Here is a 133,057-nt window from a genome sequence, read left to right as displayed (position 1 = left end):
GGTTCCGCCTTACATCAGACTCCAACAATTTTCACTTAAAAAAAATTGAGGGGAATATCTGAGAATTCTCTTCGAGCAGAATTTAAATTAAATCTCCTTATTAATGATGTATGGATTTCTTTCATTGTTTAGGAGGCCTGAGAGCAGTTGAAAGAAACAAGAAGGCTTTTAGTAATGGGCACTAACAGCACCATTGTCCTTGCATGGAAGCTCTTGGCCATTCAGTGTCACAGGGTCAAAAACAATCCAAGCTCTCACACCAAAGCAGTGTGTAGAAGGCCACACAGACCTCACAACACTGATTCCTTAGAGCTTGGGTGGGTTTTTGTGAGTGATGTGTTAAGTTCAGCATTGGAAGGCAAAGAAATTAATTTTTACTAAATTTTACCATCATTCAGACTTCCCAAGTCCATTTTTGATTTTCTGAGTTAGGTTGGAACCAGCTAAAGCATGAATTAGAATTATTATAAGACAGCCTTCTCTTCTAACAATTTTACTTCTGGCCCATTCTCTGGCAAGCACTGGGCAGAGTGTTACTGTCTTGCAAATAATAGTGACAGAAATCATGAAGGTATACAAAGCAGGGGAGGGGAAGAGAAAACAGGACTAGGAAAGGAATTTTCTTGACTTCATGAACCTTATGAACTACTGTACTTAACGGCTAAGAAAATATTTGATTCTCTTTTTGTCTGGTTCTCCTCTCCTTTTCCCAGCTTTTGCAATGTGTGATGACCTGGATGATGCTTTAAGTTGCAGATGGCAGCCCAAGAAGTCTCATGTACTTCAGAGGGACGCTAACAGCATATTCCTGTATAACTGCTAAATAAACCAAGTTCTGCATTTTGCTGCATTTTATCAGCCATAATTAATAGTTAGTACAACTCCACAATATGTACAAATGCTAGAGCATGGAATTGTTCTGCTGTCACAAAGCACAGAATTTATGGTGTTTTGTTGTGTCAGTGAAAAGAATGTGAAAACCTGAGAGTCCAAGTGTTGCCACTATACCAACATATTATAAAAACTTATTTTCAAAAAAGCATCCTGTCTCATTCTTACTGTCAGAGAAATGCAATAGGATGGGAGAAATAAAAAGCTCCTCATGCACAAAATACACATCAATATTCTTACTCCGATGCTATTTTTCTGAAGTTTACCCTCTCATTCATGATATTTTACTTCTTGCCTGGCTTCACAACTCCAGCAAGACTTTCTTTGCAGTCTTTACTATTATCCTATCACAATCTTTACCACATGAGCTTGAGAAAGGAGTTTTGTTTCCTGGGGGTTCTGAGATAATACTCTAAACCCAATTTTTTTTTTCAGTCTTACACCAGAACCACACAGGAGGCATTTGGAAGCAGTAGGAGCAAAGCTGGTAACTGAGGACTTCTATTTCTGACTGTTGTTTTAATGCAAAGAATGTTTACCTCGTGTTTTGAGTGAAACTAATGGTAAACCACAGCAGTTCTGTCAGTGTTTTGTACAGTGATGCTTCTGGATGAAGAGGAATTTTTTGTGAGGGGGCTAACAATACTGCAGGGGGCCATCTTGCTTCACTGAACTGGAACATCCAGTCTTTTGAGAACACTCACACATTAGGTTGTAAGATTACTCTCACTATAGCAACCCCCTTCCTTTTTTTCTCCTCTGTTTTTGCTTTTTTCCTTTTAAAAAGATGGCGTTTTACAAATTAACTCTGCCACTACCTATTATCTTCCTCAACACCTTCTGTCTTTTCTCTTCCTAAACCTCCTTCCTTTTGCACCCAGTTTCAGCTGTTTTTTTCAGTGTTTGGCTGCTGCACTTCAGTTTTTATAGAGTTGATTTTTTTACAGAACACGGTGGTGTTCTTTGTCCTGCATTATCAGTAATTTGTCAAATTAAAAAATTCAGGGCACCTCTTGGTCACTTTGATTCTCACTTTCTCTGAGAACTAGGCTTTGTCTCTATGACCCTCTAGCTGAGCAGTTGTGAATGAAAAGTAGACACTGTATGAATGGTTTCAGTCTTACATATCTGACAAAAGTGCTGCACTATTGAAGGTGTCAGGGTAAAATTAATCAGCTGGTTGGTACAAGAAAAGAGAAAACCTACATATCAATGAACAGCTTGTCCCTCCAAGTAAAAACATCTGAAACAGTAGCATGACTGAAGTCTAGGGAGGAAAAAAAAAAGGTAGATCTTCAAGCAGTCTTTGAAAGTCCAGAGGAAGCTGTTTGAGCCTGACCAGATGCATGGAAACTTCAAGGCTCCTGGATCCAGTACTCATATCCAAATTCAGCAGCCTGATCAGTGGGTGGAAAAGAGCTTCATCTTGCATGAAGACTTACTTGCAGTTAGTCACATCCATAGGGATAATGATGGGTACCTGTCCTGAATACGACTGTTCCTGAATATTAGTGATCCTTCAGTCCACAGAGATTCTTCAAAGGCAGGAAATGGGACAGAGAACACAATTTTTACCCCTGGTTCTATTTTTGGCATAGACACACAAAAAGCCTATAAGGGCATATTTATGGCAAAACATAGACTGGTTATTACAAAAAGGTGAGCCACACTGTAGGTATTTCACACAGTGCAGTTTATCCCAATAAAGATTTATCTTTTCTCTGACCTTTCGAGCTGACAAGTGAAATCCTGCTAAGAAACTGTGTCTAAAGAGCAAACCAGACATGTTGGGAGTATTCTTTTTTTGAAATATACAGTGCATGTCTGACCCAACCACAGAAAGCAAAAGTCTGAGTTATGCAATGCACCTGAGAAGAGGTTTTCTAGACCTCATTCACTGCAGGAAGGGAGGGCCTTTATCTTAGTGGCAAAGTCTGTTTTTGTCCCTGGATAAATAGAAAAATGAGCTAGCCAACTACATGCGAGCTGGATTTAGGTTGCTGACCCTTGACTTGGTGTTGACAGAAGCTGGGAAAAGGAGGAGGAGACTTTCTTGGCTTGAATTGTGTGTCCTGACAAAGCTATTTTGAAACTAAGTTGGAAATTTCCTTACAACACCATATGTGATAACAAAAGTGACCTTATAGGCAAAATATTTGACTTGCTGTTTCAGGAACCCATACAGCTGTTCTTATAGTTCAGTACAAAGAGCAAAAGAAAGAAGGCAGTGTGTCATTCTCTGCAGGAGTGCAGAACTCTAAAATGCTATGAAGTCTTAAAAATATTTAGTCATACATCACCAATATGCAGTACCAAGGCACCTTGGATAAAATATCTAGTGTATTCTTCATTTCTTTCTTCTTTTTTTCTGGTATTTTTATATGATCCTTCCTCAAATTACTGAAGCAAAGAGAAAAGGCCCTTTTAGCAAGAGCAATACAGTCTAATTTGGGGCCAGTAATATTAAACTGAAAAGTGTCCCTTGCAGCAATAATTTTTAAGTTTCTCTGTAAATGCAGGGAGTATTTTATTCACTACAGCTCCTTCGTGCTTCACATATTATGCCTGATGAGAATATCACTGCTCCTTCTCCATAAGAACAGAGCACTGAAATGAGATGTGTGGTACAGCTGGCTCAGGAGCTGTGCTGCCCTCAGCCAGCACAGCCCAGTGGAGCAGGAGTGGGGGAAGCAGAAACACCTGGCACCTGACAGAGGAGCTGCCACTGCCTGAACCCAACCCATCCCTGCTGCCATCCACAGCACAGCTCCATCAGCCCCTGGTACAGGCCACAGATTTTAAATTACAGCAGAGCTGCTTTTGCTTCCATGTGAAGAACAGTTTGGTGGCCTCAAACCATTTCCTAAAATAGAATCCACACAGCACAGAGTAACACATAATTGGGCAGTCAAAGGGCAGATGCTGTCTGTTTATCACTGTACAGAGAGATTTATCTATTAACCCTAAGGACAGTTCATGGCAGATGACTCTTCAACAGCTGGAAGGGCAGTGTGAGAAAGCTTGTTGCTCTGCACTAGGGCCTGTTTGGTACTGATTCTGTGGCAGGACAGGGGTGCCAGTGTCAATGTTACACAGAGAGAAAGAAATGTAAAAGTTCAGTCAATAAAGGCTGCTGAAGCCAGAGTCAGGCAGCTTTGGTCAAGCACTAAACTTGGAAGTCTTTTCCCCCAAGGGCTTCCTTTTTTGTCTCTAAAACAAAGGAAAGTGAAATGAAAACAAGAAATGCTGACTATATAGCAGTGCAATCTGTGACTAAGTCAGCTGTTGCTCTGATACTGTCATTTTTGTAGCCCAGCCTGTTTGGACTGAAGGCAAAGCCTAATTCATCCTACCAAACCTGTTGCTTTTGATAGCCATACAGGGCAATGTATACTAGCATGATATTCTTTAGCCCTGCAAACCTACACACACATGATAGGAAGTCTGAGCTGCCAAAAATATATAATGACTGAAAAAAAAAATTACTATTTATTTACCCCTACTAGCAAAAAAAGGCTAGTGGGTGTAGTTTGATGAACTCTGTGTTATTCAGCTACTCTTTCATTAGATGCTTAGTTACTTTTAACACTTCCAAAAGTGCAGAAAGTTATTTACCAAAGATTCAAGCTTTAGCAAAGATGCCCTCCAGCCCTGAACTTACAGCTATTCATGCACTAGTGTTTTAATGAAAGCCAGGCCAAGTATCTAACAGGGCTGGGGTGAGGCAGTTGTGGGGGGAGGTTTATATTAAAATGCAATACAGCACCAAAGACAGGGATAGAGACTAAACAAGAGGAAAGTCTTCTCTCCCTGCACTCATTTAGCAAGCACATGGAAATAATTGTTGGCCCAGAGACACATATCCATAATTGCCATTGTGCTTGGAGAGCCAGCACACCAGCCCTGCACACCCTTAGAGAGCACAGAGAGCATTGGAATGCAAATCCGCACACCAAGCATCGGGATTTGCGTAGGGGGCTCTCACAATGAGCAACATTCCCAATTAGAACAAGGCTCCCAGAACAGGTCAGCAGCCATGCAGCTCACAGGAGTTCATCAGCATGGGAAAGACTTGTAAGCCAAGCAGCTCTCCTGTCTTTAAAATAATTGAATTACTATTCATGTCTGATGAAGCCTGAGTTTAATCCAGTGTGCTAAAATAAGGAGATGCTTCTTGAAAAAAGGCTACTCATAAAATTCAATAATGTGCTGCTGCTATTTTGATAGATGTTAGTTTTTAAAAGTTCACGGATAGTTCAAATAAAATTGTGTGTTTCTTTTATGTCACAAAATTACCAAAGCCAAGAAGTTTCTTTTAAGAGCTGTGTCAAGGAACTGAAGGCTCAAAGCTGTGTGTCATGTTAAGTTTTTTCTCTGCCCATGAGCCGGACTACTTGAGGTGACAAAAGCGACTGGGTAGGTGACAAGGCTGGGGAGGAGAGCAGTGATGCTCAGCCCCTGCCAGGAAACATGCTGTCCAAGCTTTCCTCTTTTTCCAGCACACATGGGTGACAGCCAGCAGTAGGTCTGCATCTCCATTCCCCATGGCATTGCCTCCCTACTCCCTTCTGACCCCACATGCTGTATGTCATGGCTGCACTGGTAACTCCCAGACCAGCCTGCCACATTTCCTGATGCTGTGAGAGAGGAGAAACACAAAGTTATTAGAAAAGTGCTTCTATGGACACAGCTACATGAATCAAAACATAAAATTCCACAGGTCTTGATCCTAGACTCTGTTGCTCAAGGCAAGCAAGACAGATTGTTTTATCATTAAGACTCAAAATCAAACATTTAACAGGCTGAGGTTAAATTTTGGGTTGGGGGCATGGAAGATTACTGCTTGGATTTGAATCAAGGTTGTCAAAAATACTCAAATTTACATAATCAGCACCAAAACACATTGTTACAGACAACACTCAATTAAGGGGTCTGTGAAAGTCAGCACTTTCACATTCTACAGGATCCCTCAAACTGGGACCCTTTACTCACACTGGAAAGACAGGTGGCACTTGGGAGGGCACAATAACAACAACTAATGGAAACAGAAGATTCATACTCTGGCCCAGACTCTTATGTGCTTATTTGAGGAAGAGATTAATTTAGGCCTTTAGCTCTGCAGTTTTTCTAGCTCTGGGATAAAACCAGAAAGGTCATCCACAAAATGGCTTTGCTAAATTCAGATTAATGACTCAAGGCAGTCCATAAACTAGATGGAGTCACAGTAGGTGCATTTGAAAGGCATCAGTGGAAGACTGAAAAACTGAAAGATTGAGAAACAAAGAAAGAATTTCTAGACTGACAGGGAAATAATAGATTTTCAACTAGCATTCTACTTTCAATGTTCCTTTTCATATCACATAATTTCAAAAAAAAATTAAAAACTGGAAAAAGTTAATTAACACCATATATATTTTATGTATAACACAATAGAGTTTTGAAATTGCTGTGCTGAACTAGATGCATGTGGAAGTATAAAAATAACAATACTGATGCTTTGTATCAGAGAACAATACAGGAAATTAGTAATGTAGTGTTTTATCATCCTTCCTGACAATTGAAGGATCAGATGTCCCAATGAACTCTTCTGGTAACTTTTTAACATGGAGACCATTTTCAACAACTAAAAAGATGCAAAAGCAGGGTCCAGCTGTTTGATTTCTCCCACATATTTCTCCTGCTTTGCTGTTACTGCTGTGGCCTCACTCTCTAGATCATAAATTGGAGTTGTTTATAGCTTAGAGCTCATCAGAGCTGTAAGTTTTCTTGACATAGGGTTCCAAGGGATGGTTTTCCCATATGCTTCACAGCCCTCCCTTATTGGGGTGGCACTATGACTTGAAAACAATAAAATAAAAAATTACCATAGGAGAAATATTGTTGCATTTCAACAGAATCTACAAATTGAGTCACCACTAGGATTTAGCTGTCAAATGATCCCAGAACCAAAAAGAAGGGCTCTGACCCTAAAGTTGTGGTCTTAGGACAGTAGGATTGCATGCACTTCAGGGCATACTGCTCAGCAGCACTGAGACTCCAGCCTCTGGTAACATGCTAGTGCCCTTACAAAAGATCTATTGTGCTTTCTGCTGTTTACAAACAGCGCATGCAACCAGCCAGGTTTCAGCCTGTGTGAAGAAACAGACTAGTAAACAATATTGTTGATTATGCTCCAGTATTTGTGGAAGAAGTTGAAAAAAGAATTAGCAGTTTAAGTTCTACTAATGATAATGCAGTTTGGTTACCTGCAATTAAAAAAAAAAAAAAAAAAAAAAAAAAAAAAAGTCACAGTTTAGTCTGTAATTTCTTCTTCATTTCCAAGATAAAATATTCTGCACTAAACCCTTGAGGGGTGTTTGAAGGTCTACTCTCACAGCCTACATGTATGACCGAGGGAAGGTCAGTCCGTTTGTCTTGGCTTTGTCCCCTCTGCCACATGCAGGCAGCACAGCTCATCTGCAGCGGAGGCCAAGCTCCAGCTGAGCTCAGTAATGCTACACCTGGCACAGGGATGTGAAACACCTCCCCTAGAAAGCACTGAGGTGTGAGGAATTGCTGCATTCCTTCCTCACCACAATTTCCTTCCACTTTTTTTTTTTTTTTTTTTTTTGGTGCCAAAGGTGTGAATGCTAGCCAGCAATTTCAGCTGTATGTTTTTGTAGCTTTCTGGGCCTCCTTCACCACAAGTTCATTCAGGGATGAGTGTCACTGCTGTCACTGCACTTCCAAGGCGTTATTGTCTTCTCTAGGCTCAGCCTTAATGCCTGTGTAGACTGCAAGTCATACCAAAGGTATTTTGAGTCACTGTTTGTTTCACCAGCTATCAAAACATTTTAAGGAGCAAGATGGGTTAAAAAAATAATGTAAGGAGCCATTAGCAAGTCTTTTCCTCTCCCCTACCCCTAATCTGCAGAATAGAGACCACTGAACCACGCTGCAAATTAACTGTAATGGAAAAGGAGGGGAAGGGGGAGACAGAGAAGCAAAACATTAAAAAATCCACTCTGAACTTCAGAAAGGTCATTTCTCAAAGGACTATTGACATCGGTGAAGAAAGAAAACACATCAACGTTTTTAAGGGGTTAAATAAATATTTTCTAGATGAATATTAGGTGTCCATTAATATATCTGTGTGTGCAGTCCACCGTAGCAGCTATCCTTTAGTTATCCTGCTACAAAAATGAGGTGGGGAGAGAGAGAAAAAGGGAGAGAGACTTTCCTTTCAATTCGCTTTGCACTCTGATGGTTGAAGACAAGAAAAAAAAAAACTTTTCTGGCTCTTTTGAATGAACGGTCAAAGGTACCTTTGCGGCTCCTTCACAGGGTGAACTAATCTGTGACAAGTGTAGCTAATCTGATAAGGCGGCCGCATGTGCGCTAATGTGCTAATATGGGGGATTCAGAGCAGCCAGCGGCCGGGAAAAACCTCCGCTTCCTAAATGGGCCCTGGCCTGCAATAGCCCTGGCAACATATGCGCATTTTAACACCCGCTTAACAGGGACACAATACGGTGGCCTTTGTTGTGCGACACAGAGGCGCGATTCCCATGGTGGGAATTTCTGCCTCACAGGCGACATTCTTTCAGATGGGCCTGGTGGCCTGGGCCGGCCCGGGCCCGGCGGGCGGACAGGCCAGCGGATGGGGGGAAAAGAAAAAAAGGGAAAGGGAAAGGGAAAGGGAAAGGGAAAGGGAAAGGGAAAGGGAAAGGGAAAGGGAAAGGCCCCTCCGCTGGTTCCTGCGCTGAAAACCTGGGTACTGCCATCATGCGACTTGGCTAGGGAGAGGAGGAGGCAGAGAAAGCTGGGAAAGAGGGAGGAATTGGTTTAAGCATGTTGGATCGGGTCCCCGGTTCCTAGATGATGGTGCTTTATCTAAAAGAGAGGTTGACACCAGTTTGTAATGTTGTGATATGGTATTTTACAGATTTTCTTTAGAGGGGAATTTTCTAGGAATTCCAGTTTCCCACTGGAAAGATTAAATGACATTTTCTTGTCTCCCTGATTGTTTTACTGGACCGTAGGGAAATCTGTGTGAGAGAGGATTGGCAATTTACTTTTAGTCTAGACTGTGCAGTAGGGAAGAGGACTTCAGGGACACTGACAGCTCAAGAGACAGGCTGTCAAGAGACTGCAACACTGCTCATGGTGGTGGTGCCTCTCTGGACAAACAGATACTGCTCTGGATCCTCTTGGTTCCCAACACTCCTTTGTTATCTGGTACCCCACAGGTATCCCTAATGCAAAATGGATACAAGAGTGTGGCCCCACTTATGTCTGGAGAAAAAGTCTACTCACCTAAGAGGGAAAGATTGCTAACAACATCCTGTGGGTGGGGAACACACCAGGGCTTACCAGCCACACTTGTGAGTGTGCCTCTGTCTGCTTTCTGCTGTGGCTGGTGCCAATACAGCACCAGCCACAGCATAAGCTTGACAAAGGCACCTGGACAATCAAAAAGCACAAACCAAAATGCAGAAAATTCCATTTAAACTAAAGAGCAAAACTTTTTTTTTTTTTACCATGAAGGTGACCAAGGTCACTGGAGCATGTTGCTCACAGAGGTTGTAGAGTCTCCCTGCTTGAAGACAAAACCTAAGTGGACAATGTCTTGGGCAAGTTGCTTTAGTTGATCCTGCCTAAACCAGGTTGGATGAGGTGATCTGCAGAAAGCTCTTCCAACATCTGCTATACTGCCATTCCAAGAGCTCTGCCTATTTCCCATCCATAAGTTCCTTAAAGAGTTATTTTTTTTGACTGATGACACAATGACAAAGGCAAAACAACACCAATATTAGCTCCTTTTATCTCAAACAATATTAATGCTTTATCACAATACAAAAAGTAAAACTGTAGGGACACCTCAGCTGCAAATATGTCCTCAGAAAAGTGCTCATCTAGACCAACTAAGATTCAGAGCAGTTCGGTCCAAGACAAAGAACCAATTTGGTTGAGTATTCCCATGAGAGTACAACTCTGGTTTTAAAGTTGCAGTCTTTTTAGCCTTCTTCCATTTAAATCATGCTATCTGCAGCCACAGACAGATAGCAGGGCTGAAAAAAGCGAGATTCGTCAAATACTGAGTAGTGTGTTTGGGATACATTGAAACAATATTATCCCAGCCACTCCACTTGTAGGATTTTTCTCAGCTCTCTGAAAGCATTAGTGAACAAGAATAGCTGTGGCACGTTTCTAAATACGTAAATGGACAAATCTTAGTTATTCCTTTCCACTTTGTTGAATTCGGTGATACTATTTTATGTCTGAGTTTTGAATGCATAACAATTGACCCCTACTGAACAGTGACGACATTTCCTCTCAGAGGAAGTCCTGAGGGAAGGAAGGTCCCCACATAAACAAACTTCCACTGAGTACAATAGAGTAGCCCACGAATGTGACCATTTTTTCAGGCCATGGGTGAGGCTGACACTCTCTTCCTGCTCCTGCAGTCCAGGGCTTATCGCAGTCCTGTTTCCCTGTAATTTAAATGCTTGCATACTTCTATTTCATTTGTATTTTTCCCCACATGGTGCAGATGTATCCCATTTTCCTGTTGCTGTGGAACACAGCCACAATTTCCAACCATGTTACATAAATGACCATCTGTGGTAGAAAAAAAAATGCTGATGCACAAGATTGCAGTGTGAGAATTTTAGCTAGCTAGCAAAATTTAGGCTATTAATACTTCTGACACTTCCTGACAATAAAGGCAACATGCACTGTTCCCTCTGTTTTAGCACGCTGCTGTTGTATGACAGACAGCCACGGTCACTGCATATAGGGAAGAATCTCCAGGGAAAAGTTAAATAAAACCTAGTTGGCTATGCTTAGCTTTCCTTAAGCTTTTCAGTGTACTAAAGGCAGACTAAACTAATCAAAAGTTATTATGCTGATAAAGAGAGTGGTGTCTAATTACAGGTAATTAAAGAAGAATACTAAGATTTCATTTACATGTTTTTGGCATCCATGCATTTGCTGGAACCCAGAATCAGCAGTGCTGGAAATACTGAAACCCATGGCACAGAACTCTGCAAGGAGCACAGCACTTGTAATAGTAGGTGGTGACAGTAGTAAATTGCCAGTGCTTGTGTGGATGGGCATAAGAGGAAATAAATATCCTCAGTAGCTTTCACAGACACCTGGTGAAGTTCCAAGTGTTAGAGGAGCACAGGGCTGACATTTTTGTGATCACCCCAAAACTCACACCATGTCTCATCCTCTTCAAAATACTGCTGTAGCAATCTTTCCTTTTCTCTGCCTCTGACTCCTCACCCGATGGTCACTCATCTCTCACAGTGAGTCTCTCTTTTCTAAAGTGCCAACCTGCCCACATTGCCCCAGCTATCCTCTGGCTCCATATCAGATTTCACTTTCCCCTACCTTCCTGCTTTCTGTACAATTCTCCTAGTTTGATTTAAAGTTCCCTTCAATCCACTTTTCTATTTTGAAACTTAAAAGCCAAAGTGACCCAAATTAAACTTTTTAATTGATATAATTAAATAATATATTTAATTATAAATACAAGAATAATTTATTTAGAGTGTTTTCTCAGAGTTTTGTCTATCTTCAGCAAACACTGCACTATTTTGTTTGAAATTGTGGCAAAAATGAAAGGGCTGGCAAGCATACCAGAGGAATAGTTTGTGAAAGCTATACACCAGAATGAGATGTGCTTGGGTAACCTTAATGACTTGTTCTGATAGGCACACACAGTGATATACACACCCAGTCTTCTGATAGTCATGCCTGAAGTACCTGCACAAATCAGCCTGTTCATGCACCAACAAGCAGACCTGTGTACAAAACAGAACTCTGGGTGCTGCATGTATCTGCATGCACTCAGGTGCTGGCTTTCTCCAGTGTGCACTTTGCACACACACTTATTTTTCTGCTTTACAAAACACATGGAAATTATCTGTGCTCACTCACATGTAGCTTCTGAGTCCTTTTGGCTGCAGCCCTTGAGGACCCATCAAATAGCTTTCAACCCTCTGTTAGAAAATCTTTCTACTCTTACTTTCTACAGTTGATTTCTATGAGCTGCTGAATGGGATTTTGTTCATTCATAAACAGCAGCAATAGGCAGACATCCATTAATAATAGATTAATAATAATAAAAACCAGTACAGGAAGCAGAACAAATCCAGCAATCTAGGGAAATTAATAAAAACCATGAGATTTTCTTTACCAGTAAAATTCATATTTCATTTAATTTAATTTTTTTTCCTTTTTTCATATATTTTTCCTGTATGGAGGAAACCTTTGCTTTGTGGTCCAAAGAAAAAAATGTGAATGAAAAGTACATGCTTCACATAAACAAATATGATCACACACAAGAGACAAGTAGTATGAGTTTCTCAAAATTTTAGGCACATCTCCTCTTTGCAAATTAGGCCAGATTTCCTTTGAATTTTACAGAAGTGGTTACACAAGTTTCTCCAATTTTCTCAGTAGCCACTGTAAACTGCTTGTCCTAACCTTAAAAGATTCTGGGAAATCAAAGAATCTACAAAACCACTGCTTTGGTATTATTTTGAGTAAAATCAAACATTCTCATGCAGGTCTGGAAAAACAATGAATGTAAATGTCACATTCAGCCACTCACTTTTAGTTCAGAATGCATGTTTTTGTGCCAAAGGACTGTACAGGGTATATAATCCTTAGCTCCTTCAGGATTTTAATCTGCCATGAAGCATATGGTAAAAAGGTAAGTGTTCTTTAGAATCATTAACTTGCCTAAAGCAATGTGGATGTTCTTTATTTCTTTCTTGAAAGACAAAGAGCATCTGAAAGTAGTTAACAGCCCAAGCCCTGTAGTTTGCTGAGGCAGCAAGAAATGAACCTGGAAATGTCCCTGCAGGGCTGAGCTTTATGTTAATTAGCCAATTCCCAGGGCAGTGCTTGTATCGACAAGAGTATGTTATTGTTCTGTTTCCTCAGTACCAAGAATGTAAGAGCACAACATATAAATACATTTATTTATCATCACCAGAAGCATCAGGGGGACTGTGTTATAGCAAAGCTACAGCAGACAGAAAATTTGAAAAACTCCAATTCTGCTCTCACTCCAGTAAGAGAACAAAATTGTCCTTTTCATGCAATGCTGCTCATTGCAAAAGGGATTCCTTTCACAATATCAAGTCTTAGGTCAAACTCTAACTTTTAAAAAGCCCATTCAGTGGCATTCATGAAGAGTGGAGGTTTTAAAAGTACTGGACTCACTGTGCTCCTGGTGCTTAGTGAGGGTAAGTAAAACCATCAGAAAGCAGTGCAGAAGGAAAGTAGCAGAGGATTTGCTTTCTTTTAGGGAGCTGTGGAGCAGCTCAGCCTGGAGGACATGGCACTGCTGCTCACCTCCTGTCCCAGCCAGGATGCTGCACTGCCCAGCAGTGTCCTGCCAAGATCTGGAAAAGCAAATGCCGGTATGGCACCAGCCCCTTTGTGTTTCCTCATCCTGGATTAGTGTGGCCGGCTCCTGGAAACATAGTCCTGTTGTGGGTTTTAGACACAGAGCAGAGGACCTGCAGAAGAGAGCATGGACTCTATATAATTCTGTCCATTGCAGTACGGTTTAGCTCTGCCCATTTGCTGCTGGGATCAACTCACATGCTGAACAAGGGTAGGGGAAATTGAAAGGGGAGATGAGAAATTACAATAGAGCTCCAGAGTAAACCCAACTGGAAACAGAGACTTAATTGGAAAAAAGTGATTTTTGGACAAGAGTTGACTGAGGCCTCCCTTCTGCTAAACCGTTGGCCTGCTAATGTGCCCAGAACCATTCTCCAGCTCTGAGGATGAATGGCATTAGAATGGTCTGGACTCACATAACCAGCCCTCCTCTTTGTACTTAAATCCAGTTGCCAGCATCAGTGCTATCTCTTGGGAAGAGCCTTAGTTCCACAACAGTCACCCAAAAAATGTTTGGTCACTGAGAGAAGCTGGATAACACAAGCCAAAACTGAGGCAAAAAAGTGCAAAGAAACAGATTTTTTGACAGTGCTGAAAATGGCCATTTTACAATGGGAAACAGAGCCTTTGGAGAAGAATAACAAGATACTTTTCAGTCCATTCCATATACTATGTCCAGAGACTGTTCTAGAAAAAGCCTAATTCAAAGCACATCAAAATTGTTTTCAGTTTTCCCAGAGGTTTTAATGGGCTTTGCAACCTAGTCTTCCACATTTGATAATAATCAGCATTTTTCCTAGAACATACCAGAAATCTAAATAAAAAAAGTGTTCCCATAATTTTGAAATCCTGATCTGGATCTGTTTCTGATTTAAAAAAAAAATTAAATTCATTTTTATTTTCCTCCAATGAGTACATACATCTCTGGTTATAATAACAGAAAGCAGAAAAAGATTTTTGAGGTGATATTTCCAGTGATGAGTTCCAAATTTTTTGTAGGGGGTAGCATGAAAGAATGGAGTGTGAGGACTTTTTAAACTAAAATGACAGTTTGAATGTTAATTGTGCTAACTGATTTCTTTTCAGTCTGATTCTTTCTAATATATGTTCTTTCAGCTTGTATACAATATTTAAAGATGTGTTACAAAACAAGTTACACAGCACAAACCCCAGCTGTGTAGCCTAGCTTGTTAGTCTTTCTTTTTCTTATGCTAAACAATGAAAAGCCACTTCCATAGAACTGTGATGTGCAATATTTCTGTAATCTTAACATAATTTAATTTCAACCACAGACTTTGTGTGTCCTCGTGCTTTTCTGGGATAAAATTTTCAGAGAAACAAAATCCTTAAAAAAGTAATTAATCATCTGGTTCTGGTTACACAAATGGCCCAATTCTGTGACCTTCAAACCTTCCTCCCCCTCAAAGCAAGCAGTAAGAATGTAAAGCAGAGAGACAGATTTTGAGAGGTATTGAGGCTCTGGCTCCCGCTGACTGCTGAAACATTCTCAGCACAGCACAGAGCATGCTATGCCATGCAACAGGGGGCTCTCAGTTTGCTCATGCACTTTGATTTCCTCTTATGGATGGGTGAAAGTCCTTCATAATTGTACTTTTGCATTCTTTACTTGTAATCCAAGCAAACTTTCAAGTACAGCTTGAAAGTTTGTGATTATCAGATTAAAGTTTGCAAATCAATGTTTGCCAAGGACTCCTTAAGAGTTGCAGGCTTTGATGGAAACTTAAATTCAGTAGTAACCTACTGCATTGTGCTTCATACATAACTGAGTCTCCTCCTTGTGAAAAGCTTATGGTCATGTGTGCACAATCTTCACTGCCACACAAATTCTCAATTCAGTAGGTTCCTGATGGTCATCTCTGATGCCCTACTGCCTTTCCAGTACATGACCCACAGCAAAGCACCCAAGACAATGTTGTTCTCTGGGAAGGAGTGGAGGACAAGTTCCATGTGTGCTTTACTCACCAGTAATGACAATGGATCTACCAGGCCCATACTTGGTCCCAAGGAGGTGAAGCTTCCAGCTCAGCTCCATAGGGAGGATTCAGACATTGCCAAGGCAGCCCACAGCCATCACCAGCCATGGCCTGGGCATGGGAACCAGATTTCAATGATGCTGAGACAAAATGCTTGCTTCTCAAGAGTGGCAGTAAGAAAATGTGTCTTTCCACCCTCAAAAAATGCTGCTCACATTCAAACACTAAACATTTTGCATAAGAAGAGAGATTTTCAAGCAGTCCTGCTCGCTGGCTACTTTATTTCCAGACAGCCCTACTACAACTATTGCAGGAGACATGGGACTCAGTTCAATAGGTTCTTCAGGAACTTGAGAATTTTGTGACTTTGTATTTTCCTAGGGGAAAACAAGGAATCATCATCATTGTGATGCACTGGGTTATAATTATTCCAGTTGAAATTAGGCATCAAAATATTATGAAATAAATTGAGTTGTTGTTCCTGTTTGCATTTTAAGGGAATCAAATACTACATGGTTTCTATAAATTCCAATCAAAATTAAGGCCTCACAGCCAATGAATGTTTCCTGACTGAAGAAGTTTTAAAAGATTAAACATTTCTACACTGTAAGAACCAGTCTATGCCTTTTAGACTAGTCTAAACAAGCCTCAAATAAAATCTTCTGTTTACCATTTCTTCAACAGGGAATTGAAATATAGGCAGTATAAGTTACTTATGCAAGGATCACATGGGAATTGACTGACAGGAGCAACAGTCAAACTTTGATCTTCTGCATCTCAAATTAGACCCACAGCTACAAGACCATGTTTCAAATTCCAACCAAGGGCTACAAATGAATTGATCTTTCAGAGTAGATCTATATATCCTCTCTATAACCATTCAGACAGCAGCAGCAGATTAAAAAAATTATTAATGGTTGTGCTATGAAGCAGGTCCATTAAGTCCCATTATCAGTAATTCCATACTGCTCTCACTTGTACTTGGTCCTGAACCAAGGGGATTCATTGCATGAGAGACACAGGATGCAGGAAAGCAGGATGAGACCAATAGCTTTATAATTGCACATCATAACATATTCCTTTTTATTCCTTTCTCTTTTTTAGTTTTTTTCTCATATATTCCCTGAGTGAACTCATGCAGAGCTAAATTACCCCTTTGGGAAAGTACATACGTTAAAAAAAAAAAAGAAAATCTTCTCTCCAGATGTCCAAATCATTTCCAGTCAATCTGTAGACTCCTCTATGGCATTTCTAGGCCTGTGCTTTCTCAGAAGTTGTAACATGCTTGAGTGTTGGTGACTGCCTTATTGTTTATGTGATTAGTCACTCTTGGACTATTTTAAGGAGGTGATGTATATTTTTTATAAATTTTAGATAAACTTCATTTATATTCTGATGATTGATGCTGAAAAGTTATCTGGCTAATTGCATTTTCTAGTATATTTTCTCCAGAATTTGAAAAGGATTTAGAATGGACAAAAGCTTTTTCTTTTCTTTTTTTTTTTTTTTTTTTTTTTTGTTTCTTGCTGGTCTGCTCACCTTTTTTTTTTTTTTTCCTTTGAGGAGGAGGAGGGGACCTGCTGCAATAAAGCTAACAAAACTCTAGCTGAACTACAGCTTTATAATAAAGCTTGTGACAAGTTCTGGGATCTAAGCCAAAAATCAAACCAAATGTACAGTTTACGAGGGTGAAAGGTTTTACTGGCCAGTCTGGTTCTCTTCCAAAATGCCTTCATTTCACATGTAAATGTTAATAGAAACAAACAGTGGTAGTACCATTAACTTCTATTTTTGCATCACCACCTCTGTGTCATGCAATAAGCTAAAGAAAGAAATTGCAAGAAGGAAATCAGGGTATGGGGGGGAAAAAAATCAGGAGAAAAAAAAAGAATGAAACAAAACTCTATTAGATCCCTCTCTTTGAATTCCATCTGGCCCACTGAGACTTCATCAAAATTATTGGCAAAATGTGTTATTATTTTGGGAGGAGAAGCGGAAGGTAAAGGAAGGAAAGGGGAGGGCTCACACTAACTCAAAAAGATCTATAATTACAAAAAGCTGTGCTTTTGTTTCTTCCAAGCTTGCTTGACTTTTTTTCTTTTTTTTTTCCAACACTTAGCCAGCATGGTGGGAAGCACATTGATCCATTTGTACATACCTGAGCGTCATTTTGTGATGAGCCCCAATTTCCCCTCCATGGTTCTGTTTAAAACAAAACCCTTTCAGAAGTCTGGGAGTTGTGCCTAAATAAGCCACAACACGAAGCAGGAGACTCCCAGGGCCCCCTTGCTCACTGAGATATTATGCACACAGCATGTCCATGGAAAAGCATGCTTGCACTATGTTTCCCACATCCTTCTCTGTTTCAGCTCCTATCCATTTGTTTCTTTCCTTCTCTGATTGCATCTTGTCATAAGCCCAAGACTGGTAGCTCATTAAGGCAGTGGCTTTCCATTTACTTCTTGTTTACAGTATACTTCTGCCAAAAGTACATCCTTGTGTCAAGGTTATATATCAGTGCCTTAACATGAAATATTTTTAACTTGTAATTTCAGAGCTTTTCTAAGTAATTGTAATGCTGATTTCCAGCAATTAGATTTTCTCACATTTAAACAGTTTGCATTCCCACTGACTTTCCTGTGGGCAAAACTGGTGCTGAGGCTGCAACACTTCTCACTCTATGGGTCATGCCAATGCTACTCCTGCTCAGCACAGTCATTTTCCCCAAGGAGCAGACAACATGGAGAACTGTGTGATCTCCTTTTGAGGAGCCATTAAAACACTTCTAAGCATTACACACAATCACATTACCAAGATAGGGCATTTCCATTTGTCCATGTGCTGTAAGCACAGAGTGTAGGAACTCTTGAACTAGCATTTGCACTGGTTTTTTTTTAGTGAAAGAATTCATTGCTTCAGATCATCTATCTGGAGTCCTGCATTTGCAGAAAACTGAGTGTAGAGATATAAAAGATGTCAGCTCTTGTCAGATCCTGACCTCTTAACTCTAGGGTTTACCAGAATGTAGTATTCATATTTGATCAATGACACGCAATGAATGCAATGATAACCTTAGTTCAGAGGAGAGTTGTGCTGCTTCATCCTTGCTTTAACTGGTTTTATTTCTTAACCCTCTCTGGGTTGACAGTGGTCTTTTCCTGGAAACTGAGTGCAATCTGACAAAATTATGCTTTCATCAAACTACTAAAATACATTTTGTGACAGGAATCAACTTCAAATCATAACAAAATGAGATCTTCTTTACTGACATTTCCTTATCTTGCCTTCCTTAATATTAAGCTATTAAGTACATGGCATTTTGTTTGCAGAATATCATATCAAAAAAAACTTCACTAAACCACTCAGCAGCCTGTAAGAGAAGCTGCAGAAATATTGGTGGTGCCTTCTTGTTGAGGACACTTCCCAACAGGTCTGCGGGCAGAGACGTGCGCCAAGGCACGGCTGCACCCGGCGACCCCTCGTGCGCGCTGCGCTGAGTCCTCGCGCGGTTTCACAACACACACAGGATGGATGGCTCAGGACTGACTCACACTCTGTCCACACAGCAGTTAGCCTACTCTGAAAATGTGTGGTATCTCTTCCTGATGAGTTTGTGCCCCTGAGTTTTAGGAAACTTGAACCTGTAGGAGAGGGGTTTGTCTCTTCTATGTCGGGACTTGCAGAACCTAGCTAGGAACTTTTCAAATGTGTAGCTACAACATGTACAAGACAGAGAGCAAGCAAGGGCAAATAAGAACAATGGAACCTTCTAAAATCACTGTTGCATGCAACACTTACTTTTGTTGTTGTTTCCAGAAGTTTTCCTCTAAAGAAATGTATATATAACACTGTGCCTGATTTTATTGAACACAATAAACTTAGATTTGATTCATGCAACTGGCAGACTCCATATAAAGGATTAAATTAAAGGAAGTGAGTTTAAATTAATGACCTACACCTGATGCAGACTTACTCAAGATCACTTTTCATACAGCTAACAGATGTACTATGTTATAAGGATTAACTTCATTTTCACAATGTCCTCTGCTGCAATTATGACATTAAAAAAGCTGCTGGGAACCAGCAGCAGTCATACCTTCAGTGCCAGTCTCATTTGCCACTCTGCTAGAGTGGATTAACTGAATAGCAGTAAGTGACCCATGGCAGGATGAAAGCAACATGTGGGAAATAAAAACAAAAAGAAAAGAAAGTACTGTGGAAGGCCCAGCTGAAGCAGAAATTAATTTGATGATTAACACTCAGATTGCACAGCAGCAACCTGGAAAGGAATGCTGTAGTGAAATCTTACAGGCCAGTACAAAAGTGAGCAAGAGAAACTATGCATTGCTGCAAAAATTGTTTCTCAACAAATGTAATTTAACACTGTCATAGATGTACAACTAACTTGTCATATCAACCCCCAATTAAACAGCAGCAAGACAAAGAGAGTTCAAGTTCATGATGGTTTGTTTTGGGTTTGATTTTTTTTTTCCCTTCTTTGTTTAGTCATTGTTTGAAATTGGCCAAGAAGCTGAAATAATTTCAAAGCTGGAGAGGGTAAGTGGCAAAGCCAGCTTCATGTCTGTTTCCCAAAGGTGCAACTTCACATAGCCATTTACATTTGGCTTACACTGAAAGTTAACTGGACTGACCATAATGGATCAGAACCAAAACCTATGGTTTAGAATCAGGTTTCTGTGGGCTACCAACACCAGTAAACTCAGGGAAGTTTAAGAGCTCAAGAGTAGGCAAAAGTGTGCCTAACTCCCTTCCCTCCTGGCTCAGCACAGCACTGATTTCAGCACGATTGCTCAGACCTTGAGATCAATGCTGCTGCAGTGCCATGATTGTTACTGGAGTTAGATCAGCTGACAGCAAGGGGACATGCTTGGTGTAAAGGGGCTTTTGAAAGGCAGTGTAGACTCCCTCCATAAAAACTGAGTGGTCCCAGTGACTTCTTGATCTAGACAATTATAACCGGGGATATGCTTGTTACTTATTTAAACACAGCTGTGTTTAAATCTGGACTTCCAGTGCTCCAAAGGTGTATGCATGTTCCCAGCAGTTCTGAGGAGTCATTTACCACTCTTCTTATATTATCTTGGGAGTTAATGAATCTTGCATTCCCTTTCTATGCAATAAATTCAGTTTAAACAGAATGATTCACTTCTAACTCCCCTGTCTTTGGAGGTCAGAAATATCTTTTAAAACTCTAAATCTATGTCAGTATCTGCCATACAAAAGACAGGTGGGAACAGATCACTGCACTGCAGTTCTGGAGAGAAATCCCTGCCATTGCAGAGACACTCAGCAAAGAGAGAAGTTTTCAGAAACAGTCCTCTCTTCTGCATATTTTCTGATTGGCCTGTGGTACCCAAGAGTCTCTTACTGAGGAAGGTGACTCACTACTAAATAGTGCTCACAAGTGTTTTATTTAGTGTGTAAATAGGACCCTGTGAGCCAAATGCTTAAATTCCTTAAAGGATATGGACCCTACAGCTCTTGGGAGCTGCTCAAGTCTGGCTGCTCAAAAGGAATTTAATTTGCTTTAAATTAAAAAAGTCTATGTCTCTGTGGGACCTGCCTCTAGCTACTAAACTAGACTGTCTGTATAGACCTAGTTATACATATCTATTTCTTGGTCATGCGGCATAAAACCATGTCTCTTTTTCTTTAATAAAAACAAAGGGAAGTTCACTTTCAATGTTGCAGTGATGAGAGAACATTAGAAAACAACTCAGGTCCCACTCTTAAAGGGACAGAGAATCCATGGCTCTACTTGAATACAGTGGGAACAATATCAAAACAATGTGTTCTTTAAACTGACATAAAGACATACAGAAAAAACCCCTCTGAAATATGAGCAACTTGATAAGGTGTCAAAATACTAATGTCCTGTTTATTCAGTTTTTCCCGTTTCCTTTTCATCTTGGACAGCACAACTCTTCCAGCCAGCACTGGAATGCTTTACCCACAGTGTTGAATTCCTAAAGGTTTTGCTGTTTCTCTATTCTGATTGCCTCGGGAGTGTCTGATGCCAACAGTCCCCCAAGGGAGAAATAAAAGGTGTTGAACAGCAAGGCATCCCACAATCTTGTCTCATCAAGGAACCTGGGCAGATATTAAAAGCAAACTGATGTCAGAACCCATTTTTACATGTTAAGAGGGTAAAGGTAAACCAGAAAGGATGAAAAGGGAGATAGAAATGAACAAAGAAATAAAAGTTCAAGTCACCAATATTCAACCTAAAGTATTCAGCTCAGTGTTTTCTTTCAAAGTCTTTAAAAAAAAAAACCAAAACCCTAAGGGATAAATTTATGGGGTGGGAGAGTGGAAATCCTATTAATCAGCATTTATCTTTCTTTTTTCTACCTCAAGGAGACACTCTTCATCTCCCTGAAACATCAGTCCACTTGGCTGGTTATTTCAGTTCTGTGATATTCTGCTGATAGCTAAAATGTAGATTCCCATGCCAGATACTTGAGGTAATTAGCTCGTGGGCTGCTAGTGTCAGACTTGTTTAGTGCAGGAAAAACAGCTGACAACAAATCATCACTGTGTGAGATCTTGATTATTGTTTGGATGCAAACAGAACCATGCTGGCATCGCCTTACGCGTGTTTTCAATCACAGAAGGATGTTATAGTGCTAACACAGTGAAGCTGGCTTTTCTTACCAGAAAGGAGTGGGATCATTGAAGGTCTAGCACACTTACTTACTATTTACTCAGGCTTTATTTAGGTAATCCTGTCTTCTCCTCAGTGGTCATAGGGTTGAGGGCCCAGATCCATAGTTTCTAAAGGAGTTTCCAACAACTTGTTGTCATCCCCAGAAAACAGGTGCTTGACATGGTCTATGGTGAGTCCATACTCACAGAAACACTGATAGGATCATGGAGTATCCTGAGCTGGAAGGGCCCCAAAAGGATCATCAAAGTCCAGCTCTCATCCCTGCACAGGCCAATCCCAAGAATCACATCATGCTACATACATGCATTTCATTACCTAGGGAGGTTAACTCAAACACAAAGCTGAATAAAATACTCCTGCCTCCTTTATGTGTGACTTTCCAAATTATTACCTCTTTCCATGCTGCTTAGTTTCTTCCAAAAGTGCCGCTATTCTTTCAAAGAAAATATACACTACTCCCTGTAATTATCCTTGCTTTAAATCTCCCCTCTCTATCACAATATCCCCATGAGGTGCAACACAGATGAGATGCTCAAAGCCTGCAAAACACAGGATTGGAATGATAGTGCAATGCAAGAGCTTTCTACAATTCTTCTCTGCAATCTTTCCAACTTTGGGTTAATTTTGGAAAGGTGTGGTGGTTTTAGATAATATCAAGACATTTAGATTTAGTGGTGTTAAGATCAAGGAGATATACAAAAAGGTGTAGTTTTGCTTTTTCACTTTGATCTGGACATTCCTGCAGTTGTTTTTTGTATCACTCCAAGTGTTGTGATTCTCAGATTCCAGACAGCTCCCTGCCTAAATCCTACCTAGAAAATGAAAGGGACAACTATTACCTGAAATGCTGGGTAAATTACTTTTACAGCTTCATCAAGATATCCTCTTGAAAATACTTCTTTTCCCCCCTAATATCACTACATTACTTTTGTAATAGTGTCATGAACGAGTGTTTAAAAGTTGCTATCCAACTTCTAGTGAAGTGTCCCAGCACTGAGAATCCCTCTGACTGCAATAAAATTCAATGGAAAACATGCTTCTCTGACATATACTTCCCAACAGTATTTTGCAACTTCCATGGTCTAATCACGAAAACAAAGGAAGGCCATGAGTCTGAACCAAGAATCAGAAACTTGGCTGAGTCAGGATGTAAGAAAGCTGCAACTTAAATCTCCAAGGATACTTCAGTGACCTGTACTGACCTTTGCAAAAGTTGTTTCTGAATCGCCAACCTCAGCAGGCTGATAGCTGGAGAATCATGGTACAGATAAAGGAGGTTCTGTGCTCTGCAAACTCGCACAAGCAGCAACAGGCAACTCTGGCCATGTAATTTGCCTCTTTATATGTAACTAGTACAATATGTAATTTGGAAGTCTTGGAGTTAATTATACAATGTTCATACCTGAATTTACTCTGTGGGTAGCAATTTGTGCACTGTGTTGTATGCCTTGAATCCATAAACAGAAAGGTTTTGTTGATAAAGCATGTCTAGGGGTATGGAAGCAGAGTGAAAAGGAGAAAAGGGAATTCTTCTGCATATCTTTCAGAGGAAGTAGCTAATGGCAGATTTTGAGATATGGAAATGCAGTGCAAAATGAAATGCCACTATCAACCTATTTTTATTACATTCAGTAGAAAAGCTATAGCAGAAGAGCAGTGAACATGATAAAAATTTTACCTGGGACTTGTTTGAAAAGATCCTCTTACTGACTAACTCAAAACTTTCCCTGTTAATTTTTAAGCCTCCTACATAACTCAAAATACAAGTCCAAATTTAATGTCTTCATCCCAAGGGAAATAAGGATGCGCACTGAAAAAATTAATTATGTACTTTCAACAATTACATTCCTCTAAAAACATAACCTTTTCAGCTCAGGATTGGTGTATCTGGATTGCTAAACAATACCATGGGGTAAACCTGTTTCTTTAAATCACAGTGGGGAAAGGAAAGAGCTGGGGAATCCAGAGGGGTTTGAATTATTCATTGCAAACATTTACTCTATCAGTTTCATCAGATTACAAGGATATAGCCAAACAGATGTGACCAGGCAGTTGGACAGGGGAAAAGGAGAGATATTTTTTAAATACCAGCTTGTCAAATGCATCTTCTGGACTGATTTTCCATCACACAGCATGGCTGTTTGTGCCAGCTTATCACTGGGAACACTCAAAAGCATCTGAAAAGGATGGTTACAGAAAAGTTTCTAAGACCAATGTTACAGAAATGGTCCAGTAAACAGTGAGAGAAAAAAATAGCCAGGTGTTCTAAGCCTCAAAAGTGATCCTTGCTAGTTAGGACAGTGCCAGGTGCTACACTGATGGTGTTAAATCTAGTATAGAAATTGTTTAGAAAGTATTTGCTCAGATAGTACAAAACCAAGCCAGCTAAGAAAGCATCACATATCAGGTGCTCAGAGCAAAAAAGGAAGGTAGGGACCAGTGCCAGCTACTGTTCAGAGAATATAAAACAGTGTGAATGACCATGAAAATTCCTATGAGACTGTGAAAATTCAATAAAGTCAAAGTTTTAAAATGGAAATAAATATAACAGCACAGAATATAACCTCTGTCTAACAGTTTTTTTAAAAAACAGAAAACTCCTACACTGATATGTGAACCCAATATAGTTCAACATCTACTGAAAACAGCCCTTAGACAGAAAATCCTATGTGACACTTGCAGCTTCATCCACCAGAGAGTTGCAATTTAGGCAAATAATTTTCTTTAATTAAACAAATACACCTATCAAATTCCCATGTTGTCTTTTAAGATGCCAGGTCTGCTGCTTTAGGACAACCCTCTGTTTTTTCAGAACATTAATGTTTCCTTCAAACAAGTGATTTGCAGTCCAGCCTGTATTTTTAAAAGTAAACTGCTCTTTCAGCTCAGGCAACAAAAAAGGCAAGCAATTTTTATCATTTGGAGCTGTGATGCTTCAGACTGTGTAGAAGAGCAGAGCTTACTCTAGAGAACTCTGTTTCACTTCTTCCTCGCAGCGTTTTCAGAGGAATGATAAACAGAAAATTTATCTATGAGGTTACCCAGTAAAGTAAGGGAAAGCTGTAACTGTTTGAACTTTATTGCTGAGGGTAAGATAACCATGTTTGGTCTGGATCTAAATTAATATCAACCTTTGATTTAAGCACAGGGGTCAAGAGTGAACTAATGACATTTTGGGTCCCCCCTTGCACAGAAAACTGAGACTTAGCTACAGTGCTGTTAATTATGGATCCCACTCAAAATTGGCTTTCCACTACTAAATACAGAGACCTATAGTCTGCTCTGAAGGGAGAATTTGGAAATAAGTGATAACCCATAACGTTTCTGAGTCAGGGTTTGGACTGTGAGAAAGAAACCTTTTAGGCCAGGTGGTAAAGTCAAAAGGAAACTTTCAGGCCCACAAATTTAATGTGTGGCAGGGATTTGTAGGTTTTTCTCACCTATATGAAAAAACCTCTTACTTCCTCTACTAATGGTAGCTGATGCATCTGAATCCCAAGAGAATTGTCAAATGCTTTAGATACTCAACTGTAATCCCTCTCTGATAAGTGGGCAGTGTGTGTATCTACTTTTCTGCACATTACAGAACTGGAGGCCTGAGCAGTCAGCAATTTAAGCATTATCTTTTGTTCTGATAAACATCTAAACATCAGAACTTTATATGAGTTGCTACCATAGCTACTTCCCCAAGCTAGGCATTTCCTCCTCACCACAGAAATTCACAAGTCAGGTAGATAATCACATAGCACATGGAGTGAATCATGCACATGAGCAGGAGGGTTTGAAATAAAATGCTGGTATAACACAGCTGTAATTAGGGATAACCTCCCACTCACCTCATGAAACTGTCTCTTCTCCCTGTGATTGCTGACAGAGGCTTTCCAAATACATGTTGGGGGAAGGGGGGTACACAGCATAACAGAGTGCTAAATGCAGAATTCCTGTAACTCAGGATGGTGTTAAATAAGACCTCTGACTAAGTAACTGAGTGGGCAGCCATCACACCTTTCATTCTGAAACAAGCACCCTCCTCAGGTTTCTTTTCCTTTGCAGTCTAAGTTGCAATGGCCATGACTGGAAATGAGCGACTGCAGCTGAACTTTTTGATGCGACAAAGTTACAATGACTCAAAGACCTTTAGGAAAGGGTTTTCCAAAAGACGTTGTTGAGCCTGCATATGCAAACCTCAGGAATCCAATCTGCAAGCTTTGCCTAAATCAAACATTCAGCAACCTTTAACAGCACTCATGATAACTATTTTCCTTCCCAGCAAAATGCTCCTAAGAGGACAGCTAAGAGGGAGGTGTGGGGGGAACAAAACCCACCTATTTTCTGTGACTTACTGCTTTTGTGTTAAGCTTTAACTGTTGCTGTGTCTGGCCTGTTTTTATGACTGGTGTCTGCAAATGTTCACAGGGTTGAGTTTTACAGGCAAACATGCCAGCAGGATAGGAGGAGAGTGGCAGATGTGGCTTTCCAGAACCAAAGGCTTCATTTGCATCCTCTGGCCTGCATGCCAGAGCAACATGTGAGCACACGTAGGCAGAGAGCACCTAGACAGCACAGCTCATATTTCCAGGGCTTGGAAGTTGCTCATCAGTGTAAAAAAGTCCCCCTTCCAAATAAATTTTCTTGAAAAGATCTTGAACCTAAGCAAAATGTATCATAATTATTCACTGAGCTCAAATTCTGTGGGTTTGCTCCCATCAACATTTTGAAAGACAGCTCAAAATAATGGAGCCTCTACCTATGCACACAGTATGAGCCTATGATTCATGAAACACAGTTTTGAATTGAGAAACAAGTGTGGTTTTAAAAACTGCTTTCTAGCCTTACTCTGAAGCAGATTAGCAAAAAACACCCCTATCTATCTAACCAACAAGGAGTTTTTTGACACTAGATTTGACAGAGTAAAAATCAGCTTTACAGCTGGCTATTGCCCAAGGCAGCATCAGGACTCTACAACCAGTACAGTTCCTCTCTAGATCAAAATTTCAGCTTCAAGTGTGCACACATAATGGATCTCTTAGGTATGAAGTTCTTGCTGGTTTCAGCCCAGAAAAGATCCAGAGAAGATACAGTTACAGAGCTCTGACAGTAAAAGTATGGTTTCCAAGGAATTTCACAGAATCACAGCATAAGCTGAGTTGAAAGGGGCCCTCAAAAATCACAGAGTTTGACTCCTGGCCATGCGCTGTACCATGCCCAAGTCACCATGGGCATTGCTCAAACACTTGAGCTCTGCCAGGCTGGGTGCTGTGACCATTTCCCTGAGGAAGTGCCCAGCCACCTTCTGGGTGAAGAATCTTTTCCTGATATCCAACCCAAACCTCCCCTGACACAGCTTCAGGCCATACCCTCAGGCCCTGTCACTGGTGACCACAGAGGAGAGATCAATGGCTGCCCCTCCTCTTCCCCTCATGAGAAAGAGGTAACTTCAGTGAAGTCCCTTGTCAGTCTCCTCCTCTCCTGGCCGAACAGACTTCAGCCACTTCTCATTTGGCTTCCCCTCAAGGCCCTTTATCATCTTCATAGTCCTCCTTTGGGCACTTTCTAGTAGTTTAATACCCGTTTTACATTGTGGATCCCAGAACTGCCCCCAGTACTCGAGGTGAGGCCTTTGTGTTCACCTTGTCATCAACCAGGACCCCCAGGTCCCTCTCCATGGCGCTTCTTTCCAGCCTCACATTCCCCAGTCTGCACATCTGGGGTTGTCCCATCCCAGGTACAGAATCCAACACTTTCCCTTGTTGAACTTCACATTGTTGGTGATTGCCCACTCCTCCAATTTGTTGATGTCTCTCTGCAGGGCCTCCCTGCTTTTGTGAGAGTCAGCAGCTCCTCATCCTTTGATTTCTATTACCAGGTGTCGCACTAAGGACCCCGCACTCTCAGAGCACCCACTGACTCAAAGAATGAATTTAGCCATGACAAATGCCATGGACTATTTTGTGTATGGAAAATGTCTCATCAGCCAGTTTATAATTTGTCATTCTTCACAGCATGCATTTTGCTTCTGGGCTGATTTAAAAGAGCCAAAAGCAGTACTCAGTAAGGCAACAATGTCTCAAGGCTAGAAACAGTAGAAACGTTGTAGGAAAGCTCCACCTGAAAGGATTCCTTCTCAATTTTCAGAGCAAAAGAACACGCCAACGAGCTTGCCAAACCAGAACCAGTGCATACATTTCTTTGTGTAAATACCTTTATCACCACTCTGGTAGATCTTGTTGACCTGGGTCAAATATGAACAGACAAAATCCAGATGGCAGATGGTATAGCCCCTACAACAATTCACATTGAATCAGAGGAAGTCTGATACATCATTAAAAATCCCAAAGCCAGTATTCATCTCCAAAGCACAACATATATAAGTCCACTACAAAAAGAACACATTCTCTCCCCCTACCTTCTAAGTTATTTGATTCACAAGGAGCTCACTGGACAGCATATAACAGATAGCACAAAAAGGGCATTTATCATGGAAACATTTGATGAGAGGAAATAAGATGATATCTCTATGCAACTTAAGGATCTTAGACATATAGTATTACAAGCAAGAAGCTTGGATGGCAGGCAGAACATTCCACATCCTTCTCAAGAATATTAAAATCCAGCTTCTTCCCTGAGAGCCATGAATGATCAAAAGACATAAACAATCAGGCTTTCTATGCTAATGATGGCACTGAAATGCTTTCTTAAGTAGTTGAACCAATTAGAAGGAGCACCAGCCATTAAAAGGAATCTTAATGATGGATTAGTTATTCAGAATCCTTTAAAAGAAAACGACATAGTTTTTTTATCTCATGTGTCCCTCATTTTTTTCTTTACTTTGGCTGTTTTCCATTTTTTTAAAATAATAAACCCACTCCCCAAACCTTCACAAACTCTTATAAAGTATGAAGCTACGAGCCTCCCTGCCTTTATTTTCATCAGCTTAATTTGTGAACCATTGAAAGTTAATATATTTGTGGTTCGCACATGAAATAGACTTGAAATTTTACATAATACAAGTCTCCTATGTGGGCTCTAAAGCAAAGCATTTCTAATTGCTATGAACTGCCTAAGACAGAGAAAAACCTCTTAAAATGAAATCCCTTTTCTTTAATTGGATTTCATGTAGAAGGAATATCAGGGTTCAAGTCTGTTTGAAGTGACACAAAAATCTTTCAATAAAAAGTTACTGTGTGTTATTCAGATGGGAGTGGAGAAACAGCAGTAGTTTATTGCTCAGGAACATGTTGCCTGTAAGATATTTCATATAAAAAGTATTCTTAGCTAAACATGTCCTCCAGTACTGATTAGATTAATAGCTGGCAAAATTTGGTCATTATACATTACGTTAACAGAAAGTCACACTGCTGTTAACTCTGTTTAAGGCTGTATGTTGAGCCATCAGCTACAGGAAAACATTGAGTAACACCATGGTCAAGTCAGAATTAGCAGGAGCATCACATATGTTATTGTCAGCTCAAGCAATGCAGACTGTTTAGAGGGTGTGCAATTCCTCTGTCAGCTTGTTTAGCTCTAGGGTTAAGCAAAACCACTTTAACTTCACCTTTGTTTCTCATTTATATGTTGTGATTTTCTTTTTTATGAAACCCCCCCCCCCAAAAAAAAAAAAAACACCACCAAAAAAAAAAAAAAAAAAAAAACCAAAAAAACCAACCAAAACACCACAACCAAAAAAAAAACCCCAAAGCAGAGACGCACAAGAGTTTTGGCCAGGGTTTTTTTCTTGAGGGTTTCCGGGCAGCTTTCTGCTGTGTCCAAATTCACATGCCATCATGGACTGGCCCCATCTGAGTCCCCACAGGTAGTTCTGCCTCACAGCTGCACCAGCTTAGGTTGGGAAGAAAACGAGGTATTTTGAATCTGACACTTCTGGGGGGTTAGATGCCACTCTTATAATGCTAACACCCATGTAGCAACACAAGCGTGAGCACTCCTGCCTTAAAAGGGGCTTGGTTTTGTCTCTGAGCAGAGCAGAAGTGTTCAGGAAAAGATAAAGGCTGTGCAGGTTAGAAAAGTTTTTCCCACACAGCTCTAGTTATGGGAGGCCTCTAATGGTATTTAATATTTCAAACAATTTTGGTTTCAATTAAAATAATAGATGGGAAAATAAAAAAGAAAGGGATGGAAGGCGGGTAATTTTTTCCTATCCTGCAGGAAAATTCCAATTACTTAAATTATTCTTTTGCAGAGAAATGAAACAATTGCTGCAAAGGGGAACATGAAAATGTTATCCAATCTGTTTCTGAAATGCAGTTTATGCAATGAAGTGACATTTGTGTGGATTCCACTAATTTACTCCATTTTAGAACGTCAGCCAGACAGCAGTTTCAGTGTCACTTGAAAACTATTATGATTGCTGACAGTCAGGGTACACCTTCACCCCCTTTCCCAGAAGCACCTAAATGTTTTAGGGACACAAACCAGTCAAGTTTTAGGAATGAATCTTCACGAGGCAACATAAGCATTTCATTACCCAGGTTCCCTTGATGCCCCAAGAGAATGTAGGAGCAGCTCTGGAAGTCTAAGCCCCAGTGTTGAAGACTTACAGTTCTAAAACACAAGATTACCTGCAGTACTTTTTGCTAAAGATACAGTGCAGCTTTTTAAAGATGGGCATTCACCCATACAATCACAGTATGGGTTGGAAGGGACTTTAAAGACCATCCAGATCCAATCCCCCTGCCATGGGCAGGGACACCTTTCTCTAGATCAGGTTTCTCAAAACCTCATCCTACCTGGCCTTGAACACTTGCAGGGATGAGGCATCCACAGCTTCTCTGGGCAACCTGTTCCAGTGCCTCACCACGCCCACAATAAAGAACTTTATCCATCCATTCAGCCATTGGTTATCACAGTACAGCAGGATTAAACACCAAAGCACTGAATCACTGTTCTCCAAAGTTCTTAGGTCCTTCCAAACCACACAGTCAATTGGGGGCATCAGTTATATCTGAAAAATGTGGTGTAAATATGATCTCTAACTTCCTACAGTCTCTGGCAGGTATTACTTTGGGATTCTCTGCATGGTTTCAGAAATGTTACTCAAGATCTAGTCCATTGTCTTCTGTCAAAGCACAGAATAAAAGTATTTTCAGAGAGATGATTCACTTTGCCCTTGTTTTTAGCAAGACTTCCTCTTGTAGCTGACAGGAAAAGTGCTAGGGACTCATATGCAACAGTCAGGATTTTTATTCCAGAATATGTCAGTACTATTTCAAAAAGACAGCAAATTAAACCGAAGCAAATAAAATAAGTACTGTAGCCCACACTTCACAAAATATTGCCACATTCATCTGGTCATTGGATACTTGTTCTACCATAGATACTACTTTCTGGAAATTATAACTAATAAGAAAAACTCCAAGGAGAGTAATCTTGAAATAGCCTCAAAGAGCACTGAAGAGCACTGTAAGCTTGCTCATTTAAGAAAAATAATCTAGTTTTCACTAAACCAGTATCTATATGTACATAAATATGTCTCACAGACTTCAGCTATAAGCACAGGCATTAATTTCATTAGTTTCACTAGGCTTTGGCCTTTCTTCATCTGAAGCAGCACCTTTGCAATGATGATCTTGTGCTACTGAGTGAATTTCACATTTACACTGAGTGCCCAAGTGCTTTTCAAATCTTGACTCTGCTTTATCTGCTTCTGTCACAAATCTGCCTGGCAAAAACCCCACATGCAGCTGAGATGGGGCATGTTCACTTTCAGAAGTCAGTGAAAGAAAGGGGGTGTGGAAGAGAAACTCTTTAACATTGCTCAAGAAAATAGTTTTCAGTCAGTCTCCAGTAGTGCCTAATTCCTGTCTGCATCAGCCCAGTTAAAGCTGCCTGTGCTCAGGGGCGATTGGCAGTCTGCTCTGGGTTCCTTCACTGCACTGCTAATCTCCACTAATACTCTCCCATGCTTCATTTAATTTCACTCTCAGGGCTCTTTTTCAAATTCTTCCTCAAATCTTAAACCAATGCCCTCATTGTTTAGGATTCCTTTACCCTGACAAGTCTGACCTCAGATATCCTTTCCTCTTTCCTGCTCTGTAACTCAGGCAGTCCACTTACTCATTCATATGGTAACCTCACATAATGGTCTCCACATTAATTAAGTAATTTTGGTTCTTTAAGGTACTACAGAGGGGTTTTCAGTGCCTTTCAGGCCAATTGAACTATTTTTTTGTTGTTGAACAGACTGGAGAGTACATGGTAGAAGAGCCAAGGAGAACATGCTCGCTCTCCCTCTGGGCCATTCCTTTCATGCTGCTTCAGGGTTAGGCCAAAACAACATCAGCAAGTCTAATTTGCCCCAGCAGCGGATGGGAAATGACTAAAAACCCTGCAGATTAATTTGTGTCAGATGTATGCTTTAAAGCAAGTGAGAGCAAGAGAGAATGTGAGAGCATTTACAGAAAAACATGCTCTTTCTCTGGGATTTAGAAGGGCCCTCTTGTTTCAGATCTTTTGGGAGCTGAGTGGCCCCAAGCAAATGAAAAGTCCTACCTTTGCTTTATGTTCTCCTTTTGTATTTTATGCTTTTCAATAATCAGAAAATTCAGAAAAAAAAATGACAGGGATAAAAAGAAGCAAAACTGTACAATGCATAATTGGTTTTGCAGTATCTGCTGATTCTTCTAGCAAAGATAGTTTTGCACCATACAGGTAAGATGGTCAGAAAAAAAAGGGGCCTGGGGATTTTTTTGGAGGGGTGAGGGTTGTGTCTCACATCACTCCAGGAAAAGTGAAACGTGGTGGAAACCTCACGTCACTCTGGAAAATAGTAATGATTAGTGTTACATAATCAATAACCTAATAGGACTGGAACTGCAGATCAATCCATGATCCTGACTAGGAAGCACAGGTCCAAACCAGTGTTTCTGTTGAAACAGCGCACCCCATGTTGCTCTCTGATGGCCAGATGTGATCACCCCACTCTGATATTCTAACAGGACAAGTCCTGGAGTGGCCATGGAAATCCAGCAACTGTAATAGTTACTTTGGTGCTCCTTGGTGTGGCTTAGGTGCTGCTTGGTGTGGCTTAATTGGGAGTAAATTTTTCTGTGCATGACTAACACATGAGCTGAAAAACAGCACAACTGGCACTGGTTAGGCTTTTTACTGGCCAGGCTTCTTACTGGTATTTCCAGCAAGGCCAAGAGCAGTCATCTCTGTGTCCAATCTCTCTGGTTCATTAACCAGTGTTGCGACACTGGAGATGAGTCATGCGTGTGCTATCACTGTGCAGTAACATTTCTGTTGCTAAATTAAATAGATTTAATTTTGTACATTCTTGGAACTCATATCCAATCTGATCAGCTCACCACATCTAAAAGGATGTGTTTACTTTTTAGGCAGCCTTACTGTTTAGATCTCAGATGACTGCCTCAAAAATTCTAGGGAAACTCAAAATAAAAGTCTCAAACTGCAACATTAGCATGGACTTATTTCTGGTGAGCAATAGGTCTGGTTCAAAACCTTCAAATCTTACTCTTCATTCACTCTGTTCCTAATCCCTGTCTTATTATGAGACAGAAATAATAATACGCAAAATCCTACCCAAAGTTTGAATCCCAATCTGATTTGGCAGCGTAAATATAACCACAGAAAAATCTTCCAAGAGAGCCAAAGAGACAAAAAGCCTCAATCTAAAAAGAAAGCAAAGTTTTGTGGAATTAGACTTTAAATCTCAGTTTCAGAACAGACTAGCACTTAGGAGGCTGTCACAACTTTCAACAAGATGTCAGACATAGTTAATACAACATTTAATATTGGTGCAGTTATACTGGTACTCTTAGCAGTATCACCTATTTCAATCTAGAAAGGAAATGGCAGTACAGGGAAGAAACAATATAGGATGTCTTTATATCTATAAATGTTGTTGTAGTGGGATGTTTTTCAATAAAAACACATACCAGTAACCTAAATGGTTGTACTAGTGCCAGATCTTCTATATGAGACCAAGAGTCTCAGAAGATTTAGATGTCTGTATCACACCAGTTTCACTAGTGTTTTGGCAGGTAATAGCATTTCCAGACCCACATACAAGCACCAGGTCCCATCTGAGAAAGAGAGAAAGTCTTTAGTTACCTGACCATTTTGAAAATATTCTTTTTAGGGTTGCTGAAATGTGTAAGAATTGGCAAGTTAAAAAAACAAAGCAATCAAACACAGCCATTCAGTAGAAACAGTAACAAAAGGAAAGAGAAATCTGTATTAGTGGTTATATTGGCAAGTCTTCTCTGTCTGTAACACGTACTTGTGGAAAATGGTAACTACAGCTGCAGCAATTCACACAAATGCTGTCTGAATATTTTTATCTGAAACAAAACTACGCTGTTATCTTCATGCATGCAAAAAACAAGTTCTGGAGAAGATTAATTCAATAATATCTAAGATTCCTAATTCCTTGATTTAGGTCCCAGGAGAAGCTTAGAAACTTTCAGTGGAGGGAGAAAGAGGAATTTCCTTATTTTATCTGACCCATAGGAAAACCTCTAGTGCATTGAGGTAGTCTATCAGTTTTAGAGTGCCTAGTGCTGGAAAGAAAAAAAGGCAGCCCAAACACACAGATAACCTGTTTGACTGACCTCACCCTGCAGCTCAGAGTTTATTCACCACACATTCACATCAGCGCTAGTTCCAGCTCAGGAGAGCAGCCCAGGCACATGGCCAGGGGTTTGCAGGGCAAGCCTGCTCAGCCCTTGCTTGGAGCAGCTTTAGGAGCCAGGAGCCACACCCTTGCTTCCTGTCAGAGCAGAACAAGCCTAGAAGTCACAAAATCTATCTATTGGTTACACTGCCAGAAGTGTGCATATGTGCACCCAATCCAGTGCTAATTAGTCTTTCTGGCACCAAAGCCTCAATCAACTATCCCAGGCCAAACCATACTATGGGACTGAGTCCTCCTGAGATACACACAAGGTCCAAGGAAATGGCATCAACCTTTCCCTCATCTCACCCAAGATGCTCTCCTGTTCAGACAAGGACCATGACTATTGCTCATCTTGGGCTGGGGAAGCGGCCTCAGTGAGGACTTGCGATATTCGATCCTCCAAGACTAGCAGGATTGATGAGATCAGAACCTCATGCCACACAAAAGCTCAATCAGTCTTTCCTAAACTGTGCCCAATCTAAACTCAAACTTGCAATTCCTGGACAGTACCAAAAGTAGAATTTCAACATTTCTGAGAGCAGAGCTCATAGTGCTGAGCTGAAGAAACATGAAGACTGCAGGGTCTTTGTGTATGGTAAGAAAACTGTAGATGGGGAAGGCAATCTGAGTGACAGTTGCAGCTCTCTCAAGCTTCCTCGTGCCACGAAGTCCTTCAGCCCCAACAAAAGTCTGTATCTTTGCCAAAGATTAACCATCATTATCAAAAAGACTTCCAGTATTTTCCTGACTTAAATATCTGAAAGGTAGTAGAATCTCAGCTAATTACTATCACTATGATAGCTGCGTTATATCTTTAATAATACAAGAACATTGAAATAATTATGAAAGCTACAGATAACTTGAAATCTGATAACCCTGAGCAGCTGCTTGTAAATATTTCCTCATATTATTCCACATTTATTTGTCCTTTGAAATAATTAAGCACTTAAACACTATTGTTTGCTTACGTACCAATGCACATTTCTGACATGAATAAACACGAAGTGAAAACTAACAAATTGCTTATCAGGAAGGTACATTTGTTCTGCATTTTGAAGAACATCTGTAGAAGTCTGAAGGGCAGAAATCAGATCCCTGAAAGACAGTTTACCATGGCTAATTCTTAGAAAAAAACCCCAAACACTCACATGTGTTTAAGAGGGCTAGGAAACTTTATTTTTGCTGTAAGTCTCAAAGATTTCATTTTCAGAGAATTCAGCTAAGGATTCTGCATTCTTAACAATTCTGAATAATCAGGTCCAATTGTCTGAAATCAATGATTATGAAAAAATAGACCCTAAATTTTACCCAAGTGCTTTATGTGAATGTCTGATATTTCTCCCTCCTAATTTTTAATTTTAGATTCAGTCCACTGTTCACATTTCTAGGCATTAGCAGACATTTGATTGTTATTTTTCCCTTATGTTCAAACTTTTAAGTCCTAGGCCAAGCCATGGCCTCAGCCGTGCAAATGCAAACCAAGCAACTGTATTCACTTGAGTGAGTTTCCATTAGCAAAGGCACAAGCAAGACTTGGCGTTTACACCTGATGTGCCTTACCACTCCAATAATCTCATGTTGGGATCTCAGGAACAGAAATACTTAAGTGTTCATAACACTGTGCTAAATATGTGTCTAAGTCTATTGCAGCTCAGGCTTTTACTGAAGCACCATTTAAGAATTGTTTGGCAAAAAAAGAGGCTAGATTTGAGGACCCAAGGCTCTACATTTACCATTTTACTATATATTTTTCTTTTAATACGCTCTAACTCAGTCACGTACTCATTGTGATTTGTGTACACAGGTTTCATACGCTCAGCCCTGTTTGTCTTCTGTGTAAAACAGAAGAGGTCACTGTATCTGACACAAAACTGAACTTACAGCTAGACTAATAAGTAACTTGAATGCAAACAAATCAGGCAATCTTGCCCTAAAGTCAGCATGAAGCAGTTGATTTTCCTCACTAAATTTCTGCACATGAGCTATGTGGAAGAAGGAAAGCATCTACTTTGGGGAAGACAAAGAGGAGCTTTTAGTCTGATAAATTCAATCTCACACAAGAGCCACTCTGCCTGACCAGGTGACCCCACTTCTTCTCCCTCCCCAAGGTCCACATGGTTCAGCAAACTCTGAGTCCCTTCTCCCAGCTCTTGGAGGGAGGGGAGAAGTTTACTGTTGGGAGAAAGACTTTATATCTCACCAGCTGTGTGAACAAACTCAGACATACTTGGCTTCTGTGAACTTGGCTAAATCAATGAAACATCAGAGCTCAAACTTGATGCTTTATTTCCTTTAGTCTGAGGTTCGGCTCGCTATAAACGTGATCTGGAACAGCACGTGTGAGACTGTAAAGCAAAAAAGAAATGAAAACAAAATGTGATTGTACATGAGATCAATTCCATGCTGACGTGATAATACGTTCAAAATTCTCATTTCTGTAGAAAGCTGACCACAGGCACTTCATCAATCAGTATTTCGATTTGTAATGTGTTCCGTATGGTTCTCTGTCATTACTTAATGGGGAACATCTCCTCTGAAAACATCTGACTCTGAGCTCTGCATCGAGAGAGCTGCTCGTGTTTCAACCACGTTTCCCAGAAACTGAACACTCAGCAACATATTCATTTTAGTGACAGCCACCACTAATGAGAAACAGCCATGGGTTCGTTGAATCTTTTACAAGCCCAAGAAATTTATATTAGCAACGAAAAAAAAAATCTCACTACAACTAAATCTCTAGAATCTCCAAAATATCAATTTTATCACCCTAAAGCTCATAATGGGTTGGTGCTTATACTTCTCTATTTTTTATTTTATAGTATCTCTCTGTAGTTTTTTGTGGGGTTTTTTGGTTGGTTTTCTTTTTTGGTAGGCTTTTTGTTGTTTTGTTTTTTTCTTTTAATTTCCAGTTAGGCCCGTTGTTCTGACATGTGTTCTGCATATTAGGAGCAGGAAGCTGGGGCATGGATTGGAGGGTTTATCACAAGCTGAGGGGTGGTGGGAAAAAAAATAAGTCCATCAGAAGTAAAAAGCTCATACAACACTCAGTGATGGCATTGGAATAGAAGGACCTAAAGAAACCAATTAGAAAATCTGTGGCATTTTGTTGGAGAGCTATATTATTTTCCTGCATCAGTTTTCTTTGCTCAGAACATCAGGGAATTACTATTCTCAAAACGTCTTGGGTTTCATTGTTTTGTTTAAGGAATGGGATTTTTTGGGAGTTGGCTTTTTTGGGGGTGGGGAAGCATTTGTTTGGTTTTTTTAATGAAGGGGAGCAGCTGTGCAAAATTTTGACTTGCCAATATATGAAACTTCTTAAAAATTACTGGATCCACAAAATATGAAAGTTGTGAGGAAATTAAAATTTCAGACTGCATGAAAACAACAGTTTCATAAGACTGGAGGGAACAAGTGATGTACCTTTATTTAGAAGTGTCTACTGGTTTTTCAAGGCATTACTTTGAAATAGACATTAAAAGCAAAATAATAAAATGACTGGATGTTCAGGATGCCACAGAGTCAAATTAGCAGAGTTTCTACAGAGAAAACTGTGTCTCACTAATTTTCTAAGACTTATTTAAATCTACCAGCAAGACATTGACAAAGGATAATTTATTTCCATAGTAAGCCCAACAGACACAAAGCAGGGTACCAGACAAGACACATCTATGGCAAAAGTAACTCTCTGATATCATGGGCCAGATTATCCCTTACTCCCAGGGACTTCAGTGGGATTTATTCCAAGAACAAATGCTTAGAAATAGAAGGAAGGGTTTTATAAGTGCCTGAATTTATGTTATGATCTTCTCCAAGGCAGCAAATAAAGAATTTCTAAAAAAAAATATTAAAATACTATTATAATAATAGTATTTTGACAGCTAATCAAGTCAAAGTCAGAGATGAAAAGTCAACTCGTACTAAGTTCAAAGTATAATTAATTAAAACACTTCAGTTTTTGAAACATACTTCAAAGGAATGCATTATGTTTCATCGTGCTAAGAAAGTTTACATTTGCCTCCTAAATTCACTGCTTTTTAAACAATTGTCCCTCCTGAACCTCTGTTTATCTTCAATGGCAATATTTCCATCTTCGCTATAGAAACCAACAAAGTTCTTGGTTGTTTGTAAATAAAGAAAGAAATTAAACCCCAACCTCACAAATTACACCAAGGCCACCTAGCTCTTTTTAGATTACTTACCAGCTTCAAATGGAAGAGTCAAGAATTCCATCTGTCAGGGTAGTAACCACCAAAATAAAAAAACTCTTAGAAAAAACATGGTGTGAGCAGCTGAGTCTCTGAAAAAGCATATCTATGCAAGAACTTTTATAAAGCATCAGAATGTTCCGAGCACTTTGAAATATAAAGAGAACACAGAATGTAGAAATCAAAAATCTTGGAAGCTAAAAGAAAGCATTTGAGACAAAAGATGAGGAAAACACTAAAGTTAGAAATTAAAACAACTCAGAGAAAGACATTAAACATCTTGATGAGCATTTGCAGGTTTACATAAAGGACATTTACTGACCTTCAAGACATGAGTGGCATCATTTTACAAAAGACAAAATGGTAGACAATGAAAAAGCAACAAAAAATTTACAGGTTTGTTGATAGATTTCTGGAAGCAAAGCCAAGGAAAAGGAAATACAATGTTGTAATGTATAAGTAAAGCCTGCAGGAGCCCAAGCACAGGCAGCAACACAGCTTCAGAAAAAAGAGAGCAAATTCTCAGGGCACATGTTAAGTATCAGGCTAATCCAGATAACCAGTCTGCAGGTGCAAAAAATTAGGTTGAAATTACGTTCTCTCAAAACAAGCAGCTGATTGGAAGCACACCTGAAGTTGACTTTTGGTGTGTGCCTCACCACCTTGCTGATCACTCAGATTATTCTCTTGACCTTTCAGTTACCTTGATTTAGAAAGTTCATGTGTGTTGAACTGGGTCTCTTTTCTTTCATTTCATCTCTTAGCTGTTACAGAATGGCTTTTCCACCTGGTAAAGAGCTTGTAGGCTTTATGCATCTCTTGTTCCTGTGGGGTGTTTCAGTGTGCTTCCCAGAGATTTGGTCAGCAGTAAACTTCAACAACTGCTGAGCATTCAGGAGTATTTTCTTCTAAGAACTCACATGTTCTCTCTGAAAACAGATTATGCCAGATTTGATACTGGCTAAATTTTGAAATGAAACTTCTAGAGACGTTCCATTTTTTTTTTTTTTCAATAGGTTAAAGGTGTCAAGGATGCACCCAGCACATTTCAGCCATTTTGAACCCAAAAACTGCAGCAGTGGTAGTAAAAGGTCTGCTGCTACCAATGTCCTACCTGATCTAGTGAAAACAGAAGGATTATCCCCATCCTTCTGCAGTGACAGGGAGCAAGATAGATGTGTTGGTCCTTGCATATACATAGTACTTGTCTGACAGAGAGAAATTATTCCATGTTTAATATACAAAAAGGTAAAACTGAGATGAACCACAAATTATTTTAGTCACAATACTAAATGTTTAGCTAGGTTTCTCAGATATAATATTGTTCCCATTTCTTTTGAGAAAACTAGAAAGGCTACGTATATGTATGTCAGTATTTCTAAATAGCAGCAGTAAATGGCAATCCCTTGGTACCAGAAAATGTGCAAAACATGTTATTTTGTTTTTCTTTGGATTATTACATTCATATTAAATGTCATAGTACTGCCATCATCATAGGAAGTGAACAAATTGAGAGAGCCAAACTCTGGCTAGTTGCTTGTGGGGACAATTTCAGAAAACTGAACTATGGATACTCTACCTGTCCAAAACTGTCTTCCTGATTTTGGATAGAAGATACAGTTCAGGATTTCATTTTCTGCAGGGAAAGATAAAAACATGATGTTGGAGTACATAGGCAAACTGATCCAACCAGTATGAATGGGAACAGCATCGGGCTTGAATTTGGAAAAATGGATTTTAGTTGTTGCTTCCTTAAAGGAGTTCAAGGCTTCTTACCACAGGCAGAGAAGAAGAGTTTGCAAAGACCCATTTTCAATTTAATACTGAACTGAGTGGAAGCTCACCTTCCTCCTTCTGCACATAATCATGTTCCATAAAAACACCTGGGACCTTACTGAAAAACAAGGGATAAATGAGCAGAAAGAAGTCTTTACAATGCCTTCAGCAAGTGGTTCTCCCGCTCTGTTTCAGTAGTTGATACCTCTCACTCGAGGCTGGCAAGGGCAGGAGACATAGTGTGTGCCCATCATGTTTCATTTGCCAGGTACCTGCTGGGCACCAGCCTTGGGCTCCTGCTGCCTCCACAGACTTCCCATTGCTGGTGATTAATTATTTATAACTAACAAGTGCTGTCCCTATGTTCCCATTACTTATTAGGATTATTGCTGTGACTACGCTGTTGCAGAAGGCTAAATTCCAGGTTCCGAGATGGTTTTTATTCACACAGAGTTATTCTTTACCTGACTTTGGCATGATTATTTGGTCAGCATTACTCTTCCATTTCCAGAGCTATGTGGCTACACCATTCCATCCACCACAAGTAATAAACTTATCTAGTTATTTAAGCAAGGACAGATGGGCTGCCACTCTCTTCCCTCAATCTGAGGGTAGAGAAAGTAATTTCTAATCATATTATTGTTTTGGTTTGGGTTGTTTTCATTCAAGAGTGAGGGAGAAGGTGACTCACATTCTGTTTGCAGTTCAGCAGCTGCCTCCTACTGTCCCCCTGAATCATCAGTTTGGTTGCAGCATTTCTGCCTTGGTCTTTATCATTTGCAGAAAGGGCCTGATTAACCAGCCTTTGGTTTCATAGCCTTATAAAACATTCTTGCACAATTGGGCCAGCCAGCTTTTCTTAAGACGGGATGGATGCAGTGAAATCTGAGAATTGGATTGTGAGGGAAATTTGCAGTGTGAAAAGGAATTTAATCACCATTATTCCTTTCACTCCTTTTGGCACTGATTTTAGTACTTACTTTAATATCAGGTTAGTATAGGAAAGAAGAAAGGTAATTTTTAAAGGGATCTTTCTGCAACCATAGGTGAATATTTTGAATAACTGCCAGGGATGATATGTCAGCCTCTTCAGTATCCTGAACTTTCATTTAGTGTAGAATATCCTCTCAGTAATATCAGTATATATCTGTTCTGCTCAAGGTTAATAAAAAGGTGGCATAAGAAAGTAGATGCATAAACAGTGAAAATTTGAAAACTTTGAAATAAAGTTTTGAAAAGGGAATTGAAAACTCAAAAAATTGGTACAGAATTTCATGCATGGCCTCCTGTCACAGTCTTATTTTCCATGGAATCACCAACAAGGAATCCCTGTAAACATTTGCTGATGACACAGATGAATCAGAACATTGGAAGTGCAGGTTCAGGTCCCACAGGTGAGATTACAGAATGTTATTTTGATCCTCTTTTCATTAAGTGTATTGACAAGAACCTCCTACACACTTCTGGGTCCTATCACAGGCTAAACTTTGTGAACGTAGCTGTGAGCGCATAAAGCAGTTTAGGGACTCAGTAAAGACATCCTGATTTTCATTACATTAGATGTTCACTGTGGGGATCTGAGATTTATGCCCCATTATTAAGCCTGACCTTTAGCATGCCCTGATGTTCAGCATCCTTCAGTAACTTTCAGAGGGAATTTATGCCATGCTGCTTGCCATGTGTGACTAACATAGCAATGGGTTGATTTTCAGTTCTTGTTATGTGTCCTCTCCTTAAAAAGTGCCCTACAACAACAGCTATTAGTGACAAAAATAATAATCACCACCCTAATTTATGTTATTAGTTACACAGAATAACAACACATAATTTAACATTGGCTCTGCCCATAAAAATTGTAATTGTTCCCCAAAATACAAATTAATTTTATGTCTAAGGAAGACTGCTAAGCAACAATAAAAAATGCCATATTTATTAAGATTAGCCCACTTAAATGGAATACATGAAGCTTCATAAATCTTATACTGCTTATGCAATATGCAAACAGTAATTTTATATCAAATATGTGACTTGACATTAACAACCTTTTCAGTGTGTCAAAGTAGGTGTCACTATTAAAAAGCAATTATTGAATATATTCCTCAAAAGATGAGAAACAGAAAACCTTTACTTGGTAAAATGCATATAAATGTCTTTTTGGCTACCACTGTTTTACTGATTTGACACTAATTCCAAAATACATAAAAACTTATGCCATGGTATATAAATATAATATATCAGAATTATACAAGTATAGTAATAGCTATTTCTTATTTAATATTGTCCCTCCATAGGTAGTAAAAGCAGAAAAGTGTGCAGATCTCAATTCCTGTTTAAGTTCAGCATAAGATAATCAAATTTTTATGAAAAGCACTCTTGTGCTTGATCAACATGGCATATTTTATTATATAGGCAGCATGGTACTTCTGACATCTTTTAATCGTACTATTCTCTGTTATCAAAATATTTAGATATTTTTAAAATGTGGTGTCAGGTACTTTAGTTAGACTGATGTCACCTAATAAGCTGTATTGGAATTCAAAGCATTGTTTTTTCATATACTTTTAATCATTCCCTGAGTACAACATACATTTGAATCTTTGTTTCGATAAATAAAGGAAATAATTTCCCAACACAGCGCATATTTATTCAGGATTCACAATCTCTTCCATTAATAACTGCAAGTATATTTCTCTGAATTTGTGTTGGGGAAGTTAATGCCCCAAAATCAGCATTTTCCACAGCAGCCCCAAGGATGGTGCTCAGCCAAAGGCACAGCTGTTTGAGCAGCTCTTTGTGCGGGTTACCAGGGAATGACCACAGAAAGCCTGTTTGTGCGCTTCTCTGGGGGAAGGGATTCTGCACATGCACTCAGATGTATTTTCTACTCATGTTGTACAATCTCCTTCCAAGTTTTGAATCTCCTGGCACATTTTTATGCATCTTGATGACCTCATCATCATCATATAAAACATGACTTGAAGAAAGAGAAAACAGGTGGGGGCTCAATTTTAATGCTTCCCATTCTGCTCTCACTGTTCCTTCCCACCAGACTGCCTTCCTTTTCCTCCTCCCTCCTCAATTCAGTTACCCAACAAAAACCACCAAGAGAAAAACTAACCAAGAAAATGTTTCATAAGAAAAAAATCCCATGGCACCCTCTCCCTGACACACACAAAAGGCAGCTTTAGTAATAACCACAACCGTCCAGTAAATCCAAAAAAGTCAACATAATGAACATACAAAAGTGTGAACTGCTAAACAGTGATATTCACTTAGTTCTTGGCAGAACTGTTTTAAAATAAGTAGGGTTGACACTTGATTAGAAATAGTCACTTTCTCTTTCTCTTTCTTTTTTTCTTTTTCTTTCTCTTTCTCCCCCTTCCCACCCCCCCCTTCTTTCTTTTTTTTTTTTTTTTTACTAGAAATGAATTATATTTGAAGCTCACTGGAGCATAGATAAATGCAAGCTAACATATTTTTAACTTGATTACATTCTGCAGTGATATATAGAGGCACATAGCTACAGTAAGTGATTCCACGGAGAGAGAGGGGGAGGGAAAGAGGCAGGGAGGGAGGGAGGGAGGGAGGGAGGGGAAAGCCCTCTGCGAATATGATAAGGAAAGCTGGGATGAATTGTGGTCTCTGTTCTCTGTTATCCAAGGGTGGCTAGTTGCTGCTGCACTAAAGGCCTTTATTCCCTGCCTGTGGGAAAGTGGTGGGCGAAGGCTGCATTCTCAGTTACACTGCACATGCAGATTTTAATTAGCTGGATTAAAAACAAGACCGTATCATGTCCTTTAGCAGTATTCCATCTAGAAACAAAAGATTTTCTTTCCTGGCTTCTGCGAGCAGCACAGTACAGCATTAATAAAAAAAAGGTCATGGCAGTTCAAGATGAAAGGTCACACATGACAGAAACTCTATGTGAGGGGGACATCATGTTTATCTCTGTGATAAAGGAGCTCTGTCCAGGCAGGTCAGCATGCCATGCCTCAGCAATAGGAAAATATAAACATATGGAGTGGATAGATGGTGGAATGGGCAGTTTGGAAAAGTGAGTTCAGTTGTGGAAGTAGAGAAGGGGCGGGGGGGAGGAGAGGGAATTGTTTGAGAGAGAATATAAGCTGAAAGGATCCAGCTTAAACAGCCAAAGAGGGTCAGAAAGAGCCTGAGATGAAGCCTGGGGTGATGGTGCAGAGCACAGCTCAGAGGCTGCGCAGGGTGAATGAGCACTGAGCCAGCAGGCTGGGACTACCAGCCCAGGCCACTGGGCTACATCCTTGCACACCAAAGCCCATTTGAGCACGGCCAGAGCCTGTCCCCTTCTCCCACAGAGAGACCATGGACTCATCCCTGGGTGGAGCTTCGAGCCCCTGATTCCAAAGCCTCCCTAGACTGAGTGCTTGGGCTGAGACTGGGGTTTTTATGTTTTGTTTGGACCACCACAACTATTGTGTTGGGGGTTTGTATCTTAGATTTTCATTGTTTTCTTTTCTTTTTCTTTAGTGGGGAGCCAGGCTTTCCCCCAGTGAAGGCCAAAGGAATCTGCATGTACTTCCAAAGGAGAGTTAGCAGCTCTCTAACCCACAGCCTCCAAGGCTTTGCCCTGGAATGCACTGAGCTCTTTCAACACCACTGTTATCAGTAGGAGGGAGATGCAAGACCTCCTCAGTTTCTCACAAGATCAGACTGCAAAAATAAACACGTTATGGTCTTACAAACCTTAACTGATGCACTGGTCTCAGTAGGTCTGAGTAGAGCCACTGCCATATGCAAGCATCCATGTGAGAGTGCTTGAGGGGCAAGACAGAAAAGGGAAGGAAAAGGCAGGCAAAATTAGATAAGGTTAAATGTTCCTCCTCTGCTTTACCATGCTTCCTGCTGTTCAAAATCCAGCTCAGAGAAAAACATACCAATTTCTGAGTATTGAGTATTCTGAATATTCTGGACAACAACTTGATTCTTTGCTTCATAACATTTTCATTAAATAAGATTTGTACAGCCTTGGCAAGGTATGACAATACAACAACCTCCTTTATGAGACTGATCCATGAATAGGTAAATTATGAAACAGACTTTTTAACCAAAAAGAAACACTGGGTAAAAGCACACAGTCAAGTTCTAATAGTTCAGCAAGGTACTATACATCAAATGACCACATTAATTAAGAGCACACTCGCCCTGTAGCAAACCTGAGGCAAAACATGCATTGCTCTAAATGTTGTTGAAATCAGTACCTGTCAGCTTCAGAAATTCAAATATATGCCTGAGGTCTAAGCAAAGTAAGGGCTAGTGCTGGAAGTTAAATAAGGGCTAGTTTCTGGATAAAACAATACCATTTTTTCATTTTGAGCCGCAATTCAGGATAGTAGTTATCTACCAAACTGATAATGCAGTGATTAAATTGTCCCAGTTCTGCTGCTGCTGCTGAGATCATTGGAAAATCATGGTTTAATTCAATACATGTAGGTAATTTTCTGTAATCTCAGTAATACAGCATGGTCTAATACAATAATTTTGTACGATGAGCTCTTTAAAACTACTCGGCCTTCACTGCCATTTATCTTCAGAATAGGGAAAAAGATTCAGGCATGAATTGCCTGATTCTGATTTATATTGCTGCAGGCAGAAGTATAACACAGAAGTATACACAGTACAGTGTTCCATGGGATAATTGGGGTACCATTGCACAGAGTTAGCTCTCAAAACAGAGCACGAGCTCTCCACCACCTCCCACTGTATGAAGGACATTTCAGGCTTATCCAAACCCAGCCCCAGAGCTCTGACTTTGAAAATATCCTGATATAACAACATACTCAATGTCCTTTTTGCAGGGTTTAAAATAAATTGCCTTCCCAGACACGTGAAATAAGCTGCCACAGAAATCAAAGGGAGTTTTATGTTCGCATCAGTTGAGCATGCTTATGTGACCCCAAGCAAATGGTGTGTTTGTATCTCAGCACCTCATTGCTTTTTATCCCTATATCCAAACAGGGCACTGGTCACACAAGCTCTTAGCAACTTGCTCAAAGCCAGAGGAGACCCTTCATCAGGGAGGAGAGCTGAAGCTGGCTTTTCCAGAAGCTCAGCTTGTGTGAAAATTCTCTTGGTAGTTCAAAACCAACAAGTTTTGTGCAGGCAGCAACCCAATTTTATTACTCGATGAGATTTCAAATATTTTCAGGGATCATTTGGTAAAAAATAAAATGAGAAAAAGAATCCAAATGTGAAGGAGGTGAACAACTAATGATTATGCTTCACAGCAGCTCCTGGTTGCTGAGGCCAGAAGGGGGTTTTCTGTTGACTCCAACTGGCAGAGTTACTGAGGTTTCCCTCTGACATTAAATAAACTAAACAAGACTAGCAAGGCATGGGCCTGAAACCATCCATACCACCAAACTTGTCCCTGGCATGGCTTTGGTGCAAGCCTGCTAATGCTCTTCCAGACAATGCCAAAGCACAGCTTGGGTATTGACCCAGGTCAGGCACCATCTCCAATAGATACTTTGGATGTGGCCACTGTGATTTGAGGGCAAGAGAGTTTAGCTGTGTGGATTCAAGCTATTTCATGCCACTTGGCCTCCAGGAAAATTATCTGACTAATTTTGTTTAATAGTTAAGATGTAGTCAATGTGTCCAGGTCTTCCTTTCCTTCCAGTCTTGCAGAAGCCAGCAGTGACTGCTTCCAAGCATTGGCAGTGTGATGTGGCATTCAGCAGGGTGACAGAAGTGACATAAGTTGACCATGCAGCTCTGTGAAATGCAACAGAGTTCATTATATTTTAAAGAAGAGCACTATAATTGAGGGAGTGGACTGAAACAGATCCACTAGAAGCAATAAAGAAACCAAAACAGAAGATGATATGAACAATTGAAAAATGAATAGGCCAATTTGTTTCAATTAATTTGGGGCTAGTTCTCCAGTACTATAAATCTGTCTGCACAATAAACAAACAAACAAATAAATAAACTGTATTTTTTATAAATACGAACTGTGATATTATGTAAATTGCAGGTACACTGTTAACAGTAATAAAAATAGAAAGCATTACTCCAAGTATAACTCAATCTGGTAGATCCTAGAGGGAAGAAAACATTTTTAAACAAAGACCTCCTAGTTTAAAGCAATAATCATCAACATGAGGCTTATATATAGTATGTGGCAGCTGTAACAACATTCATATCTCAGTGTGCCTGGTCTTAGGCAGAGCAAGGGAAGTGCTGAAAACAGTAGCATTCCTCATGGATCTGCTCCAGATCCCACAGAAGTCTGAGAGAATCTACACTCCATGCTTGCTTTCACACTTGGGCAGCACAGCTAATGTTGAGCAAACAGACCACAGCTATGTGGCTCTCCCAGCAAGCCAGGCACATAAGAAAAAAATATCTGCTCCCTCCCTAAAGTCAGGATTTGGGTGAGGGGGAGGAAGAGAAACACAGGACTGGCACTACAGGTACCTGGTTCTTTTGGCAGGGTCTGTCTTGCACTGACCCTGACAACTGTAAAAGCTGAGAAGCCCCACAAGACCCATTGGGTAAACAACCACGATCATTTACCCAATAATTGTTGGGATTGTTTTTGGAGATTGTTTCTGGGGCAGAAAAGGGAGTATGGTTTTATTTATTATTATAATTAATATGATGTTGCAAAACATTGTCCCTGCTAGAGATGTTCATAACAAAATATCAAATCATCAAAACGAACATGAGTCTTGGGCTCAGCTGGCTTACATGTTCTGGAAAGGTCATTAGTTTAAAGTTTCTGCTGCTGGGAACTGAGAAACAATGCCATCTCTCAGGAAACAAATCCTCCTTTTTAATGCTGCCCTGCCCTCCTGATGTTCCTACCACACTTCAGATTGTGTTAAGGGGAAAGAGAAGAGAGCTGATCTCTTCTCCAAAGAACATGGCCATTGCACTGGGTAAGAGGACAAGGGCTGGCTCATAGGGAAGATCATTCTACAGCTTCCCAGTGACAGACTAAGGACTCTGAAGAGTGAGCTCTGGCAATTTAATCAGTACACCAGAGAGACATCAAAAGCACATGTGCTCTTCTATATCCTCAGCCTACATGAGCTTAAGATCCTAAAGGAGAACTCCAGCAGGCAAGGCTGTATCTACCTTGCAGAGGAGCAGGCTGAAAGTTTATTGTGCTCAGTATTTTGTCTCAACATGAGTCAAGCTAAGAGCACAGATTCTCATTGCTTGATCAGATGCATTCACTCAGATGTTTTTTCCTGCCTGCTCTACACTAGGAAGCCAATATGAGGTAAGAAAAGCAGCACAGGAGACCTCCTATGGTGGTGCACATTAAATTGAAGAAATGGTAGTCCATTGTGTGCAAACTTACAATCACACATAGGAGAGATGACAGGAGGTAAACTAATTTCCAAGTCATGCCTAAAATTACTTATTCTATCTTTTTAGTTCCTGGGCTTCTGTTTTTAAATTTAACAGGGTTTTTTAGATTTCACTTTGATGGTAGGTATTCCAACCAAAATTATGCACAAATATGGACTTAGTAAGCTTCTGATCTATATTTCTGATCTGAAATCCCAGGATTGCCTCGTTAAGTGACAAATCGCTGGAGGAGAAAAAAAACCAACAAACCTCATTAAATGATAAAATAATGCCACAAATGAGAAACCAAAATAATTTTTGCCAAATACGTTCTCTGTGGATGTAGATTTAATAAATATTTTCTTTATGGCCTCGAAACTGATACCACTGTGGCAAGCACAATGCAAAGACACTTTGCTCCCAAAGACCTGACACCAGCACTGCTAGTGTGCAGCACAGCTTTAAACCTGCACTGAAGCAATGCTGTAAATCAGGACTCAGTCCACCAAAGTCAATGGAGCTAAATGACCGTAAAACTGGCGTGAGAGAGCAATCAGGTTGTTAACCTCTAAGGAGAGCTTGCACTTGTCTCACAACCTGTGTTTGGCCAGGCTGTATTTTATTCATTCAAAGCATAAAATGAGAGCCTCAAACTAGGAAATAAATATTTGATTGTAGCTGAGCTCTGGTCGATATAATTTCGTGATACTAAACTTTTAGTAACTTCTAACTCTCAGTAACTTCTCTGCCCATACCCAATAATATTGCCTGAATTTGAATGGAGGTGTCTGATTCTAACCTCAAAGAGCAACTTGCAGCATCTTCTGACCACAGTCTAATGATATGAAAACCCAAAAGTGACTACAAGCTTCCTTCTTTGACCTGGAAGAGAAACCTGACAAGGTTTCTCCAGAAACAATAGAAATTACTTACCTCTCAAATAGTGATAGTAGATTGATTCTCGTTCTTTTTCTTGGAAAAAACTTTGCATTTTATATTACACTACTACTGAAAACAGGAAACTGAGGCCAGGAACCAGAATCTCAGAACATCCCCTCTACTTTTTGAATATCGGTTTTACTTTCTATTTTATTGCTCAGAAGACAATTTTTGGTTAAATTTTCACACATAAGAGGCATACAGACTGTTAGCTGCTGGAAGGGATTTCTCCTTCAGGAGCACTGAGGCACATTCATTGCAGTGTAAGTTCAAAACACAGGTATGAAATTTAGGTTGTCTAAACTGCCCTGCAGAGAACATAAAGTCCTCTGAATTCAGGGAACATGGCCCTATGAATCTGAGGGCCATGAGGATAAGTCCTCCTTAAAATGGACGTTTAAACTCCAAGAGAATGTCATCCCAATGCTCACCAGCAGTCAGACAGCACACAGCACTTCAAGAGTCCTTTTGAGGGGAAGAATAACAATGCTGAGGATGTTCAGAGTCACTACTGAGCACACCTCTGATCCCTCACCTCCAAAAAGGCATAGCAGAAGGAGGAGAGCTAAAGCAGGGTGCAACAAGGACTATCTGACATGTGGAAAAGCTTCTCTACATGGAGAGTTTAGGTGGAGAGGATTCCTCAGCTTGGAAAATAAAGATGACTGATGAGTAGTTGACATAAAATTATTAAAAATCAAGAAAGTATACAGGAAAAAATTATTCAACACTTCTTAGACCATAAAGGCTAGGAAGACTTATTAGTCTTGCTAGACTAGGAAGACAAGGGACACACTATTTTGTTTTATACAGACACTCAGTGCTGTACAGGCCAAAACTGTAAAAAACCCAAACAAAAGACAGTGAGATATGCTCTAAAAACAAAGACCCATAGAGGGATACTGACCATGGTGTTATGGATTCCTTCACTCTTCCTTTCTTTGAATGTATTTTGATGATGGGATCATTTCACTCTGCAAAGATTCCAAAGTTCATATCATTGGATTATTTTTGTTTTAATTACTTAATATTCCCCACTGTCCAAGTTATATATAAAGATAGCAGATTTGTGTACATATTCAATAGAAAAATTATTAACTACATATAAAGAAACTGGAACATCCAGATCTGGATTTCAAGTTCTTAAATGTTCAGAGGTGTCTGGAACATGTTTAATGATTTGTGTTATTAGCTATATGTTGTGTAGTAATTTAATACATTTCAGGGAGTATGTGCAAAAATTGTTCAGCATGGAGCTCCTGATTTCCAACTACATTGTAATTTTAAGGCATTTATTCATGCACATTCAGTTTTGGACCTTCTACGCATAGTGGAAAATCATGATAAAAGAGCCATCAACAATTTGAAGAAAAAATCAAGGAAAATACACTTGGGGTTCTTTCTTTCTTTTTTTCTTTTCTTTTTATTCTTTTCTTCAATCAGAAATCCTAAAGAGCAAAGGTAAGCCCAGAGTTTTTGCAACTCCAGCCCATAAGCCTCTGTCACTGTACAGAGGGGGAAAAGCTGTTGGAGAGGAAGGGGAATAAGGGAATAAGCCCTGGCCTGGGTCAAGCAGGGGCATTTCAAGGGTTTCACTGAGCTTGCACCATGGCTGCCAGGCTACCCTTGCACTAAATGCCCTTCCCACCCTGTTTCAGGTTCTGTTTTCTCCAGATGTTAAGAAGCTTTCTGTTTTCTCACAGGGTAAATCTGGGTTTGGCAGATACAAAAAAACAAAAAAACAAAAAACCAAAAAAACGAAAACAAAAAAAAAAACAAACAAACAAAAAAAAAAAAAAACCAAAAAAACCCCAAAAAAAACCCGTGCATTTCATTTTCTCTGGGAAATGTAAACAGCATCCACCCAGTCAGCACTACCAGTTAGTGCAACAGCAGAGAAAGTTCTGGTTGAAATCTGGATTTCACCTCCTGAGTGGCACATACAGATGAAAAAAGTAAAATATTTACTTTGAAAAGGCTCATCCATTTATCTTGCTGGCACAAAGACCTTCTTTACTTTATTTTATGGCATCTTAAGCATCTCGATTTCCCTTTTTGATTAGGTAAAAAAAAAAAAAAAAAAGATGCTACTATGTAAAAAAAAGCAGCAAACTCTAAAAGCATTCAGAGAGGGAGCAGTAGCTTTAGCCTTCTGTTTGTGCAATTCCAATAGGTGTATTTAAATGTAAATGCTACCCTTTCACCCTTGAGCCACCTATTCTTACAGCCAGCAGAAAGAGAGCATTCATGGTATAATGTCTTTATGAGGACAAATTTTACACTTAATTTCTCATGTGAATCCAACTCTTTTATAACACATTTTTGTGAGATTAAAAGAACAATATTAGTCTAGTGGCTCAGCAGCCAGATCACTGCTCTGTCACATGGGAGACGTGGGTTCAAAGGGATGGCAGGCAACTGTGCTGGGAAGTGCTTGATGGAAACTGCAGCCACGGAAAGATTCTGTCCTCCACTCTCACAGAATTGTTTAACTCCACATTATCTCCTCCCTCGGGCCAGACAGAGCCTCTCTCCCTCCAGCTCCTTACTGGAAACCATCCAGCTGCTGCTCCCTTACACAGAACTATTGGAAGGGTTTGAGACCCCAGCTCTTTAAACCATTTTCATTAGCCTGCATTTGCACAGTGGGAGGATTTTCGAGAAGGAGAAGGAACTTTCTGAGCATGCATTTCCAGACTAAGTCCCTTTGCCTGCCCAGTTTCACCCAGTGCCCATGGGGTTATCCGTGCTCCTGGAATGGCTGCACTGCACAGCCCATGGGTGTGCTGATAAGAGGGACAGCACAGCTCAAATCCTGATATGTCAGGGCAGAGTCTCACAGAACCCAGGGAGCCCCAAGTGCTCTGTATTAGGAGATTTATTTCTCGAGTGGAGAAAAGTCTCAGTCCATTTTGGCTAAGCAAGTTGAAAAATAAATTACTTAAGCACAGGCCAAGAAAACTGTATCTTACTTTATCCCTACTGGATCAAAATAAGGCTTTTTTTTTTTTTAATCATTTTTTTGCCTCAGTCTGGAACATGGTTACATGTGACGGACATCAGACTTTGGCTTCACGACACCTCCATGAAAGAATAAATACATTTTGGAGCATGGCCCTAAGGCAGCTGCATGACAGCTGTGCTGTATGACCGGTGTATGTCCAGCCCTCCTGCTTAGTAGAATTATTATACTTTTTGTGATGCTTCTCAGAGGACACAGTGATAAGGGGCCTCTGTGCAGAGTGACATTCAAATGCTCAACAATATGATATTTTTCTCCTTGGACCTTACAGCCCAAGCACAAGCCATGTTATTTTCCCCTTCTTTAGCAACTCTGTGACGCAAGACAGAGAGGTCTGTGTGTGCCGCAAGCACCAGCACCAATGTCCTGCATCCCACTTACTTCCCTCACTTCCCCTTCCCTTGATACGGAGCATATGTTTCATTGTGGCACCAAGCACAGGAAAACTGAGGGGAAATAGCCTATTATTTTAGGAGGTGCAGGACTAAGCACCTGGAACAGTGAAGTACTTGGAAAGCACTTCTGTAAATATTTTAGGCTGTAATATATTAAACAATTAAGAGGTGTTGGTATTTCTCTGCTCAAGGGCATTTAAACAGGGAAGTTCCCTTTAAAGGCACCAGAGCAGAATGTGTATGGTCATGCCCTTTAAAACAAAAACTACCTGGTTTTTTCCCCCCTCTTTTCAGCAAAATGTCTAAATTTCAGCTGACTTGCTCTTTCAGCAGAGGAAATTAAGCCAGATTATTTTAATGCTGCTTTAGATTGTTAACTCCTCAAAAAAAAAAAAAAAAAAAAAAAAAAAGGAGATTGGGAGGGGGGGAAGGAAAAAAAGTCCAAAGAATAGAATCAGTTACCTTGAAAGCTCCATTCAGGTAATTTAGAAAATTGTTTTGCTAATAACCTTAATGCATTGCTTGTGTACTCAGGACTGTCAGCACTACAGGTTACTACAGGTTAGTCAGTAAATTGCTGATACCAGCTACAACCAAGCCTTAAGAAATCGTGTATCTCTTACGTCTTTGCTTCTATTTTCCTGACAACAATACATGAGTCGCTATGCAACACCAAATTAGCATGAAAGAATAAGAAATTAATACTGACATTTCTTAGCCAAGAACACAGTCAAAATTAAGTGCAGTTAATGAATGCTTAGTTAATTCTTAGAAAGCTCTTCTTCATGCCCTTTACAGCACAGTGAAATGCAAGTTTTTTAGACAGGTACACAGAGCGAGACAAGCTTATACACACATACATGCCCCACACATAGGTAACCTATATACACATAAACACATTTAGATAAATTCCAAATAGGCAAGCTCTAGGAAGCTTTGTAAGAGAAACAAGAAAAAAAATTACCTACTGGTCTCTATAACACCAAGTCTCTGGAAAAACTTCAGAATTGCCTGTTCAAATATTTTCTAAGATTATGTTAGCAATCATTTTCACCAAAATGTTTTTCTGACCCAAAAAAAAGATGACTTGACAGAACCTAAAAATTGTTAACAGTGGAAAATGCCTGCTTCAAGTTTCTTGTAAGAAAACAAATACTGAAATTAGCAACTTCTGTGCAGTTTTAGCTCCGAAGAAATTATGACAGGCTTTTGCTTTTCCCACTTTTCTCACTTATCTCAGGGCAGCCCATCAGATTAAGAAGAAGAAATAAAAAAGTACTAAAACTTAGTGAGTTACTGGAATCTTCTGGAACTGAAAACTATACAGATGGTCTGCAACATATTTGTATAGAAGATGCTCAATTGTTGACGGGTTCCCAACTATTATAGTGGCATGGTAAGGAGGCAGATACTGGGCACTGAGCACTGAGCAACTGTTGTCACTGAGCCTTCCCCTCTTGGCTGCATCCCCACTGGCCCAACGAGCAGTTTTGGTCTCCCAGAGCAGAGACAAAGGTTGCTTTGGAGAAGCTGGGAAGCCTAAGAACACCATGTAGATTTAGGACTGGATAGGAGGTATTGTGCGGAGGCCATGCCCATTACTCATCCGCTGGCAACGGGCTCTCTTCCTTTTGTCTGGAGAGACGGTAAACTTTCAATGCCATCTGAAAACAGAAGGCCTTTCACAGAGTGCAAGAACTCTGCCATCTCAATCATGTGAAAATATTGTAAACACTTTCCCAGCCCCCATTCAGCTGTCCAAAAAGCAGAGTTAGAAAACACCAAACAAAACAGGAAGGAAAGAAAAGGGTGTGCATTGCGCACTTTGGGTTAATTTATATTTTTTACTCTGAATAGGAATTTTTCTTGGAATTTTCCTTTCTTTTCCTTAATGTTAGTGAGCAGGTTAAGTAGCTATTATGGAGAAAAGGCAGCTAAAAGCCTATTCTGTGTTTTATTTAGAGGAGAAAAAAGGGTCCAGTGCCCAGCAGTTTCTCTCCAGCATAGCAGCTCTCATATTTCCTTACAGCCCTGCAAGAATAGATTTCAAATGTGCTACAGGACTTGAATTTCTCTTTCAGTACTTAGGTTGACCCACTGCTGTGAACTTTTTCCAGGAGGGTCTTCTCCCCAAACATTTAAACATCACAAGTGTTGTATTTCTGATATACCACAACATGTACAGAGTGGGAAGGGGTTCACATTCACAAAGAAGAATACGTTCAGAATGTGTGTACATGTATTTGTTTACATGTATATCAAACATACAACATAAGCAAAAATATACCTGTCATTTGCACAAAAAAACTTCTGGTTTGCCTTTGCCTGATGACACCTTTTATGTACATTGTGCTCTTGCACTGTACCCTTAACTCTGGACAGTTTTTTTCACAGATGCTTTTTAGTTATGTGAAAGTGATGTAGTTCCTTGCTCAAAAAAGGTTGTGTTAATTCTGCTAAAGCCAGGGACTACTTGAAATTTCACAGTAACTTTGAACCATGGTAACACATTAGCACCACAATTCTTCACTATTTGAAGTATGAGGCTTTCATTTAGATTGGTCAACTTAACACCAGAGGGGCAAAGAAAAACAGCTCTGCTGGTGGGAAATACACTTTGTTCATTTTTGTTCAGTTTGGTCCTGAGTCAAATCTGAACAGAGCACAAGTAGGTGAGCCTGGATGTATTCCTGCTCCCTCAAAGGCAAACACTCTGCTCCTAACCTAGGAAAGGGTCAGCTGTCATCCAGGACTTCCAGAGGGATATATCACTCCTATCTTATTTCTTATGAGTATTTAGCAAATAGTGCACACTGATGGAAATGAGTCCCCAACAGGACAGTGAGAACTGACAGCTGTAGGAGCACATCATGTACTGGGCAGGCTCTTTTACCTGATTTCCCTTCACTCTCTGCAAATGCAGACAGTTTGCATAACTAAGAAAGAAGGCTTTCTTGCTTAAATAGACTGATATGAAATGTCTTACACCCACACCATGAGAACACAGGCTCATAGGCTGGGGAGTTAGGAAAAGCAGTTGCCAATAACTGAAGCAGGGGTTGATAAACTGCTACACATTATAAATTCTCAAATGCATTCCTTGGGACTGCCTTGCACATGCTATCTCAATACTCCCCTCCTCCCCTCTGCATTTTATAAAAAGAAGCTGCAATAAATTAGAATTTTATGAGACTCCAAATAAAAAGCTTCACTAAAATTGAAAACAAGACATGGATGTAGAAGCATATGGAAGGTTTATGAAAGCAGAGGAGAAAAAAAATTATCCCAAGGCAATAAAAAACCTGTCTGACTCTTGGTGTTCACAAACCAAGAATTACTAGAGACAGATGAAGAAGTTTTGAACAATACAGTACTGGTACATCTTCCAGAAAGAGACATTCTAGTTTTTATTTATTCTTCTGATGCAAGGCAGCCTGGTAAGAACTACTCTAAGGCACATTTTCTGAAATTCTTTATAAAACACTTCAAAGTTATACATGGAAATGAGATACCTTTCTGCTTTGATCCTTGGTATAAGGCTAACCAAGCAGAAGTGGCTTCCTGGCCTTTCATACCGTTTTTTTTTGGGAACTAAACACTGCACACTCTGGATTCTTGCACTAGGATTCTAAGTATTTTATGGATTAAAGGCAGTTTTGTTTAATTTATATTTTCATCTTTGTTCCAAACCTCAGAGTGATTCATTCTGGCCACTGTATATACAGTTTTACTCCTAATGCTTTTGTCTTTCCACTACTTCTCCCATCCTCACTACTCCCTGCTCCCAGAATGGTGTGGGTATGGGATGTTGTTTTAACTAAATGATAGAGTGGCTATTAAGGATTGCTTTGCTTTATTTTTAAATACAATATTCCACATTCCAGACATTTCTACCAAACACAGTGGTTTGAATATGAATAATTGTGCAAGCAATGAAATTTGGATCTGGTTCTAAATTGACAAAAAATACTCTAAAATTTCTTCTCTAAAATGACTGAAAGCTAGGGGCTAAGTTATAGGGATATGGTTCAGCATCTTATGTTGAAAGTGAAAATCCTGTAGTACATTTTGTTCTTTGAAAATAAATGCAGGTTGGACTCAGTGCCCAAATAAAACCTCTGAATTTCTAATTTTAATTTATACAGGATGCAAATGATACTGACCCATAACAAATGATATTATATTGTCTTAGAAGTATACTGATTTTACACTCCTGCTAAACTGATCAGTTGTGAAGTGGTTAAAAGTTATAGCCATTAAATTATCTTTGTTTCTCATACCCAGTTAAAAATTAATTCAAAGTGTGCTCAAGTGTGTGCAATGGATGGCAAGGATTGCTCATCATGTCACATCCATCAGCTGCCAAAGGCAAATAAGTTCTGGAAAGTAGGTGAGAAAACAAAGTCAAGGACATCCCATATCAGAGTGGGAGAAGTGTTTTTACAGCACAGACAAGCCCATGGTCTGGGGAGGTGGTGTTTCTACAGAGAAACTGTAGAAGCTGCCCAGGGCTCTGTGCTCAGAAGATTCACTCTCTCTTGGAAACAAGAATGTACCTAAGCATCATAGAAACAAATATCTGAGGCCATCTGGGGTTTTGCACCTTCCTTTCGATACAATCTTACTGAAACTCAGGAATCCTTTCCTCAGTGCTATGACTTAAGCAAACACCATTGAAATATCATTATCTCAAAAGAAAACCAAACAATACTGTGACAAACAATTATTAAGAGCCTTTGTTTGTATGATACCTCACAGAAGTTGAGAATTAAGAATCTTTGGTCTTCTACATTAGTCAGGAGAGGCGATGGGAGGAGAGATGAGATATTCAGAACTTGAATAGGATTGTCCTGATTTCTATTTTATTCATTTTGAATACCCTTCTTTTTTTTTTATTTCAACCCAGTCCCTGGTTTCCTGTGTGCAATCCCACTAACTCATTCAAGACATTCTCCTCTGGTATCTGTAGAAATGGCAGAATACCACAATTTTCATATATTGAACAAGATATCCATAATTATTCAAAGATGGGCCTATAAACTCAGCTACTGAATAAAAACAAACTATACACTTGTCTTTATGCTGTAGAGGATGAACTTACACAATTCTACAAGAACTGATGTTAGTGATTCGAGCCTAATGACGAAGTTTGTTTCCTTTTAATTTATTACAATAGATGTAACAACTTCTGACTTTTTCTTTTTTTAGAGACCGTTCCTAATAATGACTCTTTCCCTCTTATTATTTTGCCACACAAAATACTCATACCTAAACACTGCAAAAATTAAGAGCACTACAAGGAAAATCAAGCAGTCCTGTGAGTCTTGTGGATGCCAATCCCAAGCAAAGGCAGGGACCGCTCTGAAGCATGGTGCCTAGCTGGAGCTCACACCTTTCAGCAATGGTGACAAGTGGCCATGAGTCCCTCCTGAGGCACACAGCTCTGGGAGGGACAGCACAAGGGACCAGCACCCCCTTCACCTCTAAGGAGTCTCCCAAAAGGAGGGTGGCCTGAAGTTCATCACTGTGGATCAATTCCACAGTTTCCCAAGGCAAATCTTGACTCTGTTCCCTCCACAAAGTTCACGTTGCCTGCTGCCCCAAACATCTCTATTTCCCCATCTCTGTAAGAGAAGTCTAAACACAGCTGTCAAGTTCTAAAATCAGCATCAAAGCTCGGTAAAAGTGGGAGGGGAAAACAATATGCTTTGTTAAACAATCCTGCCTCAGATCTCAAAGGGTTATACAATGAAAGTAATACCCACTTGGAGTTCTGTCTGTGGCAAGCATTACCTAACATCCTCAGTCAGAACCCCACTGTTTATGAGGTGATGAGAAAAGAATACAGCTCCCTCTTGTCAGTAGGACATCTCCAATGCCCTGCAGGACATTTTCTTGCTATATTTCAGATGTATTGGATCTTCTAGAGATTAGCAAAGTAAAACATGCACTGTGCACTCTGGAGCCATCACCTCTCTTGGTCAGTTCATAGGTTTGGCAAGGTCACAGCAAACACTCTTTTACATCATATGTCTTACCTTTAGGCTGTTTTACTCCTCCCCAGGAACTCAAAAGGATTAAAACAGGTTTAACAAACCAGAAATAGAAATATTTATGTTTGGTAACATTGGAATTTCTAAACATTTCTCATTTCTTCCCTTTCCCACTGATACCGATTCCCAGTCTTTGAGCCATGTGAAGTGGCTTAAAAGTTACTTCTCAGAGAAAAAAAAAAAGGTTTGTTTGCTAAATCACCCCACATACATAATTAAGGCTTTCTGTTGCACTAAAGGTATTACAATTACACTGTGTATGTCTATATATAAGATATATTTATGTATGTGTGTGTTACATATTCATTTTGTCCTTACAAGTCAGTTTTCCTCTTTTGTAGTTTTATAGACATCCATTTTTATGCTTAGTATGAATCCTTATGGTGGTCTAACATGAACATGTGCTTAATGTAAACACCCTGATCTCAGTATATTCCTTTAAACTCCAGTAAAGATGCAGTAACTCACCCGAACAGCTTTATTGGCAATCCATTTTTCCTCTCAGCTGAGCAGGGAGAGAAGCTTAGAGCTGACATCAGAGACATTCAGTGCCTGCTTTTCAGGAATCTGAGGTGATCATGGTCCTCTCCACAGCCTCCCCAGTGTTTTTCTGGAAGGGTCCTGAGCCACTGTGTTGGCTCAGAGGAAACAGGTTCAAGAAGAAAAAAATAAGTATATTGAATGGCACAAGAGTTTTCTAACACCCAAATGAACAGGTGAGTTGCACAATCTTTGGCCTAAAGGGTCTCTCAGTGGGCAAATCAACCTCAACACTTGCCTGGGCAGCAGGATGGAGGTAGCCACGGGAGGAGTGAGAGACATTTTAGGGTCCAGACAGGAGAATGTTAGGATTTTAGCTGGTCTGCAACAAAACAAAAGTGGAGGAATGAGGGGAAAGGGATCACTTTTCTCTTGGTACAAAATAGCTACTGCAAGGTGTCACATTTCAAAGTCTACCCTAAATGAGCATCCCAGGCCATCACCCAAATAAATATGTGATTTGTGTATTCCTGAAATACATACACTTTCACCAAAATAATTCTTTCCATTCCTTCCATTTCCAGTTTCTTCACCAGAGAAGGGTTGTGAAACAACGAGCTCCCTGGGGCTATTTACCCATCTGTGACATCATATACAAAGCACCTTATCTCTGCAAAATGCCTGGGGGTCTGCAGGAGAAAAAAGCAAACACACACACCACCCTCATCTCCTCCTCCCAGGGCTCAGGCAGGCCTCTAGCTCTCAGCCTGGTCTTTGCTGTTATGCCCAGTTTGAGCCCAAGGAAATTCCAATGCACTCCTCTTCCTGAGGCTCTCGTTTATTTAAACAGGTGGGGACCAGGATCTCTGTGCTTCCCAAAGTGCTGCTGCAGCTGAACCAGCAGCCACAGGCATCAATTAAGAATGTGCACTGGGACAGGAGAAACACAGCAGCCCTTTCTAGAGCTTAAGTGCTGGCAAAGTCAAAAACATTGCTCAGATACTCTGTAGCTTTCTTAACTCAGAAAACCATTAGCTGGCATTGTTGCATAAACTCAATACAATCATTTCTTTAAGGCTGTCCCACCACTCTATTATCTGTCATTAATTTTCCATATGTTCCCCTCACCACTGCTCTTAGGCTGGGTTTGGTTTACAGGGTTGGATCAGATTTCTTTACAAGCCAGGACATTTGCTGGCTTGCTTACTAGCTTGAGGCCAGTTATGTTTGAGTGAGGCCCAAGCAAAACAAGTGAGATTTGGTGATGTTCCAGTGAGTAGGCACCAAATCCACATGATCCAAAGTTGTTGTTTTTTAAAAGTTTTAAATTTTTAAATTAGAAGCTTTACCATTATTTCAGGAGTTTTTAAATTATTTTTTGTTTTTAGGGGTTTTTTTGTCAGCTCCTAGCTGATACTTGCTCAAATGTTGCAGTATCCCTCTTCTTATAATAAAGCAGAACTTTATGTTCTGTTTTCCTTGCACTAACCATAAGGCAAAAGTTTATCAGTTATCTGTACTTTCAATCACAGATGGGCAAATGCATCAATATATTTGGAAAAGAGTAGCTGATGAGAAGAAGATGAATAAACCATTTTGTTTCTAGTCTTTCTGCAGGATAATGAAGTCTAGTGTTTGCAACTCTTTCTTTCAAAAACAGTCAGAGTTCATGTGAAACCCTCTAATTCAAATCTGATTTCTAGAAACATTCCTTATGCTCTCACAATGTAAGTCAATAAAAAATAATTAAAAGTGAACTGTCCTTCCATCCAAGCCTTAAAAATAAATTAAACTGTACCCATATAATCACTGATATGCTAACTATATCCTGGATTATTTCATTCCTTTTTTCTCCCTTCTTCCAGATTTATTATTCTCAGCACATCTGAAATGTATTTTAAATGCTTTGGGACAAGGACTATTATAAACTGCCAAGAATACTTGAGGCCCTATGGAAGTGCTGAAGTAGAATTCCAAAAGTAATTTGACACTGAAGAACCTTCAGACCTTTGAAAATCCCCAATTTCATGTTCCCCACTGCATAGGCACAGAAATTTACGGTAGCAGAACCAGAGTACACTCCAAACGTGAGACAAAATGAAAATGCCAGTATTATATACTGTGTTTCAGGCTGAGTCAAACACAAGGTATCACACTACGCAGCAGCAGTTCAAAAGTATCCTGAATGCAAAGGGGTTCAAAAGTATATGTCTTGTCTGCTCCTAGCTGGTGCAAAGACATTCCCCATGGTTTTGCTCCATAAATTCCAGCATGGTGTTATGGATGTTGCAACAGATGTTATATGAATGCTGCACATAAATGTCACAATGCCCATATTGTTATTTTTAGCAGCACTTATCAAGGTAAGCAAGCACAGCCCATGTAAAGCCAAGCATTTACATAAATACAGACAAATATTTTGTTCTGGACACAAGCAATGTTTAGGCCCTGCATGGCTGAAAACCACAGCTCCTGACTTCCAGGAGTGTGCTTGCATGCTGGGATCCAGAGGTTTGGGAAGCAGAGAATTCAGACATCTCAAACAAAAGACTGAGCAGGAGCTGCTCAAGTGAGCCATTAGGAAATGCAGAAGGCATTAGAATTAGCTTAAACCTCTCTGGAATTTGGTCACCTATCTCAAGGCAGGGATTGCCATCCTTCTCCACTGCTAGCCAGACCTCCTCCACCAAAAGAGGAGGTTTTGCCAGATTTGCTTTCAGCAATTGAGTTACAACCAGAGCACTCCCTCAGACTGCAGGAGAGCTGGGCTCCCTTCCCTCCAGCCATCTGAATCTGTATTTTCCCCACCTGTGCTGAAAACTGTCATGCTATAGGCTATCCTGCTCTAGAGAGTTCCACCTTTTCCTTCTCTTTTGGTATGCTTAGGAAATGAACCCATGCAAAACTGAACATCAATCAAACCTTTTTTTTTTTTTTCTCCTTCACATTTAATATTCTTAGAAGGACACTTTATTAACTATCTGAGGTTATTTACAAAATAACAGCAAGTACTTCTTTAAATACCAATATCCCACAAAGCAAATTACCATTTGATGAAGGAAAGGTTAAATAAATAATCCAGCATAGAAATGAGAGAGTAACTACCACAGTCAGCCTTCTCAGGGACTGGAAATGTTCTGCCCAGCCCAGTAGCTTGTCCCACCACACCAGAGAGACATCCCCTTTTTTTATGTTTGCTTTATGACTTTTACATATAAAAATGTATACACACATGTGTTACATGGGGAAGAAGGGAAGGAGACTGGAAGAAAAGAGCCTCAGTGATGAAATGAAACAGATCATCTAGGAAAAGGCAAGTATGCAAGTCACTGGCAAAAGTGCAGTTTTTTGGTTATTATAGAGAGAATAAAGGGAGGAGAGATGAGTCCACACACTGATGTCACTGAAATCCTTGCAGAGATCAGGACTACTGTGGAACCACCAAAAAACACCATCCACAATTAAACATGGAGTTGAACAAGAAAAGAGAAAATTAGAGGAGATAGCTGGGAAAGAACAGTCACAGAAGCCAAGAAAGGGCAAAAATTCAAGGAGCTGGTAGGGTGAACAGAGAGAGCAAGTGATAGGTAAAGAAAGATGAGGTTGCAGAATAGACCTGTGACTGGATCAGGAAAATCCCAGTGGGGGATTAACTACACACTAGGGGTTTCTGTGCTTAGGTACAAAAAGCTTTACAAGCCAGATTTTTGGCAAAACCTCATGAGTTCCACACTGGAATAATTAAAATAAAAGCTGTTCACTGAAGTTATTTTTGGTGGGCATGTTTGGATCAGAGAGTGGAGTTGTTGAGCACAGTATAATACATGCCAAAAGCCCTATTATGTGCCTGCCACTGAACCCTGCCATACTTGGAAATGTGTTCAAAAACTGTGGTAGAGAGTCCTTATTGGCTTCACACTTGAAGGACAAACCAGTGCTGCACATTTAGTTGGAGGTCGGGGCACGGGTCCCGGGACATTTCTGCTGGAGGTGGGGCCCTCTCGGGGTTGAGTCTGAGCAGGGAGACATTTGCTGTGCAGCAGACCTCAGACAGGGCAAGAGAGTAATCTAAATTGGCTATTCCTACTTAAAATTCATATGCATATATATATTCTAGAATGACAGGGGCATAGATATATAAAAAGGATATATATACCATGTGTTTTTATACCATGTGGTGACCCTCCGAGGTGATGAAATGGGGTGCTCATGCCAAACATCCCTTCACAGCTGAAAAAGGCAGGCAAACCAGATGGTAAAGCATTAAGAACCATTAGAAAAATATCACTCCATTCAGGTATAACATTTTTGTTTTCTTGCAGTGGAGTTCCTCAAAGGATCCCCACAGAGAAGCTTGGTGCTCTTCTGAGTGTTCCTTCACCATAGGCTTTTTTCCTTGAAAAACCACATAATACTGAAGTTCCTGTAACTGGAGACCAACAGGACACAAAATAATTCCCGAGAAAACAGCCATGAACCAGAAGTTTCAGAGGAGTTCACAGAAGGCACCTTTGGATTAGGGATGTACCTGGCCCAGAACCTAACCATTGTCTGTAGGGAAAAGTTGTAGACTTTTAAGCAAATTCAAACTTCTTTAAACGCACACACCAGGTATAGGGCTTGAAGTGGCTAGAGCAACCTGAAACATTGCAACAAACTGTCACTATTAATCCACTAGGGAGCACAGGCTCCTGAGAACACACAAACAAGGCACATACCCAATTTCCTAGTGGAACCATACCCACAGTACAGTACTGCTTCTCCTCATGCCAGAAACTTTTTCCTCAAGAATGTCTCCTTCCTTCAGCACCCAGCTCCTGATGACTCACAAGAGCAAACTGCCTTTCTTTTCTGTGAAGGATTTTTTTCCCTCTACACTGGACAATGCAAGTTGACACTACTTGCTTTATGCAAACACAGCCTCCAGACAATAACTTTCCAAATCAGGCTATTACTGATAAAGAAATAATCTGAGAAGTTTCTTTAAAAAACAAAAGAGAAGAGTAACATATATTTATCTGTTCAGTTGGGGGGTGGTGTATGATAGTTGTTGCAATTTACCAAATTCTTATTTAAGCGACTCAGAGTCTCCCAGCATTTAATGCAGCCATGAATGTGTTAACTAGCGTGTGTGAGGCCTGAGTTCTTGTGAACTGTTGTATTTCTGTCATCTGAAAGCTAAACACTGCATTAAGAAAGTCCAAATGGTGGCTTCATCCTCAAAATGACAGCAGAAAGAAAAATGTTTGCACTTTTCCCCTGCTAAGGAGAGGACTGGAAGGGAGAAGTTCTCTCTAGACACTCCTTTATTCTTGTGATAGCAAGAGCTGTGCTGCTGAGACTGCCTCCAGTCACATGTTACTAATACACCAGCTTCTCCTGTCTGGAGCCCACGCTGCAAATATTGTTTTTCCCAGAAATCACAATGTTCATTGGCTTTATTTTGTGAACATCAGACTCCCTCTGCTCCATACCCCAGAAAAATCTCAGGTTACTCTGTTCAAAGCTCAGAAGCTGTACAGCAAAGTTGTCAAAGCTGGGATTTGTCAAGAGTCTGCAAACTAAAGCCAAAGTCTTCCTCCAGCTGCACCATATAGCTCTGATACACCCTCCGTCGTCATGGAGGTTATTTTGTGGATCAGAAAAAACAATCATCTCAAGCACTGATCTTTTTTTCTGTCCAACAAGTGAATCTGAGGCTTCTGGGGGCAATTACGCCTTCCGAAAAATGCAGTCTGGATTCAGACAAACTGTTTCCTCTGACACTGTTTCTCACTAGCTTTAAAAAGTAGAAAAACATCAATACAAATAAACTCATTGCTCTCTTTCAAACGTCGCCTTGAAATACTCATTTTCTGTAACAACCGCTTGAAATGTTAACTGCTGGCTTAGGCTGTGCTGATCCACAGTGCTCTGTTGGTACTCCTGCCTCTTGTCTGTGTTCATCTCCTGACTCCTTTTGCACTGTGAATTCTTTAGCACAGAGATTGCTTTTACCTTTTTTCTCACTTTGGACAGGAACTGCCACCATCAAACTGAACTCTAAGCTGATATAAAGGATGAAGAGGGCAGACAGTTTTGCTTTGTTTATGAATGGCTGCTCTCTTCATCACATATTGAAGTTCATTGTGCACAGAAGAATATTATTTGTACAATAGCCATTAAACATCAATCTCAGTTTTAATCTCCAATGTTCAAAATTAGAAATTAGTGTGAATTATTTGACCTCTTGCTAAAATTCGGGACACCTAAAGAAAAATCTTCTTTAAATGCTTTGGCATAGGGCAAGTCATAAATACCACTTCCAAATAGATCTTTTCAATTTCTCTCTTTTCAGTTTCTCCTGTCTGGAAAGAAGTATTGATTTTGAAAGACTCAGAGGCCTCAGACTCTGGCCAGATTCTGTTCTCTTTGGCAGGCCTGTAAACCCATAGCAAGTCCACTGACCAAAGCTGAGCCCCAGGAGGAGAAAACAGCATTTAAAGCTTCTGCTGGTCTCATGCTTTGCCATATTGTCACCTCTCCCCACAAGCTCTTGAAAACACAGCCCCAGAGTACCTGGCAGTGTCTGCTGTCCTGAGCACTGTGAACAGCAGGTGCTTCCATCAGCTCCCTGGCACTTCCAAGGGGCTGTCAGCAGGAATGGCACAGCAGCTCCGACACTGGGCCTCTCTGATTTGGCAAAGTCACCACAGACAGACTCCCTGCTGCCTTACTTATTTTCATGGTGCAGGAATATGGTTACTGTGGTAAAACTTTCCACTGAGTGGGAGACTCCCAAGCTGGGTCTTAATAGGTTTTCATTTCTTGCTATCCAGGCCTGGGTGCAGTTTACACAGACTGGCTGATGGGCTCCAACATTGAAACCAGCCAGCCAGTTTGCACAAGTCTCTCCTCCTAAAATATGTGTAATTTATTTGAGCTGATAGAGAGGATAAGAATCAACTGTCTGTTTCCCAGTTAATAAAAAACATACAATGAGACCAGAACTCTGCCAGCATATCTTGTTTACCCAAAAATGTTTGGCATTAAATGTGAAATCGGAAATGAACTCATTATCTGATTATTTTCATTTTGAAGAATTAACTGCTTTGGGGGAAAGGCTTGTCTTAAACAGTCCCCTTGTATGGATGACTAATTGCAAATACATTATCTCTGAAGAACACAGCAAATGCTCATGACTCCCAGGGCAGGACACAGCACTATCAATTTGGCCAAGAACATTAGGAGTATCCTCTCACGTGGCTTATTTCAAAACAGAAGGAAATACATTTAAGCTAGCAGCATCATGCCCAAGCAGGTGAGAAGAGTTTCAAAAGAGGCCGTGCTCTGGAATTCTCATCCAGGAAATACAGATAAGAAGTGCTTAACAATTACTTGCAGTGGATTTGCCCTTTCTCTGCCAAAAATAAAATTACGCAGCAGTATGGATAGTTATAACTTCTGAGAGGTAAAGTTGTGTTGAAAACAAGTTCTCTCAGTAATACAAATGAACATACCTCAGTAAAAATTGAGAAAATGGAATCAAATACCCATTCAGGGCTAATAATGTTTTGGGAAAACTTCCCATTCTAGGATAAAATCCAGGTCACTATGGATTAAGAGAGAAGTGAGTTCAAGGCAGTGCATTGGGCTACATCCCCTTGTTTGTCTCCTGCTGTTTCTTTGATTCATTCTCATTTGTTTGATCTCAGCATTGAGTGTTTTTTGGTTTGCCCTCTCTGTAGCTGGTTCAACAGCTGCTGCTCCTTCTAGAGTTGCTGAGTGCCTCCTCTGTACTCAAAATCTGTACTTTTCTTACTGAGGACTGGAGTGAATTTTAGAAAGGGTACTGTGGAGCCCTCCACTGTGTGTCAGCACAGTGCAAGTTAAACAAGCATGTGTTCCCCATTGAACATTTGTCTCTTCTTTTCTTATTCCAACTGAAATATTCCCATCCTCACATGCCCTGTGAACCTATCCGCAATAACACCATGTGAACATCTTAAACTTCCCATTCTTCTTAGCTACATCTGTTTGATTTTTGGGTTTTTTGTTTGATTTTTTCTTTTTTTTTTTTGGTTTTTTTTTTTTTTTTTTTTTTTTTTTTGCCAGCCCAGCTATCCAGAGGCAAAACTAGAGGAAAGCAACAGAAGTCCCAAGATGATTCTGGGCTGCCCAGCAAGCCAACACATCCCTTCACAGGCTTCATGCAGCCCATGCACTATGTGTAGTGCTGGCAGGGACAGCTCTGGTGCCTTCCCTTCAGCTCAGCCAGTACAAAAAGCAGGGATCCAACAATTAGTCAGTGAAATCACTACACACTTGGTTCCTATCACTCAGGTCAGATCTCTTTACTGATCAGGTTCAGTTAGGAACGAGAAGTTACCCTATCTGGGTGACTAAAATGCTACAAATCCCATTTGTGATTCTTTCTTAGTCTGAGTTCTTCACTAGTTGAAGTGGAAAGGGAGAAACCATCTCTCCAGAGCACATCTTTAAACTTCTTAAGGAATTTTGAAGGACAGATCCCACCAACCACAATACTCACTCTCTGTGATCACATGACACAGGAAAATGCACAAAAATAGGTAGACTTCTAAAGGAGAAATAATGTATCATTGCAGATATAGACTATAAAACAACATTATGGAAAAAAAAATTAACTCTGGAAACATTGCATTCCAGCAAAGACACACATCCACAGCCTAACGCTGATCTGACAATTTTCATGTACTCTTGCTCCTTTTTCACGTGGCAGTCCACACTCCAGCGCCTGCCTCCTCCTCTCCAGCTGGTCTAAGGCAGCAAAGGGTCACCAGCACTGTTACCTTTCAGTTCCTGGAGGCTCCCTGCTGTGGCAAAATGCCACACTTCCTGAGCAACTCTGTCTTTCCCCAGAAGCTGAAGAAATATTCCCTAGTTGAACTGTTAAACTTTCATTTCCTATTTGATGTTGTATCAGCATGAGCAGCACTTTAAAGTCTATTTTGGTGTTTGCTCTTTTTTTTTCTTTAAATCTCTGAAAGATCCTACTTTGGATTGAAAGCTAGAAGTGATCATGAATTTGATGAGTTCTTTGGTATAGCAAATAGAAGCTTTTTAAAACAAAGAATTTGAGATTTTCTTTCCATTAAACTGTAGGAGATAATGAGCAGGGAAGTGCAAACAGTTAGCAAATGTGAACAGAACAGAAAAGGATGCTTGACTCTCTTTTATTCCAAATGAAATGGAACAGAGGAGGAGTAATAACTATCTTAAAAGAATTTGTCACATGTTGTTTGCACTTATCTTTCCATCTTGTTCTTTCACAGCCTATTAGATGCTGGAAGAAAAGCTGCCTTCTTCAACTTCCTGAAGTAGTTCAGACCCAATCATGTCACCCAGAGCTGTAGTTTTATCTCCTTGAATACTGAAGTTTTCACTGGTTTGGCTGTTTTGGAGTTTTTTAACTGTTTTTAGTATGAGTTCTAAAACAATTTCTAAAAAGTTGAAAGTCATATCTGCTCCCCACATTACCAGAAAATAGACAATGGGACTGGTTTCCTTCACTCTTGATGTTACTGACACTTTTCATCACCTCTAATTGTCTAAGGACTTGTCTCATTGAAGAAATGCAATCAGAATATAATGGCAATCACCACTGCTGGTTAAAAAAAGCAGCCTATTGATCAATATTCATGCACAGAGAAGAGCAAATGTACCCTACATTTTCCTGGACACAGTGCCACCGGTAGTGTTTTCCTAGAGTTTTTGAAATTTCAATTGTTTCTCTCAAACTAATTTGCTTTAATCCAATTTTGTATTGAGACTGCTACACTGAGGTGGCCCTGTCACCTGCTCCTTCCACCCTTGGGGAACCTGCAGCTGAAGACCCAGCATGGCTTTGGTTGGCGTTGCTCAGAGGCCCTTGGTAACTTCAGTGCTCGGCAAAGCCACTGATTTATTCCTGACACACGTACTGGGTCACGTAGGCACACGCAGTGCGAGACCATTTCCTTCCCCTGCCTAACCCTGGAGCTGAATGGGTGGGGATGTAAACAGCAGGTGGGAGGAGGCTGTGGTCTCCCTGAGGAGTAACTGCTTGGTTGGTCCTGCAGCAGCTGCCATAAAAGACAGACACACAGCCAGCCACGGGGAACTGGGGACTCACTCACTGATGGTTTCAGCTATAATGAAAAAACTGAGTTTGACAAGTTGAATGACTCAAAACCAAACTGGTCTGTCTACAGGAGGTGTATATTTTCATCTGTAAGTTTTGTACGTCTCTGCAAGGGCTTTGGCTTTTCCTAAGTGGTAATGCCAACTATATATTCTATTTCACAGAAGCTGGAGTCATTGAGAAAACTTACCTTCCTGTGCTGCTTCATTGTTAAAAGTTGTGAATCACAATGCTCCTATGTGAACACAGTTTCCCCCTTACCAAAAGTTGGGTCTTCAGAAATACAGACACCTATATAACAAAACATAACAAAAAATCCATTGAAGGCAGTAGGAATTCAACTTTTAGCATGAAAGAGCTTTGACTTTGGTGCTTTGGGCTGCATCCCAAGCTCATTTTCAGTGTTCTCCCTTCTTTTACAGGTCACAAGTGGCATGGTGGACATACATCTCCAGGTGGATCCTGGTCAGTAATAACTGGAATTGTTGGCATCACAGCCTGAATAAAAGAGCAGATCTAGCAAGTTGCACATCTACTGCTGCTCCTGTCTTTCTTCAAGGAGTCATGAAGAGGAGGGTTAGAAGTTGTCAATCCTCTTTGTTAAAGGGCTGATCTATTCTTTTGCCCCACAGTGTTGTTTTTCATGAAGCTTTGTTCTCAAATATTTGATTTTGCTCTCCTGATAAAAATATGGTCAATGGCATTGTCTGTTAGCACCTGGCATAGTCAGTGGTTTTGTTTGTCAAATTTTTGGGCTAGGGAGAATTGTATGAATCAGCTTTTCCATCAATATAATTTGCCACATCTTCTGGAACCACTTAGTGAGTGTGGGTACATGGGCTGATTTCCACATTGCTGCTATTGTTTTTCAGGTTTTCTCTGATTCTTTACTTGTAACTGAATGCCACATGCCTAGAGAACAGGGAGGAGACATTGATCCAAAGATCAGGCACACAAACCATCTCTCAATCTCTCATAAGATTTTTCAGGTTTTTTCTTCTGATTTTTCCCTCTCTAGTCCAAAGTATACCATCAATTTTTTTTTTTTTTTTTTTTTTTTTTTTTTTTTTTTTTTTTTTTTTTTTTTTTTGCACATAGAGTATTCTCTGGTCTTAGTTAACCAGATCCTTAGGGAGCCAGTTTTATACAAAATACAAAGCAGACACTACTATGACAGCCAAATATATTGTCTCAGAGAAGTAGCAAATAAATAGATCCCATTTGTCTTAAGGTTAATTTGGAAGATGAGGATATGTAGCAGAAGACACATCAAGTCCTATTGCAGGCTCTTGGGAAAGTTATGTTATATTAACCCAACTCCATCTGCAGCTCTGGAGCTTGAGAGCAGCAGCAGAAATGGCCAAGCAGCTTCCAGCTGAGTAAGCACACATTTTATATAGCAGCTTGTTTTAATAAAGCATTGTTCTCTCTTATGCTGAGGGTCCTAGGGCTGTAAGCAGCACAAAATCAAAAAGCCTGTGGAAAGTTTAAGACTCAAGCTTTTACCAACAATGTTTGCAAAGACACTTAAAATGGAAATCTGCCTGTCTCATGCTGAAGCATCACAAATTAAGCAAAATACCAAGCAACTTTTCAGTCTGACTAGGACATCTGCTCATTCTACCTCCCAGTCCATCTCTGAGGATAGCATTAAATAGTGAATGAGTTGAACTTTAGTCTGCTGCTGAGGTGCATGGTTAAGGACATATGAAAAAGATTTAAGTATTATTAAGAGAAAAGACCATACACATATTTTTTTTGTATTTCCACAAGAAACATAAATGAAAAGTTTAAAAACAACTTCTGGAAATATCCACATGCAAGGAATATTGAAACCATATGAGATGTGGGCATTGCCATAAGTCAAGGACACCTCTGAACACATGTAATGGCTATTCTCATTAGCCTTGATGAGATTAATTGCATCAGAGAAATTAATGAAAGCAAGTCCTATCAGTGGCATTTTTGTTGCACAGGTAACATCTGTCATAAACAGTTCAGGTCTGTGAAAGTCTCCTTTTATGAACCTTTAGTATTAGGCAAAATTACAAGAGGTTCCAGCCTAGGTGGCTGTGGTGACTCAGGCACATTTACAACATTGGCCTGGTCTGTACTTCATGTGTTCATTTTTCCATTCTCCATATCCTTGTGCTATAGGACATAAGAGGTTGAAACTCTCAGCTCCTTCCAGTCCCATCCAGTCTGAATTTAGAGCTGCAGTAGAGCAATCTGGTTGGCTTCTTGTTCCCAAGATACACCATCTTCTTTTTCTATCTGTACTTTTTTAAATAGAAAAGATTCTCCCCGCGCTTTGGGCGGATTTTTGTACATTGGTAATTCTTAACATTTTTAAGCCTATCTGCCAGCTTTTTTTCCCCCAAGTGAACTCCTGAAATGACAGCACGACTATTCTGCAGAGAAGCCACAGGGAGCTGCACCATGCTGCTTGCAGGAGCCCTCCCACCCAAGGCCTGTCTCTGGCAGAGCAGCGCAGCCTGCGCTGTCTCGCAATGACTGTTCTCTCACCGCTGCCTGCCATGGAAATCAATAACCAGCATTGCTCCTGCAGGGCAGATGCAGCGCTAGAACTGCCTGAGGAGCACCTCGCAGCCACCCCAGCCCAATGTGGGGCCTCCCACCAGATTTTATGAACAGAAGAGGGTTGGGTCTGGCTGATAATTTGGGAAAAAGATGAGAGGGGAAACCCCCAGCACAGCAGGAACTGATGTTAGTGAAACAATAGCTGGAACTCTGACTCATTGCTGAAGCAATGTCCAAACATGAGCATCAGAGGACACACTGTTCTGTAGAAAAAGCCAGCTTCTGTATAAGCTGCACACCAGGAGACCTAAAAAAGTCTTAATTTTGAAAAAGTTAAAAATCCCTCTTCACATTTTTAAAGAGTGAGATCATTATTCCCCCAGTGGTTTTAGATTTGGTAAATACATTTTGCCAGACTCCAGAAATTTTAACTGGATTTTAGCCTGTTCCTTGCTTTTCTGTTTTCTACAGTGGTAGAATACTGCTCCATAAGCAATATTAACAAGTCTCTGTATTCACTTACCATACAGTAAATTAGTGATTTAAAAGTATTTCCTGACTTAAGCTATTTGATCATGCAGAAAGTTTGAAAAGTCTGCTGAGTTCAAGAGCTCTTAGATTTGTTGAAATGCCATAAAGGAATGCTCTGTTTGGGGCAGGCAGACAGTCTGATCATGTGTGCAGTATGATCACAAAGCCAGGGGGAAAACAGAAAAAACTGAGCTCACCTGCCTGCCTAAGGCCAATATTTTTGTTTCTTAATCCAGCTCTTGCTCTCACTACCTGAATGAAATCATACTTGGAGAAAGCTTGTCCTTTAGGTCAGAGGTGCAATCACAAGACTGCCTTTTCTCCACGGGTTTTGCATTTCAGGAGTTGATGAAATAATTTCTGCCTAAGGTAAACAGGACTCAGTTCAGCTGAATAGAGGAGATTTATCCAAGATTTCAAGTGAGCACTAAGAAATGCAAAGCAGTTTAGGCAACAAGCTCAGTTTCAGAGGAAGATATTCACTGAAGAGTCTTAAGAATGAAAACACTGAGTCAAACGATTTCAAAGCCGGAATATTTTATATATGATCAGCTTAATAAATGGAAAAATGTGTAAATCTGCTCCTTCTGGAGCATTATAAAATGGCATTACATAGGAGATTGATTTCCAGAGCTCCCAGGAGTATGCACTCCTTTCCCGATTCACATGTCTAAGCACCATTAACACAGTTACCAGGGGGACAATATACATGTCAGTATAAAGTACATGATCAGAACCTTCTGAATTACAACTCCCTAATTAGTGTCCCTGTGTCAATTATCCCATTCAGGATGTCAAATATTTCATGAGGATTAAATTTCAAAATACACAGTCTCTCTGATATGTAAAATCCCAAAAGGCTGCTCAAACATATATCAATGTTATTATATCACATACAGCAGGTGAAAGATTAAACAGCCTGCCACATAGATCTACAATTTTAAAGCTACCATGCTTTTGATACTGTCTAATTTGGCTCTGCAGTTGCATCCACAGACTTTTACTTGTGGAGATACACACTGTGCCAAACAGGGGGGAAAAAAAAAGATTCAGGTTTTCAGTCAACATTTTCTTTTCCAAAATAGTGCCAGCATTGTAATTCAATACCTAAACTGAACCTCTCTGACCCCTCAATGCAAAAAAGAAAGGACAGAGGAGAGAAGGAGAGGAAGAAGAAAGGGGCTCCACAATGCCAATGTCTGAGAAATCTTTGCTTCATCGCATTCTCTTCACTGCCAGGAATGTGTGCAGCTGGGATGTGGGCATATCCAATTAGAAGCATTTAGGCTTTCAGATTAAATCAAACTTCCTCGAAGAAATATGGTAACACATTAACATTCAAGTTTTAAAACAAATTTGGCTTCCATCTATTAGAGGAAGTAGATCTCCAGGTGAGCAGAATAACACTGGGCTGATTCTGCAGGGCAGAGGAACACATCTAAATTAAAATCTCTCTGTAGTTCCCAAACTGAAGCGTTTCCAGAATGAAGATGAACTGCTGAATTAAGACCTAAAATATTTCACACCAAGGACCTCAAAATCTGACATTTTTTAAAGTTTAGTGCTTGGTTTAACTTAACCTTTCCCTGTCACTTTGCCACAGATGTCTCAATCAAAAAGTGGTTACATAAAAACGCTCTAATGAGCAAATTTACTGACTGAAACCAGAACAAAGAATCCTAATTGACTATTCAAGCAAATGCACAGAAAGCAACTTTTGAGGTTATAATTGTAAATATTGTGTCAGAAACTCAGCCCTTACAATGACACTCATCTATTTGAGAGAGAAGCAAGTATCAGCAAGCCTAATCTGCTCATTGTCATTAGAGCACACAATATGGACAAGCAACAACCCAAATATTAGTTCCAGAAATAACTAAGGAAATCATCTAAAATATCAAAGGAAAGACAATCGTGTTTGGCTACAAAGAAGCAAAATATAGCAAATAAGTTGTCTATTACAAATAAATACCCAGTCAAGGGTTTCTTGCACTCCATTTGTGCTGTAGTACCATATTGAGACATGTTAAAATAAGAGATTAGAAAGAGCCAAATGTGAAAATTCAATGTTCTAAACTGTAGCATCTTTTAAGATCACTGGTCAGACTTTAGAAGAGGAGAAATTTAAAAAAAAAAAAAAAAAAGTAAATGAAACCAGAATGCCTCAAAATGCCTAGAAGATCTTTATGCATCCATGAGCTACATTTTACCAAGCAATTTCAAGGATATTTCAAAGCCCTGAAGTAAAGCTCCTGCCCTCAATGCCCTCTGTAATCAGGAAGTTCCTTTATCCCACCACTGTGGGAGCTGTGAACCACTGAAGACAAGGACTCTTATTAGACATATGCAGAGCAAAAAGTGCAAGTGTGGCTCCTCCCTGTGCTCTCATCTCAAAGCAGACCCTGAACAAAATTCCAACACAAATAACACCAACAACCACTGACAACAAAGTATTTTCCCATTCAAATGGATCCCTTTTCCAAATTACATTTTTCTTACATTTGCTATTTCATACCAACTCTTTTAATAAAGGCAGACATCACTTTCATCCTGCATTATCCTTTGCAGCAGTGCCTAAATTCACCAGCTCATCAGTGTATACTGCGCTTTAATAAGCTGGGGTCAACCTAATTTCCTCCTCCTAGTGCTCCCTCCCCACAACTTCTTCACGTGTTTCAGCTTTACTTTGAAGTGACTTCCTTGCCTGGCATGCTAAAATCCAGAAACAGAGCGCCTATCATTATGACTGCAGTTCATGCCCTGACTAGTCACAGCAGAAGGAGAATTAGACTATAATCTCCTAAAAAATGTAGAATCTGTAAATCAAAACCAACCAGCTTTTTGGCATGTAGATCAATGAACCCATGTGGGGGTATGAAAATCCAAGAAACTCTTCTAAGGTAAAGTCAGCCTCAGTGTATGAATTTGTTCAGCTTGGATTTTTTCCTCTCCTCTGCCCCTTTATGCCTCAAAATAAGTGTTCAGAAAAGTTTTTATCGCATCCTACAAAACAGCAGCTTTTGCTGGATCAGAGGACAAAACAGGCACAAACAAGTTTAGAATACAAGCAGTACAGAAGTTCACAACAACCTACCTAGTTGTGCTACCCCACCTAGTCTTGATGGTAAGGATGTTTGCATTTCTTTGCTCTAAATATAAAAACAAACAACAGTGGTGGCTCTTCTAATCAAAGGAGTATTAACATGTTGCCAAGAAAATTTACAATGCATTAAAACATTGACACAAACCCTAGAGTTATTTCACTGAAGTTATTCACACACTACTATAGCCATGTACAAAATATATTTGGACAGAGTCAAAGGAATGGACTTGAGCCTGATAGAGTAACATAAAGGTTTTTGGCACAGAATAATAGTTTCCACAACATAGTGGCGGTTTCTACTTGCAGAAGTAAAGCCCTATCATGCTGACTGATATGTCATCATGCACAGAACTTAACTGGGATAGCCCAAGTCTCACTGACACTTTACAATCTAAGTTACTTAAAACCTCACAGGTGTACAGGGAGCTCACTTCCAGTAGCACAAGGGAGCCTAAACATAATCCTCCAAATAAGTGTCCATAAGGACCAAATTTTTCCTTATCCACCCTAATCAAAGATGCTGAATCAAAGGCTTATGGAAAAGAGATTTAAAGTAAAAATTTTTCTCTGTAGTCCTCTTTGGTTTATCAGCTTTGATGCCTGCCAGGTTCCTCAGAGTTTCTGGGGTTTTCCCTAATGGCTGGAATGCTCTGGGAGGGGAGAAGGTGACAGAGGCCGATCTGCTGACCACATACACCCAATATGTGCTTCCTAAGTCTTCCTCTTAGTGACATTTCCAAAATGGAAAATTAACAACTACCATAAACAAAAAAATCTGTAATCCTAACTGCTCTTTCGACTCAATTTTTCATGCCAGTGTGGACCAGTGTGGAAAGAGAGGGCCTCCAGAGTATCAGCTTCAGTAGATGGGGACGCACAGGATAGCATGAAACAGTTGGAAGGCCAGGTTTAAACATGTAACCTGAAACACTGGAAACTAGAACTCACAGCGGGTCTTAGCAACAAAATCAACAATATAGGCAGCCCATGACATGTGATCACCAAAGCAGAAGCAAGGTTGCTTAAATATAGCCTCTGTAGGTACTGGAATATTTCTGAGAAGTACACATCAAGTGCGAGACAGATGCTACCAATAAGTAGAGCTTTAGACATTTATTTTTGTATTAAAATATCCAGCTATATTTATCTGAAAGACTTAACCATACCATTCTTGTCAGAAAGGTATGCAAGTTACTTACTGCTGTCTAGACAAAAAGATTTAAAACTGGAAAAGATAAAACCTTTGTAAAGGAACATGGAAAAGTGCTTTATGAATCCATGAGAAGAGCAGTATCTATGCACTTGAGTCCCCAGAGCTCTGGTTTTAAGAGCTTTCTCTGTTGGGGAATTTAGTATATTCACTATTTCATAAACAGTTTCCTAATGCTTGTTCTTGAACCTAAATTGTTTGGTTTTAGGGGCAGAGGTTAGTAAGTTATGAAAACTCTAGAAAGCTGGGAAAATCAATCAGTCTTACAGGCAGGAGTGTTGTCTGATGATCATCTGACACTTTTGAAGTTGTGGCCACGGTGTGGTGAACCACTTCAAACTAGGATATAAAGATATGAATCATCTACAGTGAGTAAGCTGTCCCACTTCCAAATTTCCTGAAAAAAAAAATCCAGACTACCTGGACACTCACCATAAGTGTTTGGACAGCTTTAAATGATCCTGTGATCTCAGTGAAGAAAATGTTCTTGAAATGAGTTACATGTTTCACCTCTATTTATAGCATAACCATAAACCAGACCTGCTAAACAGAGGTTTCCCAATCTCTGCTACAGATATTTGGTACCATGTGGTGCATAAAGCTGGAAGGAAGCAGCATACAAAAGAGTTACCACAGACTTCAAGGAGCAGAAAGGTATGAAGAATTTCACAAGCTTCCCTAAATATTCAGAAACCAATATTTTTTTTGGATGGTGCAAATATTTCTCCACCACTACACCCTTTAAGCATTTAATCACCAGCCTAAACAAACAGACTGAGAGCAGCGTTCAAGTAACACTCCAGAACATCAAACCCCTGCCAAGAGAGAGAGCTCTGGATAGGCACAGGAATGAAATTGATAGAGTTGGTTCCTTGATCACCCCACGGGCATTGCACAGAGGGAATAACCAAAGAGAAAGCCCAGGTGAGGAGAAGTCAGTGTGCTGGCTTTATACAGCTCCTGTCTCCCATGGTGCAGGGAGCAGGGCTGAAGCTCAGGTCATGGACACAGGGCTCAGCAGTGCCCAGAACACAGTGCTCCTCTGGGTCCCTTCCAGCCACGAGCTGGGCAGCTGCACTCCAAACAGCAGGAGTGTCTATAAAGGTGGCATGATTCAGTCATCTCTCTTTTCCAAAAACTTTCCATGGGCAATTGAGTAAGAACTAGCTTTGCTGAATACTCACCCTTATTCTCTGAGTAGATCAAATCACTTCAGAAGCTACAATTTATATTATTGTACTCAAACTAACTTGAAAGAGGAGTCTTAAAATAATTCCTAGTATAAGTCAATATAAGTTAAACCAAATTCACACAGCACGAATGCTCAGCAAAAACTTCACAAAATTGAGTTCTTTTACCCAAGTAAGTACTGCTGTCATTGACTAGGAATTTTTCCTGTGATTCACTAAATCTCTTAATGGAGAAGAGAATTTGAATTTGAGATAAGCAAATTTGAGATAAGCAAAGGTGCAAAACTTATTCCTGTCTTGATACAAAATTATAGTTGAGCTGCAAAGTACTTTAAAAGGTCATTTTGTTTGTCCTTAAGGCAGAATCAATCTTTGTGTCACTTTTTACAAATGTATGTTCCCAATGATTGGGATTTCATCACCTCTCCAGGCTTGGCTATGTTTATATTTACAAAGGTTTTCCTAACTACTATTCTGACTCTCCCCTGGTGTAATTTAGCTTGTTCTTTCTTATTATATCTGCCATGAAAACAAAAAGAACATATTACTCCTTTCTTCCTTACAACAGTATGGTTCTTTTACATCTTAATTATCACCCTGACCCTTCCATCTTTTTTTTGTGTGTGCTTAACAACTACAATTTTTCAAGTTCTCCTTGGCTACAGTGCTCCAGAGTCCTTACCAGTATAAATTCCTAGATTACTTCTGCAGGCTGCATTCTGGTTTTCATATACATACTAGCTGGCCACTTAGCTTTTTAATAATTCATCAACTCATGTTTAATTTGATTCACATTCCCAGATCTTTTCCAGAGAACTGCTGTCTATTGTATTACCCAATCCTGTATCTGTGCAGATTATTTCTGCCTAACACTTTGCTTTTGTTCCTATTGAACTTAATCCTATTTTTTTCAGATGATGTCTCCAATTTGTCAAAATCATTTGGGATTCTAATTCTGCTTTCCACATGTTCAGAACCACCCCCCTCTCCTGTCATATGCAAATTTACTGCATAGAATATTATTCCTTTATTCAGATAATTCATGAGAATATTTAACAATATTTAATTGAGAACAATCCCCTGTAGAATCTCCTCAGTGTATTTCAATTAAACAATAGAATGAGGTCACTATCATCTATTTTCTATTTTAATCCAATCTTGCATTTACTCATAAGACTTAATTTCCTTAACTTTCTGGTGAGAGAATCATTTAAAATAGTTCCAAAATTTAAGTAACATAGGAGCTGGAGTCTTAGTCTTTCCTGTGGACCTGTGGACCTCATCAGAGCAGGAAGCTAGTTTACTTTTCATAATTTAACAAGTTATTAGATATTCCCCCTGTCCATGCTGTATTGTATTTTCTTAGGAATGTTTAGAACATTTGGAATTTTTTCAGAGGGATTTTGATGATTTTCTCATTGAGTATAAACCAACAATCAGATATTGCCATGGCATAGCATACAAATTAATTTTATCAAAAACACTTTTGAATTCCTCGTCAGCAAAAAAAATTCTTCAAATATTCACTGTTATGGGGGCAGAATCTGTAAGAGGTCTTGAGTAGGCATTGAACCATACATCTCATATAAGTGATGTATCTCATAGATCAGCATAGTAGAAACATCCCCGTGTGCTGATTTATGTCTCAATGCCTCAGTGTGGGCTAAAGGCCCCCACAAAGTGTATGGATACCATGTGGTAGTGAATCAGTTATGCTCATTCGGATCACACTCAAAGCACTTATGTCATATTGTTGACTCTTCAGCCACCTGCTCTTGACAAGGAGGTCTGGCACACAGTCTTTGGAGCATACTTGATTTGCTCCAGTCATGCCCTGTTCTGACTATAAAGTATATTGTCATCGTTTTCATATTAATATCTTTTGAATAGCCAGCCCTATCTGTACATATGCATAAAGGAGATGGAAAAGGTGAAGAAGACACATGGTTTCTTTGGAGGAATAAGTTCTGTGCATCAGTCAGATGGTATAGGCTACCTAAATACACATCTGTCAAATGAAAATTGAGTTAAAAATGAAGTGGCACGACATCCCTGATCAGATTTACTACTAAAATAGATGATGTACTTTTTAATCCTATGACAAGTCATGTGGAAGACCAAGAAGCATTCAGATGTAAGAATTACCCTTGAAAATAAAGAGGTTGAATTATTATATTTTATGAAAAATAAAATACAAATGCACAATATACATAACTCCTGCTTCCAATCCACACATAACAATTAAAACAAAATCCTCACTAACCCTAACAATGGTTACTATAGTCATTCCATGTCTAGGTATGGGGGGTTTCTGCATTAATAGGAGAGGAAAAAAACATAAACAGTAATTGTTTTAATGAGCCACATGAGAAAATAAATCAAACTGTAGATCAGTATTTACAGGATCTATTGTACTTGGTCAAGAATATTACTGAAGTTTTCTGCTGGCAGATGATTTTGTGCAAAATGTGTTCCTAGAAGAGCATCTTCACTTTTGAAATGATGCTTGAAAAACAGAAAATATAATTTCACAAGTTGTTTGGGTAAAGATTTTCTTTCAAGTAATCTAATTTAAAATTAAGTTATTCCAGATTTATAATAAATAGCTCAAGTGAAAAAAATATTGGCTTTCATACATAGCACATGAGGCCCTTGCTGGCCGTTCACTGCTGGTGTCATTTATGATGTCTCTGCAAAGAATTGGATATTTATGGGGTTCTCTACTTGCAAATTTATCCAGTCTCAATTGTTAGATATCTATCACCCCATAATCTCATTCACTCAGGATTAAAACTTCTTCCTTTAAAAGTATAATATATTCTTTATGGATTTTCAGTAATGGAGGGGGGGAAAAAAAGGGAAAAAGAGTAATTGTACTTGAGACTGGAATTGAGACCAAACACATTTATCTGCAGAACTGTTTTGTTGAAGATGTATGAATTTCAAAATTCAATAAGTATGGACCTGGAGACAGAAACATCTCGAATCACAAATCAAAACTACTGAGGTCTTTAAGAAATATTCATGTTAGGCATGGCCTACAGGACTATCAGTTGCTTCATTTTTGAGATCAGGAGAAGTTTGCCTGTCAGGAGCAATGACAGCACAAAAAGGAAAATAATCTCAGTACAATTACCAGTCCTGGGTATTAAAGACAAACATATTTTCATGTAGCTATGATTAATGAATATTAGCACAGCTAATATTCTGGTCTTTGTCTAATAAAATTTAGCAACTAGCAAAACTAGAAAATTGTAATGAGATCATTTGTTACTATCCCTTCCCTCTTTTCACCCTTTTACTGTCTACCTGTAAAAGGTTTAGATGCAGTGGTTTGTGTGAACTTCTTGAAGATGACATCCTACTGAACAATAAATGGACAAGAACTGACTGATAAAAAAGCTGCATACCTGCTTCTTAGTGACTGTCTAGAGCTACAGTGGAACAGGGCAACTGTGTTTTTCCCTCACAGTCCCCCCGCCCCATCCTGAAATCAAACCAAGCCTTAAGGCAATTTCCTGAAATGGCACTTTTAGCTAATGGGAAAGTATATTATAGGATGCAGAGAGAACCTATAAATGGTAACAAGGCTGAAATTCTCACTCTGAACCCCCATAACCTGTTGTTAATCTAGACACTGAGGAAATGGTGGTATGATGATAATTACTCCTCTGTTCCTCCAAAGGAAGTGCTGCATGGTACACTTTAAATGGAAGGAAAGAATATTGTCTTTTTAGTATTTTTATCATGCATTGTTAAGCCACTGTATTCCTGTGGTGCATCCAACTGTGGTGAAGCCAAGGGCTCTGTCTACCTGATGAATCTTAAGTGGGCAGCAATTTACAGTACATGGGACTGATGAAATTTCTTCCAGTGTAGGTACTCCTGGTTCCTGTATTCCAAATACTTGCAGCAAGAAAAAATATATCCTTCAGAAAAATATCAGAGCTGCAAAAAATTTTCCATGCGGCTGGCTTTCCACTGATTTCAGCAGGCAATGGGAAAAGATCTAGATGATGTTATTAAACAGCAAAATTTCACTTCTGTGTACTTTTGGGGAAAAAAAACCCTCATCAACAGCTGAAAATTCCTGAGGTTCACCAAGACCAGAAAAGGAAGGCTCACATAAAATGGGGTTAGAGAGGACTTCAGATCATGACCCATGCTGCGTGAAATGACATTGAAACTCGCTGTTTGCAGCCTCCCTCATGTTGTTTCTTTTCTCAATAGGATTTGAAAAAAAATAACATGTATTTTCAGTGTACATCTACTGAAAGTTTTCAGCCACACAGCATTCTAAGTATCTTTCTTTTAAAATTAATTAAAGTATTAAGTACATAGACAAAGGGACTATTAATGTAGGTCAGGATAGGCCTATATTAACTAGGGTGCGCATGCCAAATATAACCAGTAGTGAGAGTGTCAGAAATGCACTAAAGTCAAGTCTTGTGTGGTTTATAATTATGTTTGTCCACTATAGAAAGCACTCATGCTGTGAGAAGGTCACACAAGTCTTAGCCAACAACAAGTCACAGTGCAATAAGGAGTCTGCTCTGCTTTGGTTCTGCCCTGAGCTGTTCAAATCTGTCTGCAGTGAGAGCATGGTGTGGTGTGTCAGAAGACTGGAGAAGCTTTACTTCACAGCAGATTTTATTGCCTGAAGCATGTATGTGGTTTGTAAGCACAAATGCCTTTCCTCACTTTTCTATGAAGACACCTGCAAACAGTGAGGTGAAAACAATCCAAGGATCCTCAGGTCACAAAGCACACACAGATGCCTACTCTCCACTTCCAGTAGGGTGACCCAAGTCCCCTCCAAGATGAGTCTTGAGCCATGAGTAGAATCTTTCCTTCATTTTGGAAGATTATCCCTTACCCTTAGCCAAACTTCTATAGGCATCTTTGATCCAGAGGGTGAACTGCAAATCCTGGAAGATCAAAGTTATTCTTAAGATTTGAGTTACTCTTGTTTCTTCCTCTGAATCAAAACACTGGAAAGTAGTTCATTCCTCTTTTTGCTCCTGTAAATTTGCTTCTTCCCATGGAGACAGATGAGGTGGCTGCAGACAGAATTAGACAGTCAAATGTTTTGAATGTGATTTGTGCAGCCAGCTCTGCTCTCAGGAATCCAGGGCAGCTAATCTTGAAACGAAAATGAGCACATCCTTCAGAATCAAATACCTGGCATGAGTTATGCAGTTTAAGCTATCTGCCATTGGTTCCAGCCTTAATAAACTAATCTAGAAAACAGCTTGCTTTCCCAAACTTGATGCTTCTCAGTCTTTTTGTCTGAATAGCTGTAACACGTAGTGGGGACATAATTGCAGAATCATCATAGATTTAGGAGATAGGAATTCCTAAAACTAAAATTTTAATCATGGTAATTGACACTTTATGTATTTTTCTACAAAGCGTTTAGTCTCATTATGTTTTACAGTTTTACAAATACCACATAGACTATTATAAATAACAGAGAAAGACTGTGCTTAAGAGATTGCCTGCAGGTGGCTATCATGTGAGCAACAGACACATTATTGAAACAAATCCTCTTTGCACATCTATGTCAGAACAAGAAACATTAGAATATTTAGATTCTTTTGTTGGCTAAAACCCTCTAAGGTATCCAGCTCCCCAGTTTCTGGCCTGTAGTGAAGACAAGTTACTGTCTTCTAAAATTTTTATGGGCTACAATCTGTCTCTCAGGACAAACAGTTCCTTTTGCAGGTCAGAATCAAAACCTGTTGCATTAAATTTTACTTGCTGTTGCCATGCCAACATGCTCTCTTTGCTCACACTTCATTTTGCACTCTGAATGGCATGCCTAATAAAAAATCAGGACTTTCCATTTTAGCCATCTCAAATGTACATCTGGACTCCATCCCAGACTGTAGGTTCCTTTAGGAAATATTCTAACTCCAGTTAAAAATATAGTTCTTAACTATTTAAAGGTGGCTAGGCAAAATCTCACAGCAGGACTGAATTTTAACAGAAAACACTTTGATAGGAAACTAATATTCATATTTGCTGTCATTGTGGAGTTTGGTAAATCACTAGGGCAGAACATGAAGTTGTTTTCCATCATGAAGGTTGCCTATATAAACTTTAGGCAAACTGTGGGAAAACAAGAAAGAATCCTGCATCTAGCAAAGAATCTATAGGAAAAGATGAGCTATGCAGACAGCATGGGTGCACTGGAGAGCAATACAATTGCTGAAATGTGAAAATGTCTGAAGTTTGCCTTGGTTGATGGTGTAAAATCTTGTTCAGCTAATTCCACCATGGGCAGCCTGTGATGGTGTCTTACTGCAGACACAGGCTGAGCTTTTCTGTTCCCAGCTCATGCTTGGTGTTAGGGAGCAGGGCTGAGGCACAGGAATGCTGCCCAGAGCATTCCAGTGGGCAGGGAGGCACTTTGCTTTGTCCCTCACCAAGCTTTACCCCAACCAAAGAAAACAAAGAGCAGGTTTTGAAGACACTGTAAACTTCGCCCTCACAGTTGGAGGCAGAGTGAAGCAGTGGCAGCCAGCAATAAGGGACAGGCAAGAAGAAAACAAAAAGTGATGGAGAGAGACAGCCGCAGCACAAAGGGTTCATTCTGCGCCTCTATTAAGAAGTCTGAAAATCCCCTGCTGGGGAAAAGAAACCATTAAAATGTTCATTAGAAAGAATATTACCTTGGGCATTTAATATTTATTGCAAGTCTTTATAAGCCATTACTCTTGGGATGTATTCCAGTAAGTCCTCATGTACTCCCTGTCCTGCTCCAGTCTGTCAGCAGACCAAGCATCCCACAGCAAGTGCCAGTGATGCTCTGTGGCAGTGGGATGCTCAGTTTACCAGGAGGTTTCTTTTACATACACAGCTATTTGAGCTTTTGTAGCTGAATCCACAGAGTATTTAATTTTAGATTATCTAAAGGAAAAAGTTACAACAACTAAAAATAAAAGTGAATGTACACCACACAGTTTTTTCAGCAGTGCCCGTGGTTTTAAGAAGAATAAAATAACACTGGAAGTGCTGGTCATGTACACAGCACCCAACCCACAGCTCCAGCTATGTGCCTGCAGTAGCTTCTCAGCCCCAGAATATGAAATCCACTACCTGTCTCCCCCCTAGTGCTTGCTTGTCTTGTTTTTACCTTTCCAGAATTTGCCTGTAACACAGCTCTTCATTCACCATTTGAAATACAGAGCAGTTTGAAAACACAAATTACATATTAAGGTTATATATTTCTACCTGCACAGCATGAAAGGCAAACACAAAAGACTGCCAGGAGGCTGCACACGTACCTCTACTTTCTCATTTCTTACTGGACATGGATATCAACTGACAGCATACAAGGTTTCCTTTTGTATATTGATTTATGTATTTCCTAAGGCTGACACACCACCAAGCATTCTCCCCACATCCTCTCAGATCCTACTCCAGGGAGCATGGCCTGCTGGAGCATGACTTTTCCAAAGGTTCTCCAGTCCCAGTATATAACCATGTCTGCCACACTGCTCCAGCTGAGTCTGCCATTAGCTGATGAAGACTCCCTTATACAGCAAATGCTGCCAGAGTGCCCATCTGAAATGGAATAGGAACAGCTTTAGAAATTTCTCAGCCTTATTTATTATGTCACTCTGCAATTACAGAAATATTCCTATCAGCTGGTGCTCATTTGAATGAACACTTAGACTCAAGATAATTCAGAGGTGAAAAATAACTTCATATTCTCTAAAGAGAACCTTCAATTGGTCATACTATCACTTGTGACCTGCACATTTTGAGAAAGTTAGGTTTAACCACTTAGTAGACACTACAAATAGACTAACCCAACTCTAAAGATATTAGAAGGGGAGCAAACTGCTTAGAGAAATTAAATCCACAGTGCACCCAAATCTAAAGCATTTGATACAAAATCTCTATGCATTTGATATCCTGATCTTCCTAAATTAGGAAGATTGGAGACATCCAGTATCAGAGAGACAAAATTTCACATAAATCAAATCTCCTCTACTGATCTAATTCTGTTGCTTTCCCATAAGAATTCCTGCACTCAGGAATTCTTTAGTTATGAGAATGAGAACTAGGCTGTCCAAACACATCATGCAGCCTTGATGATATACAATGAACGAGCAATATATAAAATGTTAAACTTTGCTTTCATTCTGGGCCAGCCAACAGAGCATTAAACCTTGCAGTGATTCCTTTGCCAAGCCATTGTTAGACACAGTTAACATCAAGTAAATACTGATACAGTAAGGTGTATTTCCATGTCTTCAGTCACTTATAACATTAATATAGGGAATAAAGAAAAGACAGGCTAGAGTATAGTGTGATGAGACACACGCATAGTAAGTCGTAGGTATGTTTCTCCTTTACTCATTTGCTACAGGGTAGATTCTGAGGAAACTTTTTCTCAAGGTACTTTGGGAAAAAAATGCTGTGGTTTTCAACCAATACCATTTTATTCAGTTTTTCTTGTACTTAGGCCCACTTAGTCATAACTGTTGATTTGACAAAATTCATTATTTTCCTTGAAATAAGAAGAACTACTTTTGCTATTGCAAAATAGATTTTTTACTGGATTTTCTTTCACTGCACTGAGCCTGAACACAATGTCCTAGGCATATAAACAAAAAGGATTGCAATTACCTGGCAATATGGCATTAACAAAGGAGTAAAATTTATTTTCACATTAATTACACAACAAGAATTGTGTTGTTACAGTTTAGCTTGTGGAGTTGGGGGGAACAAGTTGGTTTTTTTCATCTCTCTGTCATAGAAGGAATTACTCTAAACATTTTCTATCTTCCTTCTTAATGAACGTGTATATTATAAAAGACAGAAATTCTATTTTTTTCATTTTAAAATGTATGAAAATTTAGTCAAGGTTAAGATTTATAAAAACATCAAACTCAACAGACTGGGGAGAAAGAGAATACTTTCCATTATTTCATCTTCATCATCAGACAGGACACAATTCCTAAATTCTGGTGTTCTGTTCTCTCCATACATTAGCTGCTGTCAGTCGGCCAAGTGCAGCTGGAGTGTAAGAACTTCCCTTGACATATGTTAATTGATCTCTTTGCCTAAGAACCTAGGGATATGATACATGCTTCTGGTACATGGAAACCAGAGTCAATGCAATATAATACTGTAATGAGGAAAGAAACAAGGAATTTCTGTCTAGGGTGAGATTCTGTAAGTTACTATTTGCAACTTGCCCACTGTTAGACTCTGGCCCTCCCATGTTTTTTAAAAGAAGGAGTGACTGCACAAAGATCTCTCACTCTCTGCAATAATCCCACAGTATTCACAGGTATCATCAGTTGTAAAATACTAGTTATATAGTAGATATCTATCCCTTCTGTGTGCCATAGGAATCCTTGGCTAGAGACAGATGTCTACTCTGTGTGTTTTCAATAGATTTCCTCTATTACACCTCCCAAAGTTACTTGAAAGAATTAAATATTCTCACTTCCTCCTAGGTAAATCAATCCTGTGTTTTTCCTCCTGGAGTTTATTGTCTTTTTCTGTATTCTGTTGAGACTGAGGTCAATGGTTCTGGTCTCTGTTTCCTCCCCAGCTACCCCAACCCAGTGCCACCTTTCCAGGCAGGAAAACCCCAAGTGACGGTCAGCGCAAAGTGAAGGTCAGAGATTTCCCTGGCTGTCCTTCAACGCCTTCCCGCAGCAGCCTGAGTCAGCAGGCAGCTCCTCACAGATTAGATCTGCCTGCTCTCCGGAGAGCACGCACTAAACATAAAACTTCATGACTGATGACTCCTCCTTCATGTGGATTCCAGTCATTTCTAATCCAGTCCTTCACCCTAGCACAATCCTTTTCTTCACAAAGTGTTAAATTATTTTCTCTTTAAGCTGGTTCATGTCCTATACTAGGTAGGATAGGATGTGAACCAGCTGAAGTAGGTCTGAACAGAAATTTATATCCATTTCACTTCAGTTAATTCCTATTTGAATAGCAAACAATTAAAATTTTATTCACTTTTAACAGTTGGTCGTTCTCTTCAATCTTTTAGCCCATCTGTAAAAATTCTGAGTCAATTCACATTTCACAACAGTTTATGTTGTTCTTAAGCACAATTTTCTGTTCAGACTCCTCCCACATAAAATATTTTTCTGGAAGTGAGAAGATTTGTTTTAAAACTGTAAATTTCAACCTTTGAAACTGAGTATTGATTCTCATTTCCAATTATCTAACACAAGTCAGTTTACAGCCTTCAAAAAGTGTGTCTTCAGCATTCCCTGATATTCAGTGGAATTGCTGGTGACAACAGGATATAAGCTTTGACCAAGAGAGCAGTCTTAGTCTAAAGGCAGTTTTGAAGCAGATGGTTACCCAGTAATAAATATGAGATGCAAACAGAGCTCAATTATAAGGAGAAGGCTGGCTGACAAAATAAGTAAAATGCAGAGTTTTGCTGCAAGGCTTGGGTGATTCTCATGCAAGGTCAATAGATGGAGAACATGAAGGTCTCTGCAGCATTTTTCTGGAATTTCCTTGTTTGCTAGCACAAGTTCAACTGAGACAGACAAAACCACTGTCACTTCAAAGCACCATTTTTTATCTACAGCCACATGATGTACCCTGGAGCATACAGCCTCATGATCCAGGCACTCCTGAGGACACCAGACACCTGCCCTCAATTTCCCCGGGTCAGTGCTGCCTGCACTTCAGTGGGACTCATGGTGATGTTATGTTCACTTCTGCTGCCAGGCCCAGCTGCCAGGGCAGGCTGGCAAATTTCAGCCCAGGTGGCCATGCCTGTGTGACCACACAGGTGCCATGAGGATGGGGTTCCCAGCAGCCAGGGGCTGCCTCAGCTGGCCAAGCTGCTGAAGGAAACACTAAGTGGAGGAGTGTGTCAGGAAATCATCATTTCTCCCAGCCACAAATAGTCTTTAAACTCACTGCTCATCACAGGAAATACTTATTAACCCTTTCTGTGTTCAGGGCTTTCTCACATCCTTTTGGGTGAGGATGTTCAGTTCAATTTAACTTCTTTGTTCCAAGAAGCCAGTGTCACCATTGACTTTAAAGTTTAGCACAGAGGACAGAAGACTTCTGAAGGAAACAGGCAATCAGAACCTTATACCCACAGTGCTCTTAGGATCTCAAATCCATATATACCTTACTCAGCAGAAAACCCCAGAGCTCTCCCAGGTAAGCCTCAGTTGTTGTCTGAGGTGAAAGATACATCTCTGAACATTTGGGTGGCAGCTCTCAATGTTGCACCACCAGCACTATCCACATCCCTAAATGGAGGCAGCCACAGCTGCTCATTTCTGTGCTCAAACCACCTCTATCACCATGAACAGAACTACCAAACCCAAACTTTCAGGAGATGTCAAATCAGGAAAGCCCATTTGTGACTTCTGATGGTGCTTTCACCATGTCAGGACATTCAATCTTGCCAAAATACTATTACTTCTGAGTACTTAAGTACTTTGAATACTACTTGAAAAGAAATTATTTATGAACTTGTGTCTCTGGGCTTTCAGAAGCCATGATGACTACAGATAGCCTTGCAAACTTTCAACTTGAACTGAAATTTATGCATCTGAGTCTCACTTAAGGGGCTTGAGTCTCTCCCTAACCCAGTACAGATGAGCTTGTTTATGGCTAAGAACTCTACATGGCCTTGTAGGTTAAGCAATGTCAAATGTCTTTCCTATCAAAGGGGTGGAGCAGCCCTGACACAGATGTAGTGTGGGTCAGCTAGCATTTGGGAGAGTGCCAGGTTGCATATAATTCCTAGACACAGCTCAGAAGTTAGTTAGCATAGGCCAGAGACTGCTTCCAAAAGTCAATTTGGTAATTTTAAGTGTGGAAGGGTTCAACAGTATGGATAACAGATCCTGCCAGTTGCAAATATATTTAGAGTTAAACCCTCTAACATGGCAGTGAGGGCCAGACACAGAAATCCTTTTGTGTCTCAGCAACTATGTCCCACAGTCCAAGTCAGCAAAGCAAAGAGAAAAAAGTATATGTGTATTTGTTACACAAAGAAGGTTTGTCCTATGCTGGGAACTTTCTGTTCTTGGAGACAAAAAAAAAATTAAAATTCTGCTAACGACTGGACATACCATACTCTTAAGCTATAGAGTTGCACTTGTAAAATGGAAACACAGGCTCACAGCTGATAAATAGCCAGAGAGAGCATTCACCAAGCTGATTATAAATATGTGCTCAGATAGCTCAGGGACTCTGAGGATTGAAATCATGAGATACTCTACATGGCAACACGGTTATTTAAATACCTCCTCTTCCACAGGGAGTTCAACCATTATTCAAAGAGAGGAAGCATATTCACTCCTGAGTGCTCCAGACATGGGACAGTTAAGAAAAGTTTTCTGAACAAATGAAGCATTTGGTATCCTACAGGGACATGGAACACCAGCTTCTGTCCCAGCCTCAAAACTGACTGTACCTGAATGAACAGGGGCTGAAAGGTAACTGGGTTCATAGACAGCAGCATTTATTGAAGCCTGTCACTCCCTCTCAAGGGTTACTTATGAAGGTTAACAACTTTATATTATGGCAATAAATACAGCTGACAGCAAGAAAACAATTAGATTAACATATAAACAGTGGAGGCTATAATGCTATTAAAAGGGACATTCAAGGAAACTGCAACCATTGCTACAGCTGTTTTGGAAAGTCTCTCTTTGGCAAAACCTGCTGGATTGTCATTCTAAATGTCTGTGCTTCCCATGCTGGTTTCCTGAGGAAGGGTTTGTGGACGGACTTGTTTATTTATGACATTTTTTTTACCCCTCTTAGCTGTAGCTGTGGATTCCCCTGCCTTGTGAAAGCAGTTATTAGTTGCCTTTTTTGGCTAGGAGAAATCAGTAAAGAAACTGGCTCTTGTCCAAACGGTTCCTGGAATTTTCTACCAACCTTGTGTAAGAGCTTCATAAAGTCAAATTCAATTTTATGTAAGATTTGTTCGAAGGCCATAGGTGCTTTGTGAGAACAAAGAGCAAAAGGGCTGAAATTATGTCTGCTGTTCTGGAGTAAATCATACCAAATGAAATTCACATGGAACTCACTAAGGTCATCATCCTCCAACTGGAGAAAGACCGCCGGTATCGGACCCCGTCATTTTAAATGTGAACCAAAGGAAATCAGCATCACCTACATACACATACCCTGACGCTATTTTGAAGGCAAGTTCCTTGGCTGTGCCAGCCTAAAGCAGCAATAAACTCCCACAAAAACAATGGACAGTCACAGCACTTATGACCTTCTGTCCCTCTAGTGTTGACCTTTTTTTCTCTGGGAAACAGAAAGCAACCTTTTCTTTAATGTTTTAAAAACAAACACTTCATCACAAATGCCTCTCCCTCCAGAGGAAGGCATACAGAGCAAACACCTAATGGACTTTAGTCACGTTATTTAATATGCCACTAGAAGAAGAACAGATGCTACAGCAAAAAGCGCATTCTGAACCCAGCATAAAAGCATAAAACATAGTAAAATATTACCCCTTCAGAAGATATTTATGCACTTGGCATTGAACACACGAAGCTTAACAAAATACCGCCTTACGCAGAGCGCAAGTCCTATTTATAGAAGTTTTGTCCCTGACAAAATTATCCATCATTTTCTTAAGTCTGCATTTCTGTGCTGATTTTCAGTCACATCCATAATGTCAACAGTTGGTCACCCACAAGTGCTATACACAGCACAACCACCTGAATGCTGTTGCTCTGATCCCTAATTATGGAGTTTGGCCTCTATCATTACACACTCATTGGGTGAGAGCCATGCAAAGTGCTTATTTCTCATTTCAGCTGGCTGGAAGGACTTGCCCATTCCTGACAATCGTCTGCTCTGACTAAATTACAACCCCTCCTCATGCTTCAGGATATCAGGAGTTGTGCAAAGGTTAGAAAAGCACCTACAGCTTGCCCACCTCCTCAGGAACCAGAACAACAAGTTGACATCAGCCCAGCGCTTCTTGCTGTGGTATGTTCACATGCTGGCTGATACCAGATTCAATTTAAGATCTTGTTCTTCAGATCAAGGACTGGGCCTCATATATCTCATGTACTACCTTGCTTGACAGCTTACCATGACCTAGCATGACAGCTGTGGTCATCAGTAATCACTGCCAAAAGGGAGGATCATAGGAGTGGGTGGAAAGGAAATCAGACATTCCTGGCAGCTGGCCTGCAGCTCTGAAGTTTCCTTTCACCAAACATCAGACTGAAAACAGATCTCCGCTTGCTGAAGAGAAAACTATGGGCTTCCACTTTTCAATCACTTTTCCTTAGCACAACATAAAAATGGTTTCCTTCCTCTGAAAGGAGAAGAGAGGAAAGGTAAAAAGGGGGGAAAAATACATGTGTTTACCTGGCAGAATGAAACAAAGGGCCAGGGAAGGCTGTTCATCTCTGGTCTGGTACTGTCATTCTTGTTAGCAACAGTAGATTAGGCAGGCAGGGAGTGATGGCCCTTGGAAAGCAAAACAGAGAAGTGTTTATCATATAAACAGGGAATTAGAGTTACACAACACAGAAAAGTTTAAACTTGTTTTTTGATGAGCATACTACACAGAAAATTATATATTAGAGCAGAACTTAATAGGTGATTTTACTGTTAAATTTTCACAGATTCAGTAAATACCTACAATGCGGTTCCCCTCAAGGGCTCAACAGAATTGCCTCTACCTCCAAGGAAAATAACCAAAGATTTTTCTTATAAATAAACCACCTGAACCCAAGGAAATTCTATGGCGTTTAGTCCCATAAACATCTCTCTTAGAAATGTGGAAGAGTTTCTGCTTGTTTGGCTAAAATTTCTTCTTTTTTTGGGGCAGATTGAAGAGAAAGTAAGAAAGAGGAACAACCTCTGACAGCAATTGTGAAATCACACGGTCTACAAACCCACTGATTTGAAAACAAATAAGATTTAGTGGCTATGTCCACCATGGTAAAACCCCAAAATTCAAGAATTTCCCCAGCTTCTGAGCCTGCCAATAATTTCAGAACAGTATTGTGAAATCCTACGGCTATTTGTTCCAGCTGAGCCTGCTTAATTGGAATTCCTCAGCATTTAGACTTATTTCCTTAACAGCATATGATACAAATAATCACTTTTGGAGACAGTTGAATATATAACACAGGCTCTTTTTTAAAAAATTATTGTTATTATAAAACACAATAAGCAAGACTGTTCAACAGATTTTTGTCAAACCAAATGTGATCAAAACCATCCCAAAGTTTTTGAGGTTATAGGCACTGATGGATTAAAAGCCTTTCTCTAATCCTATCGCCACAACTCTTTCAAGTGCACAAACATGCAAAGACATTTCAAGCACTGTGGCAATGTTGACTTGGAGCATTGTTAACTCCTACCAAAAGGCTGTGGGAAGCAGAGAAAAATGATGGAAGGTTTTGTTTATTAATCTGTGATGAAAACCAGACTTCTGTTGATGAAGGGGGCAGGGGGAGGGGTAAAGATAGGCTTGTCTGTTTAATGCTTGGCCCAGATATAGGTGATTTTTTTTTTTAAGCAAGCAGCTGAGCACATTGCTTCTGGCTGTGTCTTTCTGTAAGTTGCCAGTTGCCAGCACTCACAAAGCACAAGTTATGTAATGAGCTCCTATCAGGAATCCGAGTTCAAAAACATTTCATGAACTCCCATGCTGTTCTTGCTGGAGCAATTGTTTCTGATAATGAAAAGTCTGTATCACCCTGATTCAGCTGTCTTGGCCCTCTCCAATGGCAGCACTTTGTGCTTTCCCTCAATCTCTTCTCCCTCCCTCACAACAATCTCTGCTTTTTTCTTAAGGGAACTCTTCCCTAAGCCCCTTCACTGGCTTTTGCTAGAGGAAAAGAAAAATAGAGGAGGAAACATAGTTTTGTCCCTCCCATACCTCTGAAACAAGCTGGTTTTCCTTGCTTATCATTTGGAAAACCTTATTTCTTTGGCAAATCCAAAAGAAACACTGGGTTTACAATCAAAATATAGTAATCACAATGCAGTATTGACAGAATAGCTTTTCTGACTTAATTTTGAGAGTTAAGGCCTACATTTCAGAGCAATCTTTCTCCCAGAAATGTGTTTATTCCTGATGAAATAATTTGGAGTGCTTTTCAGGAAAATTCAGCAATTTTTTACAGAAATAATTATTGGGTCACTTCCTGAGTGAGAAATTTCATTTGCAGCCAATCTGCCACTTTTATATCATTAAAATCAATCAGGCATATGGATAAGAGCATGTAAGTATTTAAGGGATCTAAATTAGAGTGCATAACGAGGACATAATGCAGGACAGCTCTTTCATTCTGGATTCATTGGGAGTTTTATGCCAGTATGAATACATTCATATTAGTCAATATATTTCATCAGGTAAATAACAAAAATCTACTTTCTTGGTCAAATTTAAATAGAAGAAATAAATTTAAATAAAATTGCAATTGAGTTAGAATTAGTGTAAAATATCTGTACCAAATACCTTGTCAAAGTGGAGGCTTGAAGTCAAAACACTACTAAATTGTGCTTCCTTATGATTCTTTTTCAAGTGTAATGGCTAATATACTTAACAAACAGCTCATTCTTTAAGAAAGAATGAAAATTTATTTATATCATTGTGTCTAAGTAAATACAAAATTTAGGCCAAAGTATATTTGGGATGTTTGATACCAAAGTAAAAGATTCCTATGTCCTTCATCAGACTTCAACACAGACACTTGGAATCAGGATATCTGGGCAAAATTTATTTAATTTTAAAGTGAAGATTTGTAAGATACTGGAAAAGTATACTGATAGGAACCTTCAAATCACAATTAGATTGACTGATAAAATATCCACACATAAATCTCAATGCATTTCATCACATACATTGAAATAAAGAAGCTGAAAATTGAAGAATTTAAAAGCTATTTCTAATACAGGAACAGAAAGTTTAATTGTTCTATCAGAATAATTCTATCAGACACAGTTAATTTTCAAATAATTATCTTACATGTACAAAGAATTTTTTTCTTTGTTTTACCTTAAATTTCAGGAATTTTGTTGATTTGTCAATTCTATTTTCCTCAGGTTGAAATGATAAATTCTGGAAAGAAGGGAATAAAAGTTATCAGGAACATTTTGTTTTTAAAAATTCATTCCTCAGTTCTGTTAGCCAAAGATCACAAGTACTTCTGCTCCATTAATTTGTGGTCTAACAAATCTCAATCTGTATGTGTGGAGGAAGATTACCCTTTGTTTCAGTAGAAAGAACACTTAAAAGTTACTAATATCAAACATGGATGGATAAATTATAATCAAGGTTCTTTTCACTTTAGTAGCTCCAAACATCAGTTAATTCTTGTAGTGAAGCTAACATCAATTAATTTATAATACTTTGAGCCACAGAAACATTGACCATCTTTCCAAATCAATGAGAGAATCAGCAACAGCAGTCAAGGGCTACAGGTTTAAGAACTAGTTATAAGAATACCTTAGAAATTAAACAGAAAACAAGAACTGCCTATTATGATTCAGACCTCAAATCCCACAACCACTTCAAAAACCTCACAAGTTCTGTTTCCATGAGTTCCCAGTGAAAACCAGGCAATGCTGTTTAACTAACTGCAGGTCACAAGGCTATACAAGACCTATTTAAGTTTTTATATCTATAAAATAGGCACCAAACTCTCTTAAAAATGCTTTGCATTTTTTTAGATCAAAACAACACAGAGTTATACTGATTTTGGACCAATGCCTACAGAAATCAAACATAGCTCACAGATTTAAACACTCCTCATAGCCTATGTCATTCCAATCTAGAGCTCTGAGAAAACTGAATTGAAAACGTGGCAAGTGTCAGCTTGCTGCTTCATGACAAACATTGTGAATGAAACATGTAAAAGCAGCAGCTGCATATGAATAGGAATGGTTTTGCAATTTACAGTCATTGAACATCACAGCATAAGGAAAATAAAATAGTTATTGCTCCAAGGTCTTATATAATTTAGCTAATTTTCTCCCTCCAGTGTATTAAACTTTGAAATCTTAATGACTCATTATGTTGCATAGGCTTTGCAAAATAATGCCAATTAATCTACATAAAACAGCAATTTGCTAAAGATTTTGTTGTCTTTGTAAAGCAAAAGAAAACACAAAACACAGTTATTGAGTATGACCAACAAATTTTTCAAGTCCCAAATACAAGTTCTGGAGTACATTTTGAACAAATTGTTGATTAGCTGCAAGAGTTATAATATAATGTTAACTAATACTTGAAATCTTGCCTGGTATGCTTGAATTTGCCTGAATTTGAACAAAGCCTATGATGATGTTCCTGGGCCTAGTGGCATTGGCACTACTTCCAAACAGAAATCATGTCAACATTGCTCTGAAGTGAGAAGAGAATGAGACCATTTGTGCTTTTAAAATACTCCTATGGAAGAAATTAACCAATTTAGATGTTCACATGAGCAAGAAAGCAAGTTATGACCTTATAAACCAGGGTGAAAAACAATGTTCTGAAATAAACCCTTTGCAAGAAACAACTTTCTGACTGGTACCATTGACTTCAGCAGCAGTTATAGAGAGACAGGAACCTGGACACTTGTAAAATTGTTACTGAAGGAAGATAATTTATTTCAGTACCTAATCATCAAAACATGATTAGAACATGTTCATAAAGTCTAACTTCAGTTTCAGAAAACATCGCCCTACAGCCAAAAAGGATAATTGATTTCAGAAAGCTGGATGACTGGTGGAAAGCACTGTTGTGCAAGCAGTGAATGTAGCTATTTTCACCAGTTTGCTCCACTCGGTTCTTCAGCACCATCCATTAAGGTTGGCTGCACGGATTATCATCAGGATAGATGCATAGCACAGCACTCCCCCATTGCCTGGTAAAGTTTCAGTCTTGTTTTCTAAACCAGCAATTTTCCCTAAAATGTCTTCTAAACTAAAGTTTCTACACATTCTGCAAGTAGCAGTACAAGAACTATCAGCAGACTTGTGGCCCTATGTTATTCTACATTCCAAGTCAATCACATTCATTTTGTGCAACTAGTCAACAAGTTATAAGGCATAGTTGTGTTTGTACTTCTGTTGAATCCAGATTTCTTTTTCATTCAGAGCCATATATTTAATTAAATCCTTCTACACTCCTCAGAAATATGTGCTAAAAAGCATGCCAGTGGTATATGTCAGTTCATTCCTCTTTAAGTCTCACTCTATGAGTCAGAGTAGTAGAAGGTATTTGAGCAGTAGAGTTGATATTTGTTTGAATGCTACAGCTGTCTTTGTTGGCAGATTCATCCCATCTGCTTTTACCTATGTAAAATCTGGGTATAACCTCTAAATCTCATCTAGGATTCCTGCACCCTATTCATCAGAAAAAGATTAGGGGCTTCCAGAGATGAATTATTCCATCTTAATTTAGGTAGCTTACACAGTTCAGATGAATCGCTCTCTGGACACAGGTTTTTTTCTATTAATGAAAAAAGAAAGCTAAAAAAGAAAATTACTCATAGGCATCTAAAGTCAAATTTAGACCATTAACTGTAGGTGAAATGCATTTTACCTTCACTACTTAGCACTCCACTTATGATTGAGCTATCTTACACTTACCTCACAAACCTTCCTAGGCCATGATAAGAAAACCTGCACTAAATTTCAACCCATAAGTGAGAAAAAAATTTATGGATGCCAGTGACTTCTATTAAAGATTATACTGGTCCCTGTGGCATAGTGATTCACGATACTGCATTGTTTATAGCATCTAAAATAAAGAAAAATCTGTATTATCCAAAATAAACACTGCAGAAGTGCAATATTAGGGAAGATTATAAGATTCCAAGAAGTTAATAATAAACAGGACAAAAAAACATCTCCGTATGCTGGCAGAACACCACCTCATGAATCATGCACCTACTGTGAACAAATATTTGTTGGACAGCTTCACTGGGTTTTTTTGATGTGTCATACTGCATTCATAGGATGACATCTGAGAAGAGAGGATGAGCAATGAAAGAATAAATGTTTTGGGTTATAGTAATAGCCATTTTTATACCTTTGGCTAGATCTTCTCCAAAGTATGACTTCCAGTAGTACTCCAGCAATACTCTGGCCACTAGTACTCCAAGACACAGAAAGTACCAGTCCCATCCACAAAGACACCCAAGAAATAAGAGAATTATCTTAAAGCAGAATAATTATGCATCCCAATGAACTGGCAATTTAAACTCATTATGTAGCAATTGACAAATGCACAGTAATCTCAACATGTGGCAGAAAATTTTGTAACTAGTATCAGCCTCATTAACTGTCTTCCTAGACAATCTAATGATCTTGTGATCAGCACAGGAGAGGCACAAGCACTGTCAGATGAAAGACCTGAGGCAACTTTCTGACTGTTGGCCAAAATCTCCCCCTCCTCTTTCCCTCCTAGTAGCATCAAAGTATTCTAGCTCTCTGCAATGAGGGTATGTGATCTCCAAGAGACCTGACAGAAATGAAACAGCCATATCAGAAGATGATGGACACATCAGATCTCCTAAATACATATTTTGCCCCCTCCATTCTATGTTACTACCGGTAACAAAATGCTACAGTAGACACATGAATTGTTAATTAAAATAAAGTAAAATTTAAATGCAATATGTGTTTAAATATTTAATGGAAACAATAAAACATAAAAACAACTTTTAACACAGTGGTGCTGCAATTGTTATCTCAACATGGTCTGAAAAGGTTGGAAATGTTATAACAAAATCTGTAGCAAAAGAAATCTTTCACTTAACACCAAGTCTGAAACAGGAATTATTGTTATAACAATGTCAATTGGGGAAGAAAAGGCTACTACAGATTAGGCCTGAGAAGACCATGCACACCCAACACTAGGAAAGGATCTTTCCCTCAGGATTCTTTCTAGCCCTTCCTCACAGTGCTCCTCTCCAAACACAGCATTAGCTGCCTGTAAAGCCAGTGAACAGGCACAGTATTTCAGAGAAATAGAGAGGACAGCACAAAGCTCAATCAGAGTGCATTCTGAGTAGGAATTATTTTATCTTTGAGATGGAGAAAGGAAATAATTACTCCAGAGGCTGAGAAACTCACAAACACTGCAAGAGTAGCTCCAGTTAAGACAAAGGCTATGAAGTCCCTACTGGTGTTGTGGACTCTGTGCCTTCCAGAATGGGCCTACATGGAGGCACCCAGTTCTGGCATCCAGGGGAAAGATACTTTGAGCAGCATGATCTGAATTTCTTCACTAGATATTCTGCTAAAACCTCATTGAAAATATGGAGAGGAGGAAAGCCGAGTTTGTTCTGTGTTATAGTTCTTCCTAAAGGAGGTGGGGAAGTGGAAACATTCTTTCCACAGATACTAGTGAACAAAAAAGAGGCACAGCCACTAGAAGACTGCAGAAAGGTTGACTCCATCTGGAAGAATGTCCTCATGTATGCCCAAAATCAGATGAAAAACTCAAGGAATGAAGAACAAAGGACACCTAGGAGGGATTGCAGACAGGCAATAAACAACAGCTTGCAACACAGCTGCAAAGATCAATACAACTCTGTGTTGAATGCACATATGCATCTGGAGATAGTGCAGACTGGACATTTTAACAGCTAATACAGTTCCCATATGATCCTACATGGAATACTACAGTCAGCTGAGCATCAAATTACCAGAACCATATGAAGAAAACTAGTGCAGTTTCTGAGCCAAGCAATGCTTTGTAATAGATTACTATTTAATTTGCTGTATAAACATATTTCTAGCACATCTAAGAGGTCTCAGAGAAAGGACTGTAAATAGCAGCCTGGTAGTATTTGAAATGTAAACACTAAGAATGAAGAGAGCAAATTACAACTCTAGGCAAAGAAAAGTAATGCATCTATAGAGGAAAAAAGCTATTGAACAAAAAGTATCAGGCTTTGGGAAAATGTCTTAAAATTATGCGGGAATTTTCATTGCATGAAAACTAGCAGAACAGAAGACCAGATGACTTAATAAGTCATTTCAAAAATATGCTTTTCAGATTCTACTCTGTACTAGTTTTCTAACTATTGATTGGAATGACGTGAAACCTAAAGAAATTAAGGACACTCACAAACACATTCAAAAGAGTAATGAGGAACATGTCTGCAATTTTCTGTGTGGACTCCTTTGAGGATCTGCTTGCCAGAAGAGTGCAGAGACACTGAACTCATGGTAAGACATGTGGGGCTAACTCAAGGGCTCCAAAACAAAGCCTCATTAAAAAGTTATTCTGCAGTTTCTTCAGGCAATAACAGCACTTCCCAGCTTTAGAATTTAATTTTTTTCAAGTTTTGAATTAAAATTTTTCATTGTTTTGCATCTTGTGGGTAAGAATTTCTCCAAGGTCTGTTTCTTTTCCTATCTTAGGAGGACACAGCCTTAAGAAACACAGCGAGTCCCACAGAGATGTCAAAAGCAGGCGGTAGAAATCAGTCACGCAGTCCTTGCCTTCAGCACATCAGCTGACTGACTGTACCTGAAGTGATTTACCCAGCACAAAGATTTATAGATTCCATGTCAAGATTTAACTGTTGGCACAGCAAAATATGTTGCATTATTCACTTCATCCTCTGCAAAGGCATTCATCGTCCATCTTCAAGACTCTACTGTTTGCAGCAATTGCTGCTTGCCTGCAGACTTCTCTAATCACTGAGCAGAGAAAAGAATTCTACTAATTGCTGAGAGCTTTTGGTTTCCTAAAATAGTTGACCTTCTTCCTTTTTGAAGAAAAAACTTTCCTCTGCCTTTCTGCCTGCCTCCCCACCCCCTTCCTGCTGGCAGACATGAGAAGAGAGCTGTGTTTGTTTTCACGGTAAATGGGAGGCCGGAGCAGTGACAAGGCTGATCTCACAGTTTCCAGCGGTAATATTTGATTTCTTTACAACTGCACATATGCAGAACTCAGAAACTAAACTATTCCAGTAAGAGCAAAACGCATAAAAGTCTCTCAGCTCAAAAAACAAAAAAACAAAACAAAACAAAACAAAACAAAAACCAAAAAAAACCAAAAAAAACCAAAACCAAAAAAAACCTAAAAAAAAACAAAACAAAACAAAAAAAAAACCTGAAAGGTTTGAGTGGCAGCAGCATGGCTCTTGACATGAAAGCAAATACTCCAGCTAAAACACAAGGATTATTTGGGCCAAAACTGCTGAACTGCAGCTGAGCCTCTACTTCCACAAATAGGGATATGTCAGCTTTTCAAGTGCTGAAGATCCCAGATTTTACAGTTAAACTGGACAAAATATGGCATTTTTAGATCACCCGAAACTGCCCTGGCAGGGCTCAGGGAAATAATTTCAAGTTCCACTTAGAAAGAGGAGGAAAAAAACAACTATTATTATAAACTTTCCTTATCTCCCACTAACAGAGACAACTGTGTATCAGTCATCATGACAATACTGGTCTACTTTTAATTTTGTGTAATTTTAATGTACAGAATTCTTATCTTTAATATTACTGATGTTAAGGATTTACATTGGTCACTTTCAGACATTAAAAAGTTTTTTCTACTTAATTTTCATTTTCATTGGACAACAAGAAGAATGACAGAAAAACATCTGAACAGAAGTTCAAACTAGATGAACAGGGTTTTCAAAATAAACAGTTGATTTTTTTTAAGTAATGTTTTTATGAACCCTAAAACAGGTCTGATCTTCTGCTGGAAAAACTCAACATTTCTCCAAACGTGTAAGAGCTGAAGTCTGAGGAGGAAAGGAATTAAATAAATTAAATGTAGTCACTTGAGTGTTTTTGACAGAATTGTTCAGAATGTCTAGATAATGAGGATCCAAAATTGAAAATCTGACACTGTACACCTAGCTGGCATTAACTCCATCATCTTTGCAGTTTTTATTAATGCTAAGTTCAAGGCAGAATGATTAATGCATTTATTTTTATTTTAATGAAAATTCTTCTTTCATGCACAGACTTTCAAATTGAGATTCACCAAGCAACACACTCTTCTGGAAGACTGTGAAATCCTTTCTTTTGCTCTCAGCCCAGCAGCTGGCAGCCCAACAATCCTGTGGCCTCAGGAAGTTAAGGCCAAGCCTGCAGACTCACCAGCAGAGACACGGAAGCCCTGAGACCTCCTGGCTCCAAGTGAGGCTCCCTGGCTCCTCACTACAGCAGCTCCCAAGCAGACTGGCATGAGGCAGGCTGCATTGCAGACCTTTAGAAGGGTCTCCTTAAAAAGGGGCCCATTTCCTCAGCAAGCCTTTCTCACCTCTATCAGATCAAAGCTGACCCTTTGTCCTACATTTTGTTTCATTCTGATCGGCTTTAGAGAAGAAGGTGTTTTGTTGGGAAAAGCTCTGGACAGCTCTAGATGTCCACATATTGTTACCTTTGAAAGAACTTTTGGTTTTGTTGCAAGATCAGTGACATGGAAAAGACTTCCTGCAGACAGCATTGTAATTAGTGTGGTGAGCCCTACTCTTACTCTGTAAGTTACCAGGAAAAACTGACTTTTCTTCTTATTTCCTAGAGACCACCTGGACAGAGTTGGTGTATGATCTGCAACCTGAAATGAGACGGCTCAAATAGCATATATTAAGAGCTAGAACACTTATGCAGATCTGGTTTTTTCCAGCCTTCCCAGGACTTTCTCTGGAGCATTTTTTTATCAAGCACTTCAAGTCCATGGGAGCTATTTTCATTCTTCCTTGGTATAGATGCTTGCAAATGAAATTATAGGAAACATTCACATTTCTTTCAAATCACAGAAACCTTATTTCAATTTGAATTTTGGAAAAAAACTTGGGAAGTACTAATTACTCCAGCTAGTTCATTCCAGGACAAGCAAAGAGAAGAGAAAAACAAGGCTCTTCAGCTTTTGTTGCAAAAGAGCAAAGCAGACCCAAAGCAGAGGCATAGAGAAGCAGAGGTATGAGGTAAACTCCTTGGATATGCCTTCACCAGACATTACAGCGCACTTCTCACTCTCTCTGTCTCTCAAGCAGCCCCATTCTGGCATGATGGGATAAAGCAGAGCAACTTGAGGTGACCCTGGGTTGGGCCAGCCGCAGGCAGCTCCTCCATAGCTGCACACCAGCTGGGAACTGCTCTCACACAGCCATGTCCACTCTGCCCCGGTCAAGGCAAACTCTCGGAGGCCACTGCCAGACTTCCAGAGGCGCCCATTCCTCCCCTCCCTGCCAGCAGCAATTGCTGTGGGTCAACACAGCTCTCAATTAACCCTTGAACATCCAGAGAAGCAACATGGAGACAATCTGGGATGAGCCATGTGCCTCAGATACTGACCAAATACATTATTAATTTTTTTTAATGTGCGCTTGTTCTGTAAAAATGTTTCTCCTGCATAATATGTGGATCAAGTTAGTTCTACACTAAGCTTCTACTTATAGATTTTCTAGTGTGATTCAGTAAATTATTTACTCAGTCCCAAAACACTGCTATCTTTCTAAGTATGCATTTGGCTATCTTTTTGGATATTTACAGTTTGTAATCTTTGAATAAATGAATTGAACTGCAGAGTTCATTATGGTACAGCTATTTTGCAGCATGTTATTCCAAACATGGGATTTCAAGGATATGATAAAAAGGAAAATAATCAGTTCATTTTGCTCACACTCCATCCATCCCATTTTGCTCCTATCTAGAAGCACTAAGATTTTCTAGAGTAAGAGGTTTCATAGCTAACCTTTTCCTTATCCCTCTTTGGCCCCAGTCCCCTATGAAAACACAATCTCCCACACTGACAGAAAGAACTCTTATGAATACAAATGCCTGTGGACAACTTTTTATTTGGCAGCTGTATAGCATTATGGACTTATTATCCACGAAAGAGTTTTACTTTCCTCAAACTGGAATTAAAGTGCATTAGAAAACCAAGAAAAATGTTGTTATTGCACATCACACTGGGTCAGGCAGCTTTAGAAAATCCCCAGCAGTAAAGGAGAAAACCATTCCCTTTTTTCCTGTACCATCAGTATCATCTGACCAACTGCTAATTGTACTGCTGAGGTTTTAAAGACCTCTATTCAGGTAAGTGCTGGCCAAAAAAAAAACCCTCTCATTCATCAAAGCACAAGTACTTTCAAGAGTAGCCTAGTAACACAGAAAAGACTTGAAAATCCTCAAAGTCCAGCCACCTATGGAGTGATCATGTGAAAAAATGTCAAAGAATCACTTTTGTAAACGCTTAAGACAACTGCTACTGAGTGGTAAATACAAAATACTGTTTAATTGCAATTTTCAAAAATTCTTCCTGCTTTCAGTCATTATATGTCTGTCCCTGTGATAGAAATGGGAATTCTTTCAGTTTTCAAGCCTGTGCTCTCCTTTCATTGCAATGAGGACCTAATTCAGAGCTTTAAACTGTGTTCTGCAATGCATAATTAATCTGGCTTCATAGAGACCTGGACAAAAGACCCCATTCAATCTTCAGCTCCTTCCCCCTGAGATATTGTTATTTCTAAAAACTCCTGCCAGCTGGGCTGGAGGGAAATCTCAGCACTGTGGGAGAATGAACAAACTACAGGCCTCCAAGGGATTTGAAGTAACTATCTGACTAAATTGGATTAGAAAGTAAGGAAGGGGAGGGGAAGAAGGGCTTATTCTGAAGTCTACAAAAGCTCATAAAAAATTCTTAGAAGATTTTCATATGGTGAAGGGGAGAGAAATATGCAAGTTTTTATAACAAAACTGAGAAAGAATTTTAAAACATGTGTGAGCCAATACACTTGGGGATATTTGAAGGGATTACCGCTGGTATTATTTCAGGAAAACTGTTGTGTCTGCCTTGGAGCTTTGAAATGGCATTTCTATGCAAAATCTGGGCTTCCCTGCAACCCAAAATAGTCATACTTTCCTTCCAGGTATTTGATACATATCCTGTTTGAACCTATAATGTAACCTAACTATCAGTTGTTTTAAAGTTTCCTCCAAAGCATATTGCAATTAAAAGCCTCTGCCTAGAAGGATTTCAAAGGGCTATGGAAAAACAACTTCAGTCTTGTTTTGAGAGCCAGCACCCTGCTTTCATTCCCCTCAAGCTCATCCTCCAAAGTGTGTCAGTGACTCTGCCCAGATCACCTGGCCATCTCTCACACTTTTCACAATATTTTTAGCAGGCACATGCTCAGGAATATTGCCCCATTTCCCAGCAGACCTTTTAGAAGACAAGGTGGAAAAAGCTCACAGCCCTGCTGGGAGAGTGGGTGCCTGGAGGAAAAGATGCTTTGCTCTCTGTCTCCTCTGGCTGGCTCTGCTGTCCCCCTGACAGGGACCAGCTGCTTGCAGGCTCTCTGCTCCTGCTGCTGTGAAGTTATGTGGGCTTAGCCAGGACAAAACTTGGCTCACTACCTGCAGAAATATTTTCAGAAGTTGGATCTTTTAGCCGCCCTACCAACACTCCCCATATTTAAATGGGCAGCCCTTACTAACAGCAGCAGTGACTTCTCCGTGGTCAAAAGGAACAAAAATATTCCCTAAAAGTTGATCTACTTAGAACTCACATGTTGTTATAAAGTGAAAACTGTGGTACTTTCCAGAGGTCTGGCAGGCACTGAAGAGATTAACATGCACAATGAAAAATGCACCCTGCTGGATGATGCATGTGTAAAGATGGGTGCACAAAAATTACAACACATCAGAGCAATCCTAATCAGTACTATCCAAAACCAAACGTTTGTGTTTTTTCATTATCATCATTTGCTATTTCTAGACTTATTGTCACAGAATCATTTTCTATGATCTCCCTTTGCCCTGGGGAGGAAGTGCAGGGAGGAAAGAAGGGAGCAGGATTAAATAAATTTTTTGAAAAGGAGAAAACAAGATTCAGCAAAATCTTTCAAAGCAGTGGAGGCTTTTTTAAGGGTGTCACTTCATAAAGAAACACTTGTATGTAACTTAGCAACAGCAACAACAAAAGTACTGGTAGGTCATATTCCAGACAAACAGAGATATGTTTAAAACATTAAGTTGTTATATAAAATCCATACAGCCCCTTTCCAGTTTCTTTAATTCCTGGGGTGCAGGAAAAGCAAGACAACATCACCACTCTTTCTTTCCCAGCCAACATAATGAGCCACTTTGGATTGTGTGCAACTGTTTTATCACAAGAGGTTGGATATTGTCAAATCCATATTGAGGCATTGCATCAAAAATCCTTACTCACAAACTTAATCTAACAACTCTGAATAACACTGTGGCATTTCTTGAAAGGGACAGTGAAAGGTTTCACATCTGTGAAAGTGAAAGCCTGGTGGAGGTAAAAAAATAAAATAAAAAAATTTAAAAATCATCATTTGGATAAGCACATCCTGAGTAGTGCTAACACCACTTAAAGTAAAAGATCTACCCTAAATTAGCCCTGACTTTTCTCAACTGACAAAAAAATCTCAAGGTCTCAAAATTGGCAGTGAAGACTGCAAAGAACAAAGGACAGACAGTCTAAGCCAGGGTAGAAAAAGTCAGTGTTGAATCCCATCCCCACACGCTGGACTCTGCATTGCACTGCTCTGAGCTTGATATCACACTGAGCATCTGCTGGCAGATTCTCCACAGGGGCTTGCCCACCACGGTCAGGACCTTTCCTAGCACTGCACAAGCAGCCTGCCTCACTCCCACACTGACCCATCTTCTACAGGCCACCCATGGAGCTGGCAGCACATGGGGAGCCTGTAGAAATTCTGAAGTGCACCCAGGACAGGAGCAGAGCCAGAGAAACCATTATGAGTGTGCAGGCAAGACCCAAATCTGCTGCTTCAGTGAAAAAAATAACTTTTTCCCTCTGCAAGGATGACAGAAGTTTGGCAGCAACACTGGGCAGGTGATGGAGGGGAAAAGGGGAGTCTGGCTGCAGATTTCTGCAGAGGGGCTGAGGCTTGCACCTCCTGCAAGAAAGGGAAGAGGGTGTGGCTGGAAAGGAAAGCAGAAGAGACTGGGATTTGCTATTTCTACTCCTGTGCTAAAGGTGGAGAGGGCATGGAGCAGAGCTTGTCTGCCTCCTGAGGAAGAAGGCCCTTGCCCCCAGCCACACCACAGAGGAGTGCAGCATGGGTCAAGGCTTTCATTCATGCGCCTCCAAGAGCATTTCCTCCTTAGAGAAGAAAACCAAGGCTTGACAAGAAGCAGGATTTCAGAATCCTGCATCTGACAGAAAGGGTCAAAGAGGAACCTGAAAGTTTTGGACAACACATCTTCATCCCTATGCATTTGTGCAATGCTAGGAAGCTAACCAGACATGCTGCCGCTCTCCCTGCTTCCACACCCGGCTGATGCTCTGCCCAGCCCCTGCCTCATCCTGCATCTGCCAGCCGAGCCACTCTGCAGTTCTCCCTGGCTTGATCCACTCACTCACTCACTCACACACACTCATCTGCGGATAAATATTCCAGCCAGCAGCTGAAGCAGATCAGCCACGGAACACGGCGGCAATCTGACTCGCTCTGAGCCCCGCGAGGGAAGCAGCCGGGCCCAGCCCAGCCCAGCCCAACCCCGCGGGCACTGCGGGGTCCCCACAGCCCCGGCCGGCCCTTCCGAGGCTGGCGCCCAGCCACCTCTGCCCCCTCAGCCCCTTCCCGAGGGTGGCACCCAGCCCCCTCAGACCCCACAGCCCCGGCTGTCCCTTCCCGAGGGTGGCACCGAGACACCTCAGCCCCCTCAGCCCCGGCTGCCCCCTCAGCCCCGACACGCTGCGTTCCCATCCACCATAAACACCAGGGGAAATTTTAGCTCGGTTTTGTTAACTCTGCATCAGCTGCCGCATTGAAATTCCACCCAAAAAACACTCTTAAAATGGGATAAGTTAATATCAAAAGAGGAAGCAGCAGTAACTTTGTCTTGCTATGGGGCACTTCAGCTCCACTCCTCAAAATCTACTGTCTGCCTCATCTCGCAAAAATAGGTCATTAACTTCCTTTCTCTTAGTGCTTACTACATGTTTTAAAAGTGTACTGAAATAACTCAGACATAATTTAGTTCCTTCTTTCCCTCCACCCCTCTTCTTCCAAACCTTGGCTTTAATTGACAGTAATCTCCAGTACAAAATAAGAGCACAATTCAAAAGGGCCTGAGCACAATTCAAAAGGGCTGGAAAAAATTGAGGAATGAAAGGCCAAATTTTCCCAGCACTTACTCTGATATCACCTTGGGTTTAAAAAAAAAAATTTAAAAACAAATTTGAGAAATTTTACTGTTACATTCTCAAGAGAAGGCAGGAGTCTGTCTTCTATATGAATTCCAGATCTAAATAGCTCAAGAAATTTCAATGGAGGGACTGCCACAGCATGATGAACAGAAATATTCCAGAGCACACCTGGTTACAATCCCATGGACATCCTTGGGACCACAGTACTGAGCATGTACTCTATGTAACCCCTCTTGTTTTCAGCTGCCTCCTTCATAATTTACAGAGAGCAGTGACCCACCTATGCCACCTTGTCCTAATGTCCCTGTTGAAATGTAATCTTTCAAAAGTTTGAGTCTAGTAAATGTAGTTACTTAATGTCATCCAAAGGGTTTAAACTGGGCATCAAAACTTCAAAATCGTGCTTAAATGGACTACAAAAATGAAAAAAAAAAAAAACTTTCTCAGCTATAACAATTAGTTGTGAATAGGAAATAACTTGGGATATAAATTTCTAACTTTAAAGTTCAACAGATCCTGCTGAAATATGCAATAGATAGAGCCATGAATTTTAAGCATTAAAAAAAAGTTCTTTAGAAAACAAACCAGGAAGACAGTGGTGTAAATGTAATGCTGGCTTAAATTTTGGGCAAAACTTTCTTAAAATGTGTCCATTTTGCAAGTGTCCAGTATTATAGTAAGAGCAATAATATCCAGAATAAATATTTTGGCTTGTCAGCTCTAATAAGGGGGACATTGCAGAGGCTCAGGAGAACAGAGATCCAGGCCCAGAGATCTCAGCCCAGTCTCAGACACACCATGCTTAGGTCAGAAGATTTCCATTTGCTTGGCTCTATTAGCCTAGGTAGAACAATCTGTTGTATTACTGCTTTGTGCCCAGTCTAGGATGTCCCATGCAACTCTTGCTGCACCAAGATTGAAGTGAAATAAAAACTCTGTTATCAGAAATGTAGATAATAAACCCTTTAAAAACTTTACAGGCAGCATTTTAAATATAAGAGGGAGAAGAGGTGGGTCCAAAGGCAAACTAATCTGTTTGATCAAACATTGCAAAATATTATCAACACCCAAATTCCTTTTTATCCCAGGACATGTTCTTCAGATTGCATAAAGGCATTACATATCCCTATATTTCAGCGTGGGTTATTGACAGTTCACAGCCCTAAAATGCAGCATAGACCTCTTCTGCTTATGCTGTAAAAATACTCTGTGGTCTTGCTTAATAGCAGTTGTGGAGAGCACAAAAATAGTCGGGGGAAAGAGCTGGGAGCAGGATGTACTGTCTCCTGGCGTGGTGCTCGGTACACGTTCCACCAAACTGCAGCCCCGGGAGCTAATGGGCGATGACACAAACACACACGTGTGCTCTGCCTCCCACCCAGGTGGTATTTTTATTTCTAACCTCCCTTTCCCTGGGTTGCAGGGAAGTTAGACACTGCCAGCGAGTGTCACATGGGATGCTTAGGAGCTGGCAGGCTCTGGTCTGAATTTTACCCACTGACCACAAAGTACAAAGCAGTTTAAAGCTTAGGTTGAAGTTTTTGTTAACGAGATGTCATTATGGATGGGGGACATGGGACTGGGAGCATGTGATGAAGCCAAGCCTTGGTTCCTCTGACGTGACGAATCTAAGTCAGACCTGCCAGCAATGACACTCTGCAAGAGGAAAGTTTGAGGGGGCCATGTGGGCCCGGGTCCCAGCACTCTGTGTCCCAGCAAACACATCCCCTGCCCTGCTGCCATCCAAGCAGGCTGCAGTCACTACAGCAGTCTTGGTGATCAGTTGGTTCAGAGACCACCCCAGCTAGAGCAGCCTTGCGTGGGCTGCTCAGTGCACTAAAGCTCTGTATGAACCTGTGGTTTAATGACTGCAGCTCTGCAGGCATCAACCTTTGTCCAGGCAATTCATGGTGCCTACAACATCCAAAACATTTAAAGAAAAGCTGTAATGTAAGTTGTGCCATTGTGTATCATTCCAGATACATATAAACTGATTAAATGGCAACTTTTAAAATGCCTTTTTCTAGTAAATATTTGTTTCATCCAGATAATGGGTTTTATCTCAAAAATCAGTGCTAAAGGCATACATGTTTCCCATTCCTTCACCAAATTGTAGAAGTACTAGCACCAGAAGACACCCCACCAAAACAGAACCTATTTTCTCCTCTGGAACTCTGAAGCCACAGCATGAGACTCCTCCTGTACCAGGACCAACTTCATGGATGCCATACTCATGTAAATCACACTGAAAAAGAACTGAAAAAAAAAAAAAAAAAAGTACTAGTGAAACTCTTACATGTTTTAAGGAAAAAAAATAACCAAAAAACCCAAACCAAACCAAAAAAAGGGGGGGAAAGGGGAGGGGGGAGAAAGAAAATAGCCCTTCCTATGCCAAAGTTTCTGATTACTGGATCACAAAGTTGGATAATGAATGACACTTTAAAATGAAAAGCCATCTACATGATATTTTGTGTTCCCTGGTAGATTTAATTCCCTTTTCAAGCACCCTTAAAAAGTGAATTAGGAAATGGAGGTTAGATCAAAGTTGGCACAGGAAGAAACAAGAAAACAAAACAAAATCAACCACTCATCTGCTATTGAAACCTTTAATCTAAACTTTCTTCTGGTTTAAAAATAGAAACTATTTATAAGACAATGCGTGCTTTAATCAGAATGCAAGAAACAAGCCAATAATTAAAAGTTCAAAATAAAGGTTTAAACTCAAACATAGTTTTGCAACTACAGTTACAGCCAGATTACAAAATTCCTTTCACACAATGCACATAGCACCCTTTGAGACTTAATGACATTCTGCAGCTGGGGTAGTATGAATCTGAGTTCTTTCTGTTCTGACTTATTTACTTCTGCAAGAAAATTCCCCATGGCAACTGGCCAAAGGGGCTTGTCTCCTTAGTGTGTGAAATGTGAGCAGATACAAACTTGACACCATATTTCATCCCCTCGCCTTCCCTCGTGTCTGCATTCCTAACTGTAAATTAGGGGGTGGCACTGGCTGTTCTGGGGTAGCAGGAAGCAGCTCATTCAGAAAGATAGGAAGTGACAAAGGAGGAAAAAAAAAAACACATTGCAATGCTTCAAGGCAGTTTCTGAAACTACAGTGAGATTCTTCTCACCCATAATCAGGAGAAACTGAAATTGTGCAACAGCTGATTCTCTTCTTAAAATGGGACAGCTTTTTCCTTTTATTGACCTTTTAGATATGCATTTATCTCCCCATCTAAACAGAAATCAGTAGAAGTTTGTCAATACTTGACAATGCACATCTGTACTTGCTGTAGCACCCCTCTCAATTGCGGTCTCTTTTCAGGAATGCAAGTTGGTTTTTCCTGTGTGGAGGGTCCACTAAAACACAGAATACTTCTGCAGCACAGTCTGCCAAAGCTGATTATGAAAGAGGCAACTTGGAACATGGAGCTTTCTAAAGCTGGACTTTAGAAAACAAGAGGCACCTGGGAAATGATGTGCAACTCTCAGAGACTAAATACACTCTGGCAAAACCAAAATTCCCCTAAGGACCTCAGTCAGCCAAGGGTGAAACCGTGACCTTGGACACATGTTTACCCTTCTTGGAGCTGATATGCATAATACATCTGCTATTTCAGCTAAGGGATACCATCATCCTGGTTTTCCCTCCAATTCCTGACTCTACAGCTATGTTTAGCAGTGACACCAGTAGAACTTACTTAAAAAGCAATTCATTAACAAGGTACATTTTCTGAGAAAGCCTGGAAGAGTCTCAAAATACTGCTATCAACTTCTAAACACACTCTAAAATACACCATAGTTATGGTTCTATGTCTAGCTGTTGTGTCCTACATGCTAAAGACTTTCAAGCTACAGGCTACCCTGGAGAGAATCATGTGATTCCTTCCAGCATATGGAGACATCCTTCCAATTCTTTGTAGCCCCCAAAAATGTCAGTGCTATGGGTGTGACAATATTTTAATTCATTTCAGTTGAAATGAGGATGTCTTACTAAAAGTTTTAAGGAACAAGACCAAAACCAAAAATTCTGACAGTCCAACCATGTTTTGCTTGTTGCTATTTCAAATTTAGAAACAAACAAGATCAGAAAGTTTTGTTCAGTGTGTGCTCCCCTGGACTGTAGAGAGCCCAGCCAGTGGTGTCAAGAGCAGCTCACAGTAACTGTGCTTACACTTCAGTTGCCCACAAGGGCTGGGATCTTGTTCAGACTGGCTGCAGTGAAGAGGCATTCCAGGGCAGGAAAGCTGAGCCAGGTAAGTACAATCTGCATCCACTTATCCCAGCCTGCACAGCACTCCCCCATGCTAGCCCAAGCAAGTGAGAACAGATTAATCGGTGCAAAAATTATGCCAAAAACACTATCAGTGTAATTAACTCCACTCAAAAAGTTTAGTGATTTAATTCTCATTTAAAGAAATGGAAAACGAGATTGGAAGTTTTGAAGAAAAGCCCAGGAAGCTGTTACAAACAGAAGGAATCAACAGGCCAGATGCTGAAGATTTTCCTCTGCCTGTGTGAAGGCCTATTGCAGAAAGTCTACCATTAACATCTGTGTAACAGCTACTGGATCTGTGAGATGTAGCAATCAAACATGAATGTGATTAAAGCCTGGTTGGCCAGGGTTTATAACAGAAACAGAAATGTCAAATAGTGAATAGCAAATTAGAGCACCCAGATTATTTTTATTGTTTCAGTAGTTCTCTGCAGAACACAAAAACAAGTGATGTAAGCATTTTAAGAGGCTCAAACTGTAAATTCTTTTGGTACAGCCAAAGAAGTATTAGATGCAGTCCCTTATGCTTCTAAGAGAATACTCCTGAAGCAACTGTTCACTACTAAGAAATGTTAACAGCTAGCTAATGAAAGGAAGAGAGAAAATAGCCAGCTCAGAAAAGCAAGCAAGCTTTAAGTGCAGTTTTATTCCTGAGAGGGAATGGAGGCAGGTGAAAGAGAGGGTTTTTACAACACTCTCCAAAATAGGTGACAAGGGGGAAGGGGAGGGGGAAAGTTATTTTTTCTTTTCTCTGGGAGGCAGAGCAGCAATGCCAAGATTTGAGATCCTAGGAACAAAATGAAAGAGGACATGTAGTTTAGGGTATTTGTAGTTCTACCTTGCCATACACAGCAGTTTGGCAAAAGTCATCACACACAGTTTTGGTATTTCCATCAGTGCTGTAAGGGTGTGACACCAGATTTGTTTATGCTGAGGGGAGAGAAAGGACTGCTACATTACTCCTTCAGCTGTTTAAGCTCCTGCCATGAAAGAACTTGTGCATCTCCAGAACTGCACACCAGCTGACAGCTGGCAGAAAACTATATAACTGCTGTTGTCTCTGAAACATTTCCAAAGCAGACCCTCCTGCTTCCTTGGCTGTGAGGAAAGAGAGAGATTGTAGTCCTTATTCCACTACTTTACACCTAAGGAGGTGTAAGTGGCCAAACTGTAACCCAGTTCTGCTCCTTTACAATAGCAAAAGGGTCAGAAGAGAATAAAAAGTATTGGCTGGGAGGCAGAGGGAACAGCAGAGAGGTGCATGCTCAGAGAAGTCCTGCATCAGGGTCTAAGCAGCATCTCTTGAAGGAACAGCATATCCAGGAAAGGACAGGCTTATAGGAATTTACATGTTCTCATAGGTTGCAATAGTAAAAGAACATTTTGAAAGAAATTATAAAAAAAGAAGGAATTAGGGACAGACAAATGGTTTATCAGCCCTAAAACAAGAATTTGGCAATACTAAGTCAGCTGTTTCATATCATTTCAAAATAGATGGGCTTGGGTTACTTTCCTCTTTTCAAAAGTTTTTTTCCCCCTCCACAGCACCATTACTCAAGTTCACATAAGAGGTCAAAACAACTAACAAATGGAAAAAAAAAATCACAACTATTAGCTGAGGTTCAAAAGGCAATTACTCTATTAGAACATGATTTTTACTTCTATTAAAGGGATCTGCTTTACACAAACCCTAAGACAGCAGAAGCTGGCACTACTAAATTTCTGTCAGGAGAGCCACTTTGAGTCACAGTACTTGAAGATCTGTTCCAACTACTCTTAAGTTCAGGCTCTGTATACCTGGGAAGAGCCAGATACTTTTTAAATGCTTTTGAGAAAACATATCAGTAGTCAACTTTTTCAAAACAGCTTTCATATTTTAAAGAGTTATCTGTTTGGGGATGTGGGCTGTTGCTTTTTGGCTTTTTTTTTTTTTTTTTTATAGAGAAAATTTTCTAAAGGAATTAGCACTTGGAGTGTGGGTGACATGGGCTGGCTGAAAAGCACTCCCTGTAGATCCAGAGTCTGAAGGAAGTATCAGGCACCATACTACACATTCTCAAATTTACTTAAGATACAAGTTAATTTTTTGTCCTACAAAGGTCTTCAAATATACTGTGCTGCAACTAGGATTCCACAAATGACTTAAACTACCCAACTCAATGTACTAAATGAATGCTAGTTGTCCCATGGATTTATACACAAGCCCCCCTAATTTCACAACAGTTTCTTTTACAGTTTGTGCACCATCCTCCCAGAGCAGCTTTCTCTCCCCTCACATTCACCACTTCAGTGCACCCTTTGATTTCATGTTCCTGAGGGCCAGTGTTTCACATTCACTCCCGTACTTAGGCACGTGATGATGGAGGACAAAGCTGCTAGCAGTCTCCAGAACAGGGGAGCCTCTGTCCCTTCCCAAGCAACACAAGGAAAGTGCTGGTCCAGAGTGGTGAAGATGCAAATTTTAGGCCAACTTTTACAATTCTACAACAGCAGTTGTCAGATTTTTCTAACCTGGGAAAGATCAGCCCATAGGGCATTACTCTCCCTAGAATTTCTTTTTCAAAGGGGTTGAGACATTGAAACCTCCACAGCTGTTCACTGAGGTTAGCCCAGCCCCTCAGTTATCAAAAGATGTCCCCATCTTCTGATAACTCCACTCAAGTTCACTGGGATTTTGCCCTCAGACCCCCACTTCAGCACGAGTTAAGCCCATCTAGACAAACAGATTCATTGAAGTTCTTGGGACCTCGATGCCTAATAGAGTCAGCAAAGATATAAAGCTGAAAGTCCTTTGAGGAGCTTCCCCTTCAATTCATTAACCACAAGGATCATACTAAGTAAGGAATCTTGCCTGCGTTAGACTTTATTTTTAAATTATAAGATAAAGAACAAATCTCAGATCTTTTGCTTCTGAAGAAAAGAGGATGGAAAAAATTTTGTGCAGTTTTCACTCTTCTTGTTATTTTCAGCTGGCATTTATACCATTGAGACCATATTATCATCCATGAGCTTGGCATCTCAGCAATGCATCACAGCTCAGCAAGCAGTTAAATCAAAACTGAGGCTCTTATCTCAGCAACATCCCACCAGAGTTCTCAGAGGGCAGAAATTTACACAGGCAAAAGAGTGAGATCAATGCCACCCTCTGAAACTGATCTTGAGAAACTCTCACTGGAGTTTAGGCATTCCCCCATCTCACTGTCCTCTGGTGGACTTTTTCAAATCAGTCTGCCACATTTTACCCTAAGAAGGACACTGTTATTGACAGGAGATCCCAAGCAACATCAAGTTGCTGAGAAATCAGTAGAGGTGTGCCTGCAGAGTGAGAGCTTCCTTTCTCACTCGTGGTGTTATAATCTCAGCTGTAGTAGGATTTCAGAGGATTTCAATTTCCATTCTGACATGCAGCACAAGAATGCCTATGGAGCCAAAAGAATTTGGGCCAAGCCACTAAGAGTTTTCATCTTTACTAACATGCACTTGACCACACACTGTTGGGCAAGGCATGTAGTCAGCATTGCTTATATCAACTTACTGTAAAGACCACAGACTTGTAAATTGTGAAGTTTAGTCCCACACAGAATGGGGAAGGAAAGGGACTTCTGCTGATGTTGTGCTGAGTAGCATTATTTTTCCCAAAAAAGGAAGTGTCCTCATAATAGTAACATTGTTGGATGTATTTACTATCAAGATCACCAAGGCACTTGCTTTTCCTTTTTATGTTATTTGTATCTTTCACCACAATCACACTAGCAGCTGAGCAAACATCATTCCAGTTTGGAGGGAGCAGGTTAAAAATACTGTCTCCTACTCAAAAAAATGTTCTGCCCATTTGGAGCAAGTCTGTGCTACAGCTCCTCAGCACTTTATACCCACTGATCTCAAAGGACCTCACTCTCAGGGTGAGAGTATATGTAATTTCACAATTCCCCTTCTGAATAGATAACCAGTATTTGAAGTGAAGAAATATGTATCAATTCTTTTTAAAACTGGTAGCCTAGAGTTGGACTTCTAGGCTTATTGTTTGCTTTTCTAGAGACAGAAAACTTCCATTATGCATTTTCAAAAATGGATATTCAACATCTCTGAATTTCAGCACTTTTTTCAGTATTAAGGTTAATTTTTAAAATATTAACACTCATATCTTTTTCAGAGAGTCATCCAGTTAAATGAAAAGATAATTTCTGATACAAGTTATTTATTTAGGCATAAACATTAACTAAGTATTTGTTCATGTCTGCAAATAGAGATGTAGTGATTTGCACTGATAATAGGGAGACTAATTACCACTCTCTACAACTGAATCTTAAATCTATATAAACAAAGGTACCCCAAAAGAAGCAAGATGATCTACAGACACAAAGATACACTTGTGCACACACATTTTTAGGAAAGGCACCAAGGACAACTACTCCTATCTAGCTAATTCCAAAGATTGCTCTCCCTACCAAAGCCTTTTAATTAAGCTAGTAAATTGCAAAGGAATTTCATCCAAATAAAGTGTGGTTTAAAGTTCTCTTATCCGAGAAGATTTCAAATGATTTATCAGAATTCTGCTTCAGGTATCAGAGCAGTAACAGCACTGTTACAATCCCAATCCCACAAATTATAAATATCAGTTTCATCTGTAAACCCAACCTTTCATTTTATTGTTCCAATAAAGCTTGATCCAGCAGCTTTGGCTGCTTCCTGAGCTTCCAGGCTTGGAAGAATTAAAGGGTTGAAACCCAGCCTGAGCATATGCAGTGTTCTTCATTTTACCTCATAAACACTGTGCTCCTAGACATTAGTGGAATTGCATTTGAATGCAATACTCTGGGGTAAGGCAAATGCAATGAAACGTTCCCATATGTAATGATCACTCTAACAGTGATATTAAAACACCTATCTCCCAGCACCATGACAAGGCAGAGCTATAGCCCATGCCAGACCAGCTGGACTTGGTAATCTAATACTGCCTTGGTGGACATAGCTGGATCTAGAACTCAGCTCAATATACAGCAAAATGAACAGGATAAGGAAATTGTTTGCAAAAATGCAAATCAATTTTCTCCCAAGACCCCAACAATATCTAATTCAAGTTTTGATATAAGCCAATATCCACAGCAAATAAAACAAATTAATTTTTTTTCATGTTAAAAAGATCAGAAATTGCTGTCTTCGTAGAAGCATTCCCTTGGAAAGATCAAAAAGTACAGGAACTGCCAAATCTTGAGAAAATGTTCAGCCTTCTGTCATGATTCTCCTACAACACACGTCTATACTTGCCATATGCAAGGAGTCCATGTCTAAATGCATCAGTCCACTTGACTTTTGTGAGCACAATGAACAGTTTTCCTTTGTCTACTTGCTTTTTAAAATTCTATTATAAAAATTTCAAAAAACAACCACTAAGAATTCCAGAATTACACTTGCTTTCTCCTCTCAAAGGAAAATTCTTAAATAATTTGCAATCTTAGTTAGTACACAAGAGTATAGTAAAGTACAGGGAAATAAAAATTCCAGCATAAAAAACGCAGGATGTGTGGAAAATATAAACAGCTTGATTCAGTAAGCATGCAAGGGATTGAGGCCTGTTTGTCACCAGATCTGCCCGAGCTTCCCCCTGGAGTGAAACTCAAGAAGCATACATGGACAAAAGCATGTCAGGGCTTGGTGGGGAAGCCAATACAAGAATAGCTGCAGTAGTAACAGTGTTCCACATTCATGAAGATCTTGGGTTACCAAGATAAATTCAGCTACAAGACTCACCCTTGTGCATTCTTAACCCTTTCACTGCAGGATGCCTTCACACGTGGCAGTGGGGGGAGTGCAGAGAGTGAATGCTATGGAATCTCAGGAAGGGCTGTTTCTTCTGGCTGACAGTGATACATCTGCTATCACTCAGGTTTAATCTTTCTAGAAATTTAAAGTCTTATTTAAGAGGTAATGGATACTGCTGTGGTTACGAAGTACTTTGCCATTAAACCATACTGATGTGATCAAGTTGGTTATTTTCCTCACATACTGAGGCATAAGACCTGCTTATCCCAGTCTCCACAAATTAAAGTAATAATTTTTAAATGTTTGTTTATACTTCTTCCAGGCCATTTTTTGAAAGATTCCACTTCCTCCAACTAATAAAGGACATCATTTGAGGTAATGGCTTTCTTTTCCAGTTTCCAGATGCCCTGCTATCTACAGTATTAACAGGCAGCAGCTACTATTTTCTTATCTTTCTGAATTATAATATTACAAAACAATTATTTCAAATTTTCGGGTTTATGCTAGCTGGAACCTCTAATCTTTGCTTTCAACAGTACATTAGTGAAGACAATACAGAGGAAAGAACATTCCATCACCAAGACATCTCATTTAATTTCCTATTTCAAAAAGACATTAAATAAGATCTGTTAAGAAATGCTTTATTGTGTGCTTGACTGTGGGTTTTTAATAAATTCCTTTTTGTATTTGTACAAGAAGTAGATATAGTGTAATATTTGAAAAAAAACCTTGTATGTTTTTTTCTCCTGAAATTGATCACAAGAAATGGAGGAAATATTGCAACAATGCCTACTGATACAGTAATCAGGTCCAAAATCTATCAATGGGTCAAATGTCAGCTATATTTCTATCAACAGAGGCTGGCTGTATTCTTGCTCTTCCAGAATTTTATTTTGTGACCACTCTGTCAGCGTCACTGCCTCATGTAACATGGAGATCCATAAATAGTTCCCTCCATGACAAGAGGACTGTAGGAATAGAGCCATGAATTTTGGGATAAGTGAAAAACAAGCATGGAAAGACAACATGCAATTATCAAGACAGAAAAACTCACGGTAAGTATCAGGACTTGTGGTCCACTGAGAAGGATACAGAATTAAGTCAGGTTTATGCCAGATAACTTGCAAGAATTGACAACACTGAAAGCTCCTTGTGGCTTCTCAACAAAAGAGTGGGTGTTCGTGTACCTTTCTCCTTCCAAACAGCTTTTCTAAGGCTGCAGTGGAAAAAGCCCTGATAACAGACTGAAATCAGCACTATGTACAAGAGCTCACTGCTAGCAGGGAAGGCCAGCTCACTGCTAGCAGCAGCCAGTCCTTCCTCACTCAGATCCAAGCAGTCAGGTTGAATCCCACCCTGAACTCTTCACCTCCTCTCCAGCACGCTTCCCCTCTAAATATAAACTGCGCTGCTGACATGATTGCAGCTGGCACTAATCTTTTCAGATGTTTTCCATGTTGTCCTTGGTTTTGTTTGCTGTGTTGAATCAGGCAAAATTCTGGTTTAAGCAACAAAGAATAGCAAAAATGTATGTAGATGAAACAAAAAATACAGATAAAAAAACATAGGAACCAACAGATGGGTGTAGGAAGGAAGAGATTCATAGAAAGCAAGTGATTTGATGAGCCTGAATTAAGTTGAGCTAATAAGATTCATCTGAAACACTAAATATCTTGCAAGTGTTAGAATCTCTTTCATCTGTAATTCTAATAGAAACAAAGCTGTATACTGTGAACAAACATGTTTGCACCAGAGATATTTGAACTCTTATTACTCATTAACAAACAAGTCAGAGCTGAGGTTCCCCTCATACTTGAGCAGCTAGAAGGAAAACCTAGAAGGAAAAGGAGAAAAACTACAGACAGCAATTGCCTGCAGCTTGTGTCATTCAGTGGAAGTACACAAACTTCAGCTAAATTCTGTGTACACAGCTGTGGGAGTACATAAAAATTTAAAAATTACAAGTCTTTCTAAGAACTCAAAGCAAAATGCAAACTAGGATGAATAAAAGCAGGAAAGCGTTATGTACCCTAACAGAAGAAGTCTCTCATGCTCTTGGTTCTCTAGCTTCTTCATGAAACCCCCTCTAAAGTGATAGCAATGAAAGGCTGCTGCTTTCTCTGTTGCAGAGTGGTGAACACTGCCATGGAATGCAGACAATCCAGGGGTGGTTCAGCAATCATCCAGAATTGCTCTGTGTCACTCCTGATTTTTCCATTGCCATAAAAATAGTGGAGGTGTGAGTTTTGGAAGTGAGGCAGCAGGAACAGGGTTCAGAGTTCTGAGCCAAAGAAAGGGAATGGGGAAAGACCTGCTAAAAAATTATACCAACCAAAAACACACATGTGAAAATGTGTCAATATTAGCTGAGCAACAAGAGAGGTGAAAAATGGCAGAGCCCTGTTTTCCCAATATAACCAGCTGTCACTAACTGCAAGCTTCCAGAGAGAACAAGGTTCTGTACTGAAGGGAAGTTTGGGACACAGCGTGCCTGCAGTGGCATCCACTGCCTGTTACAGTTCCTCCCACACAGCGCCTGTGTGGCCACACCAGAGGGCAAATGGTTAAAGGCATAATCAATTTTCATTAAATAGCTGAAGCGCAAGTACCTACATGCTCTAGATGTATTTAATTGTCAGACTCTGGGCTGCTGTGCTTTTCATCATGACTACCAATAAACAAGCTTTTCCATTAATATTTACACTATTTTCTTACATTTCCCTCTTCTTTTTACATTTCATGCCACTTAATTCACCCAAACACTTGCACAAACATACAAAGAGAGGAGGGAAGGGGTGTGTTGCTGTTTGAACTAGTGTGCTGTTCATCATAAAATGTTTGGGCAGAAGCTAGTGTACAAAGTCATGTAACCATATCAAGTTGTAATAAGCATAAATTTATGTATTTGAATGTGTTTACACATTTGTTGCCCACTCAAAAGGAACTTTAAACTTGTTGCTTTATTACTGTGATACCTTCTGTTTCTCTTTCTTTAGATGGACATTTATCTCAAAGACTGACCCTATGCTCATGAAAGATCATTCAGCTGTAAAGACATGTGAGGAAGAGGGATGAGGTAACAAAACAATTTTAGCAAAACAAGAGGATTTGGTTGTTTGGAAAACTATAATAATGTTCCTACATTTGTAAAGGACCATGCCCTGTGAGCTTTGTTTTTCTCCCAGTCCAAGCAGCCTTCTTTCTGCCTCCTGGAGCATAAGGATAACCAACAAAATCCCTGCTGAGGGCTGCTATGCACATGCTTGGAGGAATGAGAACTCTTTAATGCATTTAAGAGTTAGTAACCTTATGTACATTATAAATGAAGAGAATAGGAAAGTTTTGTGCCTAAAAAAGTCTCTAAATACTGTTTCAGGACACTAACAGATTCCCATCAGTAGTCAGTCTAATTTATATCCTCCATACCACATTATGCAATGTCCAGTTGCTCGTACAGAGCCTCTCTTGCTGCAAAGCACTAGATATCCATTGCCACTTGGGTACTAGGACACAAATTGCTGGATTTGGAAAACCACAGCTCCTGTGTTTCTGTGATGTGTCCTTAGCTAGCAAAGGATAAAAGAATTCAGAGACAAATATCCTATTAACTGTCCTGTTAGATAACTAGTACTACACCAGTAATTTCAGTTAACTCTTTTTAATGGGGCCCAGAAAGAAACCCCATCCTCCCAGCATATCCCCCTGCACAAGGTTACTCCCTTACCACAGATCTGTAAAAGAAAACTGCCTGCAGCTCTCCTATTTCATTGCAAATGCCAGTGTTTGGCTGCAAATGCACCACTTCCACTGGAAATTTAAGCTAACAGACCTGACTGTCTGGAAATCACTGAGGGCACACACTGCTTTCCTCAAACCCTGCTGAGAGGGGAAAGTATAAGGCAGGAAGAGTCACAGCTTCTGCAGCTTCAGGACTGCTGCAAACTTTTCTGCTCTCTTTTCTGTTCAAAAATGTGACATCTGGGGTTGCAAACTAGCACCAACAAGAATTTCTAATTTGTCTCTAATCACATACAGGCAAAGGTATCTGAGCTCAATAAATCAAGATTACTGACTCATGCACAAGCTTAGAAGTATTCCTTTTTGTGCTTATAAAGGGAGGGAAGGAGGAAAGGAGGGAGGGAAGGGGGGGAAAGGTGCAAGATTTCCCGTAGGCTGTTAATATGCATAAGCAATTAATTTTTCCTAACTGGCTGAAAAACGAACTGAAGTGGAGCAGAAAACCAAAACCTATTAAAAACAAACAAAAAAGCCTAAAGAACCTAGACCTTGCATGTTACGTGGTACAACTGGGGGATTTTAGGTATAAGTGTAGATAATTGTTGCTGATGGCAGAAGTTCTGTTAGCACTGCTCAGAGCTGGCACGGCTCCTGCTCCCCTCCAAGGGCAGATTCCATGCACTGAGAAGCTCGGTGCTAGACACTCCCAGTGTGCCGTGAGGGGGTGGGAGGGCTCTGTGTAATTACACTTCTTGCCAGCCTGCAAAAACAACAGCCATCCACCACTCCAGCCCAAATATAAAATCTGGCAGAAGGGGACTAGACATTCACACTAATCTGCCAGCCTTCTGTTTCAAATGACATGTGCTTGTAAACAAACAAACAAAAGTACATTTGGGGTTTCTGACTACAAAAAGAAGAAAAAGGAGGCTTTTTTTTTTAATGCATGGGCTAAAATCTTAGTACGCAAACCATCAGTCAAACTCTAATTGGCTAAATTACTAAAAATGCCTTGCAAAATTACGGCAAACACTCTACCTAATGGCTAACATGAAAATATTAAACTGCAAATTAATGACAACTCTGCTATGACATTAACAAAGGAGACTTCAGAAAAATGAAAAATTAGATCATTCTGGAGAGCAGACAGGAAAATGCACAGCTTTCATGCATTGCCTACATGTTTGCAATGAAAACCACACAAAATTTGCCTGAGTTCAGATTTCATTGCAAACATGAAACTTAGCTCAAGGGAAAATTTGCTAATGTTTGCATAACTATTCAGTCAACTGGGGCCCAGCCTCAAGTAAAGCTTTATGATCTAAAGAACTAAAAGAAATGTACAGTTTCACATCAAAACTAGGTGAAATGGGAAAAAAAAAATGACAGTTTCATTTTGAATTTTGATGAGATTTTAAGTAAAACTTCAGAGGCAAATGTAATAGCAACACAGACTGCACAAGCACAGGTGAAGACTAATGACTATGTGCTGCCTAAAATCATAACAATTTTTAAAAGGTTAATCTTGCTCTAAGGAAGCCAGTCAGAATAAAAGCTGTTCTCATGCTCACAACTCATGTTGAGGGACAGGGCAGGGGGCACCCCCAGTTCTGTGTTGTAGGTAAGAAAATGAGGCACAAGGGTTACACGTGAGCAATAAAGCTTGACTGTGAAGTTAATTCTCATCTAAACATCCTTCCTCTCACCCAGATCTGCTTCTGCATGCAGAGCCAATCACATACACACACACACCTGTTTCAAGCAGCCCATTTAACTCCAAAGCCAAATGGTGTCTCACCAGTCTCACTTTGCACATCCTCTGAGCATATCACTCAGATAGGCTCCACATGCAGTTAGTCAATCATTTGGATATCCTCACATCTCCCTATCAGCATCTGGTGCCATCTATTTGATGCAGTATTTTCTAAAGCAGTTTGCTTCCATGTTTATGCTTCTGCCTTATTGAGGCATTCTGGGCTTTGACATCACTGAGTTGAATTCAGCCTGCCGGGGATAATCAGTGATGGAAACTCTAATGCACAATCAGACTGGCCTACAAATTATCTAGCAACCCTATAGCTGCCCAAAAAATTGTATTGAGTGTGTTCCTTTATACAGAGTCACCAAAACGCCCTCCCACATATTGTACAACCAGAGGCTCCCCTTAAGTGAAGAGAAAAATAACAGTAAAATGTATGCTTTTTATGTCAAAGTAGGATTTTACATTGAGATAAGTAACAGAAGAAGCATGGTTTATTTTTATCTCTGTATGCATAATTACAGTCAGATGTATAAACTGTCAACACACTACTGGCGAGGAGGGGGGGAGCAGAAGGGGATTTTTTTTGACAGAATGAAAGGAATTATTTTCTAGTTTGCTTTGGTTTTACAATCAGTAGTTATCTCAAGATCCGTAGTCTTATGTCAGAAAAAAAAATTCTCCATTTTATAGTGAAAACATGGCTTTTAACCTCCACCATGTGAAGTAACGATGGAAACATTAAGAGTCACTCTCCTTTGAGAGTAATTTATTCCTGGAATAGAGTAGGCTCTGCCAGCAAGATTACATTCAAAAGTGGACAATATTAGAAAATCCCAGTGACAAGGACTATTTAGAAAATTACACAGCTAAGAAGTATTTTCTGACTAATTTTGGTCCCTAAGTTAAAAAACGTTAAAAAGGTTGAATTCCCCAAATGGAAAGATCACTTGGCCCAGATTATAAAATACACAACAGTTTCTTCTGACACTATTTAAACCAGCACAAAGGTCTAAACCAGTTAAGAGAGGGACATTATTGTCCAGAAGCATTTTGGAAAACCAGAGCAATAGCCACATTGCAGATCTAAAGTCTGGGGTAGCGCGAGCTCAAAGTGGGCCTCCCCACACTCTGCTTCTGCAGAGAGTCACACCAAGAACATCTCTTCAGCTGCTTAGCAGGTCCTGTGAGATCCCCTATAGCACCATTTTAATCCAGCAACATATATTGCATGTTGAGCCCCATCTCTGCTAACACAAGCATCTTGTAACCCCCCCAGCCCTGTCCCCTTCAGCATGGTGTGGACGTGTGCTCTGCACTCAGTATAAATCAGCTCCAAAAGCAGACAGACCCTGCAGTCACTTGGGCGTCACAACTTTAAATGATGCCTAAATTTCATTTTAAAACTGAGCCAGGGTCACCGCCTGTCCTGATTCACTTCTCCATTGTATCACCCCAGCAACAGCTGGTAGATATGCTCCAAGCAGTTTGTCTCTTGGCACCTCGTGGAAAACTCTCTGTCCTTGTATGAGGAATTGCTTTAATTCTTCCCCTTGCTTTATTCTGTGCAGGATATTAGGTGAGCCTCACAGATATCACCTGAACTGAGGAGGACGTTGTTAATGCCCAAAGAACAGAGATTCTGGTTCTGGAATAAAGCAAAGTCTCAGAGTGACCTACTGTAAAACCATTTATATCACACCCTGAATTGAAGGCACGTGATTCTGTCAAATGAGGTATCAAGTAAAGGGGTGCTGTCAGCAGTCACTGCTTTTCTAAACTGTTTCAATAAATCTGCAGTGTTTCCTTAAACATCTAAGCCTCACAAAATCCCTGTGCAATTTTCTTTTTCTACGTGCACGGAATGTCATAGAGACAATCAAAAATAAATAACTCTTCCTTGAGATGATGGGCACTTGGCAACAACAGCTAGAGTTTCTCAAGGCAAATTCAAGAGCAGACAGGCTAAACAGACTGTTTGAGAGTCATCAGCTAGGCAGAAATGTAAAGTGGCCAAAGGGAGCCAAAACCCTGACACAGGGATTGCATCCAAATTTTAATGAACTAGTTTTATCAGCAAATTCTGGAGATTCAGGATTCACCCAATAAACTCAGACTTTGTCCCCCAGATGTCCATTAACCGACGAGACATTTTAAAAAGGCCTTAGGTCTTCTTGGTGTGGCCATTTTTAACTCTCCCTTTTTTTTTTTTTTTTGGAAGGGAATGAATAAGTCTAAAGCACCAAAGGCCAACCAGTGCTGCATATGTTTTATGTATATAAATGATCACAAAAAACAAAACACAGAGGACCATTTTATATTATTGTAATTACAGTTGATAGACTCCAGAAGAACAGGCTATATGACACGTCAAAGAAAGATGAATATGCAAGCTAAAACTATGCACTTGGTGTGAGCTTCATAATTATGCACTCCGAGTCTCAGAGCTACAGGACATCAGCCAAGAGCTACATAACTCATTTGGCAGCAAACAGGTACAAAAAAAAGCCCATCAAAATCTGTCGTCAGCTTTTTTTTCTTTTGTTTCTTTTTTTTCCAAGTAATGGCTTCAAGGTACTTTGGAAATGTCTTTAAGTCCCCTGGCTGCCATAGCAAAGTCTCCCTGCAGCCTTGACCACTATTTCTATTTCAAGAAGCATCTAGAATGAATCTTTTCTGCCATGCTGAACAGGCTGGCTTTACCTCATAAAAAGTCTTTTCTTCCCCCTGCCCCCACTCATTCCTCACCACACTACCAAGTAATTCTATTTTTAGCACAGAAGGAAGTGTCAAGAGAGACTGTCAAGGGTGGTGTACCACAGAGCTGACCCACCACATTTTTACATACATTTAATAAAACAATTATCTTCAAAGCTCTTTGTTTTCCCAAAATAGAAGACTTCAAGCAGGAAGCACAATGAATAATGGGGGAAAATGCAGTTATTGATGAGAAAGAAGACAGTAGGTTTGCTGCTGCCAGGATGGGGAAAACATAAATGCTAGAGAACATTTCATCAAAAAATGGGTTTCTTTTTGCTGTTATTTATATAAATGTTAAGTGAGAAATTCTTTTTCACTATTTTTTTAACAGACCATGAGATCATTTCAAAGGTGCTGGTAAATGTTTCAAAACCCAGTTAAATAATGCAATGCAGGTCTAAATTTAGCCTTTTGTTGTTTTGATCCTGTCAACCTTTTATTGTGGCAAATGTTTCTCTAGTATCATTCAGGTCTGCATCTGTGGCCATAATCATTTATCTTGCTTTGAAAAAAATAAAAAAAGAAACACACCACTTTTGGAAGATAGGCAACCAAAACTTTGGAGTTCTGATCTTGTAAAGAATCATGGAGACACAAAAGTTTTCAGTATTGCATTGATGCTGTCCATTAGTTAAATGCAGAGGGACAGACTGTGACTTCACATTCAAGAACTGAATTAAAGAAAAAGTACAAGAAAGGTCTTTCCAAATCCAGCCCTCTCCACATCACCCTAACAGGGAAAGGGCCTGTGTTATAGAAAGACTCCTAACCTTTATCATATGTAATCCCTATTGTCAAAATTCCCAGCAGAAAGCAGAAGTGGGCTGAATCCTTGGTACCCAGAGAAGTCAGTCACCTGGCATTAACAAAATCCTGTTGGCATCTTGATTATGTCAGGTTCAAATAAATGTGTTTCACAAACATCACTAATACCCTGATCTTTTGCAGCTTTCCTAAAAACACTCAATATACAAATACTCCAGAAAGAAATTTCACATGCAGAACCCATAGTTATGGATATGTAAAACATATAAAAAGCAAAGCACGTTTCTGCAGGAGCACAGCATTTTTCACGTTTGCCAGAGGCACACGAGGGAAATGTATCCCCAAGATCCCTCTCTTTTGGTTCTCCTCTCAATATGCCAAAAGCTCTCCTGCTCCTAATTTTCCCCTGCACTGTCAGTGTACAAGCATTGGAAGGAAGAGATCAGATGCAGAACTCGTTTTCAATTTCTACTGCAGGGCTGAGATTTGAGAGAGGTGCACAAGGCCCACATTACCATACTCTGTATGATGAAAGAGCAAATGCAGCCCACGTTTGACTGGAGCAGTGGGATAGCTGTCGCCACACCCCATGGCAGAGGCACACACCACCACCTCCAGGACCGGGAGCCGATATAAACCCAGCAAATCAACACCTTCACAGAGGAGTCATTACAGAGGAGGCAGAGACTTACCAAAATGATTGTAATTGTGTAATGTTAACAACATTATGCCCACACATGAGTATGCCCACAGCATGGCATACTTTCCCCAACATGACAGTGACTGAGTGCCATCACTGTCACATATCAGGATCTTTCTAAAAAAGGATAGGAAAGGTTGGCTTTACACTCCAGCAAGATTTTTGAATTTAGGCCGCTGTGTAGTTTCTTAGTCTTTAGTCTGCCTTTGGATAACATTTGAAAGTGAAAGGATCAGAACAATAAATCTGGATGTCACAACAAAGGGTCCATCTGTAAACAGCAACCTACAAATCTAACAGATTAGTCTGGTAACTATGGCAATATATGAAATGAAACCTCCGTGTATATTATTTGCAGAACTGTCTGCATTAAACTTGTCTCAATGGTGTCTTTATATGTTTACATGTGCATACATATATGCATAAAATCACTTATCAACAATTTTTTAAACTTTATTTTCAGCCACAAGAATTCAGTAAGTGGTATCATTTTAGATAAACCACCAGCAATGCAGAGAAAAGTAACTTAAGTTTAAATAAAGAAAAATCTTGCTCTGAGTTTTCTTTATGGCTCTCCCAGTTTGGAGATAATTACTACCAGCAAGAGAAGATTTATTTCTTGCACTCTCCTTTTAATAAATAGAAAAGCCTACATGACAGATTGCATAGAATTATCATTATATGAACTCAAAGATCTTTTTGCATGCTCAGAACATACAGGCTGAACCATGCAACTTCAGAACTGCTCCAGCTTGCCAAATTCCAGGATGCAAGTTGTAACAGTGATGCAAGGAAGCTGTACTGCCCTATAGTACCTTGATAGCAGGGATGACTCTGGTACTGTCTGTTTCTGTGTCAAACCACAGCAACAACCACTCACAACTCTGGCTAGTAATAAAAGCTTGAAAAACTTCACTCACCATTGCAGATGCACAGTCAGAGGTGCTCCAGGCTTCTACATTTATTCTAAAAAGCCATTTTAAAAATTGATGATGGCAAATTTCTTGGTTTCAGATGCTCTCTCAGCCCTTCTAAGTCTCCAGTAACAATTATAATTGCTTTCCAAATGAACAAACTGGTAAGTACTGGAGCAAAAATACAGCACAGGCATAGTCCCATGGAGATCAATGGACTACCTAAATATATTAAATTTGGCAGGGATGGTGCCATGTGAATATTCATTTGTCTTCACATTGAACAGCTAGAATTCTCACAAGGAAGGACACATTTCCTTTTCACAGAAAATATACTCAATTCTTTGCTTTTCAAGAGACTGAGGATAAAATAAAAAAGGATAGTCTGTATGCAAAGAGATGCTTTTTATTTTGTCCCACAGGACCCACAGTGGGAGGTTAAAATGCATGCATGACTTGGATTTGGTTGTTTGCAAACAGTTATTAGTTGTCCCTGACTATTAGGATCTAAAAAAATAAATAATAAAATAACAAAATAATAATATACCACACTTTATTAATGAGGTTTTAGATACCTGTCAAATTCTTCAATTTGCCAGAAAAGCCATATACAGAAGAAATACCCTAATTAATCTGCAGTTTGGAAACATCTTTTAAAAACCACAATTTGTGTAAGTTATTTGTGATATGGTCAGGTACATCTCAAAATATGATCCGCCTTTAGATGTCAAGAGTACTGTGCATCAAGCACCTACTAAACAAGTGACAAAACTATTTTTCTTTTTTTCAGTTCAATATTAGATGCACATATCAGCTATGCACTGCTGAATAGGTATCATCAGAAGTATGTTCCCAGTCTATGTCCCCATTTCACAGCAGGGAACACAAACTTGCATTGGTTTCTGCTGCATCTGCCAAAAGACTCAGAATGACACAGATCTTTAAATCAGAAAACATGTGCTGTGCATTTAAAACCTTGCTCAGCTCTATTTGTTATTACTAAATTAATGAATAATATCATCCCATTTGTGGGTTTCATTATGAAATATAATATCTCCCACAGACGTAATCATATAGTCCATCGAGTAAGCAAAATTCAGAGGAAGACAATAAAGGCTGATATTAGAGTATGACAATAGCATAAGAACCACAGGGGACTTCCCCCTGAGTTTCAAAGCTTCTTGGTAACTGCCCTACAACTGAAGATGGAAATGGACTGGATTACAAACCTCTGAAGAACAGATTTGCAAACCCCTACCCAGGATCAACAGCCATAAGGTCTTACTTTCATTACAGAACCATCTAAATAACTAGATCAACAAACACTGCTCTGTTTGAAGACAAGTTCCCACAGAGATTTCATCCACATGCATGAGAAGAGAAAATAAGATTCCTTGTATGATGAAGGCAGTAGGCAGAGGAAGAACAGAACTGTTGGAGAGATCCATAGATCAAGGTCAGTTGAAAGGCTGCTCACTAAGACTTCAGCAAATCATGACACAGGCAGGCACAGCCTGTAGTTTCCAAGCAGCTCAAGCAGGGACTCTGTGTAGAGCCAACACCTTCCTGAGGCAGAAGCTGCAGAACAACCCCAGTACCCAGCTTTAGGAGGCCCAGCCACCACTCCCCAGCCATGCTACAAGTCCAGAGCACCTGACCACACTCTGTAGTGACTTTGGACCCTTCTGTCTTCCACTTTTTAAATGCTGGTGGTTCCCTAATTATGGTACAGGTCTTGTGTCTTCCATCATATAAAAATACACTGTGGGTCACCACTGAGGCAGAGCCTCTTACAGGTCTCCAGAATTACAGTTCTCTAGAATCTGTGTTCAACAGCAAATTTTATGATATTTATGATAGAAAGAGGAAAGGAAAGAGGAAAGAGGGAAGAAGGAAGAGGGAAGGGAAAGGGGGAAGAAGGAAGAGGGAAGGGAAGAGAGAAGGGAAGAGGGAAGAGGGAAGAGGGAAGAGGGAAGAGGGAAGAGGGAAGAGGGAAGAGGGAAGAGGGAAGAGGGAAGAGGGAAGAGGGAAGAGGGAAGAGGGAAGGGAAGGAAAGGGGACTGAATTACAAGACCTGATCCTCCTTCTGTTTAGAGCTTCTCAGTTGCTTATGATGGCTAAGGATCCAGTCCTTTATTGCTGTCCTTTGGAAGACATTCATCAGCTCTAATGGCTTTGGTTGGACAAAACTGCAGTGCTAGTTCATGGCTATTTGCAAGGACCATTTCCCACCCCCAGTACCAGGATCACATCCCATGTGCTTTGGCTCAGTGCAAGGCAGGAAAGAGCGCGTGGCTTCAGACTGCACCGAGCACACAGCGTGTTCTCTAGCACTTCCAAACCACACTGCCCTGCTAGGAAAATTTATTTTCACCAACTTGCAACAGACAGGAGCAAACAGACTCCAACTCAGGGGTCAGAAGACTATCTGAAGGGATGAGGAAAGCCCCACTACAGTTTCCTGCAGCTGTCATTGCAAGCATTGACACGCCTCATAAAGTCAGCAGGGTAACTGTCGTTTTCTTTTGAGGTCTAGTGATAGCAGCTTTCTCGTGTAACATTTTCAGACTCTTGCACCAGCCATATCAGGCATCTTTGCTATTTCAACAGCATTAGCACAAACAATTTCCTTAGTCCTATACTGCCAGCTCAAAAAGATGGATTTGTTTGTTCATTCAGACTCATTAAACTAGCTAAATGTTGGCTTTGCCTTAGAAAGTACCCTACAATTATTAGGCAGCCACAAGAAAAATGAGCATCAGTTTTCCACAAATCTGAAATCTGTACTCTTAAAAAGACCATGTGGTTTCTAGTGTAAGGCTGGGAGATCAGTGATAGACAGCTTGCAAGCTCAGGATACACATACTAAGCTATTTAATGAGCCTATACAATTCTATCTTTCCTCTTAAATGTAAATACTTTAGATGCAGGGAAGAAAAGACAGCATATCTGAAAAGAGTAAAGTATCCTTCATTCCTCTAAATCTGCAGATATTTATAAGACATCAACAGATGCAAAGGTCATTTTCCCTAAAAGCTTTATGTGAGAGTTCATGAAGGAGGAACTGTGTTCCAGAAAACCATTTCTCACAGCACACGCACCACCACAAACACCAGGTTTAAGTACAAACTCTTTCCCTTCCAGCACTTGATGCCTTCATGAGCTGGAATACCACAGGCAGCTGTACTTGTGGTTTGGTATAGTGACTCTATCCTGAATACACAGCTTTGCAGAAAAAAGTGACAGAATTTTGCTGCAGGCGCTATAACTAGACAACTTTGCTCTGCATAGATGGAAAATGTGGGGAATTTGGAAGGAGCTCAAGAGACATAGTTTGGTTTGTGAAAGGCTTGGGTGCTTTATTTGGAGTTCATTCCCAAATCTTTCTGATATTTTGTGCCTCTTCATTTCAAGACAGAACATATGCACTGATTTTTGTTGTGTCTAGCTATTCCAACATTCTCCACATTTTCCTGGACACAATACCACAGAGAACACCAGTTGTGGCATCAATAAAGCTCCAGGTTCAACAACAAATCCTCCATGTCATCTTGCAGTATTTATCTTGCATTTTTATTCAAATCAGCATCAGGTCTTCACACAGAGGTAATCATAGCTATCTCCAACAAATACAGGTTTAGCAAAGGCATAATGTAATATACAATGAAAGAAAAGTAATTGGATAAT

General features: G+C 39.9%; 1 long non-coding RNA gene across 2 annotated transcripts; it reads right to left on the bottom strand.

Annotated features, from left to right (window-relative positions):
* Nucleotides 1-35,969: 35,969 nt before the first annotated feature.
* LOC134415994 (uncharacterized) lies at nucleotides 35,970-119,999 on the bottom strand. 2 transcript variants are annotated; one of them, XR_010027154.1, is made up of 11 exons: nucleotides 119,789-119,999; nucleotides 110,836-110,948; nucleotides 95,580-95,642; nucleotides 92,933-93,034; nucleotides 70,181-70,281; nucleotides 59,838-60,007; nucleotides 50,807-50,873; nucleotides 45,343-45,413; nucleotides 40,424-40,480; nucleotides 39,548-39,773; nucleotides 35,970-36,981 (listed from the first exon to the last, which is right to left on the bottom strand). It is a non-coding gene; the product is annotated as an uncharacterized LOC134415994 (long non-coding RNA). The 2 variants fall into 2 exon arrangements; XR_010027153.1 differs by lacking the exons at nucleotides 35,970-36,981; nucleotides 59,838-60,007; nucleotides 70,181-70,281; ... (2 more) ...; nucleotides 110,836-110,948; nucleotides 119,789-119,999 and adding an exon at nucleotides 54,281-54,704 and having other exon boundaries at nucleotides 39,194-39,773.
* Between the last annotated feature and the right edge of the window lie 13,058 nt (nucleotides 120,000-133,057).

Source organism: Melospiza melodia, chromosome 3 (genome assembly GCF_035770615.1).
Source record: "Melospiza melodia melodia isolate bMelMel2 chromosome 3, bMelMel2.pri, whole genome shotgun sequence".
Taxonomy (NCBI): domain Eukaryota; kingdom Metazoa; phylum Chordata; class Aves; order Passeriformes; family Passerellidae; genus Melospiza; species Melospiza melodia.
Note: the sequence above shows the minus strand (reverse complement) of the source record. Positions and strands in the feature narration are given on the sequence as shown.